This window comes from Adiantum capillus-veneris, chromosome 11, assembly GCF_014529385.1.
Source record: "Adiantum capillus-veneris isolate H3 chromosome 11, ASM1452938v2, whole genome shotgun sequence".
Classification (NCBI taxonomy): domain Eukaryota; kingdom Viridiplantae; phylum Streptophyta; class Polypodiopsida; order Polypodiales; family Pteridaceae; genus Adiantum; species Adiantum capillus-veneris.
In genome coordinates, this window is record NC_140941.1 from 95560847 (window position 1) to 95705025 (window position 144179).

General features: G+C 41.3%; 1 protein-coding gene across 1 annotated transcript; it reads left to right on the forward strand.

The window, feature by feature from the left end:
• The first annotated feature begins 27152 nt into the window (after positions 1 to 27152).
• LOC147447686 (putative aldo-keto reductase 2) lies at positions 27153 to 79734 on the forward strand. The gene is made up of 5 exons (XM_086523662.1): positions 27153 to 27573; positions 77814 to 77980; positions 78674 to 78846; positions 79001 to 79103; positions 79234 to 79734. Exons 1-5 carry the CDS (start codon positions 27153 to 27155, stop codon positions 79570 to 79572), a joined length of 1203 nt encoding a protein of 400 aa, XP_086379788.1. The 3' UTR covers positions 79573 to 79734.
• Positions 79735 to 144179: the final 64445 nt, after the last annotated feature.

Here is a 144179-nt window from a genome sequence, read left to right on the forward strand (position 1 = left end):
TAGAGCTGCTAAAACCACCAGGCTTCCACTGAAAGTAGAACAACAAAAGAGCAAGCCCGGTCATGTCAGGGATGACATGGACGCAGAAGGGGGGAATGTTGATGAAGGAATACAAAAGAAGTTCCCCAATACATTATACCATTATTTTTCGAAGGGGAATGATACCTTTGTAATATTTGAGCAGCCATTAGACTTTGTGGGAAGAAGCCTCTATGGAGGAATGTATATAAGTCAATTTTTTTAACCCTAAACCCAACTTTTGAATTAATCAAATCCTGTTATCACTGTGCGTGGTGTCTCTGGGAGAGAGAGAGAGAGAGAGAGAGAGAGAGAGAGAGAGAGAGAGAGAGAGAGAGAGAGAGAGAGAGAGAGAGAGAGAGAGAGAGAGAGAGAGAGAGAGAGAGAGAGAGAGAGAGTGATTTCTTCTCTTTCCTATGCGGGCTATGGAAGGTCCATTGCTAAAGCAACACCACCATTGTGTTAGCAACGGCAAGGGCTTCCATTCAACGCCAAGAGTGTGTGATTCCAACTACAACATGAAGTGAGCTCCTACAAGATTTCGGGTGAGTTCTTTTGCAAACCAAGTGTCCATTTTTGGTGAGTTATTTGCACCTATGGGTTCAGTGTAAGTAGGACTACACATTAGGATCATCTACCCTAAAAAATGGTAGTCTTTATTTTGCTACTTGTCTTTATACACGATTTTTGAAGAGGTGGTTTGAGGCTGGTTATCAAGTCCCATTCCATAGGACCTAGATTCGGATAGCATTAGCATCACATGTTGGATTGCTTTCACTAGTGTGTTCTAGGATTTTATTTTCTCGATTAGAGATTGTCTTAGAAGGTCAAGAAGTAGTTTCACAATCATCTTCTTGTTTACATGCACCTATGGGTTAAGCTTCTCCCTAGGACGACATAGAGTGGTTGGTTTTGTTCTCACTCTGCTAGCATCTGCTCGCGGTGTACCCGCCAACAATGGATCCTCAACTTCCCAATTAAGGGAGTAACGGAGGCTTGTTGTCCCTTGAAAGTTGTGTCAACCATTACCATATCTCACATCTTGAAAGCTTGATTGCCCAACTTGGTGTCCAACTCCATTGTTATGAAGTTTTGAGTAGAGCCAAGGTCAAACAAGATGAAGGAATCATGCTCTCTTACCTTTCCCTAAGCATAGGAAAGTGATGATCCTTTGCAATGAGCATCCTCTTTTGGAGCTTCGATGGTGGAATCCCTAAGATTCTCATTGCGAGCATTCTTCTTGGGGCAAGAACGATAGCCATGTCCTTAGTCCCCACACTTGAAACACTTATGGTCCTTGAGAGAAGCTTCAAGCTCTTCAGGAGAGAGTTTTGTTTTGCCTTTGTAAACTCCCTTCTCCTTGGACTGATTGTTGTTGTTGTTGCTGGAAGTGCCTTGGGAAGAATTTTGAGCATTGGTTTTACCCTTTGCATCATTTTTGTCTTTGTTTTCCATGGTCTTGACATTCCATCTAGACCCTTGATGGAAATTGATGCGTAAAGCAACCATGGTGTGATGGATTTATACATACTTGTGGATATACTCATGAGAGAGAATCTTCAAGCTATGCCATTTAGTGAGCACATTGTCCTTTGCATCGCTTCCAAGGAAGTGGTTCATGATGGAAACTCGTAGAGTTTTCCATGTCTTTGGGGCTTCACCGTGGCCACGAAGGCTAGCCCACCATTGAAGAGCTGATTTTTGGAAGTGCATAGCTACATAGTGTAGCTTGGAGGACTTCGTGAAGCCCTCGTCTCCAATGGCTGCATCAAATTGTTGGATGAAGGCCAACACTTTGTCAGTAGCACCAAAGGTGCCATTATAGATGAAAAAAGAGATACTCTTTTCTCCCTCCTTGAACTTCTTTAGCTTTTGTGGCCTTCTCCATGCAAGGTATGATTTATGATGTCCTCCCCTCTTGTATTCTCTAGGAGAATAGCTATATCTTTTATCGGAAGAGGAGGAAGGTGAAGAAGAAGGAGAAGAGGGTGACCTCTTTCTAACCCTTTTCTTCCTTTGTTTCCTCTCTTCCTTTTGAATGACGAGGAGAAGGATAGTGTGTTGATCTTTTCCTCTAGGGAGGAGTGGGCGATCATCTAGACCGCCGCCTTTGTGGAGCCACATCTTCAGAGGAACTTAAAGTTTCATTGCTTTCTTGCTCTTTGGATTCCTCCTCTCGTATGGGAGAGAGACTTCTTTTAGGTGTCTCTTCAAGTGGCCTCCTCAGCTCTCTCTCCTCTTGGAGAGGAAGGGAAATTCCATAAGCGCGAAGTTGTCGAGTAACTTCGGCTTGCAAAGCAGGGTTGCCCATAACTTGTTGCAACCTAGTAACGAGATAATTAAGAAACATGGGAGCATCATCAGTAGTGTATGCTTTGGCAATTCAAAACCTTAGTTTCCACTCCTCTTAGCCTTTGAAAATTGGATCTTAAGTATCTACATCCACGGCTCAAAGTGGTTAATTATAGAGAATAGTGGAGTAGGTCTAGCATAGCAGATTTTCCAAGGGCTAGCTCCTTTCGGACTTCTTATCGCTCAATAATGGTAAAGCCGTATGCAAGTCTAGAAAGTTTCCATCATTAAGTCCAAAGCTCCCGAGGTGTGCACCATATCCCACATAGTGGGCTCAACAAAACCGATAATAGATTCTAGTTACACTTACCCTAATATAATTAACAAAGTCAACCATTTATAGGCTACTTAAGGACCTCTCTTCTTAAGCAAGAAAAGAGAAACCAAATGCTCCGATACCAATGTAATGGAATTGGCCTATTAACTTGAGAGTAGCGAAAATTGGAGAGTTTTAGAGAAATTACTTTGTGAGTATAGCGGGTGAACATAATTGAAGATAGCAACATAAACATAGTATTTAGCTAACTTGGCATGAAAAATTATTTTGCAAGAGAGATAATTTAGAGAACATGAAAATAGTTGAGGACCATATTTATGTGGAGCCGGTCCCCCCTCCAATAGGCATTTGTATTATGATTTCTCCCATCAAGAGAGACTTCTAACAAAACAATATTTGTGTTCCTTGTGACCTAGGTGATGCGATGAAGATGGAAAGATTCATGCATCGCGAGCATAACATAAAATTTGAGGAAAGCATTAACTATCCCAAGCCTCAGTCCCAAGACCTCAAACACCTTCGAAGGTGGAGAGAGCTAGTAGGGAATGAGGGTAGGGAAGAGGAAGAAGAAACATTCCATAGGTGAAAGAATTAGTTCCTCACTTATCATCACTCTTTTTTCTAGCATACATAATGAATATGGAGAAGATGGCAAGGTTAAGCATTGAAGCATGGCTCTTGGTTGGATTTGCATTCATAGACAAGAGTGTTGGTGTAGGCTCTCAACCTTTACTTGCTTGGAGAAGGAGAGGGATCTCTTGCACTTTGCACAATACACAATGATCATGTGTGTGAGTGTGTGTGGGAGAGTATACCCTCTAAGCAAGCCCCCTACTTACTTTGGTCAACCCCCCCTGTAGTTCATGCTTGAAGATCATTGGACCCCTCCATGCCTAGCCAATCATAAGTAGGAGACATTTCAAGCAACAAGGGTAGCCTTGGGACAAGTGTCCCCCTTTTCCCAAGTTTGAGAGAGAGAAATTGATAAATGCAAAATCAATTAATTCAATATCCTAATTGATCATTGAACCTCTTGGGTGGCCAACCAATAGGCTTTAGGCACACCATGAGGGAAACATGAGGAGGAACTTGACAAGTGTCCCTTTTGCTTTCTTTGTACCAAGCATGCCTTGTGTGAGTGTGTGTGTTTATCTCTCATCCCCCCTCTTGTAGGGCTTGCCCCCTCCTTGTAGGGATTGAATCTTGACTTTTGCACACCTCAAGCCACTCAACCTTGGGCCTAGTTCTCACCACAAGCTTGGCCCTTAAACCCCTCAAGCTTGGGCTGGGTTCTCACCTCAAGTAAAACCCTGATATCTCAAGCATTACAAGAACCTCAAGCATCTCAATCATCAAGCACCTCAAGCATCTTAGTCATCAAGAACGACAAGCACCTCAAGCACCTTAAGCTTGGTCCGACTCAGCCCTAGCTTACCTGAGCTCAAAGGAATTTTACACTAATTATTGGAGGTCTTCAATGAAGCTAACCCTAAGGTCTTATGCTCCATTGGTTAGCCTTGCTCTTTGATAGACCATCTCTCAATTGGGCCCCTTTACCATTGGCCCATGTTGAGATAGATCTATAAGCACATGTCTATATCTTAACCCTTGTTCCTATTTATTCTCCCACATTAAATGATCAGTTTAATATGAGAAAATCATTTGGGTTGGTTAGATATTAGATTTTATGATAGTGGAAATAGGTATTCTAGAGAAGTGGAAAAAATGAGTTCTTTTGAAGCTACTTCTAGCACCATGTGTTGGTACATGGTGCCAAAAGCAGCAACTCCATAGGGAGGTTACTTTTATAAGGGGAAACTCTGCATGTGGTGATACAAGAAGAAATAATACAGGGGAGAAAAATCTCCCTCAAAGCTCAAGGGATTCACCTCTTTGACATGTAAGTTACCATGTGAGTTCAAATGAACGAGATTTTTATTGCCTATATGTTAAAATTTTAACAGGATATAATAACAAAAGGGGTTTTTCAATTGGTTTTAGAAAAAAACTTGTAAGTTTTTTTTTAAAAAAAGGGGTCATTTCATCACCTTAAGGATGTAAGTAGAGGGGTCTTTTTTATACCCTTTGAACACACATTATATGAATAGCTTCTTAAAGGTGCACCCTCGAGCCCCAAAGCTATGTGTACCACCATGAGCCAACATGTGGTGCTACAAGAAGAAATTATGCAGTGTCTTAATAGGAATGTCTTAGGCAGTATGAATATTCACAATGACATAGCATTCTCAAGGGGTGAGGGATCTAAGAAAACAAATTATCTTTAAAAGTTGCATTTAGAACCTTTGTATCAACATGTGATGCTAAAAGATGCTTGGGAGGAGCTTTTTACCCTAATTCTTGTCTTGTTCACAATGAATCAAGTGTCTAATCAAGCCCTTGCAAAGGTGGAGTTAGGCCGTTGATGTGGTAGTGTTGTACAGACATGTTGGAAATCATGCTGGCTACTAAAATGGCATCCATGCAGATTTATGCAATTTGCACTAACATCTTTTAGCACTAGGCATTGGGACTAGATGATTTTAGACTTGAAGCTTTTCATGTATACTGCTTTTAAAAGGCTCATGGCATATAAATCAATTGATAATGCCATAGTCTTAGGCAGATTAGATTCGGAACACTACTCAGACGAAAACCCTTGAACATTGTACTTTGTGAAGCATTAATAATAAAGAAATACCAAAAGGGGTGCCAATATTTGAGGCCAATTTCTTTGGGAGCATGGTGTTAAGTATGGAGCCTGATTTACCCTTGTAATTTTTTGTGGTAAAAGCGCACATTTGTAAGGCCCCCATTATGAGGAGAAGCCATCGTGCGTGAAGGAAAATCACTCACCGGAAACCAAAATTTTCACGGACAAGAATCAGGGGCAACTTTAAAGGCCTCGGGGGTGGAGGCCCCCGAGACTTTTTTTTTTTCGCCGGAATATTATGGCCGGACGGCAGCCGGAAAGTGGTCGGAAAACAACCAGTTGGTTGGTCGGTGGCCGGTAGTCAATGGCCGATGGCCGGTGGTTGGAAGTCAATGGCCGGTGGCCGAATTCAAAAGCGGACTTGTCTTCTCAAGGGCGGCCACGCATGGGTGGATTGGAGGGTCCGATTTGGACTTATTCGCACAAGGGCGGCTACACATGGCTGTCTTTCATAAGAGAGGGCAGCCCTTTTGGCCTATAAAAGGAGGCCATTTCTACACACATTTCATAGTGTGAAGTTGATGCAACAAGGTGAGTGTGAGGTGGTGAGAGTGAAGCAAGGCGGGAGCTCCATTAAGGGTATAATCCCTTTGTAAACTACTTCTTGTTTTGAAGTACTAAAGCCATTGAGTGGCTGCTTGCCCGTGGACGTAGCCCACATTGGGTGAACCACGTATATTGTGTGTACTCTCTCTCTCTCTCTCTACTCTATAATCTCGTGTATATAAATCTGTCTCTCTTCATTAAGTAATCTACTCAATTATCTATTTAGCTACGTCTTATTTCCTAACACATGGAACTTTGCTATGTGGTGTTGTATCTCTCTTAGTTTTGTTCAGTTCTTGGGTAGTTCACCGTCTAGTACCTGCCTATATAACGTGCATTCACAGGGTATTAAAAAACCCCCTCTTTGAGTATGTCTGAATGAATAAAATGACCCCTTATTTTAGAGTTTTTTTCCAAATTTGAATATTAAAACCCCTTATTTTAATGTATCTCTATTAAATTGACTAACATTTTTTGCATTTTAAAACCCCTCCTATCAAAATTCCATTATACATAACATGATTACATAGTGCACCCGCGAGGTTCAGTTCTTTCAGTTCTCTTATGGGTGTTGTGGTAAATTCTTGACTTGGAGTGTCCAAGTATGTTACAATGGTATGAGAGCTCAACAGATTCTTCTTCTATGAAGGATATGATCCCCCTTGACTCACAACACTCATGGATTCAATTGATGAATTCCATCAAGAGGAAACTAAGGCACTCAAACAATCGGATCTGGGCAAGAACAATGAAGACTGAAATGGTCCATCTTTTGAAGATTTGGAACAATATGATCCCTCTCCTCCTACTGGGTACAAAAGGATGGAGATGCAATAGTAGCAGCCGGTTGATGTTTGTGCCCAACAAATGCTTTGGTACTCCAAAGATCCACAATATGAAATTTTTTTGGCCAAGTACCCACTTGACAAGATTCATTCCATATGGTGCTCCATCATTAGATTGCCTCTGAGTTAGCAATGAAGAAGTCAACTACACATAGGTCTTTTGCCCAAAGGTGTATTTAGAGGATGAGTTTGAAGGAGCAGTAGAAAGACAAGCTAGCAAACACAAACATAGTCAAGCATCAGAACATCCAGGCTACTTGGGTCAAAAATCTATTTTCAAAACACCAAGAAGGCTAGGAAACAAGTTAGATTTGAGGATGATTTCAATTTGTCCTTATCTTCTTCCAATAGCTCTGGCACTTCTTCGACCTTCAAGTCCAATGATAAGGGAAGAAAGAGCCAGGAGAGCAGAACGATCCAGAGACGCAACAAAGGCAAGAAGAAGGCAAAGAATAGTCGATCCCATAGAAGATCTAGAAAGTATTTTGATGAATCAAACAAGGATTTATCTTCCTCAGACAGTTTGAAGTTTGATAAGCAGATGTTTGCAAAGAGGAAGCAATTCTGTTGGGGTAAAGATAGTGTGTCTGTTACCCCGGTCGAACTTGCCGAAGACCTACGATCGCTCATCACTTGTACACAACTTATTCTTTACTAGATAGAAGAATAAGAGGCTCTCTTAATCATACATTGCATAGAGCTACTCAACCCACATCCTATGTTCTCTCTCTCTCTCTCTCTCTCTCTCTCTCTCTCTCTCTCTCTCTCTCTCTCTCTCTCTCTCTCTCTCTCTCTCTCTCTCTCTCTCTCTCTCTCTCTCTCTCTCTCTCTCTCTCTCTCTCTCTCTCTCTCTCTCTCTCCGCGTCTCCTCTCTTCACATGCACCACATTTGCGCACTCACAACTGGTATCAGAGCACATGGTAATTAGGAAGAACTCGTTGATGTTGTGGCAGAAATTGCAGTGAAGCTACAAAAAATTTAGCATTGTCTTCGAGTAGAATTCTGGCCGATTTTGTTGTACATTTGCCAGATTGCCTGTAGGTTGAAGGTAGACAACAACATATGTTTACAAATTTTTTTTTACTTGTAAAAACATCCCATTTCATGCCCATTCCCACCAATTTTTATGCATTTGTTTGAGATCTACAACTTTGCAGAAGGAAATTTCTACAAATTCTTGGTGGTTTGAGAGGTGGGTTGACCAACTGCAGGGTGTTTGGAAAGTTGTAGATTAATATGTGTACCATGTATGCATATTGTGGTGGTTTTGAGTTCTTTTGGAGATGATTTTCTACCTCCAAAGAGCTTGAGTTGAGCTTGGTTGTTCTCTTGTGCATAAGTCGAGAACATTTGGTGAATGTATGCGCTCTTTTGGACTCTCAAGCTCTAAGAGTGGATTCATCATAGGTTATGTGATTGAGCATATTTCAAATAGAGTGGTATTGGCAGTAGGTTTTCTCTTAGGTGGGAGATCATCTTTGATCTCAGGATGGCGATAAGTTCTTCTTGCCCAAGCACAAATTTTTATCCTTGCAATTGATGAAATGTATGGTGATATGTTGACCTCTTGGTGAGTGTTTGTAGGGCATAGATTTGTAGAGGTTTATGCATGTATTTCTGAGTGCAATTTAATATGCGTTCATTGCTTGTGTTTGAGCTTGGTAGCTTGTTGGTTATTTGTATTTGAGAGCGATTATACCATCAAAACTTTGGCAAATTGTTTTAAAAGCAGTTTTATGGGCATGAGTTTGACACAATCCAGGTCGTTATTACACGTTACACTCAGGGCTTTCATGCAATATTCTCTGTAGGTGGGATATTAGGGCATGTATGCCTTAATACCGCACTGGGTAGGCTTGGAAATTAGCTCAGAGTTTTGTAGTGCCTTATGCAACGTGTACAACTCATGTATAGACATTGTAGGAGCTTTATGTTGATTGATTTTGGTTGAGGGAATCCCGAATCATTTTTCCATTGTGTTTGACATTGTTCCATAGTGTTTTGGCATTGCTTAAGTCCTCGTTTGTTGGTGACATTTTTCTCCAGTAATTTACAAAGAAAACTTTACCTATTTTTTCCAGGATTTATGTGCTTTGTTACAGGTGCTAGAGAGTTGTATTAGCCAAGTGTTGGCTTGTGCCTATGCGGATGGTCATTTCACTTGCGCTCTCATTGCGTATGGTCACTATTTATGCATGATTGGTTCTTGGACTTTAGCAGAGTTATGAACTTTATGGGATGTTTGCCATAGTTTTGGTGGCAGGTGTTTGATCAGATGGTTTTCTTTTGCATTGTGTTGATCAGTTATGCTCTTGTGGATAGTGCATTTACACTTTGTGTGTGCTAATCTATAGACTCATTTTGCAGTCAGTTTTGGCATCTTGTATTGATAGTACGTCATTGGAAACAAAGGTTGGTGTATCAAGCATATTTCAGAGGCACATACATGTGGTTTTCTGGCATTATGGTAGACTAGGGCACATGAAGAAACGTTTTTTGAGGCGTCGAAGATAGGGAAGGATTCCATTGTCTATTATTGAGAGTACAAGTGTGGTATACACTCCTACTTCCATAGGTTCACCCAGACATGTGTGGACTTTGTCACATGATTGGTAGTTGTACATTAGTGCTTTATGCCATGTGACTCCTTGTAGGGAGTGGTTTAGCATGTTTTTTGATTTGAGATAGGATAGTGTTCATGGTGTGGGTGACATTCATTTGTACTTTTCCAATGGGAGTATTCTTGTGATCCATGATGGTCACTATGTGCGTGATGCTTGTAGGAGTTTTATCTCATCCCACAGCTTAGAGATCATGGGTATCATGTACACTGATGAGTCTTACATGATGAGGAGAGTAATGCTTGTGATAGTGCAAGGCCATCATGGTGCTTGTTTGACTCTTCTCTATAACCTTGGTGTCAAATATGCCATGTAGTCTCTGTGAGTTTGTTGCCATGTAGACATTCACAGTCTAGGTGAGTACATTTTGCAAATGAGGAACATGGCGCTTCACTGATTTGCATGCAAGGTCTAAGGAAATACATGTAGAGTAGGCAAATCTTTTAGTGCATGACTAGAGCATCCATTGGTGGTGGTGATAGATTTTAATACTTTGCCAGTCAAGGAGTAGAGAAGTGATTCACATACTTGAGATGGTGCAATCTTTGTGACTTTGCAGGCATGTACTCCCTAAGAGATTAGACATTAGACACATATCTCTCACGAATGAGCTCTAGAGTGTTGTGCATGACATGTCTATATATGCAAAGTTAGAGCATCCATGCTCTAGCGAGACACAACAGGTTGATCTTCTTAGGATAGAGATTCCTCCTACCATGGAGATGAGTGATATGGAGTTCTTTGACATGCTTATGCTATAGGATAATATGGTGATGCCAAGACATGTGGATACAGTCCCTAAGGATGATGAGGGAGTGATCACTACTTGGAGTGAGGATTGGCATGTCCATGCGTGACTAGTTTTGTGGTGATGTAGTGAATGTTGAGATACCTACTGCAGATAGATTGGCAGAGGTCATTTCACATAGTGTTGATGCAATTGGCATGGATAATCTAATAGAGATTATGCATTTTTAATTGAACTTTTGGACTCTCATGTATGACCTCTTAGTGTCAAGACCCGACATAACAACTACAATGGGAGTGATTGCAGTTGGGGTTGTCACTCATGCAATGATTGACACTAGCATGATGCATCATGGAGTGGTGTAGGTCATTATAGGATATCTGTAGGGTATGCATGATGATTATATCAAGGATATATGCTTCCATACACCACTAGAGCCTATACGATGGAATGCATTGGCTTCAAGAGAGCTAGTGGGCATAGGTTGAGACAACATCACTCCTTATACTTACTGTACATACTACTAGGTCCTATAGTAGTACCACTTATTAGCACATTCCTCTTTAAGTAGGAGATTGTTGGGGTAAAGGCGATGTGTCTCTTACCTTGGTTGAACACACCAAAGACATCCGGTCGCTCATCACTTGTATACACCTTATTCTTTACTAGATAGCAGAATAAGGGGCCCTCTCACTCACACATTGTGTAGAGCTACTCCACCCACATCTTGTGTTCTCTCTCTCCCTCTCCACACAAGTACCCCATTTTCTCACCAGGAATTTCATTGACGTGATCATGATCGTGTGATTACGTTAATAACTCTAGTGATTACGCAAGAAAAAGATGTGACCATGTTAATTGTTAACGTGACCTTGATTAGATGACCTGCAAAAACCAATAGAGCAAGTTAGCATGCCAGGTATAAGCATATTCTCCCAGGGCCCGCTGGGGTTTTTAATTTTCTCGGTGGGCCTACCAAGAAAAAGACATTGCCAGGTGGGCCCGCCGGGAAAATAAAAAACCCCAACGGGTGTAATTATATAGATCAAACCTCGTGCATACCGTGGTACTTTGACTAGGAAAATCCCTAGGAAGTGTATCCGAGTGCCAAGTACAATCATCTCCTTGTGAATTCACCTAAGGTTACATAGTCAAAGGTCCTTTTTTTGGGTTGAATGTGATTATTAATTCGGTAATTACTTCTAAAAATATTTAAATCCTTCATCGAACATAAAGGTATGAAACCAAAACAATTGCAAACTTGGAGAGTCATCTCATTGTGAGGAAGCCATTGGTCTATAAAAGGGTTGAAGTTGGTTTTATAAGATGAGCATATGTAAATGACGAGTTGATAAGGGCCGGATGCCCTGTACTAGGGTACTAGGCATATAAATATCCTTGAAGTCTTGCATTTTTCACCAGCATAGATTTGAGTTTATATACATTGTCACTGCAAAATATAAGAGGTATAATCCTTAATTAGGCGAAAATAGATTTTATATATTGAACTGGAAGCATAAGGGGGACTACAATCCTTGATTGGATACAAGTATTCCTCAATTGTGTGATTGTATTGAAGGTTTCTTTGCGTTGTTTCATGCATTGGTTTATATAGGGAGTGCAGTATGTGTTATGAAATATTGTTAGTGCACGACATTACCAATCATATAATTGACATTGTTTCAATGTAGAAGTTGATTATTCTTTGTAGCATTTGAAAATAGATGTGTCTTATTGTTTGCAAATCGAAGAGGATGTATAAATAATCATCATAATAATAATTGCATTGAGAAATTCATAGCATTGTTGTATTTATAATGCAGTGTAAAGAGTGCATTTCAATGTGTATGTTTGCTCACAACATATGTGATTGATATGTGGATTGACTAGAGTGCATTGCAAATCTCATATTGTGTAGATTTGATTACTTTCTTACTAATTGGTTTTTTAATATATATTGAAAAGAAGAAAAATGATTTAAAAATTGAACATCTAGTTCTTATGCCTTCAATTTTGTATTGAAATCAATGAAGAAAAATGTCGGCACAACTGGTACAAACAAGGCAAAGAATAAAAAAGCCCTTGGAAAAGAGTGGGATTATGCTCGTGTTGGGGTATAAAGCCCAATGTGGTCGCCCAGGTAAGTGGGCGGGCCGCCAGGTATGTACACATATTCTTTTGTAAAAAACCTAATAAGAACTCACTATGCTCTACACATTACAGTAGAGCGAGTTCACCATATCGTCGTGCTCTTCTTCTCGCGTCGCACTTCCGCTCGTACTCCTTCAACTGGTATCAGAGCTCAGATCGAGGCTCGGGGCAGCACTGCAGGAGGCTAGAGTCACAAGCTCAGTTTGGAGTGAAATTCGACAGGTGAAGACACGGCCCCAAATCTCGTGGGAGGGGCCGAAGGACTCGGTGTGCTCAGAATTTCATTCTGACATCATCTCGGTCACCGTTCGGCTTTGACAAAGGTCTGCGCAGGCCATTTTCGACTACGTGGTCTCGGCGGGTGCAGATCCGACTCTGCAAATTTGGGGTTTTCGGCCTACGACTGCAGGTGTTGAGGATATCGACACTCCCACATTGTTGATTTGTGGCTATCTACACATCGAAGGACGGCTCACAGTTCTTGGAGGCGTGTCACATACGACACGGGCGCATCTACACACAGACTGTACTTCCACATGGGATGTATTGTCAGAGATGATGTATGTTTGTTGAGGGTCTGCTGGCTGTGAGTCACGCAGCAAACAACCGCCGCAGCGGTTACAACATACAGTGGGAAATTTGTGGATGTATGACTTTGTGGGAAGTCTATGTACTGTCAGATTTACTGCAGCCTTTGTTGAGGGTCGAGTGAGGTTTTATTGAGCTGGGGGATTCTCGAATGTTGAGATCCTTTCGGTGATACAGGTCTTGGAGCGATCCCTCGAGCACCCTTAGATAGGCAGCTAGGATGTATTGACTGTGAGTTAGACAGTTGGGATTGCATCTTTGCTTTACTGCCGTTGAGGCATTGTCGCAGTCTATGCTTATAGGACAGTGACAGGACAGTCAGAGACAGTATAGGCGCAGGACAGGTTTACCCACAGCTTACAGTGTTAGAGAGACAGTGGTTTTTTGAGCTGTTTTTTGGTCTGTTTTTAGTACACCAGAGCCATTTTACAAAGGATACTCTGCCAAAATTTCTGCAAAATCTGAAGCTTTCTTGGTTCATTTGACAGGTTGATATTGGTTCAGAGGTCAGTTTACAGGGAAAACTCTGCCGAATTTTCCCCAGGAAAGTAAACTACTGTGAAGCGTAGCTATGGCTGGATCACAGGACACTGCTCTTTACAATATCAAGAAGCTGGATGGAACCAATTTCCCATTGTGGAAGCAGCAGATTTGTCATGTGTTGGTACAAAAGAAGAATATAAAACCTATAAAGCTCAAGGGGATAAAACCAGAAGATATGGATGAAGATGAATGGAGCGAAATGGATGAATTGGCACTTTCTACCATTATGCTAACTTTGGCAGAAAGCGTTTACTTTAATGTAGCAGACGAGATGTCGGCTTATCAAGCATGGTTAAAGCTGAGTGATCTTTATGAGAAGCAGAGTGCAGCTTCACAAGTATACTGGCTTAAGAAGCTTGTTGACTTGAAGATGAAAGAAGGGACACCTATGTCCAATCATCTGAATGAATTCAACACAATCTACAGTCAGTTGTTAGCTCAAGGTGTCAAGTTTGATGAACCTGTTAGAGCTATGTTCCTGTTGATCGCATTGCCGGAAAGTTGGGACACTTTTTGCACTGTTTTGAGTAATTCTGCACCTCCAGATGGTTTGAACATAGCAGGTGTAGAAGGAAGTCTGCTTACTGAAGAAACCAATAGAAAGACAATGGACAAAGGCAAAGGAACAGCCTTAGTTGTCAGGGGAAGGACCAAAGAAAAGTACAAAGGTGGAAAGAGGAATCAGTCTCGTAGCAAGTCCCGCACTGCTAAAGGCAAGAGTGACATAGAATGCTACCATTGTGGCAAGAAGGGTCACATGAAAAGAGACTGCAGAGAATGGAAATCAGAAAAAGGCAAAGAGAAAGCTGAAGACCATGGTGAGAAGAACAAGTCCTCAGTGAAGATTCAAGAAATAAATGTGACAAACACTGTTGCAGAGGATGACAGTCTAGTGTCAGGAGACATCTAGTTCTTGAAGAATACAATGGACTCAGCTCTTCTTACAGCATCTGATGGAAATGCACTGAGTGACTGGATTATAGACTCAGGGGTATCACTTCATGTGTCTCCAAACAAGGAGTGGTTTACTTCTTATGTGACCACTAAAGATCATGTTCAGCTAGGCAATGGGCAGACATGTGAGATCTTAGGTGTTGGAGATGTACAATTGAAGTTTCAGAATGGCTCTTCTTTCACGCTAAAAAATGTGAGACATGTTCCCGCAATTACAAAGAGCTTGATCAGCACAGGTTTACTTGATGATGCTGGCTACGTCACCACTTTTGGACAGAACATGTGGAAGATATCCAAGGGTTCTATGGCAGTAGCACATGGAGTAAAGTCTGGAGGACTTTACATGATTTATGCATAAAATGTCTCTAAAAATGTAATCAATGTAACCGAGCAGCCGAACGTTTCTTTGTGGCATAGACGGTTAGGACATATGTCCAAGAAGGGAATGGAAATCTTGTCTCGTTCTGGTTATTTGCCTGGCTTTTCGAAATCTTGTCTCATTCTGGTTATTTGCCTGGCTTTTCATTTAATGATTTTGAATTCTGTGAACATTGTCTGTATGGTAAGCAAACACAGCAGCCACATAAGCATAGAAGCAGTAGAAGAGATACACAGTTGGCACTTGTTCATAGTGATTTGTGTGGACCTATGCCTAACCTATCTCTAGGGGGAGCTTCTTACTTTATGACATTTATAGATGATTACTCGAGGAAAGTATGGGTTTAGTTTTTCAAGCACAAGGATGAAGCGTTTAGTGTTTTCAAAACGTTTGTGACACTTGTGGAGAATCAGAGTGGCAAGAAGCTTAAATGCTTACGCACTGACAATGGTGGAGAGTATGTTTCAAAGGCCTTTCAGGACTTTTGTGAGTCAAAAGGTATAAAACGTGAACTTACTGCTCCTTACAATCCTCCTCAAAATGGTGTTGCTGAGAGGATGAATAGGACCATACAAGAGAAGGTCAGAAGTATGTTGTCTAATGCACAACTACTAAATGGGTTTTGGGCTGAAGCTATATCAACAGCTGTTCATCTTGTAAATAGATCTCCTAGCAAGGTTTTGCAGAAGGATTCAGTGCCAGAGATGGTATGGTCAGGCAAAATGCCCTCATACAAGCATCTCAGAGTCTTTGGATGTGAGGCATATACTCGCGTTCCAAAGTAATTTAGGAACAAACTTGAGCCAAAGAGTAGAAAGTGCATCTTTCTAGGCTATGGTAATTCTGGTGAGATGGGGTACAGACTTTGGGATCCCGAATCCAGAAAGGTTGTCCGCAGCAATGATGTTCACTTTAATGAATCCAAATATCATTCTAAACCAGAGAGGGTTGAGGAGATTAGAAGAGTTGTCTTCCAAGAAGATGGACCTGCACGTGCAAGACAAAATGTCAGGGCTCAAGAGGAGCAATGACAGGATAGAGTGGAACCACAGGTTGTGGCTAACCCTGAGCCACCTATTGTGCGTAGATCTGGACGTGTCACACGACCTCCTGATAGGTTTGTTCCATCTATGAACTATGTCATGTTGACTGATTGCAATGAGCCTTCATGTTACAAGGAAGCAGTGCAAATGAAGGACTCCGGGAATTGGCAATTGGCCATGCAATCAGAGATGACAGCTCTGCATAAAAACCAGACATGGAAGCTAGTTAAATTACCACAGGGCAAAAAGGCTCTACCTTGTAAATGGGTTTACAGGTATAAGATCACCGCTCATGATAGTTAGCCAAAGTACAAAGCAAGGCTTGTTGCCAAGGGCTTTAAGCAAGAACAAGGCATTGACTTTGATGAAGTCTTCTCTCCGGTGGTCAAGATGACTACATTGAGATGCTTTCTTGCATTGGTTGCCATATTAGATTTGGTGTTGCACCAAATGGATGTCAAGATAGCGTTCTTGCATGGTGATTTAGATGTGGAAATTTACATGCAGCAGCCAGAAGGGTTTGTTGAGAAAGGCAAGGAAGATTGGGTATGCCAGTTGTTAAAGAGTCTTTATGGCTTAAAACAATCACCGAGGGCATGGTACCATAAATTCCACAAGTTTATGCTTTCTCAAGGCTACAAACGTAGTGAGTTCGATCACCGTCTATATACAAAGAAGGCTAAGGATGGCAGTTGGCTGATCCTTATTTTGTATGTGGATGACATGTTGATTGTTGGCAAGCACTTGGAAGAAATTTCAGCTTTGAAGTCAAAGATGGCAAAATCGTTTGACATGAAAGACATGGGTGAGGCAAGTCATATACTTGGTATGCGCATTGAGAGAGACAGATCAAAGAAGTTGATTTGGTTATCTCAAACAGAGTATATTGACAAGGTTTTGCAACGTTTCAATATGGAGAAGGGAAAGGCACTGAGTGTTCCATTGCCACCTTATGTGAAACTTAGCAAACAAGATTGTCCTATGTCTGAGGAAGAACAGGCTGAAATGGATAAGATTCCATATGTGTCTGCAGTGGGTAGTTTGATGTATGCAATGATTGCTACTCGCCCAGACATTGCATTTGCAGTGGGAGTAGTAAGTCGATACATGTCAAACCCAGGCAAGAAACATTGGGAGGCAGTGAAAGGAATATTGAGATACCTGAAAGCTACAAAGAGTATGCGTATATGCTATGGGAGTCAGGAGCTAAGTGTAAAGGGTTTTACAGACTCAGATTATGCAGGTGACTTAGACAACCGAAGGTCTACGTCAGGGTATGTCTTTACATTGGCTGGTGGAGCAGTATCATGGCGTTCTAGATTACAAGATTGTGTTACTCAGTCTACTACAGAGGCTGAATATGTTGCAGCATCAGAGGCATGCAAAGAATCAATTTGGCTTAATCGACTAGTAACAGATTTGGGAATCAAAGAAGAGATGCCTGTGTTATATTGTGATAGTCAAAGTGCTATACAATTGGCTCGCAATCCAGTTTATCACTCAAAGACAAAGCATGTGGATGTGAAGTATCATTTCATCAGGGAAATGCTCGAGGATAAGCAACTTCAGCTTGTCAAAGTTCACACCACAGAAAATCCTGCTGATCTACTTACAAAAGGACTTCCCTCAGAGAGCTTTGCGCATTTTGGCAAGCAGATAGGTGTAGGGTAGTCATCACTTCTCTACATCTCTTGTATATTAGCTTGTATAGTAGCTTCTCTCACACTTAAAGTACCACATTGGACTTTAAGTGGGAGGTTGTTGGGGTATAAATCCCAATGTGGTCGCCCAGGTAAGTGGGCGGGCCTCCAGGTATGTACACATATTCTTTTGTAAAAAACCTAATAAGAACTCACTATGCTCTACACTACAGTAGAGCGAGTTCACCATATCATCGTGCTCTTCTTCTCGCACTCTCTCTCGCGTCGCACTTCCGCTCGTACTCCTTCAGCTCGCAATATATGCAATCGATATATGGAGTAGAAATGTAAATTTTGCTTCACAAAAAAATCAAGTGGTGCACCACATATTAGGGACCATTTTTGGGTAGCATTAAAAACAATTGTAACAAATGTGAACATCCTTAGGCACCTGCAATTGCAAAGCATTTGAGAGAAGAGATTGCCCAAGGTGGCAAGAGACAATGGATACATAACTCTATTATGGATGCAAGTCAAGAGCAAGAAAAGCCATCCTGTGGTGACACCAACTAACCTTGTAGAACATCTTGTGTAGGGAGAGGAAATGTCAAGCAGTATTCCTTTTAAGCGTCACAATGAAGGTGGACTCAGGCAAATGTGTCAAAAATCATTGCATCAAAGGTTTTGAATGCAGTCTTTAGAAGAAGCACAAACGGCACTCACAAAAGCAAATTTCTTCACTAGAAGTGCTTTGGTCATGGTGGTAGACAACAATCATTGGAAGGCCGCCTGGAAGAAAATCGGTGAGTTTGGCCCAGGATTTTCAACTCCTTCGTATCACACAATATGAAATGTTCTCTTAGACAAATATTACCTCAAAGTCAAAGAGAGTGTTGCAAAAGTAAAACTTAGGAATATTTTTCTTTCAAGAAGCACAATTGTGAGTGATGTTTGGTCTAATGTTCAAAGAAGACCACTGATCAATGTAATGCTGGTTTGTCCAAGTGGAGAAATGTTCATAAAGACAATTAATAGTTTTGATGTAATTAAAAGTGGAAAATATATTTTTGAGGTCTTGATTAACGTAATTAAAGAAATCAAAGTTGAGCATGTCATTCAAGTAGTCATGGACAATGCAACGAACTTGCTAACCCTCGCGGACACCCTATTACCTTCAATGGATCTAGCTTGTCGGTCCAATAGGTGTGTAGGTGATCGCCGATGAGAGGCGCACCACTTATCTTATTTTTTTAGTAGTTTTGCAACGATCGGCCACTATGGGCGTCCATGTGTGAATGGGTCAAACTCTTATAAAAGGTCCATGTGACCTAAAAATCATCATTCTTTGAGGTGTAAGCTAAGAAGTGCTCTTGCTCCATCTCTATCTCCTTCTCCTTCATGTGCTCACATGTGTATGTGTGTGTGTGTATGCTTGAGAGAGAGAGAGAGAGAGAGAGAGAGAGAGAGAGAGAGACAGAGAGAGAGAGTGTGTGCCCACGATCGAGTACTGTAGCGGCATCGGTGACGGCGAGGCGGTTGAGAGCGGCATCCATGGAGGCTCCCTCTTCTTTGCAACACCACATGATCCTTCATGACGGAAGCATTGAGCGGTGAGTAACACACCCTTGTCCCTTTGAGCTTGCTAGGATCTTCTAGTTGTGTGTTTGCAGCCTTTCAAGGCTTGCACACAGTGCACAGGCAAGTTCCCATATTTCGACACGTACGGCAAAGCGTACATTTTTGGAGTTGTTGTTGGGGAGTGCCTTGCATTAAGCTTGAGGAGCACTTAGTGTTACCTATGGAAGCCTTTCTTCCATCTGTTTTATGTTCTTTGTTGATTTGTGTGACAACTATTAAGTGGTTGCAATGGGAAGATTAGCAGGTTTTTGTTAGCTACTGTTAAGTGGTTGCAATAGGCAGATTAGCAGGTTTTGCTAGCTACTGTTAAGTGATTGTAATGTGCAGTTTAGCGGGTTTTTGTCAGCTTTTGTTAAGTGGTTGTAAGCTCTATTAGTGTTGCATTGTACTTGTTTTTGTTAGTTTTGCAAGATCTATAATGTGCAGGTGTTAGTAGATCTATTAGTGAGTGTAGATAGTGAGAAGTAGAGTAGACAGTGAGCAATAGAGTTGATTGTCTGTGAGTGTGTAGTGTACTATGTTTGGCAGTGTGTTAGTGGAGGTAGTTAGCGTTAGATGTTAATTACCTGTGTTAGTTGAAAAGAGGTTAGACAGAGCTCACAAGAGCTATTGTGTACGCATGTGAAGTTGGCGTCCACACGACAATATTATCATCAAAAAAAGATTTTTTTTTTAAATTGTAAAAGAACAAATTTTAAAAAATGCTCAAAAATATTGAGACCAAAAAGAAAATTCAAAAATAAAAAGAAAACTCAAAATAAAAATTAAAAAAACTCACTTTGAAAGGAAGGGATCGGATCCAAGCCCAGGCCTCAGTCCTCAGTCTTATGATATACTATACACACTACTTTATATATATAGCCTAGGACCTCAAGGGAGGGCATGTGGGACAAGTTCCTCAAGTCCTCCACTATCCCTCTCTAGCCCTCTCCCCACCTAGAAAAGACTAGTTTTAGGATTTTGAGGGTTGTACGTAACCGAATCGGGGGCTGTAAAGCATGGCACATCCTGCTAGTCAAAACGCTTGTTTTAAGCTATCACATGCCATATTCCATGGCTTGGTTTTAAAAAAAGAGACAAAAATTAACAAAAAAATTGGGTTGTAAACACCTAAAAACTAGGTGAGTGGCCTCCACGGGTACTCACCAACACTCTAGAGTGTTGAGGTTACATGCATCTATGCTCTAGTCGTGTGCTAGAGGATGAGCACATAGAGAGTGTCTCCATTTACGAGGGCACTCATTATTTTTCCACCTTTGTCTTTAGGCCCTCATTGGGAACCCAAGGTAGTACCACTCAGGACCCACATATTGCGTCTAGTGACTCTTCCTCTGTCTACAATGTCATGGAGGGCTACTTGATGCTCAATCCAAATATCTCAAGGCAAGATATGCATGCCATGGGCCCACGGTTCAGGCCAAGCGTGCTTAGCCGCTTGAAGTAAACTTTTAGTAGAGCCACTTGCTCCGGAGCTAACGAGGTAAATGAAGGGTGTGGGGAAGTAAATTCTCCATTCATGACGAACGTAGAGCTCATGCTCTTGGAGAGTGTGCGTGCGAATACTCTATTCATTGCACCACCTGACTCTCCAGGGCTATTCTCTACCAAAGTTATATTACAGATGGTAGAAGCCTTTCCGAAGTGCAAGAGGTTGAGCATATATCCTTCTAGTGAGGGAAAAGGAAATCGGGAGCTTACACAAGGTAGAGCAATGGAGAAAGCTTAAAGCAAAGGCCCCTATGTCAACATCCATGCTAGTCGAGCCATTGAGTGCTCTTGAATTAGCGACCACTAAGGGTCAACCCATAGAGAGCGACATTGCATCTAGTCCAAAGGACACCCTTAGCACCTCAATCCTAGATCGAGGATTTCTAAACAAAAACTAGGAGTATGAACTACAAACGGAGACTTTAACCGACCTATACACAAGTCACACCTATCACGTGGGTTGGTTAGATGTCCGACAATCCACAACGGGTGCTATTAGTCTAGAGGATCAACAACAAAGAGTTTGTGAGGTCATCCATAGGGTTATTGAGCTAGAAAGACAGAACAAGGGGATCCACATGACTTTAACGAGTCTCATGAGATTGTTGGATACAAGAAAGGCTAAGCAATCAACTTCATCACTAGTTCAGCTTCTCCAACGTAGCCCAACTATCAAGACCCCATTTCAAAGACAAAACTCTTGCTAGCCAATCCGTCCCAAGATTGGGATCAACAATGTTAAGCAACTAAAAAATTTAATATTGCATATGACAAGTACTTAAGTAACTTTTTGCATGTTTTTCTCAAGAGAATGCCGTGAATTCATGTTATCTACATACCTTTCCAATTCAATCCTGATATTTGTGAGTAATCTCCTCACAAATTCTCTCTTCTTCTTTGTGATGCTCTTCCGCAGACAAGCTTTGTTTGATAAGAGCAACTCGATTTTCTTTTTCTTTTATCATTTGAATCTAAAATTAAATATACGTTAATAAGCTTTAAAATCATGCATTTAAATGAGAGTAAAAATCATTTAGTCTGACACATACGTCATAGACCAATCTGCCAAGGTACCGTCACGTAAGTGGATACCAAGGTTCTGTACCTTTAGCATTCTTCTTCCGTACAGCGGCAATAAGTTTTTGATCTCTATCTCGCAAACCCTTTAGATACATTTCATGGTCCACTGTACAAATATGTGTCGTATTGACAATCTCATCACGAAGATGAGTGACAACAAGAGCATGAGTGTTCATGCTGCATTGAAAGACCAAAAAACCATATGATACTCACATTCAAGTGTTAGCAAAGATAGAAGAAACATCAACACTTACAAGTTCATTCATTGTAAACTGCTTAGCAAGGCAATCTCTAGCACCTTAGTGGGATCTATAATGGTGCATAGGACTCGACAGTGTTTCTCCTTTGAAGTGGAGAACTTCTCTTTTATCGCTTCCCTCCAAGCCACGGTGCGATGATTCCCTTCCCAAACATAGAACATGTGATTTGTAAGATCTTGAAACTTTCTTTGTTTTTTTAACTCGGCTTCAAATTCTTCATTGATTTCATTCCAAAGAGGATCCCATGTAGCCTTTATCTCATCTAGAACATTCTCAAAGTCAAACTTCACACAACATTCACAACACATGGACATCAATACAAAAATCAAAAGTGTTAACACATACCATTCACAAAACTCTCCTCTCTTTTGCATGTTACCAAAGAGACAATGAATGCTCGTTTCTCTGGCATATAACCTTCTTTTGCAGAGGCCGCCTTCAATCCACTGAGATCATCTCTCAAACCTGTCACTCTTGCATATGGAATCAATCTACATAAAGGAATGGAGGGACAATCAAAGCAACTAAAAACACGTGTGATTTCAAGGATGTCTGCACCTCTATGCATGAAGATATTTTTCTCATCTTCCATCTCAGATGCTTCGGTAACCTCATCCATTATCTCCCATGGAACAATATGTAAACCATTCTCCTCGGGGGCTAAAGTATCATCAACTTCGTGTAGAGAGCTCTGTCCCATTTCCATGGAAAGAACCTCCTCACCTTGTGTCTCAATTTCCTCTATCATGTCGGTAGCTCAGACTGAAGATACTTGATCACTAGCATCTACCTGGCCATAAAGAGAAGCATTGTTACTCCTTCCCCTTCGTGATCTTCCACGTGGTTTCAGGCTGTTTCAACATCAACAACAAACATGGAGACAATAATTTTACAAAAGAGTCAAATTATATATGGCACCATATTGAAATAAAACACAACAGAAATCTTAAAAAAATTTGGACAGAGCTACCATTGTACATAGAGCATTATTTCAAAAAATACTATAGCCCATAATAGCTTCTCACTTGAAAAATTTTGGTGTTTAAAATTCTTTCATAAACATAATTCATGAAGCATAAATTAAGGTCAACACACCTATAGCCACACACCTATCAACCAAGCACTAATTTAAGACCTTAAACATAATGTATCTTTAGCCCAACACAAATCAACCTAATGTATCTTTTTTCAAGATCTTAAACATAATGTATCTTTAGCCCAACACATAATGTATCTTTTTTAAAGATCTTAAATGTATAGGTTTTTTCTAATTCAGGCTCAATTAAAAGATGTTTTACAAACTACCTAATTAGTCGGGGTCTCAATACATCAAATGCATACAGAACCAACTGATATTAAATTGAGCAATATCCCCTTCAAAGCCAAGCTAATATAGAAGGGAAATGTTAAGCTAAGTTCAGGATGCATTGAGCATCATTGAGTACCTTGAAGGTGGACAACCCCTTCGAGTCAACGCGGAGTTTCAACCAGCCATTGTCAATCTTTGATCTCAATCACACCTCTCAAAGCCCTTTCTAAAGCCGTAAGCCACAATCTTTTGAAATCACAATCTTTTCCTGTTGAACGATTTGCTTTGTTGAACGACTTGCTGCTATCTAAACCACCGCGTGCCGGCGCGCGCTCTTACGGCAAGGGAATTGCCTGAACTTGCTGAAGTTGTTGAACTGCCTGAACTATGCGAACTGCCTGAACTACTGCGCGAACTGCCTGAACTGTTGAACGCCTGAAAGCTACCTAAATTGCCTGAACTGTTGAGCCTGAACTGCCTGAAGGGCCTGAACGGCCTGAATTGCTAAGCCTGAAAACTGTATGAATGCCTGAACTGCTGAAAACTCCGCCTGAACCAGCCTGCGATGGACTGCGATGAACTGCTGAAAGCTGCGCCTGAACCAGCCTGCGACGAGCTGCAGATTGAGTTCTCTATGTCGTTTTCTATGTCTAAACTACCGCGCGCCGGCGCGCGCTCCTACGGGCAGATTCCGTATGGCTCCTCGAATGCACGCTCAACAGTTTAAAAGCACGCTCTCACGCAGAAGCAAAAGCCTCCACGCATGCGCGCAACAAAGAAACCTCCAAGATATGGCGTTACACAGAGGCAGTGCGCGTAAAAAACTTTTTTCCAAAACTTGGCAAACCTTCATATGTGGACCAACGGAGGTAAATTGACAAAGTTTGAAGGTTTTTACATCAAAACTTTTTTCCAAAAACTTGGCAAACCTTCATATGAGGACCAACAGAAGTAAATTGACAAAGTTTGAAGGTTTTCTCACCTTCAAATATAAAATTTAAATGTTAATTTCAAAATTTATAGGTTTGGATTACATTAAACCTAGGTTTTTTTCGAGCACTGCATGGCAGAGGCCCAATTGTAAAAATTTTAAAAGATTTTGGACATAAGTCAAGCTACTTAGACGACCAATTTACTAGATTTTACAGGTTTTTAATTATGGACAAGATTTTAAAGAATTTTCTAGATTTTGAACCGGATTTGCTTAACGTTTCGGTGATCATCTTTTATGAATGCAAGCCGTCTGCACCGCTTTTTGGAGAATGACGCCTGAAATAACTACCATCTATACCTGATGTTATTTTTCAGTCTAGACTCTACACTCACTTTCCATTTGAAACTTAATTAGTAACCTTACCTTCTCTAAAACGATTGCTTCCAATGTCTAGACACATTACAATATTCGGGCCACAAGTTGGTCAAAAGCTTGTCCTTATTTTTGAAGGCAGCACATATGCGTTTTACGTCTTTTCTGTGAAACAGCATTTTGAATTAACTTATGCGTTTACTTTACATCCACTTACACTAAGTGGAGGACAGGTAAAAATGGAAGTTACTGAGTCTATTAGTGGTGAAGAGGTCTTCCTTCTGAATCATGATGTCTGTCAGTTCTTCAAGGTTCGCTCGTCAGTTCCTGAACTTGACAATGGAATTAAGGCTCCTCCAGTAATTGTCGATTTAGAATCAGATGCCGAGTCACGTGGCTGCTCTAGCGTACTTGATATTATACGCTCAAAGCCTTTGCAGAGCAACTTGTACTTGGCCCTGAAACAAGCTAAAGATATCATTCAAGTTCAAGAGCTTCCTGTGTTTTATGATGGATACGTTGCATTTGAGTTTCCCTCTCTAGGTCACACTAATGGAATGATTGGGATGGAACAGAGACATGATAGCCACATGTGGACTAAATATGTCACATGTAGCAGTGATACCTTTCCAGGGGTCGTTAGGTTGAGTCGATGCTCGGGTCACTTATGTTGTGTCAACATTGATTTTCCATATTACTCGAGGACAAGACTCTACAATGAGGTTCATTGGCGAGGCCGGCTTTCAAAGTCATCTCCAAAAGGCATGCTGACACCTGAATATGGCACCTTGATATGCAACCATTGCTCTGAAATGCCAGAGTGTGTGGCAACGTGTCCTACAGTTATTTATTATTGTATGCCAAGGGAGAAACAAAAGTGGACCCATTGTGTGTTGCATCTAGGTGAGCATCAACATCCTTGTGCTGAAGGGAGGTCAAGAGTAAATGAGAAAAAAGTAGAATCAGTGCTTCAAGCTCGTGCTGCTCAAGAACCATTCACTACAGCCAAACAGCTCGAGCGCATGACTCCTCGGGATATGATCATGGGAAAGCTTGTAATGGAAAATGCAGAAAACACCGAATATATTGAAGATTGTGAGTTTGTTGAATTTCTCGACACAATCACACCTTTGTCAAGTAGACGAAGGATTGAAAGAAGCTTGGAATGCACCAAAAGATCAAAAAATATAAGTGCAAAAGGCTTAGAAGTAGTGCTTGACTTGAAGAGTAAGAGTAGGTATCCATATATGCATGATGTTCTCTTCCCTGGTCAACTTGGAAATGCCTAGCAACCACATGTGTTCAAGATGTCAATAATTGGGCCCGGAAGTGGAGTTGATATGGTTAATCGAATGCGTCTGGGTGGAAATCTTGAGCAGATGTGGATACACTTTGATCATGTGCATCGTGTGCAGGGCTAGCCCACAATGTCTGCACATGTTTATGATCCATTTGTGCGTGAACTTATGACAATCGCAACATGTGAGTTTACTGTGGAGAATAAGTTTGCACAGATAGAGTTTTGGAAGATGTTCAATAAGGTGGTTCAAGATGAAGGATTTGATAAGCCTGAGTTCAGAGGTTTCATGTTTGATGAGGCTAATGCAAATTGGATAGCAATCAGAATAGTTTACTTTGGGGGTCCCAACAAGGTTGTACCATCTAAGGAAAGGTCTTGCGTGTTTCATTGGGAGCAATCCATGATCCGACATACTACTAAGTGTATCAAAACTTCCTCACAAGAGGAACACAAAATTAAATGCCGAAAATGGTGAAATGCACCATCAGAGAATCAAGCAGATATTTGCAAAGGAGAAGCTTTGTCGCTTTTGGAGAGCAGGGCATGTTGTTGATGGTGAAGTTTCATGTTTGGAGACATGGTTGGCTTGGTGGGATATCAGAGTTTCACATTGGGGAGGAAGATTTGTTATGCAAGATGAGTCTGGCATTTTTGTGCCAAACACTAACTTGTCTGAGAGTAAACATGCTAGCATGCGGGCATGCTTTGGTTTCAAAGAGAAAATTAGTTTATATGAAGCCGCAGGGGCAGATATGGAAATGGTTGTACTACAAAGTGTTAAGTACAATGCATACCTTAGAGGTGCAAAGACATGTAGTGGTCCCGGAATACAAGACCTTGCACAAAGATTTTTAAATCATTCATCCACTGCCTCTGCTGCAAAGAAGTTGGTCGATCTTACACACTGTTCAATGGACGAAATGGGTTTGCAAAGTCCAGAGATGAATAGGTCAAATATAAGGGAGAAGAGTGTAAAGAAAAAGAGACCAATCTTTGTGGATGTTGGTGTTGTGCTAGAGGATGATAGCCACATCCCCGAGTATGTCACAGTCACTCAACCCATTAGTAGAACAAAGTATGCACCTGCACATGGGGAAACAAAGTATTGGCCTGAGGTGACTGTTGCAAAAATGGTATGGGCAATTAGGAGAACTGAACCTGGACGTAAAATGACATGTTTTGGAATTTTGCAATATCAAACAGATAGATGTGGACGATTCATTAATCAAGGCTCACCTAATATTAATTCTGGGGTAGCTGCACCATGCTTTTGGCGTTGAAGAAAATATCCCTCGTCAGGATCAAAGCCTGGGGGGATTGTTGAGGGTTATGTATGGTTTTGCAATGCTAGTAACATGCACACATGGAAGATTCATGACATGGTGGTGGGGCCACCCAGACCTGCACCAGGGGTTTGGAGGGTCGCAGAGGGTACAAATCTACTACCACATGAGGCAGAACAGCTCCAAGCAAATGGATTTGTACTTCAACAACAACATGGGGTAGAATGTGCAACTGTGAATGGGGGCATTCGAGCAGCAAATAGAGTTACAAGTGCCTTTCGGCCCAAATACATGGATGGCAAGGTTATTAAATGGCGCTCAAAGCTGACAAAAGAATTTCAAACCAGAATTGATATTGGAAAATGCATGGCAGCAACATTAGTTAAAGAGGTTATTGTTGTGTGCAATGGAACACATGTTTTCTACATTAGCACAGAGGGGTCAAGGGCAAAGGGAGTTTCATACTCTGTGACATTGTCTGATTTTCCAAGATGTACATGTGAGGACTTCCAAAAGAGAGAGTCCAAGAGGTTGACATATGTGCCATGCAAGCATATTTACTATGTGTTTCTCCAAATTTTGGGTTTGGACTCTCATGCCCATGAGTTCATGCACCAAGCAGCCCTAACGAAGGTGGAGTTGTTTCAAGCTTTGGGAGGATTGCGGCCAAATGTGCAGCAATAGTTAAAGTGCCTCTAGATGTAAAGGCTTTGTGTGGTATGTAGTTTGAAATGCAGCGGTGTTTTGTCTACTTATGATAAGCCCTAGTTTGTGAGAGATCAGGCCTATGATAAGCCCTATCGGTATTTTGTCTACTTATGATAAGCCCTAGTTTGTGAGAGATCAGCACAAGTTTTGAGAGTGCATTCTATTAATAGTTTCTTGTAAATTTCATATGTGTTTGAAAAAACAATGAACACTATTTTGTTTTAAACAATGTAAGATGCAACGGGTTTGCTACAGAATCTTATTGAAGATTGGGGTTATGTTCTTCATTCAATTTCTTTTGTCAGTTTTTTGGTGGCTATGTTGAAGTGCCTCTCTTAAATTTTCCATCTACGTTTGCGAAAAAATTAACATTATGGATCTTTTGTTATAAACAAAGTAAGATACAGCAAGTTCGCTTATCTAACCTATCTTGCTCGGTTTTTTGTTTGCTCGGAAGTACTTGCTCGGGGATGGGGATTCCTCCTGAAGTAGGTCGATCCTTGTAGCTTATCAAATAGGTCTTCTACCCGTGGAACGGGAAACCTATTCTTGATAGTGATCCTATTTAGTGCTCTATAGTCAACACACATACGATATGTGTCGTCTTTCTTTTGCACTAATAGCACAGGTGAGCAGAATGGAGATGAGCTAGGCCTAACCATGCCCTTCTCAACTAAGTCATGCACTTGCCGCATAATCTCCTCTTGTTGAGCTTGAGAAACTCTATAAGGAGGTTTGTTAGGCGGTGAACTTCCTGGAAGAAGTTCAATTGCATGGTCATCATTACCTCGTTTAGGAGGTAGCTCACAAGGGATGTCGTCAATAAAAACAGCTTGAAACCCCTTGAGAAAATTGGATAACTCTAATTCCTTTTGGTTGCTTTTATTTTCTTTTGCTAAAGCATTAGGTTCATTTTGAGAATCTTTAACAAAAATCATGTACTCGGAAATAGAGCTCTTATTTGACTTGTTGAAAGCTGGTGTATGTACAATGGGGATAGTGTTACCCATTTCCTTAGCATCTATATACATATCTTTTTCCCTGAACTTAAAGGAGATTCTCCTTTCAGGGAATTTAACATTGGCAACCAGGCGATCAAACCATGGTGCCCCTAGGATTACATCCTCATGCTTGAGAGGAGAGATAAAGGAGTCCTCTTTGTCCACATAGCTTTGGACATGAAGCCTCAATTTCCCATTAAGGGAGTGACTGAAGCTTCTTGCCCCTTGAAAGCACTTTCTGCGGGTAGGACATCTCCCATCTCATAGGCTTGTATGCCTAGCTTGGTGGCTAACTCTATAGATATAAAATTGTGAGTAGAACCAGGGTCAAAGAGAATAAAAGCATCATGTTCTCTGACCTTTCCCCAATCATGGCATAGAGGAGATCCTTTGTGGTGAGTTTGGTGAGTCTCCTCCTCTTGGATTTCAACCAAGGTAGCTCTAGGAGGATCTTGGCGTGGTTGTTTTTTTGGGGCCAAGCGTGGTACGCATGCCCTTCTCATGCGCACTTGAAACACCGGTTATCCTTGCGATAACGCTCAAGCTCTTCAGGAGAGAGTTTGTTTTTACCTTTGTAAACTCCCTTCTCTTTAGCTTGTTGGAGTTTCCCTTAGGAGACTTTTGGACATTGTCCTTCTCCTTAGGCTCGTTGGAACCCTTGTTTTCCATGGGCTTATTATTTCTTTTAGCCCCCATTTGGAAATTGATTCGAGAGGCCACCATAGTATGGTGTATTACCGCCGATATTGTACGTGGCCTTTGGGAGTTGACATACTCCGCCATTTCTTCGGTTAAGCCCGCACAAAATTGTTGCTTTTGCTCTCCAAAATCCAACTTTTTGAAGACAGTGGCTTTGAGTTGTAGGTCCCAAAACTTGTCTACATATTTGTGGATGGATTCATAGGGAGAGAGCTTTAAGCTTCACCATTCAGTGAGTACTTTGTCTTTGGCATCGGTGGCCAAAAATTGCTTCATAATGGAAGCTCTTAAAGCTTTCCATGTTCGCGGAGCTACACCGTTGGCTCGTAGGCTAGACCACCATTGCCTAGCGGACTTTTGAAAATGCATAGCTACATGGTGTAGCTTAGAGGACTCCGTGAAGCCCTCATCTCCAAACGCCGCATCAAGCTATTGGATAAAGGCCAAGACTTTGTCTATAGCACCAAAGGTGCCATCATAGGTAAGGAAAGAGATGCTCTTCCCTCCCTCTTTGAACTTCTTCAGCTTGGACGACCTCTTCCATGCGGCATGGGATTTCCTATGGCCTCTTCTTTTTGATGGTTCAAAGGTTGCACCATCACTTTCTTCAAAAGGTGAAGAAAAAATTTGAAGAAGGTGGAGAAGAGGGTGACCTCTTTCTTGCCTTTTTCTTGTCTTGATCTTCGTCATCTTCACCATCACTTTCACAAGAGGAAGAGGATGAAGAAGATGGAGAAGAGGGTGTCCTCTTTCTCACCTTTTTCTTCTCTTGCTTTTTATCATCCCTCTTTGAATTATGGTGTGGAGAAGGGTACGATGGTCTTCTCCGCTTTGGTGGTGATGGAGAGTGTTTAGCCGCCGTCTTCATGGAGCCATTTCCGTCGAGGTGGCGGGAGACTCACTTCTTTCTCGTTCCTTCGGTGGAGGCTCTTGAGTTCTCCTTTGGGAAGGAGATACATCATCAAGAAGTAAATTCTTGAGCGCTTCATATGGATTCTCTTCTTCTTCCCGAATCGGAGAGAGACCTCTTTTGGAAGTCTCACAAGGAGGCTTCCTAGGTGTTCTCTCGTCATGGAGGTGGGCTTGGAGAATCCCGTGAGCACGGAGCTGCCGTTGCACTTCACTTTGGAGAGATGGATTGCCCATGGCTTGTTGAATCCTAGAAACAAGATAGTTAACAAGCATCGGAGCATCATTAGTAGCTTGCTCATTAGCAAAATCAAAGTTATCAACATTAATTTCACTCTCTTTACTATTGTCAGCCATTCTAACAAGTTTTAGGTGTACTTTGGCACTTCAAGCCCTAGTTGCTACTCCTCTTTACCCCTTTAGAAAAATCACTCAAGCTACTGTACCCGTGGCTCAAATACCATTAATTTCAAGGAATAGAAGAGAGGGTCGTTCAACACCAAAACAGCACCGGCTCCTGTCAAGCTTCTAATAGCTCAACAGTGGCTAAGTCGTAGGCCGTAGGAAAGCCCCGTAGGACTCCACTATTAAGACCATAGCTCTCGACGGTGATGCCCCGTTAACTCCACGAAGGCAAGTGCATTGCAAGGCTGAAAAATCCCTATTCTACTTACTCACAGGCAATTAATAATACCAACCATTTATAGCTAGCTTGAGGACCTCCCTTCTTGAGCAATAAAAGAGAAACCTTGTGCTCTAATACCAATGTGACATTTAATAGCCTAAAAACTTGTGTGTAGTGGAAATTAGCATGAACATAGTGGGCATTTCATTAGAATAGATTCCTAATGAGAATTACAAGAGTGCTTGGGTAGAGAGAGCAACAAAAAGCATAACACCTAGTTAGATAGCATGAAAAATACTTTCAAAAGAGAGAGAAATAAAGCTATTGACAACAGTTGAGGACCGGATTTGCATGGAGCCGGTCCCCCCTCCAAAAGGCGTTGTATTATGGTTTCTCCCATCAAGAGAGACATTGTACAATACAATTCTTTGTGTTCCTTCAAGACTAGCTAGTGCAATGAAGATGAAAGATTCATGCACTAAGAAAAACACTTAGCAAACACAACATCAATTATCCCCGGTCTCAGACCCAAGACCTCACACACCTTCGAAGATGGTGAGAGCTAGCAGGGTATGAGAGTAGATTGAGAGGAAGGAGTAGTCTTACGAGAAAGATGTACATCTCCTCACATAATCACTCATATTAGCATAGCTTAGCTTAGTAATTAGCATGGTATAGGAGATGAGCATGCATTGAAGCTTGGCTCTTGGTTGGATTTGCATCACAAAGCCAAGAGTTGTTGGTGTAGGCCTCCCTTCTCACAAGCTTGGAGTAGGTGGTAAGATTTCCATTAAAGCTTGAGAAGGAGAGAGAGTCTTCTTTACTTCACACATGAGATTGTGTGAGTGTGTGTGTGTGTGTGATAATGCCTTGCAAAAATCAGCCCTCTGTCTCTCTTGGGCGACCCCTCTTGCTATTTGCTCTTCGTATTCTCTCATTGGACCTCCCTAGGGCTAGCCAATGACAATTAAGTAGCATAAGTGATAGCCTTCTGACATGTGTCCCCCTTTCCCCTTTTGTGAGAGCTTTAGGTAATTTAATAATTCAACTAAACTCTCATTGGACCCCTTTGCCTCCTAGCCAATAGGAATCACGCAAGCCATTGGGCTGTTGAATGCTCATTGGACCCCTTGGGAGATTGTCCAACAGTCTTCTAGAGGACTTAATTCTCATTGGTTCTTTTATTAAGTGTTTTTAAATTAATTAAACTAGATTTACTCGAGCCTAATTCTCATTGGTCCACCTCCAAGGCCATCCAATAGGAATTGGGTACACCTTGTGGGCATCTAGCCTAGGGAGCTGACATGTGTCCGTCATTCCCTTTGTGTAAAGGGAGCTTGTGTGTGTGTGTGTGGCTTTCTCTCTCATCCCCTACAAGCTAGGCTTTCCCCCTCCTATGTAGGGATGTGTAAAGGGAGCTTGTGTGTGTGTGTGTGTGTGTGTGGCTTTCTCTCTCATCCCCTACAAGCTAGGCTTTCCCCCTCGTATGTAGGGATGTGTAAAGACCTTTTTGTACACACACAAAGCATCCAATTCCCCTATGGTTGACCTTTGGACACAACCTTTGACTTTTGGAACCTTAGCATTTTGGAAGACTTCTTAATGGGCTGAACCTTAGGGTCTTTTTAGCCCATTGTTGCACATGGCTCTTTTGCAGATGGCCCCCCCTTTGGATTCCCTTTCCCTCCTTTGGATCCCTACCATGGCCGGTCTGCTAGCTTAACCAATATTCTAGCTTTTTCTCCCCTGGCACTTCCCCATATTAAATGATCAGTTTAACATGAGAAAATCATTTAGGAGAATTAGATATTGATTATTATGACACTAGATGCCCACAAGGTGTACTCAAATCCTATTGGATGGCCATGGAGGTGGACCAATGAGAATTAGGCTAGATTAAATCTAGTTTAATTAATTTAAAAACGGTTAATAAAAGAACCAATAATAATTAAGCTCTCTAGAAGACTATTGGTCAGTCTCCCTAGGGGACCAATGAGCATTCAGCAGCCCAATGGCTTGCCTGATTCCTATTGGCCAGGAGGCAAAGGGGTCCAATGAGACTTTAGTTGCATCTATTAATTACGTAAAGCTATCACAAAAGGGGAAAGGGGGACAAATGTCAGAAGGCTATCACTTATGCTGCTTAATTCCATTGGCTGAGGGTGGGGAGGCCAATAGGGATGTAGCATGAGTAGTTAGCAAGGGAGGTCAACCAAGAGAGAGAGGGGGTTGATTTTTGCAAGGCATTATCACACACATACTCACACAATCTCATGTGTGAAGCAAATAAGACTCACTCTCCTTCTCAAGCTTTAGTGGAAAGCTTACCACCTACTCCAAGCTTGTGAGAAGGGAGGCCTACACCAACAACTCTTGGATTTGTGATGCAAATCCAACCACGAGCCAAGCTTCAATGCATGCTCATCTTCTCTACCATGCTAATTACTAGACTAAGCTATGCTAATATGAGTGATTATGTGAGGATATGTACATCTTTCTCATAAGAATACTCCTTCTTCCTCTCAATCTACCCTCATACCCCTCTAGCTCTCACCATCTTCAAAGGTGTGTGAGGTATTGGGTCTAAGACCATGAGGGAATTAATGTTGTGTTTGATAATTGTTTTGCTTAGTGCATGAAGTTTCCATCTTCATTGCACTAGCTAGTATTGAAGAAACACAAAGGATTGTATTGTAAAATGTCTCTCTTGATAGGAGAAACCATAATACAGAGCCTTTTGGATAGGGGACCGGCTTCATGCAAATCCGGTCCTCAACTATTGTCAATTTCTTAATTTCTCTCTCTTTTCAAGTATTGTTCATGCTATCTAACTAGGTGTTATGCTTTTTGTTGCTCTCTTCACCCAAGCACTCTTGTTAATCTCTTTAGGAATCTATTCTAATGAAATGCTCACTATATTCATGCTATTTTCCACTACACACAAGTTACTAGGACATTAAATGTTAAATTGGTATCAGAGCACAAGGTTTCTCCTTTCTTGCTCAAGAAGGGAGGTCCGCAAGCTAGCTATAAATGGTTGGTACTATTAATTGCATGTGAGTAAGTAGAATAGGGATTTTTCAGCCTTGCAGTGCGCCTGCCTTTGTGCAGTTAACGGGGCATCACCATCAAGAGCTATGGTCTCAATAGTGGAGTCCTACGGGGCTTTCCTACGGTTTTACCACTATTGAGCTATTAGAAGCTTGACAGGAGTCGGTGCTGTTTTGGTGTTGAGCGACCCTCTCTTCTATTCCTTGCAATTAATGGTATTCAAGCCACAGGTACAGTAGCTTGAGTGCTTTTTCTAAAGGGGTAAATAGGAGTAGCAACTAGGTCTTGAAGTGCCAAAGTACACCTAAAAAGTTTACACCTAATAGTTGTTAGAATGGCTGACAATAGTAAAGAGAGTGATATTAATGTTGATAACTTTGATTTTGCTAATGAGCAAGCTACTAATGATACCCGGATGCTTGTTAACTATCTTGTTTCTAGGATTCAACAAGCCATGGGCAATTCATCCCTCCAAAGTGAGGTGCAATGAAAGCTTCGTGCTCATGGGATTCTCCAAACTCCCCACCATGACGAGAGAACACCTAGGAAGCCTCCGTGCGAGACTTCCAAAAGAGGTCTCTCTCTGATTCGGGAAGAAGAAGACGATCCCTATGAAGGGCTCAAAAATTTTCTCCTTGATGGCGCATCTCCTTCTCAAAGGAGAACTCAAGAGCCTCCACCGAAGGAACGAGAAAGAAGTGAGTCTTCCGCCACCTCGATGGAGATGGCTCCACGAAGACGGTGGGCTAAACGCTCTCCATCGCCTCCAAAACGAAGAAGACCATCACATACTTCTCCACACCATACTTCAAAGAGGGATGACAAAAACCAAGAGAAGAAAAAGGCGAGAAAGAGGACACCCTCTTCTCCATCTTCTTCATCCTCTTCCTCTTATGAAAGTGATGGTGAAGACAACAAAGATCAAGGCAAGAAAAAGGCGAGAAAGAGGTCACCCCCTTCTCCATCTTCCTCAAATTTTTCATCTTCTGAAGAAAGTGATGGTGCAACTTTTGAACCATCAAAAAGAAGAGGCCATAGGAAATCCTATGTCGCGTGGAAGAGGTCATCCAAGCTCAAGAAGTTCAAAGAGGGAAGGAAGAGCATCTCTTTCCTTACCTATGATGGCACTTTTGGTGCTACGGACAAAGTCTTGGCCTTTATCCAACAATTTGATGCGGCGTTTGGAGATGAGGGCTTCATGGAGTCCTCTAGGATACACCATGTAGCTATGCATTTTCAAAAGTCCGGCAGGCAATGGTGGTCTAGCCTACGGGCCAATGGTGAAGCTCCATGAACATGGAAAGCTATAGGAGCTTCCATTATGAAGCAGTTTTTGGCCACCGATGCCAAAGACAAAGTACTCACCGACTGCCGAAGCTTAAAGCTCTCTCCTTACGAATCCATTCACAAATATGTAGACAAGTTTTGGGACCTACAATGCAAAGCCACTGTCTTTAAAAAGATGGATTTTGGAGAGAAAAAGCAACAATTTTGTCCGGGCTTAACTGAAGAAATGGCGGAGTATGTCAACTCTCAAAGGCCACGCACCATATCGGTGGTTATACACCATACTATGGTGGCCTCTCGAATCAATTTCCAAATGGGGGATAAAAGAAATTCTCAGCCCACGGAAAACAAGGGTTCCAATGAGCCTAAGGGAAGGACAATGTCCAAAAGTCTCTTAAGGGAAACTCCAACAAAGCTAAAGATAAGGGAGTTTATAAAGGCAAAAATAAACTCTCTCCTGAAGAGATTGAGCGCTATAGCAAGGATAACCGCTGTTTCAAATTCCGCGAGCAAGGGCATATACCGCCCTTGTCCCCAAAAGAACACCCGCCATGAACCTCCTAGAGCTACCTTGGTCGAGATCCAAGAGGAGAAATTCACCACAAAGGATCTCCTTTATTCCTTGCTTGGAGAAAGGTAAGAGAACATGATGCTTTTATTCTCTTTGACCCTGGTTCTACTCACAATTTTATATGTATAGAGTTGGCCACCAAGCTAGGCATACAAGCCTACGAGATGGGAGATGTCCTACCCGCAGACAGTGCTTTCAAGGGGCAAGAAGCTTCAGCCACTCCTTTAATCAGGAAATTGAGGCTCCATGTCCAAAGCTATGTGGACAAAGAGGCCTTCTTTATCTCTCCTCTCAAGCATGAGGATGTAATCCTAGGGGCACCATGGTTTGATCGCCTGGCTGCCAATGTTAAATTTCCTGAAAGGAGAATCTCCTTTAAGTTTAAGAAAAAAGATATGTACATAGATGTTAAGGAAATGGGTAACACTATACCCATTGTCCATACACAAGCTTTCAACAAGTCAATAAAGAGCTCTATTTTTTTGTACATGATTTTTGTTAAAGATTCTCAAAATGAATCTAATGTTTTAGCAAAAGAAAATATACACAATCAAAAGGAATTAGAGTTATCCAATTTTCTCAAGGGGTTTCAAGATGTCTTTATTGACGACATCCCTTGTGAGATACCTCCTAAATGAGGCAATGATGACCATGCAATTGAAATTCTTCCAGGAAGTTCACCGCCTAACAAACCTCCCTATAGAGTTTCTCAAGCTCAACAAGAGGAGATTATGCAGCAAGTGCATGAGTTAGTTGAGAAGGACATGGTTAGGCCTAGCTCATCTCCATTTTGTTCTCCTGTGCTAATAGTGCAAAAGAAAGACGGCACATATCCTATGTGTGTCGACTATAGAGCACTAAATATGATCACTATCAAAAATAGGTTTCCCATTCCACAGGTAGACGACCTATTTTATAAGCTACAAGGGTCCACCTACTTCAGTAGGATCGACCTAAAAAGTGGCTATCATCAAATAAGGATAGTTGATCAAGACATAGTAAAGAGCACATTTCGCACTATGTTTGGTCTTTATGAGTAGATTGTCATGCCTTTTGGCTCGACCAATGCACCAGCCACATTCAACCGCTTGATGGAGAAGCTATTCAGGCCTCACCAAACCTTTATTGGAGTGTTCTTTGATGATATCATCATCTACTCTAATTCATTAGATGAATACAAGCAACACCTCCAGGTAATATTTCAAGTTCTAAGAGAGAATAAACTTTATGTTAATCAAAAGAAAAGTGAATTTTCTTACAAGAGATTCAGTATTTAGGTCACATTATCTATCAAGATGGCATCCAAATGGATCCATCAAAGTTAGAGGTAATAAAAGGATGGCCTAAACCAAGGAATCTTCATGAGTTAAGAATGTTTATAGGTATGTGCACATACCTATAAAGCTTTATAGGAATGTGCGCATACTGTAGATGCTTCATAGAAAAGTTCTCACTAATAGTAGGACCATTACATGACCTAACAAAGAAAAACATTAGGTACACATGGTCTGCCAAGGAGAACAATGCTTTCAAAAAGATTAAGGAAAATCTTATCTCTCAACCGGATATCTCAAAGCCATTTGAGGTCCAATGTGACGCTTGTGGTGATTGCCTTGGACCTGTTTTTCTTCAAGAAGGGCACACTATAGGCTATGAAAGTCGAATCCTCGACCCTGTTGAGCAAGCTCTAGGCATATATAAAAAGGAACTCCTTGCAGTTCTACATGCCTTAGACTCATGAAAGCACTATTTATTGGGGACTTCTTTCATTCTGCAACTTGGATCACCAAAGTCTTAAGTACTTCATGACTTGGATTGCTTGTCACCAATAAATAGTGCTTGGAGAGGGCAACAACTTGGATTTCTTCAACCTTTTCCAGTCCCTAATTCACCATGGGAGAGCATATCCATGGATTTTATCTTTGGATTGACTAAGTCTATCCATGGGAATACGTGAATATGGACGATAGTAGACAGGTTTAATAAACAAGCTCATTTTATACCTGTCAAAAAGACTATCAAAGCCCATCAAATGGCAACCCTCTTCATTTCACAAATCTTCAAGTACCATGGCTTGCCAATGTCCATAGTGTTGAATAAAGATCCTAGAATGACCAGTAATTTCTAGAAGGGTCTCTTTGAGAATTTAGGAACAAGGCTAAATTTCTCTTCGGCCTATCACCCGCAAATGGATGGCCTATGAAAAGCCTATGTAACGGAAGTAGATCAAAGATCCCAATGGGAGAAGTACTTACCCTTAGTGGAGTATGCCTACAATAACACTGTACATACTTCCACGAGAAAAGCACCTTTTGAGGTAATTGAGGGAAGATCAAAAAGTCCCGTGCTACTTAAGGTACACGGGAAGATCTTCGCTGCAGATGAGTATAGTCGAGACCTACAATAAACTTTCCAAAAGATTAAGGATTCTATCTCTATCTCACAGCAAAGGCAAAAGGTTGCTGCTGACAAGCACAGAAGAGCCCAAGCCTTTAAAGAAAATGATTGGGTCTTATTTAAATTTCCCATGGCTCGATTAAGGCACACGACAGGCAAGAATCTTACGGGACACCAGAAGTACTATGCTAAGTTAGCAAAAAGGTACTATGGTCCCTTCCAGATTCTTAGGCCAATCAATGAGATGGCCTATCAACTCAAGTTTCCCAGTCATTGGCTCATACACAATGCTTTCCATGTGAGCCTACTAAAGCCTTACAAAGGAGAGCCACCTCAAGAACCAACTATTGAAGACCCACCAGAGATCGAGGACCAAGAAGAGGTGTTGAAGCCCAAATCCATTCTCCGACATGAAGACAAGGTCCTAAGAGGCGGTAAGATTATCTGCGACGATATCTTATTAAGTTTAAGAATTATCCTTTTGAATATTCTAGATGGATGCAAGGCATACAATTAAAGGATAACCTAAACCTTGTCAATGCTTACAATGCTTCCCCAGAGTAAGCAAATGTACAAAATGTTTAAAATGAACAAAGTTTTTGTCTTATAAGACTCTCTTTTTCTTTATTGTGCACAAAAATGAAGTAGTATGCATGCTTAGATCAAGGTTGCGGAGATGACGTCTCTCGAACACCAAGTAGAGCTTGTCACTCTACTATGGAAGACTGATAGGACTAATGTGCAGACATGCTTGCGGCAACTTAGGCTCTCAAGCGCCGAATGGACTAGTCATCCATTCTGGAACGATGTTGTAGGGTAAAATAGGGATCCTCTACCCGCTACAAAAAGGACTAATGAATATGCTTTATCTTCTCTACCCCATAGTCGAGGACGACTATGATTTCAAGAGAGAGGTAATGTCATAATAATCAATATCTAATTCTCATAAAAGACTTTCTCATGTTAAATTGATCATTTAATATGGGAAAGTGCCACGGGAGAAAAGGCTAGAAAATTGGTTGAGCTAGTAGACCGGCCACAGTAGGGATCGAAAGGAGGGAAAATAGGGATCCAAAGGGGGGGTTATCTGCAAAAGAGCTATGTGCAACATTGGGCTCAAAAGACCCTAAGGTTCAGCCCATTAAGAGTTTTAAAATGCTAAGGTTCCAAAATTCAAAGGTTGTGTCCAAAGGTCAAACATTAGGGGAATTGGATGCTTTGAGTGTGTCCCAAAAAGTCTTTGTCAAGCCCTACATAGGAGGGGGCGAGCCCAAGAAGTAGGGGATGAGAGAGAAACACCCACACACACTCCTAAGCTTCATTTGTACACAAGGGGAAAGAGGGACACATGTCAACTCCCTAGGCTAGATGCCTACAAGGTGTACTCAAATCCTATTCGATGGCCATGGAGGTGGACCAATGAGAATTAGGCTATATTAAATCCAGTTTAATTAATTTTAGAACACTTAATAAAAGAACCAATAAGAATTAATCTCTCTAGAAGACTATTGGATAGTCTCCCAAGGGGACCAATGAGCATTTAGCAGCCCAATGGCTTGCCTGATTCCTATTGGCCAGGAGGCAAAGGGGTCCAATGAGAGTTTAGTTACATTTATTAATTACCTAAAGATATCACAAAAGGGAAAAGGGGGACAGATGTTAGAAGGCTATCACTTATGCTGCTTAATTCCATTGGCTGAGGCTGGGGAGGTCAATAGGGCTGGAGCATGAGTAATTAGCAAGGGAGGTCGACCGAGACAGAGAGGGGGTTGATTTTTGCAAGGCATTATCACATCACACTCACACAATCTCATGTGTGAAGCTAAGAAGACTCTCTCTCCTTCTCAAGATTTAATGGAAAGCTTACCACCTACTCCAAGCTTGTGAGAAGGGAGGCCTACACCAACAACTCTTGGCTTTGTGATGCGAATCCAACCAAGAGCCAAGCTTCAATGCATGCTCATCTTCTCTACCATGCTAATTACTAAACTAAGCTATGTATGAGTGATTATGTGAGGAGATGTACATCTTTCTCGTAAGAATACTCCTTCTTCCTCTCAATCTTCTCTCATACCCAGCTAGCTCTCACCATCTTCGAAGGTGTGTGAGCTCTTGGGTCTGAGACCGTGAGGGAATTAATGTTGTGTTTGATAAGTGTTTTGCTTAGTGCATGAAGTTACCATCTTCATTACACTAGCTAGTATTGAAGGAACACAAAGAATTATATTGTAAAATGTCTCAAAGCCTTTTGGAGGGGGGACAGGCTCCATGCAAATCCGGTCCTCAACTATTGTCAATTTCTTAATTTCTCTCTCTTTTCAAGTATTTTTCATGCTATCTAACTACGTGTTATGCTTTTTGTTGCTCTCTCCACCCAAGCACTCTTGTTAATCTCATTAGGAATCTATTCTAATGAAATGCTCACTATGTTCATGCTATTTTCCGCTACACACAAGTTACTAGGCCATTAAATGTTAAAAGGCCAGATGCAATAATTTCATCACCAAAATTGAGATCATGAACTGCACATTTGTCATCCACAAATTTGACTACGAGACCAAGTCTAGCAAGTGCAGTGTAAGGACATGGGTCCTATGGGCAAGGCCATCGGCACGGCCGGACAGTGTGTACGCTAGGGGGAGGCTATAAGGTAGCACGGTTGGGTGGATACTAGCACACGCATTACCACCGTCCTTTCAATGGTATCCGAGCTATTTTTACGAGGAGGCAAAAAGCGGGTTGCATGTGTGTGTGACGCTTTGGTTCTCTCCCACATTCCACAGACAGCGACGGTTGCGCAAGCAGACAGAGGTTTCTGTGGACGCGTGGATAGGCAGCGACAGCCCCATCTACGTCCTCCGCAGCGGGGGACGAAGGCAGGTGACCAAGGCAAGGCCATCGGCACATCTGGACAGTGTGTACGCTAGGGGGAGGCTATAAGATAGCACGGTTGGGTAGAGACTAGCACACGCATTACCACCACCCTTTCACTGGTATCCGAGCTATTTTTGGGAGGAGGCAAAATGCGTGTTGCATGTGCATGCAACACTCTGCTTCTCTTTCACATTTCGCAAACAGCGAGGCGACGGCTCTACAAGCAGACAGTGGTTTCTGTGCGACGCGTGGATAGACAACGATAGCCCCATCTACATCCTCCAGAGTGGGGAACGAAGGCGAGTAACCAAGGCAAACTCAACGGGCAACTCGACGACACCGAGGCTCCGAAGGCTTTCGTTCGCACCATTGACTGCACATGTAGGAAGGCCTGCTTAACCCTTGCATGAGGGAGGGTTGAACCCACCCCATGAGGGTAAGAGGCCAACACTTTACCATCAAGCTATTTTCCCTTGTTGTGCATTGTTGTGCACAACAAGGAAAGATAGTCTACTTGTGTTGAAAGGAAAACTAGAAGGAAAGGAAAGCTTCAAACTTCAAGGAAGTAGCTTCACCCTTCCTTTTCACTTCTTGGAGGAAGGCAAGTTTTACTCCAAAAATTCTTTTTTCCTCAAGGAGGTAGCTTCAAAGTGAAGAAAAGCCTTCACAAAAACGATGAGTTTTTGTGAAGAATCATCAAAGGTGTTTTTACAACGAACGACAAGTGAAGCGTTCTAATTTCCGCAAGGCGAGGTTCGCATGCAACGCAAATCGCAGAGCATACAAAACACAAAGACTTCAATTTCTCAAGGTACAAGTTGTCGTTTTCTTTTTCTCTTTGCATTAGTGTGTGTTTACCATGGCCAGTGAGGATATCCCACCTACACACAAGTTTGATTTTGAGCATGTAGATCAAAATTGGGGCACCACCCGCTGCTGACACTAATATGCATGATGATGATGATCTAGGAGATCATGGGCTTGTAGATATGGCTTCTTTCAAGACTTTGGAACATCACCAAAGCGTACTTGAAAGAAACCTCTCTGCACTCAATGCAAATGTTACCAATCTTATGGAGTTACTTGTGAAATTTATGAATTCACAAACGACTCAAGGAGCCACAAGTGGCACGGTTCAAGGGAACCAAGCTCGCATGACTCAAGGAGTCCAAGAGACAAGTTCTGCAGAAGATGTAGAAGGTAGCAATGCATTACTTAATAATATCACCATTATTGAGTTTCACTAGGAAGAGCATGATGGCAACAACAAGGATGTGGTTAATACGTTCTTACACCAATGGAGTGATATTCATAGATTGAGACGCACCCCGGATATAAAGACGGCTGTGGAAACAATTCTATCTCTTAAAGGCAAGGTCTATAAGTGGTGGATGGCATTTCCAATAGATGTTCGTCCTCCATCGTGGGCTGCGTTTCAAGCTTCTTTCTCCAAAGAGTTTTTGGACTCCAATGAAGAAGATAAGAATTGGTTAGCATGGGATGCATGCCGCATGTCTGGCCTCTCTCTCACACACTACCTTTCAAAGTATCGAGAAATCGTATTAAAACTAAAAGGTCTAGATGAATTCCAAAAGATGTGGGGTTTTAATAGGGGTCTTGACAAAGATTATCGTCTTCATGTCAAGACCCAACATCCAAAAACTTTGGAAGAAGCCATCAGTCATGCGCAAAGATATGATGATGACCAAGAGAGAAAAGGAAATGTTCCCTACTCTAAGAATACTTTTACTAAGAGCAATGTGGCTAAGAGCCAATAGCGAGGTAAATCTCCCACACGTTCTAAGAGGAATAAGAGATAATCTGCCTCTCCATGCCCACAAGAGGCTAAGAACCCTAAGAAATCACGAGATACTCCGCGTGGGTCTCTCAGCACTGCTGATTTTGAGTGTGCAAAGAAAAACAATTTGTGTTTTAGATGTCTTTCGAACCAACATAACAAGAAAGATTCTCCTTTTTTGCAAGTCAAAGAAAAGGCCATGCACATGGTGCAATGCCTCACATTAGATTCAGAGGTTCTTCATATGGAAGAAAAGCACAAGTGTTGTGTGCCTGCTTCAATGTGGCAGCCCACCTTTGGCCCCCACGATTTGATTCGCATGCATGGAACTATTAACAGACAATGTGTTTGTATTTTAGTGGATAATGGTGCAACTCATAACTGCTTGAACTATAAGCTAGTCAAGAAATTGAAGCTTACACAGACTCCCTGCTCTCACAAGTATGTAGTGGAGCAGATGTCTGGGAATGATTAAGAAGTATGGGACATGGTAGTTCAAGGGGTTAAGCTTATTTCTCAAGATCATACGATGACCCTTGACTTCCAAGTTATGAACATGGACCGTGCTGATGTAGTTTTAGGACGGGAGTGGCTGCATGGTTTAGGAAACACATTGCACACTAGTTATGAACACAACTCTTTATCCTTTATGGCCAATAGTAAACATGTGCTTTTGCTTGGCGAGAAAAACATACCATCTGCACCTCTTATATATACAACTGAGCTTTCTATTCTACAGAAAGCAGATTTAATAAATGAAGTCTTTTTGTGTTACTGCTTGTCTACAAGTCTTGTGAATTTTCAAGAGCAAAGTGCGGTGAATTCTAGTAATGGTCTGCAAAGTGCAATGAATTCTACTAATAAACAAAGTGTTAACAAATCTAACAAGCAAAGTGCTCTCAATTTTAATTCTATAAAGCAACGTGAAACTGTTGTAAAACAAACATTACAGAAATTACAAGATTCTCCATCCCAGCATAGCTCTAGTTTACTTTCTCCTTTTGCACGTCAAAAACTGCCTCACTTACTCACGGAGTATAGTGATGTGTTGTAAAGTGATTTACCACCAGGTTACCCCCTACACGTGATGTGCAGCATGGCATAGATGTCTTGTCAGGCACTAAACCGGTGAGTAAACCACCTTATCGTATGAGTGCTAAAGAAGCTAAGGAGTTTGAGAGTCAGTTGGCTAACTACCTTGCTTGTGGTTTCATTAGACCTAGCACTTCGCCTTGGGCATCACCAATTCTATTGGGGTGAAAAAGAAAGATGGTACTATGCGTATGTGCGTAGATTATCGCGGATTAAATGCGATAACCATCAAGAACAAGTATCCTCTGCCTCGAGAGGATGAGTTGTTTGCTCAACTTCACGGAGCAAGATACTATACAAAGTAGATCTTCGTTCAGGATACCACCAGGTACGTATCCTACTACAAGATATCTCCAAAACTGCCTTTAGAACATGGTTCACGCATTTTGAATTTTTGGTTATGCCTTTTGGTCTAACCAATGCTCCAACTACATTTATGACACTCATGGATAGTGTCGTATGTCCCTATCTTGGAAAATTTGTTGTGTTTTTCCTTGATGACATTCTCATTTACAGTAACATTGAAGATGAACACATAGAACACTTAATTTTAGTGTTTGAACAGCTACGAGCTCACGCATTGTATGCTAAGCAAAGCAAGTGCAATTTCTTTAAAACATAGATACATTACCTCGGTCATGTGATCTCTTATTCTGGCATCAAGATGGACACTTACAAGGTCGCTTCCATTCTTCGATGGCCACATCGCAACACGGTTGAGGAGCTTCAAATATTTTCAAGCATGGCTGGATTTTATCGACAGTATACTCGTGACTATGCCAAAATCACTATTCCTGTGACGGATCAACTTAAAGCAAAAGGTAAGACATTCTCTTGGGAAGAAGCCCAAAAATGCATTCTCTTGTTAAGACATTCTCTTGGGAAGAAGCCACTGCTCCCATCCTAGCAATCATTGACCCACTTAAGCCGTTTGTGGTAGAGACTGATACTAGTGATAAAGCAATTGGTGCGGTACTTCTCCAGGAGGGAAGACCTATAGCCTTTGAAAGTAAAAAGTTAGATAGAGCTCAACAAAATTATTTTGTCTAAGAGAGAGAGATATGCCATAATTCACGCTTTACGAAAGTGGCGACACTATTTATATGGTGCCGAGTTTGAAGTAGTTTTTGACCATGAGAGTATCAAATGGTTTACTACTCAAACAAACTTGAAGGGCCATAAATCTAGATGGGCAGAATCCTTCAAGATTATGATTGTAAGCTACGATATCGCAAGGGGCGATATAATGTAGTAGCGGATGCACTAAGTCGGATGCCTCAGATTAATTCACTTGCTTTCACGGAACTAAAGAGTGAATTTTTGGAGTCATTATGTGGCAAGTGTGCACAAGATCAATCATATGGTAAAGTGTGGAGTGCAGTTTTAAAAAGGTATCCCTCACACTCACATGTCTCTGAACAACCAGATCAACATGTCTCTGCACGCGCAGATAGAAACTCCAACACACAGATCTCCACCCCTACTCATGAAGAGCTTAAGCGATGGAAGATTTTTTCCATTGATGATGGCTACTTACTCCACAAAGGTAGAGTATGTGTGCCAAAGAACTCAGACACTAGGCGCCAAATCTTATTTGAGTGTCACGATAGTCCAAGTGTTGGTCATCCAGGTATTCGTAAGATGTATGCCTTAGTTCAACGGCAATTTTATTGGCCTGGCTTACATCGTGATGTTCAAGAGTACGTACTAAACTGTCAATAGTGCCAAGTTAATAAGCCAGAGCACCTCAAGGTAGGTGGCCTTCTCCATCCTTTAGAGATTCCACAAGGTAAGTGGGAGAGTATCTCTATGGATTTTGTAGTAGGAATACCTACTACAAATCGTGGCCATGATGCCATTTGGATAATTGTAGACCGTCTCACAAAGATGGGTTGATTCATTCCCACTAAGACTACGGTTAAGACACCGAAATTAGCACGGCTATTTGTAGAGCATATATATAAACTCTATGGTCTTCCAGCTAGTATCATTAGTGATAGAGATCAAAAGTTCAATAATCACTTCTGGAGAGTTGTGTTCCAAAAGTTGGAAACTAAACTCAATCTAAGTACAGCTGATCATCCAAAAACGGATGGTCGAACACAAAGAGTTAATCAAGTGCTAGAGGATATGCTATGAGCGTACCTTAGCAAAAAGCAAACCAATTGGGAAGACTACTTACCTATATTGGAATTTGCTTATAATAGTTCAAAGCATGTGACTACAGGGTTTAGTCCATTTATGCTTTTGTATGGATTTCAACCTAGATCACCCGTTATGGTGGGGTTGGCTAAGGAGAAGATACAACAAGCGAAGGATTTTCTCCAAGACCATTTTGATATGCTTCGAGTTGCTCGACATAATGTTAAGAAAGATCAAGATTGATATAAGAAGTACGCAGATGAGCATCGACGTCTTGCTACTTCGAAGAAGGAGACAAGGTTTTCCTCAAAGTTCCGGAGCATTCAGAAAATTTGAAGATGGGAAAATTTGCTAAACTTTCACCACGCTATTGTGGACCATTTACCATTCTCAAATGTATAGGTCAAGTGGCCTATAAGTAGCTCTTCCAGAGCACTCACGAGTTCATCCTATTTTCATGTTAGCCGTTTACGAAAACAGCTAGGACAGAATGATAATGTCATTGACACAGGTGTGTTGGTTGACCTTATCGCACAACCAAGCATTCCTCATGAGCCTGAAAAGATTTTGAATTCTCATGAGCTTCGCACCAGACATCATGCCAGATGACACGTGTTGGTAAAATGGCTAGATAGACCTGAGAAGGTTCTACATGGGAGAATATCTCCGCACTTAAGAAACATTTTCCTACGTTCATTTTCGAGGAGGAAAACAATTCTCCAAGGGGGGGGGTAATGTAAGGACATGGGTCCTATAGGCAAGGCCATCGGCACGGTCAGACAGTGTGTATGCTAGGGGGAGGCTATAAGATAGCACGGTTGGGTGGAGACTAGAACATGCATTACCACCGCCCTTTCATGCAGATACAGACAAAAGGTCTTTTGATCCCGGGTACATATAGTGTATCAGCAAGAGTGAAAGAACTTCCATTTACAGCAGTAAGAACAATCTTTCCAACTCCTTGAACAGGATAAGAGGCATTTTTGACACAAGTCACCATATTCCCATGAGGGACATACTCAATCGAGGTAAACAAATCACGATGTGAGGTAATGTGCTTTGTAGCACCACTGTCAAAATACCACTTATGTGAATCTGCAGCAACTGACATATATGCATAATGGATAGTAGGATCATAAGTGCACTCTGCACTAAATACCCATTCTGCATCAACATCAACATCACAATCTCCTTTGACAGAAGACTCTACAATCGCTGCACTTGTAGTGGATCCAACCTCTTTCTTCTTAGCCTCTTTTGCCTTCAATTTTGGACACTGCTTGATCAAGTGATCATTAGCTTTAAAATAATGGCAACGCATCTTCTTTTTTCCCTTATCACCAGAATTGCCATACGAAGTGCTGTCTGCAGAAGCATTAGGAACAGAAGTTTTGCCACTCACAATAGAACCATAAGAAGTGGCTACATTGTTGTTCCCACCTTTTCTTTGAGAGAGTTGCAATAAAAGCGTGTTCAACTGCACACTACCTAGTCCTTTTTTTTTTGGAAAGTGACTCTTGCAACAACCATGCGCATAATGCATCAAACTTGACAATTTCAGGATTTCCTTGGTTCATAAGTCTCCAAGTACTAGCAAAAGTCAGGTACAAATCTGGCAAAGCATCAAGGACAATCTGCACAAGTGAACTGTTAGAAATGACTTCTCCTGCAGAAATTAGTTGCTCATTAACATCCTTGACACCAGCAATAAAAATGTCCATTTCATCTTCCTCCTGCATAATCTTCGATTCCATCTTTTACGCAGCAAAGCAATTTTAGCCTCATTGCGGCTTGCATAAAGACCTGCTAGAATATCCCAAGCCTGTTTTGCAGATTTTGTTGAACGGACGTGAGGAGTGATAGTGCACTTCACAAAAAATGCAATCATTGCATGAGCCTATGCATCTCTTACATCCCAAGGAGCCCGCTCAGTCGTACGCAAAACAGCTCTGACAACAATAACCCTGGTAGCAAAACAAAGAGCATCATCAACATCACCTACATCCACAGTACCAACACGTACATCAATGCCCTGCACAATGTTTCAAACTCCCTTTGACCCGAGTACTTGTTGCATCATGTATGACCACATAGGGTAGCTGTCCCCATCCAATCTTTCCTCAGCAACAAACATCTTGAACACATATTTGTTGTTGTTAGCCATGGAAAATGCTTGCACCTGATGTGAAAATTGCCCGAAATGAGGAGAAATTGAGTGAGATCAGCATGTACTATATAGCACAACCCGCAATAGACTATATGGGACCTATTATGCAGTAATTTTCATTGACAAAAATTCTGCACAAAATGACAAAATTTCATGTGCAAACCTGGCTGTAATGAAAACGGAGGTCGAGATGAGCTCGAAATGCAATTTTGAGAAAACGAGCATGGGTATTCTGGCGACACTAGCGACTAAGCTCGGGAAGATGTGACTTACTCCGATACCGATTGTTGGAATCAGGGTTGCAAGGAAATGCACACAGCTCGGAGAAGATGAAGGAAGCTCAAGGCACACAATAGAGAGTGTATTACTTAGTGTGCAATGGAAAGATAGTCCTAGAGTGATGGGCGTATATACAGTGCATGGGGGGAAAACCTCCTAAAGAGGGAAAAAATACCCCGGCGGTCCTAGTGTGTTTATACACATCACTACCACATGTATATGGTAACAACCGCTTGGAATCACTTGAGGATGACCAAGGACAATACCTCGGATACTTATTGTTAGAGATTTTGGAACACTTTCTTACCGGCCTCTTCTTTCAAGAAAATTACATCCAAGCAACAATAGAGCAATTTTTTAAAGTATACCCAAAGAGATACAAGATTATTTTCTGTTGTAGAAGTTTGAGTCCATGCAACGGTTGATGGGACATGCAAAGCAAGGGTTTGCAATGCATGGGGTCACTCTTACATACCCCACAGACAGATTAGTGACAGAGGAATAAGGTTTTGACAGAGTGCCATTGTCCACCTTTTTCGTGCGACCGAGACATTGAGAACACCTTGAAAAGTGTGGAGCGGTTTTTCTTTTGGACAAGGCTCAAAAAGGATGTGGATGAGTCAATTGTTTGATATCCCAAAAGTTCAAGTTTGATAGGCATAAGGTACTAGAATTTTACAACCTTTACCTATACCTAACTGACCTCGGGAAAGTATAGCAATGGATTTAATTTGTTATCTTCCCAAGAAGTAGAATGGGCACAATGGAATCTGGACATTCATCAACAAATTTAGCAATCAAGCTCACTTTACTCTAGTCAAGAAGACGATTTAGACAAATCACTTGGCTAAACTATTTCTCACATATATTTTTACTTCATGACATGCCTCAGTCTATAGTTTCAGATAGAGATCCCCGCTTTACTAGCTTCTCTTCCTCTTTCCACCCGCAAATCGATGGGCAATTGAAGATTACAAATTCACTAGTTTTGGACTTGTTGAAGTCTTACATCTCTGATTAATAAGCTCAGTGGGAGAAATGTTTTTCCTTGATGGAGTTTTTCTACAACAACACAATACATACGTCCACAGGGAAGGTGTCATTTGAGATAATGAAGGGTGCTAAGAAGGTTCCACCTATTCTAAGCACCAAAGGAAATATTTTTGAAGCAGATCAATATGTGCACAATTTGAAGATTGCTTTTGCAAAGGTGTGCGAGGCTCATGAGAAGTCTCAAGCAACGTGATTTGTATTTGAAGGAAAATGATTGGGTGCTTCTACAGTCTGAGAATGCATGCCTATGAAACAAAAGGGTAAGGAGAGACTTTTTCCAAAGTTAAGTATGCGATATTATGGCCCTTTCCAGATCAGGAAAAGATAAATGATGTATCCTTTAGACTGAAATTGCACAATACTTGGAAGATTCACAATGCATTTCATGTGTTTGTTGAAACCTTTCAAATATGAGGTGCTAGTGGACAGGGAGCCTGATCAGCAACCTAAAGTAAAAGAGACTGAGGAGATTCTTGTTCTACAACAGATACTATCTCACAAGAAAAGGAAAGTGAAAGGTAAAGTGACACGCCGGTAAAGTTTAAGAACTATCTGGCATTGGATACAAAATGGATGGAGGAGGAGGACCTAGCAGATACTCCTCAAATTTTGGAACTTTATCTTGAGGCTTTTGGTCTAGCTTCGTCTATTCCAAGATTTACCCATGATTAGCGGGTTGAATTTGGTGGGGTGTGGACTGCACAAGAGGGGAGTTACTCCACTCCTTTGTCACAATTACCTAGATGGATTAAAATCATTGATTTCTTTTCAGATTTTAGAGATATTGATGGACTGACAATATTCTGCTATATGACAAGAAATGAAGTACTTAGTAATACAAATGATTTTTATATATGTGCTCTTTTATGTGAGTGACGTTTGAGTGCATGATTGAAAAACGAAATGACTGCAACATTTCGGTCTTGACTCACCTGAGGGGTGATGTGGATATGATAGTCAAGATTTAGTCAAACTTGACACTTGCTAAAGATCGATGAGATCTGGATCTAATTGTTAAATACAGTACGATGACCATGATCCTCATCAAAGATCTCGACGGGGATGTCATGTGAGTGTTCAATCACTATCGTCTTCGTGCAAGTATTGGATATGTGTTGTCTAGTGTGTCGGTAATTAGAGTCAGTGTCTACTGAGCTGGTTATTGGCTTATGGTGGTTTTGTAGGAATAATCAATCGAGGGAGGTTACATTTCTTTCAAGAGGGGGTATGCCACAAAGTGATGATGTGGCATGACCTACAGGACAAAATCTGGACAAGAAGAGTTGACAACCCCATTGAAAGATACATAAGAAGTTATCATAGGGTCCTATCGGATGGGGCTTAGGGAACACAAAAATAAAACAAGGACCCCAATCTGTGTGGAGCTATTGATGCGGCAATGTTCTACGAACATCCCTCAAATTGCACTGGCTGCTGATGTGGCACCGTATGGATTTTTTTGATTTGTGCTAACAGCTTTTGGCACTAGGGATTGGGACCAGATGCTTTTATACTTGAATCTTTTCATGTACACTGCTTTTGGAAGGCCTAGGGCCTATAAATAAATTGCCAAGGCCTCAATCTGAGGCAAATTAGCTTCAAAGCACTATTGAGATGAGGACCCTTGGACATTTTACTTTCTGAAGCATTAATAATAAAGAAATACCAAAATGGGTGCCAATCTTTGGGTCCACTCTCTTTAGGCTCAAAACTTTGCCATGTCGTTTTGTCTCTCTCTTAGTTTTGTTCAATTCTTTCAATCCTCTCGCATGTGTTGTGGTAGATTCTTGACTTGGAGTGTCCCAAGTCTATTACAGGTGCCTTTACAAAAGCTCAAAATCTCTTTGATGGGTATCCTCTCTAGGAGGATCATATCCAAAAGTGTGTGATTGCAAGATGTGCCCAACCTAACCGTCATGAAGGAAGCTTCGGGCTTCTTGAACCACATGCAAAGGGAAGGCCTTATGTGCAAGAAAGCGAGTGGCCTTACACAAGACCTTCACATGCGTGTGAGAATTCATGATGAGATCGCTAGTTAGGGGATTGGAAAAACATGTTCTGGTTGGCAATGCTTTGGTTGATGTATGCCAAATATGGCGCCCTTATGAAAGCACAAAAAGTAAGGTTTTTGTCCAAAGTTTTGTTCCTTGAATGTTTGATTTGGAGGATATGTCAAATGTGGTTGTGGCAAGGAAGCTTTGAAATGTTTAACCAAATGCAAAGTGAGAGTTTCTTGCCATGCAAAATCCATTAGAGTTCTATTATAGAGGGACATGCCCAATAAGGGATGGAAGAGGACACTTTTTTTTGTTGGATTTAACATGAAGGCACCTCCCTAACTACAATCACTTTTCTTAGTGTGCTCAAGGCATGTAGTCCTTGGAGTTTGCTGGAATAGAGCCCAATGCTTTTTGATAGCATGAGAGAGAAATATGGTAGTAATTTAGACAAACCTTTGCATGGTTGACTTTTTTCGGGCAAGCAAGGCATTTTGATAAAGCTTTGAGAGTGATAAAAAAAATGCCATCATTTGATTATCCTCATTGAACAGTTTGGTTGGCTCTTCTAAGTGCTTGTCAAAAATGCAAAAATGTGGAGCTTGGATGATTGGTTGCAATGGAATTAGAGGCACTAAATGTTGCAGCTTCTGGCCTAATGTGTAACATTTCTATAGCACAAAACATTAAATGAACGATCGTCAAGAATGGTTCTCAGAAGCAGCCAAGGCGTAGCTGTTGCACTGATGAAGTGGAAAGGCTCACAGATTTGTTGTTGGAGATATTGAGTATCTGCAAAGAAGAAAAATCTAGTTGAAGCTACAAGACCTTGAACTTAAACGATCTTTACAAAGATACTCCCCAAATTTGCATTGCGTCTCACAAAATATTTTTCTTCAATCAAAGAAGGTTTAACTTTGTCAGCATAGTGGGAAACTACCATTGCTTGTGCACTCATATATTATGTTGCCAAGGACATCTATATCAAAATCATGTGGGTTTATAAGGATTGGCATTCTATTACTTTACTACTATCAAAAATTTAGAAATGTAAAATAGTGGTCAAGGATGCAAATCGCATACACATCGAGGAACTTAAGGGGTGTAAAGCAAGATGTGTCACCTATGCATGTATTCTGATGGTAAGTGTCACTCTACAAGATAGTGATTCATGTTGCCCATGTTTTGATTGACGTACACGTTAAAGAGAATTCATTGATTGCAAAATATACCAATGGGAAATCGCTGAAAAGCATGTCAACAATGGAAAAACCCTTGAATTTGTACTCAACATTGACAACACAATGAAATGAACACACAGTTGTATTGGGAAGCAAGTTCCCACATATATTTTAAAACTTTGGGGAGGTTTAAGCAAACTCATCCATGCAAGGAAACTTGCATGTTTCCTCTCTTTTTTTCCAAACATAAAAAGAGAACAATGTCTATTCAAAAGTGATTAGAAATGCAATGGATCATCAATTTACAAAAACTCTAATAAAATATGTGCATAAAGAAATGACGTCACAATTGCAACAAGGTAACATGCTTTCATTAAAACAAAGTATAATCTCTCTTTCTCTCTCTCTCTCTCTCTCTCTCTCTCTCTCTCTCTCACACACACACACACACACACACACACAAACATCTTATGTTCAAGCCTTGTGTCGATAGATCTTTGAACTCTCTTTGGATTGTTCCTACGACATTAAAAACTTCTCTTCTTCTTCTTCTACCTCCCCCCCCCCCCCAACACACACCTCAAGGGGTTCACTATGTGTAAAACTACCATATCACGTGCGTTCAACACATGTTTGTAAAACCCTTTATCTGTGAATTTTGTTAGGAATATAATGTACCCTTTTTTGCTAAATTCTGTAAGTTTTTTTCAAATTTGAAAAAATAATGTCCTTCTATATATATATTTCTGTAAGTTTCAAGAACTTTAAATACCCTTTTGTTAAACTCACGTAATAGGTTACATTTTTCTTAGGTGACCTCCCCGCACACACACACACACACACACAATATTCTTCTTCAAGGATGTATACTCTTGTTGAATATTGAAAGGATACAATCACAAATTAGTAACACAGTCTTATACAAATGACACAAACGCTCTTTCCTAATTCATTTGGCTTGACTTCAATCCAACACAATTGCAGCTAAGGAAAACACATCTATCTAATCTGCCAATAGAGACGGGCATTCACAAACCAAGGCAATTGGCCAACGTGAAGCTTTGAACAGAAGATCGGGTACCCTCAACCCCTCAGACATCTAGAGCTTCCACCAAGTTTTCAGTGCGGAATACTGCGGGGCATGAACCCAGCAAGAACAATACTCAAGACTCTAACCACAATGGTGCAACTTATTCATTGTTTGCAACATAATTTTAAATTCTCGTATGTGAATCTAAGACTAGTCCTTAGAGACTCTGACTAAGTCTAGAGAGAACTCATACTGATGTCACGACGGACGGGCCACGCCGACGACATCTCCCCCTTGCCCTCATTCTGTATACGCATCAAAAAAATGACATCACAATTGCAACATACTAGACATGGTACCAAGTAAAAAACAAGGTAACATAATTTCCTTAATTAAACAAATCATAATCTCTCGCTCTCTCTCTCTCTCTCTCTCTCTCTCTCTCTCTCTCTCTCTGAGTTCAAGCCCTGTGTCAGATAGATCTTTGAACTCTCTTTGGATTTTTCCTACGATGTTAAAAACTTATCTTCTTACCCCCCCCCCCCCCTCCTTTTCCCCTTTTTCTCTCTACAATCTCCTTCTTTAAGGATGTATACTCTTGTTCAATATTCAAATGAGATAATTAGTAACACATACTTACACAAATGACACAAATGCTCTTTCCTAAATCATTTGGTTTCAGTTCAATCCAACACAATTGCCGTTAACATAGAACTGTACTTTTTAGCATGCCTGTCGAACACATCTATCTAATGCTACCAATAGAGGAGGGCATTCTCAAACCAAGGTAACAAACCAATGTGAATCTTTGAAGCACTTATGAAAGACTCTAAACTTGGCAAGGAAGGTAACATGATTGAACTTTTGGAAATGAAGTAGTCTACTTAGAGAGCATTAAGATTGCACATCCAGGTACTTAGGGGCAGGGACTGAGGCTTACGTGGAACAAATTAATCTGATAAAACAAGTGAAAGGGTCACGACAGCTTTCAAAACAATAACAAAGTGCTAAAATTGTTTAAACTAGTATCAGTGTTTGGGAAAGGATTGCATCAGCTTAGTCTTGAGCCAATTGAAAATCGAGACTAGTTAGCTGCAAACCATGTAATGGAAATAGCCTATGAACTTTGAGAATAGCGGAATTAGGAAATTAGGTGAAGCACTTTTGAGAGAATAATTTGTGCGCATAGCGGGTGAACGTAATTTATGGTAGCAACAAAAACATGGTACCTAGTTAACTTGGCATGAACATTACTTTTGCAAGAGAGAGAGTTTAGAGAACATGACAATAGTTGAGGACCGGATTCATATGGAGATGGTCCCCCCTCCAATAGGCATTTGTATTATAGTTTCTCCCATCAAGAGAGACTTGGTACAATACAATCTTTGTGTTCCCTGTAACCTAGGTGATGCAATGAAGATGGAAAGCTTCATGCATCACAAGCATAACATAAACTTGAAGAAATCATTAACTATCCCAAGCCTCAGTCCCAAGGCCTCAAACACCTTCGAAGGTGGAGAGAGCTAGCGGGGAATGAGGATAGGGAAGAGGAAGAAGAAACATTCCATAGGAGAAAGAAATAGTTCCTCACTTACCATTACTCTTCTTGCTAGCATATATAATAGCATAGTAATGAAGATGGAGAAGATGGCAAGCTTAAGCATTGAAGCATAGCTCTTGGTTGGATTTTCATTCCATAGCCAAGAGTGTTGGTGTAGGTTTTCACTCTCACAAGCTTGGAGAAGGAGGTGGTGTTCCTCAACTTTCACCAAGTGAGAATAGCCTTGCAAATGAGTGTGTGTGTGTGTGGAGTATATCCCCCTAGCACCCCCCTTTCTTGCTTTGGGTAAAAATTCTACTTGCTACAAGCTCATTCGACTAGCTAATCACATCCAGCATGCAGTCAAGCATATGGGTAGTCTTTTGACAAGTGTCCTCCTTACCCCTTAGAGAGAGATCTTGAAAATATCTAGATATTTGTTAGATGGAAGTAGAATCTCATTAGACCCCTCTTTAGCCCAACCAATAGCATTCAAGCACACCATGTGGTTAAGCTTAGTGAGATTCTGACATGTGTCCCATGTGTTCTTTTAGAATTCCCCAAACTTTGAGGTTTTTATGCATATGAATTTTCTCAAGCAACTTCCTCATTAAGTGAGTAGGTTCTCTTTTTGACTCAAGCATCTTACCCCCCATGCATAGGAAGCTTCTCAAGAAACTTCCTCATTAAATGTGACAAGTACCTCAAGTACCTTAGTCATCAAGCATGACAAGCACCTTAGGTGGGGTTCCCACCCCAAGCACAGCCTTAACTTGCTTAAGTTTAGGTCGGGTTCCCACATCAAGCACAACCCTAGCTTGCTTAAGTTTAGGTTGAGTTCCCACCTCAAGCACAACCCTATCTTGCTTAAGTTTAGATCGGGTTCCCACCTCAAGCTCAACCCTAGCTTGCTTAAGGTCAAAGGACTTTTAACACTAACCATTGGAGGTCTTTAATGAAGCTGACCCTAAGGTCTTTTAAGCTTCATTAGTTGCACATTGCTCTTTGATAGACTACCTCCTTTTGGACCCCTATTGAGATGTAACCATCTCTCCTCTTGGTCCCCTACTGAGGTAAGTCCAGAAGCACCTATTGCACATTGCTCTTTGATAGACCTTCTCCTTTTGGTCCCGTATTGAGACAGGTCTAGAAGCACATGTCTCTATTCTAACTCTTGTTCCCGTTTATTCTCCCACATTAAATGATCAATTTAATATGAGAAAATCATTTGGTAAAGTTAGATATTATATTTTATGACATTACCTATCTCTTGAAATCATAGTCGTCCTCGACTATGAGGTAGAGAAGATAAAGCCTAGTCATTAGTCCATGTTTCTAAGCGGGTAGAGGATCCATTTTTTACCCTACAACATCATTCCAAGATGGATGACTAGTCCATTTGGTGCTTGGGAGACGTAACTGCCGCAAGCATGTCTACTCTTTAGTCCATATCATACTTCCAAAGTAGAGTGACAAGTTCTACTTGGTGTTTGGGAGATGTCGTCACCACAAACATGATTCTAAGCATGCATACTTTTAAATTTGTGCACAAAAAAGAGAACTAGTCTTATAAGACAAAAACATTTTCCATTTAAAATGCATTTTCATTTGCTTACTCTAGTGCAACATTGTAAGCATTGACAAGGTTCATATTATCCTTAAGCTAGGTTCTTTGTATTCATGTAGCATCTTTAAAAGAGTAATTCTTAAACTTAATAAGATATCATCAGATAATCTTACTGTTTCTTAATACCTTGTCTTCATGTCATAGGATGGACTCAAGTTGAAGTACTTCTTCTTGATTTTTGATTTTTGGAGGGTCTGCAACAACTATTGCTTCTTTCGATGGCGCTCCTTTGTAAGGCTTATGTAGGTTCTCATGGAAAACATGGTGCATGAGCCAATGGTTGGGCAACTTCAATTGATAATCCATATCATTGACTGGCTTAAGAATTTTAAGGACCATAGTATCTTTTTGTTAGTTTAGCATCATACTCTTGGTGGTCCGTAGGACTCTTGCTCGAATATGCCTCAAATGAGCCTTGAGAAAATTTATCAAGACCCAGTCATTTTCCTTAAAGGCTAAGGCTCTTTTGTGCTTATTAGCAGCAGCCTTTTTTTGCCTTTCCTGTGAGATGGATATAACCCCTTTAATCTTTGGAAAAAATTCTTGTAGGTTTCAACTATATTCATCAGTAGCGAAGATCTTCCCCTGTAATTGAAGTAGTAAGGGACTTTTAGATCTTCCCTCTTTAACCTCGAAAGGTGCTTTCCCCATAGAAGTGTGTACAATGTCATTGTACGCATAATCTATAAGAGGTAGGTACTTCTATCTTTGAGAACATTGATCTACTTCCATGACATAGGCTTTTAGTAGATTCAAGGATCATTAGATTAGTTATTTCACTTTGGTCATGTGTTTGTGGATGATAGTCCAAAAGAGAAATTTAATCTACTTCTTAGATTCCAGAGAGACCCTTCTAGAAATTATTGGTCATTCTAGGATCTTTGTCCGACACTATAGATGTTGAAAATCCATGATTCTTGAAATTTTGAGATTTGAAGAGGGTTGCCATTTGATGTGCCTTAATAGTCTTTTTGACAAACATAGAGTGTGTTTTCTTGTTAAGCCTGTCAACTGAAACAATCCAAGTTGCTTCCCTTGATCAATTTTCAACTTTTGGTATACCACGCATTTTGAGACATACTCTTGTATGTTTACTTTTCATGGTAGACCAACAAAAATTCATTTCTACTCCTCGAAGAGTAGACTATGGAATCCCTCTTTGCCCCGCATAAGGAGAAGTATGGGATTCATACATGACTTTCGTATTATATGGGTGATTAACACATAGCCTATTGCCGTTTGGAAGATAACCATCCTTCAAGGTGAATGGTTCTTGTTTCTTTACTATTGCAAAGGCTGTAATTACATACTTAAAGTTTTGGTCAGTAGCATACTCATCTATCATAAAAGATAGATCATTGTGAGTTGCTATAGACACCACGTTTACCCTTGGTCGTTGTGAAAGTGCATTGACCACTTGATTGTGCTTTCCAACAACGTGAGCAATATGAAATTTAAATTACAAAAGAAAATTTTCCCACCTCATTTGTTTGTCGGAGAGCTTGATTTGCGTCATAAATTTATTGAGTTTTTGTGATCCATTCGTAGGATGAATGGAGTCCCCATGTAAGGTCTCCAACCCCGAACTAAAAGAACACCATTGTACCATGAAACAATCATAATGGAAAAAGTTACTATTTTTAGCAATTTTCCAAATTCTGTCTCGGTGCCATCATGTTTAGAATGTTATAAAGCTTCCAAAAGTGAATTAAAATAAATTTTGTGGAAAATTTCCAAAAATAGTAAGTTTTTGGTCACCCGACCCGTCACTTTTGACTGTCTCGAAAAACTACACCCGTACCCCAAATTTGAAAAAAATGCATTTTCGAACGCCGAGAGCTGCTAAATATGGCAGGTACCCAGGTTAATACACCTTAGTTAGAGCTTAGTATAGCAAGTTACGGCATTAAATTATGATTCATATTGCCCGTCTTAGGTTAAAATTAAAATTTCCTAAAGTTGTGCGGGGAGGCATCGGGAATCGGGGGTTGTGTGGGAACTGGCTCCAGGCCACTGCAGACTAAGTTTGGCAGTAAGAGGGCGCCCTCACATACTCATAGGGCTCGTGAGCTACTTTCCATGCATGAGAGAGAGAGAGACTAAGTGAGCTCTTGAGCAGGTTGGGACACTTGGTAAGTATGCAACTAGAGCTGCCATGCATGAAGTGAGTACTCCTCCAGATGCATATAGCAGGCAAATTCGAATTTTTTAGTTTGTGAGCCTATATAAGAGTATGATCACACACACACAAGCACACATATATGATCACACACACACTAAGTATACACACACAAACTCCTACACACACACACACACACACACACACACACACACACACACACACACACACCTTGAGGAGGTGCTGCCGGTGGACATAGTCTTTGGAAGAGGAGCTAGGGAGGAAGGTGCTGCCCGGTTCTCGTATCAAGGAGGACATTGCATCAGAATTTTGAGAGGAATTCAGCCTAATCTCGGTAATATCCAATTTAATTCATGCTTGTTGCAATTCTCTCCAATATTCTCTTAATCTTGTATCTATTGTGCATAACCCTAGCTAAATTACTCAATGGATACTCTCTAATTCTCCGTATCATTAATCTATTGCATAAATACTAATCTAATTAGTAACTATGAAAGTAGTTAGTCTCTCTTAATCATAGATTAATGCATGATTAAGGAATCAACCGCTAGTCACCATGGTAATTAAGAACAATTCGGCATTGAGGTAGAGATGGTCATTTGCTTTGTATTGCCACACAATGTTTAAACAACTAAATTAGAATCAATTAGCTCATAGATTATGATGTAATTAGTGAAATTAATCCATCATTAATCACTAGGAAGGGAGAAACCCTCTCATCTATGCATACGGTAAATCTGCAAACCTCTACTTGCATTAGGAAGTGATTAAGCATGCCAAATTCATCTCTAGTAAATAGATTGAGAAGAAACCTGTTAATCTAGGCCAAATAATTAACCTTAGGGCCAATTCCCATAGAAAAAGTAAGGTGCTATCAGAAATCTCTCTGTCTTGAATTAATCAAACCTCTCGTAGAAAAGGAATTTACTTATTGAAATTAATCTGTCATTTTGGTCGTATGTTACTCTCGAATGTTAGCTCTCTTTTTCCAAGTTGTCAATTAAGTAGTGAGTATAAAATGGCCCCGATAAAGAGAACTGGTTTCGGTGGTTCCCACGACCGCGAGGCGGGGACAAGCAACACGAATGGGAAAGGGAGAGCTCCCATGGACGACCAAGTACCGGCCAACTCACGGATCAATGACGAGGAAATTGAGGAGGTAGGTCACATTTTAATTCAAGTTTGTTTAATTTAACATTGCATACAATAAGTTAGGAAAGAACATATACCTAAACATGTTGGAGAAGTCCAACGGAAACCTCGGCATTTGAATTGAGATGTATATTAAATTCTAAGTAGGAAAGAATGGTTGTTATATTGTTTAAGATAGTAAAGAATGTCTGCTAGGAAAAATTTTGCTCGGCCTGTTCATTTCTATTTCCAATGTTGATCTAGTCGGAACCCCCTCCTAATCAAAGGGGGTAGAGTTCCTGGTTAAGGGCTCTTGTATCCAGGACTGCTGGTTAAGCGGTAGAAGTCCACGACTGATGGTTAAGCGGTGGACAACCTAGTTGTATGGGCAACTAGGCAACAACGGGTGGAGTAAACACTCGCTGGGGGATTTTGTGCCTCCAAAGCATTGGAACTTTAAATGAATGAGTTTTTGAGTGAATTTTTACTAGAATTACTGTCTTGGTGCCGCTTTGCAATACTGGTTGAAGGGTTGTATTAAAGAACTTGTGAATCGGAAAAATAAACAAAGAACTTATATGTTGAACAACCATTGTGGTAGTAATTAGGTAACAAAGAAAGTGTTAGTATGGGGTGGAAAGTAGGGTCTTGGGTCGGGTTTCCAATGACTATGAGAAGAGTGGTCTCGATTAGTCGGGAACTCTCCGTCCCCATAGTGTTATAAATCGACGCTAGTATTACTCATTGCCCCAAGAGCGGCGAAGCCTCAAGTGTACGTGCCTCTGAAACATGGGGAAAAAGGCACTCGGGACTTCTCTCCTCTTGGAAGGTGGGTCTTAGGATCGCTAGATAAGTTAATCACGCTTCCCCTGCGGGGTGGAAGTAGATCTCGATGCTAGTAGACTCGAACTCGACTCAGTTTGTGATGAGAGATCGTCCGCTAGATGAACCATAAAACACTTTGTTTGCTTTTGTTGTAGATCTAGTGGCCACCAGGTTTACCATCAGATCCGTCGTTTGAGATGACGGGGTGGGGACCTCACACCTGGTATCAGAGCTATAGGTTTACGAACTGGAAAATGATGTTGTTTGAAATTTTAAAAAATAAGGGATAGTAGGATAGCTCGTACTCAAAGCTTGAGCATGATGTTTCCCAGAATAATGACATTGGATTTGTCTAGTGGATTGTCTCCTGAGTGATGTGAAAGAGTTTTACTCGTTGAGCTTGTTGGGATTCAGTGGGTTCCACATGATGTTTTTTGAGAAGTCGTTGGTGCGACTAGTGTTGCTTCCACCATATCAAGGGATCTTCCCAGTCATGGGAAGACATCAAGGCTGCTGTGATGGAGCGATAATTACCACCCGCTCACAAAGCCTTGAAGATGAATGAGTTTTTCTCACTTTGACAACTGACTTCTTCCGTCAAATAATACTACTCGAAGTTCGTCACACTTCAGAGATATGCTCCTAGGATGACATTGGAACAGCAAGTAGCATGGTTCTGCCAAGGACTCATCGACCCCTTGAACAACCGACTAGAAGCTCTCAGGCCAGCAACTCTGCAAGATGCCTTGCTAAGGGCCAAACCGTTAGCTAAAGAGATTTAGAGGACTACCCAAGATAGTCAATACTATTTGTCAAAGAGGCAGGCCAGACAACTGGAGTAACAGACCAATCAACCCAGCATACGACCATCGTCCGGTAGTAGCTACTACGACAACTACCGAGTTTCCCAATATAAGATGCTTTGAGTGCCAGGAGTATGGACATTACAAAAGTCGATGTCCAAAACGGACTTCCCAAACATCCAGTGCTAATAATGTACCTCTGAACGTCAACAGGCGAGGTCAACCAAACGGAAGAGGAGGCCGAGGATGAGGAAACATAAGACAAGGAAGCGGAGCTTTCGTTAATGCCGCAGTGAGACAACCAACTGTGGGTGACGAAGCTGATGAGAGAGCAGCTCCGTATGCTGCAACTGCTAATCCTAGTGATCAATAATTCAAGCACCAGGATCTCATCAAAGTTCAGCAGGATAAGACGCATAAAGCTAAAGACTATTCTATTATCAAAGGATGTCTTTACTTTAGACAAAGGATATATGTACCTAAGTAGTTAGCATAGAGTTTATCCATATGTATTCTTGAGATGAGAACACCTCAAATTTTTCACGTTGGGGAGGATGTAACGTCTCCGACCCCGAGCTAAAAGAACACCATTGTACCATGAAACAGTCATAATGGAAAAAGTTACTATTTTTAGCAGTTTTTCAAATTTTGTCGGTGCCATGATGTTTAGAATGTTATAAAGCTTCCAAACGTGAATTAAAATAAATTTTGTGAAAATTTTCCAAAAATAGTAAGTTTTTGGTCACCCGACCTGTCAGTTTTGACCGTCTTGAAAAACTGCACCCGTACCCCAAATTTAAAAAAAATGCATTTTCGAACGCCGAAGGCTGCTAAATATGGAAGGTACCCAGGTTAATACACCTTAGTTAGAGCTTAGTATAGCAAGTTCCGGCATTAAATTCTAATTCATATTGCCCGTCTTAGGTTAAAATTAAAATTTCCTAAAGTTATGCGGGGAGGCACCGGGACTCGAGGGCTGTGTGGGAACTGGCTGCAGGCCACTGCAGACTACGTTTGGCAGTAAGAGGGCGACCTCACACACTCACAGGGCTCGTGGGCTACTTTCCACGCAAGAGAGAGAGAGAGAGAGAGAGAGAGAGAGAGAGAGAGAGAGAGAGAGAGAGAGAGAGAGAGAGAGAGAGAGAGAGAGAGAGAGAGACTAAGTGAGCTCTTGAGCAGGTTGGGACACTTGGTAAGTATGCAACTAGAGCTGCCATGCATGAAGTGAGTACTCCTCCAGATGCGTATAGCAGGCAAATTCAAATTTTTTAGCTTGTGAGCCTATATACGAGTATGCTCACACATACAAAAGCACACATATATGCTCACACACATTAAGTACACACACACACACACCTTGAGAAGGTGCTGCCGGTGGACATAGTCTTTGGAAGAGGAGCTAGGGAGGAAGGTGCTGCCCGGTTCTCGTATCAAGGAGGACATTGCATCAGAATTTCGAAAGGAATTCAGCCTAATCTCGGTAATATCCAATTTAATTCATGCTTGTTGCAATTCTCTCCAATATTCTCTTAATCTTGCATCTATTGTGCATAACCCTAGCTAAATTACTCAATGGATACTCTCTAATTCTCCGTATCATTAATCTATTGCATAAATACTAATCTAATTAGTAACTATGCAAGCAGTTAGTCTCTCTTAATCATAGATTAATGCATGATTAAGGAATCAACCGCTAGTCACCATGGTAATTAAGAACAAGTCGGCATTGAGGTAGAGATGGTCATTTGCTTTGTATTGCCACACAATGTTTAAACAACTAAATTAGAATCAATTAGCTCATAGATTATGATGTAATTAGTGAAATTAATCCATCATTAATCACTAGGAAGGGAGAAACCCTCTCACCTATGCATACGGTAAATCTGCAAACCTCTACTTGCATTAGGAAGTGATTAATACTAGAATGGTAACCTAACAAGACATAAAAGTGTCCTTTCAGGGTTTTGGGAAAAATTTCCAAAACCATATTAGATCCACTCATTTTGATAAATCCTTTCATGAACTTATAGTTCAATAACTACTACATATGGAAAAAATGAGAAACTTGTAATTTTTCTCATCCCTTGGTCACTACAAGCCTCCAAAGTTTATGGACCAGTGCATTTTGACCAAAACAGCAATTTCTTACTGTTGATTGCATATAAATAAGAGTGGGGATTTTTGTAGGACATGAGATAAAATGCCCCGTTAACTTCAATGGGTTGGTGACCAAAACATATGGTTTCTTTTACCTCACTAATTTTTTTTTGGGCAAAAAAAATAGGTACAAAAAAGTTGCATTTTTGCCATTCTACGGACCTATCATCAAAGTTTCTATAGTCACGCTCAATACAAATACTATATACATGTTTTCTTAGTTCCCTTTGGGCCTTTGGATTCAAAAGGAGCCATGGAGCATGTCAAAAGGATAATGGATCTCTTACAATTGGAACCTTAAGGGCAATGATAAAGTGCTAAATGCAGCAAACATGAAAAAACTGGGTTTAGCATTATGACCTCTAGAAACCCATAGAAACTACTCAATATCTAGCCAGGATTGTAGTCTATGATTAGATATGGTTACTACCTACAAAATACACACAATTGGCCTAAGAAACTAGCAATATTGAGAAAGTTATACTTGCTACTCTAAAATGTATCGTATTCTTCAGCAATCAAAAAACTCAACCATCATCATATACTATGCTATATAGCATATTAAGTCCCCCAAAACTCAAGGAAGATTAGCTTTATGTTATATATTACACTTACACAATCAAAATTGAATTTGGATATTAAGAAAGCCCCCAAAAAAATCATAGCATTGCTAATTTTGCCCAAAAAACAGGATTATGCAATTCTTGTAAATTGGTCATAACGTTCAATTTTAACACTTAGCTCTCCCTACAAGCATCAAACATGTTGAGAAGTATGAAGGCATAACCTCTAGACATCTAAACCTCACAAACATGAAGTTTAGAGTGGTATAGTTGCCAAAAATTGAAAAGAAGCCAAAAACAGGACCCGTTTTTTCACACAGTTTAGGTTCAAAAATGTTGTGCAAGAGTAAGGTTAATGGTGAGATCGATACTCCAAAAAAAATGCTAAGTTTTTTTCAGCTCATAAGGCAACTTTGTGGATATATAGCACCTAGAAATCCATTCTCATACTCTTCAAATAATTCAAGCAAAATGGTCACTTAACAGGACACAAAAGTGTCCAACGACATAAAAGTGTCATGTTTACCATTCTAGTGTTAAGCATGCCGAATTCATCTCTAGTAAATAATTTGAGAAGAAACCTGTTAATCTAGGCCAAATAATTAACCTTAGGGCCAATTCCCATAGAACAAGTAAGGTGCTATCAGAGATCTCTTTGTCTTGAAGTAATCAAACCTCTCGTAAAAAAGGGATTTGCTTATTGAAATTAATTTGTCATTTTGGTCGTATGTTAGTCTCGAATGTTAGCTCTCTTTTTCAAGTTGTCAATTAAGTAGTGAGTATAAAATGGCCCCGGTAAAGAGAACTCGTTTCGGTGGTTCCCACGACTACGAGGCGGAGACAAGCAACACGAATGGGAAAGGGAAAGCTCCCATGGACGACCAAGTACCGGCCAACTCACAGATCAATGACGAGGAAATTGAGGAGGTAGGTCACATTTTAATTCAAGTTTGTTTAATTTAACATTTCATACGATAAGTTAGGAAAGAACATAGTCCTAAACATGTTGGAGAAGTTCAACGGAAACCTCGGCATTTGAATTGGAATGTAAATTAAATTCTAAGTAGGAAAGAATGGTTGTTGGATATACTGTTTGAGATGGGAAAGAATGTCTGCTAGGGAAAATTTAGCTCGGCCTGTTCATTTCTATTTCCAATGTTGATCTAGTCTGAACCCCCTCCTGATCAAAGGGGGCAGAGTTCCTGGTTAAGGGCTCTTGTATCCATGACTGCTGGTTAAGCGGTGGATATCCACGACTGCTGGTTAAGCGGTGGACAACCTAGTTGTATGGGCAACTAGGCGACAACGGGTGGAGTAAATACTCGCTGGGGGATTTTGTGCCTCCAGAGCATTGGAACTTTAAATGAATGAGTTTTTGGGTGAATTTTTACTAGAATTACTGTCTTGGTGCAGCTTTGCAATACTGGTTGAAGGGTTGTATTAAAGAACTTGTGAATCGGAAAAATAAATAAAGAACTTATATGTTGAACAACCATTGTGGTAGTAATTAGGTAACAAAGGAAGTGTGAGTATGGGGTGGAAAGTGGGGGCTTGGCTCGGGTTGCGAATGCCTATGAGAAGGGTGGTCCCGATTAGTCGGGAACTCTCCGTCCCCATAGTGTTATAAATCGATGCTAGTATTACTCATTGCCCCAAGAGCGGCGAAGCCTCAATTGTACGTGCCTCTGAAACATGGGGAAAAAGGCACTCGGGACTTCTCTCCTCTTGGAAGGTGGATCTTAGGATCGCTAGATAAGTTAATCACGCTTCCCCTACAGGGTGGAACTAGATCTTGATGCTAGTAGGCTCGAACTCGACTCACTTTGTGATGAGAGATCGTCCGCTAGATGAACCATAAACCACTTTGTTTGCTTCCGCTGTAGATCTAGTGGCCGCCAGGTTTACCATCAGATCCGTCGTTTGAGACGACGGGGTGGGGACCTCACACCCCAAGAGATAGTGTTTCCTCGTGTTTAGGGCATATAGAATAGCTAATAGCTTTTTTTTGTATTTGCCCAATACTCACTTATTGAAGTTGAGTCTTTGACTCTCATATGCTATGGCATGCCCTGCTTGAAGCAAAATAGCTCCAAGGCAATCACCACAAGCATCAGATTGGACCTCAAATGGCTTTGAGAGTTCTAGTAGTGTGAACACACGTTGAGAGATAAACTTCTCAAAAGCTTCTTGCACTTTTGCAGTCCATGAATACTTAACGTTATTTTTTTGTTAAGTCATGTAATGGGCACACATACCTACAAAGCTTTGTACCTCTTGTAGATTCCTTGGATTATGCCATCTTTTTATTACCTCTAACTTTGTTGCATCCATACAGGTGCCATCTTTATAGATAATGTGACCTAAGTATTGAATCTCTTCTAGAAAAAAATCACTTTTCTTTTGATTAATGAAAAGCTTATTCTCTCTCACAACTTGAAAGGTTACCTGGAGGTGTTGCTTGTACTCTTCAAGAGAATTTGGATGGCCTGAATATTTTTGTCCATCATGAGTTTGAATGCGTCTAGAGCATTTGTCAGTCCAAAACTTATAAATTATGAAATAGATTTTCTACCTGTGGCATAGGAAATCTATTTTTGATAGTGATCTTATTTAGTGCTCTATAGTCGACAAACATGTGATATGTGTTGTCTTTCTTTTGCACTAAAAGCAATGGTAAACGAAATGGAGAGGAGTTAGACCCCCCCCCCCCCCCCCCTTTTTTTTTTTTAACGAATTCATGCACTTGCCTCATGATCTCCTCTTGTTGAGCTTGTGAAACTCGATAAGGAGGCTTGTTAGGTGGCGAGCTTCTTGATAGGAGCTCAATTGCATGGTCATCATCCCTCATTTTAGAGATAGCTCACTAGGGATGCCATCAATGAAAACATTTTGGAATCCTTTTAGAAAATTAGACAAATATAATTCCCTTTATTGCAGGGATATGGTGTTCCCCAACTCATTAGCATCTATGCACATTCTCTTTTCCCTGTAGTGAAGTAGATTCTCCTTTCATGGAACTTCATGTTGGAAGCCATGTGCTTAAACCCTGGTGCCCCAACGATAACATTCTCATGTTTGAGAGGGGTGATGAAGAAATTATCTTTGTCCAAATAGATTTGGACATGAAGCCTTAATTTTCCAATGAAAGAAGTAACTGAGATGTCTTGCCCCTTGATAGCTCCATTGGTTTTCAATGTATCTCCCATCTTGTGGGCTTGTGCCTAGCTTAGCGGTCAACTCCATGGATAGGAAGTTGTGAGTTGAACTAGGGTCAAATAAAATAAAGGCATCATGATCTTGCATCTTTCCCCAAGCATAGGAAAGGAGAAATCCTTGGCAATGAGCATCCTCTTTTGGAGCTTCAAACATAGAGACTCTAGGAGTCTCATTGCGGGTAATTCTCTTGGGGCAAGGACGATAACCATGGCCTTGCTCCCCACACTTAAAACATTTGTGGTCCTTACTAAAAGATTCTAGCTCTTTAGGAGAGAGTTTATATTTACCTTTGTAAACTCCCTTCTCCTTGGACCAATTGTTGTTGTTATTGGAATAGCCTTGTAAGAATTTTGGGCGTTGGTTTTTCCCTTGGCATCGTTTTTGTCTTTATTTTCCATGATCCTGACATTCCGTCTAGCCCCTTGTTGGAAATTGATGCACGAAGCAACCATGGTGTGGTGGATTACTTTGGTGATAAAAGTAGGCTGTTGAGAGTTGACATACTCGGCCATCTCTTTGGGTAATCTCGCACATTGTTTGTTTTGTACGGCAAAGTATATCTTTTGAAAGATAGTAGTCTTGAGATGTAAATCCCAAACTTGTCCACATATTTGTGGATAGACTCATCAGAGAGAAGCTTTAAACTTCACCATTTGGTAAGTACTTTTTCCTTTGCATCACTTGCAAGGAATTGCTTCATGATGGAAACTCATAGAGTTTTCCATGTCTTTGGGACTTTGCCTTTGCCACAAAGGCTAGCCCACCATTGTTGAGATGATTTTTGAAAGTGCATAGCTACATGGTGTAGCTTGGAGGACTCTGTGAAGCCCTCGTCTCCAAAGGCCACATCAAATTGTTGGATGAAGGCCAATCAATACTTTGTCGGTAGCACCGAAGGTTCCATCATAGGTGAGAAAAGAGATAATCTTTCCTCCCTCTTTGAACTTCTTTAACTTTTGTGACCTTCCCCATGTAGGGTAAGATTTGTGATGTCCTCCTCTTTCTTACCCTTTTCTTCGTTTGTTTCCTCTCTTCCCTTTTAGAGTGACAAGAGAACGACTATGGGTTAACCATTTCCTCTTGGGAGGAGTTGGCAATCATCTACACCGCCATCTTCATGGAGCCACATCTTTTGAGGAACCTAGGGAGTCATTACTTTCTCGCTCTTTGGATTCCTCCTTGTTGGGGTATAAAGCCCAATGTGGTCGCCCAGGTAAGTGGGCGGGCCGCCAGGTATGTACACATATTCTTTTGTAAAAACCTAATAAGAACTCACTATGCTCTACACATTTACAGTAGAGCGAGTTCACCATATCGTCGTGCTCTTCTTCTCGCACTCTCTCTCGCGTCGCACTTCCGCTCGTACTCCTTCAACTGGTATCAGAGCTCAGATCGAGGCTCGGGGCAGCACTGCAGGAGGCTAGAGTCACCAACTCAGATTGGAGTGAGATTCGACAAGAGAAGACATGGCCCCAAATCTCATGGGTAAGCCCCAAGGGCTTGGTGTTGTCAAAATTTCATTCTGAGGTCATCTCGGCCACCGTTCGGCTTCGACAAAGGTCTGCGCAGGCCATTTTTGACTACGTGGTCTCGACGGGTGCAGATCTGACTCTGCAAATTTGGGGTTTTCGGCCTACGACTGCAGGTGCTGAGGATATCGACACTCCCAGAGTGTTGATTTGTGGTTGTCTACACATCGAAGGACGGCTCACAGTTCTTGGAGGCGTGTCACATACGACACAAGCGCATCTACACATAGACTGTAGGCGGCATCCACTAGTTCATCAGGTAGCTTGTGTTTGCTGCTTGATATTCCAGATTTCATCCTGACATTGCAAGTACTTCCACATGGTATGTATTGTCAGAGATGATGTATGTCTGTTGAGGGTTTGTTGGCTGTGAGTCACGCAGCAAACAACCGCCGCAGCGGTTACAGCATATAGTCGGAAATTTGTGGATGTATGACTTTGTGGGAAGTCTATGTACTGTGAGATTTACTGCAGCCTTTGTTGAGGGTCGAGTGAGGTTTTATTGAGCTGGGGGATTCTCGAATGTTGAGATCCTTTCGGTGATACAGGTCTTGGAGCGATCCCTCGAGCACCCTTAGATAGGCAGCTAGGATGTATTGACTGTGAGTTAGACAGTTGGGATTGCATCTTTGCTTTACTGTCGTTGAGGCATTGTCGCAGTCTATGCTTACAGGACAGTGACAGGACAGTCAGAGACAGTACAGGTGCAGGACAGGTTTACCCACAGCTTACAGTGTTAGAGAGACAGTGGTTTTTTGAGCTGTTTTTTGGTCTGTTTTTAGTACACCAGAGCCATTTTACAAAGGATACTCTGCCAAAATTTCTGCAAAATCTGAAGCTTTCTTGGTTCATTTGACAGGTTGATATTGGTTCAGAGGTCAGTTTACAGGGGAAACTCTGCCGAATTTTCCCCAGGAAAGTAAACTACTGTGAAGCGTAGCTATGGCTGGATCACAGGACACTGCTCTTTACAATATCAAGAAGCTGGATGGAACCAATTTCCCATTGTGGAAGCAGCAGATTTGTCACGTGTTGGTACAAAAGAAGAATATAAAACCTATAAAGCTCAAGGGGATAAAACCAGAAGATATGGACGAAGATGAATGGAGCGAAATGGATGAATTGGCACTTTCTACCATTATGCTAACTTTGGCAGAAAGCGTTTACTTCAATGTAGCAGACGAGATGTCGGCTTATCAAGCATGGTTAAAGCTGAGTGATCTTTATGAGAAGCAGAGTGCAGCTTCACAGGTATACTGGCTTAAGAAGCTTGTTGACTTGAAGATGAAAGAAGGGACACCTATGTCCAATCATCTGAATGAATTCAACACAATCTATAGTCAGTTGTCAGCTCAAGGTGTCAAGTTTGATGAACCTGTTAGAGCTATGTTCCTGTTGATCACATTGCCGGAAAGTTGGGACACTTTTCGCACAGCTTTGAGTAATTCTGCACCTCTAGATGGTTTGAACATAGCAGGTGTAGAAGGAAGTCTGCTTACTGAAGAAACCAATAGAAAGACAATGGACAAAGGCAAAGGAACAGCCTTAGTTGTCAGGGGAAGGACCAAAGAAAAGTACAAAGGTGGAAAGAGGAATCAGTCTCGTAGCAATTCCCGCAGTGCTAAAGGCAAGAGTGACATAGAATGCTACCATTGTGGCAAGAAGGGTCACATGAAAAGAGACTGCAGAGAATGGAAAGCAGAAAAAGGCAAAGAGAAAGCTGAAGACCATGGTGAGAAGAACAAGTCCTCAGTGAAGATTCAAGAAATAAATGTGACAAACACTGTTGCAGAGGATGACAGTCTAGTGTCAGGAGACATCTACTTCTTGAAGAATACAATGGACTCAGCTCTTCTTACAGCATCTGATGGAAATGCACTGAGTGACTGGATTATAGACTCAGAGGCATCACTTCATGTGTCTCCAAACAAGGAGTGGTTTACTTCTTATGTGACCACTAAAGATCATGTTCGGCTAGGCAATGGGTAGACATGTGAGATCTTAGGTGTTGGAGATGTTCAATTGAAGTTTCAGAATGGCTCTTCTTTTACGCTGAAGAATGTGAGACATGTTCCCGCAATTACAAAGAGCTTGATCAGCACAGGTTTACTTCATGATGCTGGCTATGTCACCACTTTTGGACAGAACATGTGGAAGATATCCAAGGGTTCTATGACAGTAGAACATGGAGTAAAGTCTGGAGGACTTTACATGATTTATGTTTCAAATGTCTCTAAAAATGTAATCAATGTAACCGAGCAGCCGAACGTTTCTTTGTGGCATAGCCGGTTAGGACATATGTCCAAGAACGGAATGGAAATCTTGTCTCGTTCTGGTTCTTTGCCTGGATTTTCATTTAATGATTTTGAATTCTATGAACATTGTCTGTATGGTAAGCAAACACAGTAGCCACATAAGCATAGAAGCAATAGAAGAGATACACGGTTGGCACTTGTTCATAGTGATTTGTGTGGACCTATGCCTAACCTATCTCTAGGGGGAGCTTCTTACTTTATGACATTTATAGATGATTACTCGAGGAAAGTATGGGTTTACTTTCTCAAGCACAAGGATGAAGCGTTTAGTGTTTTCAAAACGTTTGTGACACTTGTGGAGAATCAGAGTGGCAAAAAGCTTAAATGCTTACGCACTGACAATGGTGGAGAGTATATTTCAAAGGCCTTTCAGGACTTTTGTGAGTCAAAAGGTATAAAACGTGAACTTACTGCTCCTTAAAATCCTCCTCAAAATGGTGTTGCTGAGAGGATGAATAGGACCATACAAGAGAAGGTCAGAAGTATGTTGTCTAATGCACTGCTGCCAAATGGGTTTTGGGCTGAAGCTGTATCAACAGCTGTTCATCTTGTAAATAGATCTCCTAGCAAGGTTTTGTAGAAGGATTCAGTGCCAGAGATGGTATGGTCAGGCAAAATGCCCTCATACAAGCATCTCAGATTTTTTGGCTCTGAGGCATATACTCACGTTCCAAAGGAATTTAGGAACAAACTTGAGCCAAAGAGTAGAAAGTGGATCTTTCTAGGCTATGGTAATTCTGGTGAGATGGGGTACAGACTTTGGGATCCCGAATCCAGAAAGGTTGTCCGCAGCAATGATGTTCACTTTAATGAATCCAAATATCATTCTAAACCAGAGAGGGTTGAGGAGATTAGAAGAGTTGTCTTCCAAGAAGATGGACCTGCACGTGCAAGACAAAATGTCAGGGCTCAAGAGGAGCAAGGACATGATAGAGTGGAACCACAAGTTGTGGCTGAGTCTGAGCCACCTATTGTGCGTAGATCTGGACGTGTCACGCGACCTCTTGAAAGGTTTGTTCCATCTATGAACTATGTCATGTTGACTGATTGCAATGAGCCTTCATGTTACAAGGAAGCAGTGCAAATGAAGGACTCCGAGAATTGGCAATTGGCCATGCAGTCAAAGATGACAGCTCTGCATAAAAACAAGACATGGAAGCTAGTTAAATTACCACAGGGCAAAAAGACTCTACCTTGTAAATGGGTTTACAGGTATAAGATCACCGCTCATGATAGTCAGCCAAAGTACAAAGCAAGGCGTGTTGCCAAGGGCTTTAAGCAAGAACAAGGCCTTGACTTTGATGAAGTCTTCTCTCCGGTGGTCAAGATGACTACATTGAGATGCTTTCTTGCATTGGTTGCCATATTAGATTTGGTGTTGCACCAAATGGATGTCAAGACAACGTTCTTGCATGGTGATTTAGATGTGGAAATTTACATGCAGCAGCCAGAAGGGTTTGTTGAGAAAGGCAAGGAAGATTGGGTATGCCAGTTGTTAAAGAGTCTTTATGGCTTTAAAAAATCACCGAGGGCATGGTACCATAAATTCCACAAGTTTATGCTTTCTCAAGGCTACAAACGTAGTGAGTTCGATCACTGTCTATATACAAAGAAGGATAAGGATGGTAGTTGGCTGATCCTTATTTTGTATGTGGATGACATGTTGATTGCTGGCAAGCACTTGGAAGAAATTTCAGCTTTGAAGTCAAAGATGGCAAAATCGTTGACATGAAAGACATGGGTGAGGCAAGTCATATACTTGGTATGCGCATTGAGAGAGACAGATCAAAGAAGTTGATTTGGTTATCTCAAACAGAGTATATTGACAAGGTTTTGCAACGTTTCAATATGGAGAAGGGAAAGGCACTGAGTGTTCCATTGCCACCATATGTGAAACTTAGCAAACAAGATTGTCCTGTGTCTGAGGAAGAACAGGCTGAAATGGATAAGATTCCATTTGTGTCTGCAGTGGGTAGTTTGATGTATGCAATGATTGCTACTCGCCCAGACATTGCATTTGCAGTGGGAGTAGTAAGTCGATACATGTCAAACCTAGGCAAGAAACATTGGGAGGTAGTGAAAGGAATATTGAGATACCTGAAAGCTACAAAGAGTATGCGTATATGCTATGGGAGTCAGGAGCTAAGTGTAAAGGGTTTTACAGACTCAGATTATGCAGGTGACTTTGACAACCGAAGGTCTACGTCAGGGTATGTCTTTACATTGGTTGGTGGAGCAGTATCATGGCGTTCTAGATTACAAGATTGTGTTACTCAGTCTACTACAGAGGCTGAATATGTTGCAGCATCAGAGGCATGCAAAGAATCAATTTGGCTTAATCGACTAGTAACAGATTTGGGAATCAAAGAAGAGATGCATGTGTTATATTGTGATAGTCAAAGTGCTATACAATTGGCTCGCAATCAAGTTTATCACTCAAAGACAAAGCATGTGGATGTGAAGTATCATTTCATCAGGGAAATGCTCGAGGATAAGCAACTTCAGCTTGTCAAAGTTCACACCACAAAAAATCCTGCTGATCTACTTACAAAAGGACTTCCCTCAGAGAGCTTTGCGCATTTTCGCAAGTAGTTAGGTGTTGGGTAGTACATCACTTCTCTACATCTCTTGTATATTAGCTTGTAGAGTAGCTTCTCTCACACTTAAAGTACCACATTGGACTTTAAGTGGGAGGTTGTTGGGGTATAAAGCCCAATGTGGTCGCCCAGGTAAGTGGGCGGACTGCTAGGTATGTACACATATTCTTTTGTAAAAACCTAATAAGAACTCACTATGCTCTACACATTTACAGTAGAGCGAGTTCACCATATCGTCGTGATCCTCTTCTCGCACTCTCTCTCGTATCGCACTTCCGCTCGTACTCCTTCACTCCTCTCATATGGGAGAGAGTCTTCTTTTGAGGGTCTCACCAAGAGGCCTCCTAAGCTCTCTCTCCTCTTTGAGAGGAAAGAAAATCCCATAAGCACGAAGTTGTTGAGTAACTTCGGCTTGCAAAAAGGGGTTGCCCATAGCTTGTTGCAACCTAGTAACAAGATAATTAACAAGCATGGAGGCATCATCATTAGCACCTTCATGTGCAAAATCAAAGTTATCAATGTTCATTCTATTCTCTTGGTTATTGTCAGCCATGTTAATTGATCTTATGTGTTTACTTAGTGTATGATTTGGCAATTCAAAACCTTAGTTGCTACTCCTCTTAGCCTTTGAAAATAGGCACTTAAGTATCTACACCCACGGCTCGAATTGGTTAATTATAGAGAGTAGTGGAGTGAGTCTAACATAGCGGAGTTGCCGAGGGACAGCTCCTTTCAGACTTGTTATGGCTCAATAATGGTAAAGTCGTAGGCAAGTCTAAAAAGACTCCATTATTAAGACCACATAGTGGGCTCAACAAAACCGATAATAGATCCCAGTCCCACTTACCCTAATATAATTAACAAAATCAACCATTAATAGGCTACTTAAGGACCTCTCTTCTTAAGCAAGAAAAGAGAAACCTAATGCTCTGATATCAATGTAATGGAAATGGCCTATGAACTTTGAGAATAGCGGAATTAGGAAATTAGGTGAAGCACTTTTGAGAGATTAATTTGTGAGCATAGCGGGTGAACGCGATTGATGATAGCAACATAAACATGGTACCTAGTTAACATGGCATGAACATTACTTTTGCAAGAGAGAGAGTTTAGAGAACATGACAATAGTTGAGGACCGGATTCATATGGAGCCGGTCCCCCCTCCAATAGGCATTTGTAGTATAGTTTCTCTCATCAAGAGAGACTTGGTACAATACAATCTTTGTGTTCCTTGTAACCTAGGTGATGCAATGAAGATGGAAAGCTTCGTGCATCACAAGCATAACATAAACTTGAAGAAAGCATTAACTATCATAAGCCTCAGTCCCAAAGCCTCAAACACCTTCGAAGGTGGAGAGAGCTAGCGGGAAATGAGGATAGGGAAGAGGAAGAAGAAACATTCCATAGGAGAAAGAAATAGTTCCTCACTTATCATTACTCTTCTTGCTAGCATATATAATAACATAGTAATGAAGATGGAGAAGATGGCAAGATTAAGCATTGAAGCATAGCTCTTGGTTGGATTTTCATTCCATAGCCAAGAGTGTTGGTGTAGGCTTTCACTCTCACAAGCTTGGAGAAGGAGGTGGTGTTCCTCAACTTTCACCAAGTGAGAATAGCCTTGCAAATGAGTGTGTGTGTGTGGAGTATATCCCCCTAGTACCCCCCTTTCTTACTTTGGACAAAAATTCTACTTGCTACAAGCTCATTGGACTAGCTAATCACATCCAGCATGCAGTCAAGCATATGGGTAGTCTTTTGACAAGTGTCCTCCTTACCCCTTCGAGAGAGAGCCTGAAAATATCTAGATATTTGTTAGATGGAAGTAGAATCTCATTGGACCCCTCTTTAGCCCAACCAATAGCATTCAAGCACACCATGTGGTTAAGCTTAGTGAGATTCTGACATGTGTCCCATGTGTTCTTTTAGAATTCCCCAAACTTTGAAGTTTTTATGCATAGGAAGTTTCTCAAGCAACTTCCTTATTAAGTGAGTAGGTTCTCTTTTTGACTCAAGCATCTTACCCCCCATGCATAGGAAGCTTCTCAAGAAACTTCCTCATTAAATGTGACAAGTACCTCAAGTACCTTAGTCATCAAGCATGACAAGTACCTTAGGTGGGGTTCCCACCTCAAGCACAGCCTTAGCTTGCTTAAGTTTAGGTCGGGTTTCCACATCAAGCACAACCCTAGGTTGCTTAAGTTTAGGTCGAGTTCCCACCTCAAGCACAACCCTAGCTTGCTTAAGTTTAGGTCGGGTTCCCACCTCCAAGCTCAGCCCTAGCTTGCTTAAGGTCAAAGGACTTTTAACACTAACCATTGGAGGTCTTTAATGAAGCTAACCCTAAGGTCCTTTAAGCTTCATTAGTTGCACATTACTCTTTGATAGACTACCTCCTTTTAAACCTGTATTGAAATGTAACCGTCTCTCCTCTTGGTCCCCTGCGGAGGTAAGTTTAGAAGCACTTATTGCACATTGCTCTTTGATAGACCATCTCCTTTTGGACCCCTATTGAAATGCAACCATCTCTCCTTTTGATCCCTTGTTGAGACAGGTTTAGAAGCACATATCTCTATTCTAACTCTTGTTCCCGTTTATTCTTCTACATTAAATGATCAATTTAATATGAGAAAATCATTTGGTAAAGTTAGATATTATATTTTATGACAAACCATGGTAAATGAAAGAAAAACGGATGAAATATGTGAGAAAGTCGTCCAAACATTTTGCAAATTTTAAAATTTTTGCTAGTATTTCTGATTTTTTTCTTTGTGAGGAGGAAACTCGATCAGCAACCGCTTAATAAAAGAGATTTTCTTGAATGTTAACATTAATTGGAATCATGCTATAAAATGTAAGAAATGTAAAGCCATATGAAGTTGTGAAATGAAAGGTAAAATAAAAAGAACTAATTAATATATGTGTGTTGTAGAATTTAGTAGAACTATGCAAGGTGAAGCTTCACTTTAGCATTCTAAAATAATAGAATGCAAAAAAAACATATGTGTGTGTGTGTAAAATTTACTAAAATTATGTAAGGTGAAACTTCACTTTAGCATTCTAAAACAAACAATAGAATGCAAGAAAAGTAAAGACAAGATGTAAAATGAAAGGTAGTCTCCAACATGCACTGAAAACTATGAAAGTCCCCTTAACCACTCAACACTAAGGGTTTCTTTTTAAAAAAGCCAACACTAAGGGTTTCTTTCAAAAAGCCAAAAATTATCCATGCACTCCAGGGACCTCATCCCCTCGGACATCAAGGGCTTCCACCAAGTTTCACTGCGGAATACGGTAGGGCCCAGGTCATGTGTAAAAGTCCAAAGCGCAGTTCTAGTCTCATCGACTGCTAGGCTAGCTACAAAAGAAAATTCACTTGCTGTTTGCATGGCTCCACCTGCTGTTAAGTCGGTGCATTTGGGGTCGCAGGGCCCGCTCAGGGCCTTGGATGTATGGGTATGTCCTCCCTCTATGGTCCCCCCAAGCCCGAGGCCGACATGATTTCCCTCACTCGCCACGCCATTGACTCCGGCATCACCTTCCTCGACAGCTCTGATGTCTATGGCCCCTTCACCAACGAGCTCCTCTTGGGCAAGGTATATATTCTGCAACAAATATATAACACTATTGTTTTTTCATGATTTAAGGTGGCATGTTGTATTCTGCTTGAGCCAGTGTTTGTATGCATTTGTTGATGATCCCACAATCCAAAATGCCGATCAACCCAATGTAATTATGAGCTGCTTCTGTGCACGCACGTGCCCGTGCCCGTGCCCGCACTTGTCAGTAAATACCCGCTCCCAATCACAAGAAGTTTTGAACAGATTCTCACAATAATTCTCACATTGTGACTTACCTCAACATGGTGCGCGGGCCGGTGGTCCCCTACCCCCAATTGTACCTAGCTAGGTATGCGGTGCCTCCCTCGCAGAAGTTCATGATGTTATGCATTGTAGGAAAAATACTGAAAAGGACTCCATTTTCCTACATGAGAAAAATTCTAAATCTTCTTGTGAATGTATGCGACCTACAAACATCTATCTGTGTGCGCATGTAGGATACTGGCACATTTGGCATCAATGGAGATCCTGCATACGTGCGTGCAGCTTGCGAAGTCACGGTGAGGTTACCTCCATACAAGGTTTTAATCAGATGAAAACATTGAACATATGACTTTAAACAGATGCAAAAGACTCTGCAGCAAGAGCGTATTTTACAGGCACAAATTCTTTTGCATGCGTTTTTGCAGAGTCTCCTCATGTTGAGTTTTTATGTGCTCTGCTCTACAGGTGGGGGAAATGAAGAAGCTAGTGGAGGAAGGAAAGGTGAAGTATCTAGGGCTATCCGAGGCTTCGGCATCAACCATACGACGGGCCCATGCAATTCACCCCATTAGTGCAGTCCAGCTGGAGTTGTCTTTGTGGTCGCGTGATGCGGAGAAAGACATCATACTCACCTGCAGGTGATTTCATCTACTCTCCAGGCTTGTATATGGGCGCATGTGCGTCATGTGTCGAGCATGCCCACCAGTACCATACATTTATATGCATGCTGTGTTTATCGTGGTTGTCAACTGGGAAAATGGGCTGACGATCTTGTTCTCACATTGATTGCAGGGAACTCGGGATTGGAATAGTTGTGTACAGCCCTCTTGGTCGAGGGTTCTTTTCCGCTGGCGCGAAAATCCTAGAAAGTGCAACAGAAAGAGATTTCCGCAAGGTACGCTTTGCTGTTGGATAAACTCGCCAAATCATTTATATGCCGAATAATACCTCAAAATTTGTTGCAATCACAATTTCTTGCATTGATTGCCATGTGTGCCCGGTACTTGAAAGTGTAGATTGCGCAGCCAAGGATGCAGGGAGTAAATCTTGAAAAGAATCAGATCTTGTTTCAAGCATTACAAGAGTTGGCTTTAAGAAAAGGATGCACACCTGGACAGCTCGCACTTGCTTGGGTTCAACACCAAGGGGATGATGTCGTACCCATTCCCGGCATGACTCGGGTCAAGAATTTGGAGGAAAATGTGGGTGCCCTCAATGTGAAGCTGAGCCAAGCAGAGCTGGAGGAGATTCTGGCTTTGTTTCATGAGGACGCTATTGCCGGAGAGCGTTATGAGGATGCACATCTATTGTTGTCTCACCAGAATTCCGAGACTCCTCCCTTGTCTACATGGACAACTCCTTGATTTTTTGTTTTCATGTCACTTGCTACAAGGCGATGCAGCACCAATGGAAGCTTGTGACAACTCCGCCTCTCTGCCCAAATAAACAACAATAAGAAATCACCATATATACCTCCTGCCCATGTTATTACCATCCAAAATAGCATCAAGAAGACCAGAAATCGATCGTGCATAAACCTTCAAATATAGACTAGAGTTTTCCATGTGAAGGCTTTTCAAGATTGCAGAATATAGAAAAGAGTTCCTTTCTTATCTGACTGTTGCAGCTCAACAGCATAACTTTTGAGCGTAGGTTTGTTAAACACATGAGTTAAATCTGCACCAATACCTTGTTAACTTTATCCCACAGTATTGAAATAGGTTTGCCATTTTGAGAGGTATTTGCTTTAGATTGCACAAATGGTGATACAATGGTCTTAGATGGTGAGATGTTGATGGCATCTTGCGGCAAATGCTTGGATTTGCGAGGCTAAAGGGCTGAAAATGTAAAATGTTAGGGATGCTGACGGGAATCTGCAAACTCGACGACGCTATAGTTATGGCCTGGCACGGCTGATGTCGAGGATGGGCTGAAAATTGAAAACACTGATGATGAGGGCTGGGATCTGCACGCGATGAGGCTATTGGATGCAGGGGAAGTGTAGGGCTGATCTATTGCAAAAACGCTATGCTGACCCGCAGAAGGATGCTAAAAATGCCAAGGTTGAGGTGGATAGAAAAACGCTAGTGGATGCTTGTGCTGTTGTAGTGCTTTCTCTACAGTATTGGAGTCTAGTACTACATGTACTGGATGTTTGGAGAGGTGACCCCTAGGGTCACCTATATAGGTGCAAAAGTTTGTTCGAGCACGTAAATAGCCAGAAGGCAGCTATAATGTGCAGCAAAAGTGATTTACGGTGAATGCTCACGATATGCTAAAAACGCCAAGGTTGAGGTGGATAGGAAAACACTAGTGGATGATTGTGCTGATGTGCTGTGGTGCTTTCTCTACAGTATTGGAGCCTAGTACTACATGTACTCAATGTCCGGAGAGGTGATCCCTAGGGTCTCCTATACAGGTGCAAAAGTTTGGTTGAGTAGGTAAATAGCCAGAAGGCAGCTCTAACGTGCAACGGAAGTGATTATGGTTCCTTTTATTGCATGAGAGAGTTCCTTTTACTTCACGTGAGAGATAAGGATGAGTGCTCAAGGTTTCTTTATTGCATGAGAGAGTTCCTTTTACTTCACGTGAGAGATGTATAGTAGACTAGAGAGAGAAGAGAGAATGATACTCTCAGTGAAGATTCTGTGAGTGATAGAAGAAGAAGAAGAAGAAAATAATTTTTAACGTCATGGGAAACTAATCCAAGAGACCTCAAACATCTATCCGAAAAGAGTTGAACACAAGAGTGATAGAGAGAGAAGAAGACTATAATGGGATCGGCACTACGTGCCAACACAAAAGAACATACCGAACAAACTTTTAAGCAATTTGAACAACTAAACTGAATGAGCGAAAGTTCACATGCAACGTAGTGGCGTAGTTCCACCTCCAGAGTGCATTGGTCCCATATTGTGGCGCCCCTTTTGGTATTTCTTTATAGGGAAAATTACCAAAATACCCCTCTAATGTGAGGAAATTCCCAAAATACCCCTCAAATTTCAAAAATTCCCAAAATACCCTTGTATCTATTTTGGTTGGATTGTTCAAGATTTTCTAATCTTCATTCGTTTTTGACAATTGAGATCCATTTTTGAGTGCTCAGCAGGTAATTTGTAACCAGTTACCATCGCCAAAAAGGCAATTATGTCTAAAAATAATGAAGAAATTCATCTCCAAAGCCAATGTAACCAACTCAAATTGTAGTTTTAGCATCTTGCACGATAGACAATCACTCTTCTTGTGATGACCTACAAAAAATTTTATTTTTCGAGAAATTTACTCTCACAACCAGGGGTATTTTGGGAATTTTGGAAAATTTGAAGGGCACTTTGGGAATTTATGACAAAATATCGGGGGTATTTTGGGAATTTTTGAAATTTGAGGGGTATTTTGGGAATTTCCTCAAATTAGAGGGGTATTTTGGTAATTTTCCCTTCTTTATATTGCTTCAACGAGGTACAACCCCACGATTCTGCTCTGCATCTTCCACAGTCAGAATGCCAGAGAGTGAGCCCTTAGTTAATATTTGAAGGCTTTTGGTTATCCAGAAGCGGTTACATGAAAAGCAGTAGATACTAGAAGAATATGGTCCAAATGTAAGCGCCCAAAGGGCTATCCGTAGAACACTGCCATGCCATCAGCTATCTGCAGAAATCCATACAGCAGCCTGCCAAATCATCAGTTCCACGCAATTTAGGTTGTCCTCCTGCTTTATTTATTTTTATGACACACCAGAGGGTCCACAAGGGGAGGTGTTTATCCCTTCCAAATATTAGCCATGTTACATGGTCGGGCAAGGGGCGCATACCATCGTGCAAGAGCCATGTGTAGGCATCACCATGGCCACCTAATTGATGCACCATGTGTTGGGAATGATCGAGAGAACTCGTAGCAACTAGCTAGGTACCAGCTCCTCGGGTGACCCACCCCAAGAGGAGGATGCACTTGAGTGTCCAAGGGCAAGAGCCCTAGCAACATGAACACCAAGTGAGCACAAGATGTCCCTCTAGAGATCCAGCAGGGGATTTGAACCCACAACCTTTAGGTTGAGAGGACCGTTAGACCGACTCTTTGGGGACTCTTGTTTCATTTTATTATTTATGCCCCATCAGAATGGCATGCTCATCCTCTCTACCACCTATATTACTATGCTAAGCTAAGCTCCAAGAGTAATCTATAGTGAGGAAAGTACTTCTTTCTCGTCTCCTACTCTTCTTCCTCTTCCATTCCCTCATTCCATGCTAGCTCTCTCCACCTTTGAAGGTGTTTGAGGTCTTGGGATTGAGGCCATGGACAAGTTAATGCTTTTGCAAGTTAGTTACATGCATACTATTGGTGCATGAAGCTTAACATATTCATGGCATCAACAAGGCCTCAAGAAACAAAAGATATGTATTGTACCAAGTCTCTCTTCAAGGGAGAATCTATAATACAAAAGTCTTTTGGAGGGGGGGCCGGCTCCAAGAAAATTCGGTCCTCAACTATTGTCAATTTCTCTAATTCTCTCTCTCTCTCTTTTGGAAGTATTGTTCATGCCAAGCTAACTAGGTATAATGTTCATTTTGCTACCTTTACTCAAGTACTCTCCTTATACTCTTTATGGATTCTCTTAAGGAAATGCTCACTATTGCTACTTGCATTCCGCTACAATCAATATTATCATATTCTGTTACATTGGTATCAGAGCCATCGGTTTCAAGAAGAGAGGTCCTTAAGTTTTCCATGAAAAGTTGGCCATGTTCATTGCAAGAGGGTAAGTGGGACAGGTATTTATTATCCCGGTTGAAAGGAACTTACTTTGAGGTACAACGTTGGGAACTATAGACTTAATAATGGAGTCTTTCGGGGCTTGCCTTTGGCTTAACCATTATTGAGCTACTAGCAAGCTCAACGGAAACCATAATCAACCGAGAAAGTTTAGACCCTCTCCACTACTCTTTACAATCAACAGTCTCTAAACCCTAGATGTGGTTGCTTGAGAGCTAATTTTTAAAAGTAAAGAAAAGTAGCAACTAAAGTTGTGAGTTGCCAAAGTACAAAGTAGCTAGCATAGATATAAATGTAGTTTGCATGGTTGACAATAATAAAGAGAGTAGAATGAATATTGGCGTTTTTGATGTTGCACATGAAGGTGCTACTAATGATGTCCCCATGTTTGTGAACTATCTTGTTACTAGGTTGCAACAAGCTATGGGCAACCCTGCCTTGCAAGCTGAAGCTAAAAAGGCCAGGCAACTACGAGATGGTTGTGCCAATCGGCACTAGAATTCGTCTTTAGTAGAAAGTGGACACGCTCAATAAAAGTGATATAGGCCCCTTGATAGGACTTGATAAGCTAGAGGGTACTAGGAATTAAACCAATTGGGGTGTTGACACATGGCAGTAGGAGAGCAACCTGCAAGCCAACACACACATCCAAAAGATTGATCCCAAATGGGGGTGCCCAAAATTGGGAGAGGGCTGATTTTTGACATTAAGTGAGGACAATGTGTGTGTGCGTAGTGGGTGGAGGTGATCATAGTTTTAATGGAATGCTTGCCTTCTCCCATGTCTCATGTAGCACAATGATTTTCTCTTGTGCATGGGAGTGTGAATCTCTCTCTCCTCTTTGCACATATGGTAATGCCCCACTAGTTGGGCTTCTTAGATGACCCTGTATAGTTGCATGGGTTTTATGCACGTTTGCCAAGGCAAGAGCCTTATGAATAGAAACTGGATTATCTAATTGCTAATCCTTTGGGGATAGCTCTTGGAGACCTCTTTCTACACACGTCTAGGAGCTTTTAGTGGACTCCACAATGCAAAGTCTCATAGGAGACATAATGGGAGAGTTCCTAACCTACTAATGAACTTGTTTTATCATGAGATGACTAAATGGGCAATCCAAAATAATCCTAGTTCAATAGGGAAACCTTGGGGTAGAAAGACACAAAATTGATCATAGCTATCGGTCGTGTGCACCAAAGAAAACCAAGCTTGAATGGGACCATAGCATAGATCTATTAATCACTCCTATAATCTCATATGACCATTTTATTGGAATCCAAGGAGGTCTATAGATAATAATATCATTGTTTGCAAAGTGTCAAAATTGGATTCTAACTTCACAAGGGGGCTTCTACATGGAATGTATAGACAATGTACGTAGTTTGGAGATAATAATCATCTAAGTTGCATTATACATAGTAAAAGTGTTTACTCGCACTGGAGATAATCAATTCAAATTAAGAATTTCTTTGAGTCCTTGTGCTAGAATGATCTAGTCACACATGGCAGAATGTTGACGAAGTTTCTAATTGAGGCTTTTTGACCATATTTGATGCTTATCTTGTACAATTAGAACTGCTTCAAATATGATAATGTTATCACCTTGTTATGTTAGAGCAGTTGCTCATACTTTTGGGTATATTTCCAATTCAAGTTTCTTGGCCGTACTTGATGTTTATCTTGTACCGCTAGAAGTGATTCAATTACAACGATGTTATCACCTTTTTGTGTTAGAGTAGTTGCTCACACTTCCAAGAAGTTATGCATACAGATTGTTTTTACCAATGTGATTTGTAAAAAATCATGATAATGTTGCTACAATTTGAAATTGATCGTTGGTAACCAATGACCATCTTGTTGAGCTAGAGTATTATGCTCACACTTCGAGATGATCCAATGCAACAAAGTATTATTTAGGGTACAATTCTTATCATTTGTAGGTGTAAAGTATCCAAAATTTATTCCAAATACCTAAACAGTGACCTATATTCTCTTTTGGATATGTTCATACAATGCAAAGTTGTTGTTGGATATCATTGACTATGTACTTTATAATTTTTGGGCATTATCAATTAATAAAACATATACTTCATGTGTGATTAATAAAAAGGATCAATCTAAAATTAAAATTGTATATTTTTTTACAGATTTCTTTCGTGCATCATGGTTCGTGGTCATGAGTGGACGTACGTGCATGAAATAGTTCCAGGATGAACTGCATCTCGATTGAAGTTCAAGTCTTGTCACCATGTGTCTAGTGGCAATGCTACAAGGATCAAAGAGCATTTGTTCAAAGTACCAAGCAATGTTGGACCTTGTACCTTGCCTCCATGAGACATATATGAAATATTTCCAGATTATCTATGAAAAAAATTCATCAGAGCCAGAGTTGGTTGGTGCAACCAAAAATGCATTGAGGTTGGCTATGGAAGCTGCAAAATCTTCTTTTGCAAGGGGACCAAACTTCTCATTGTACTTTGCAAGCTTTCTTTGAGCTAGTACAATCTCTCTCCTAGTGGCATCAAGTTGTGTCTCAAGCTCTAACATCTTCAACCTCAAGCCTGTAGGAGTTTCACCTTAGCTTGCTAGGTCAACTCCTTGGCTTGACATCTCCACAATGATTTCATTCTCCTTTGGTAAAAGGATGACAGGACGCTTTTGGGATGGTTGGGGTCTTTGCTCATTCTATGCTGAAACCTTGTCAGTACTGCGACCAAGCCCAACACCCACGTTAGGAGGCTTATCATCCCAGTTCACTCTCTTGCCCAATATGTAATGTGCATAGAACTGCTAAATGAAGTATATGGCAATCTGGTTTTTTATTGGGAATAGTTCATTGTTGACAGATAAATTGTTGGAGATGAACTCAAGCTAAGTCCACATGTTGCAAGTCAGAGAGCTTTACTAGTGGATTCCCCTTTGCGTGGCCACTTTTTCTGAAAAGTGTATTCCAAACAAAGTGATTTGAACATAATTCTTTGCATTGTTTGTCACTCAAGGGCTTACCTCTAGGTTGGATTCATCCTTCTGAATGCTAGCAATGATTGATAAGTTTGACTGTCAACATCGAATTTTCTCCATGCTGATAATTTGTTGTGCCTCGTCATAATCAAGATCTTCAACAATATCTACAAACAAAATACCAAAATTTAACAACCATATAACCAACGCAAATCTTTTGCAAGTTGAAATTGACAAATCAATATACAGACAATGAGGCAAATGTCACTTAAATCAATCTCAGCGAGCCATGATAAAAAAGGAAAGAATGGCTCTAGAGAGGGACCACGAATCTATAGCTACTGAAGAAAAGAGGGTAGATATTAAGTAAGAGAGTGAGGCCTAGCGAGACTAATGCATGCAAGAGTTGGTCTATTAGTTCCTCTCTTTGAGGTTCAAAGCTCCCAAAGAGATCAACAAGTCATCACGTAGCCCAAGAAGAGACAGATACTCCAATTACCTAGTCACTGAGAAGCTTACTTTGTGACTAGGAAGAAGAATAGTAACAATAAAGTTTTGACATCCACCATGTATATGTCAGGTCATGCTATTAATTGGTATCAAGCTTTGCAAGAGGGATAGATGGCCACACACCTTGAGCATGCCACGGATGGCATGCCCCTCCTATCTTATAGTTGGACCAACTTCCAAATCAAGCTTAGTATCACTTTATGACCTTGATTGATTGAAAAGAGGATTGGAGAGAGTTCAAGCAAAATGAGACTTCCTTTATCTTTTTCTAATCATATTTTGTAGTTAGGTGTTCTATTGCATAGGTCGGATGAGGATGACAAGGAGAATTTCCTTTCTAGTTTGGATGAGTAATCAAATACAATGTGATATTCTTATGACCCAATGACTACAATGACGCCATTGGGATCACTCTCAAGCAAGAAATGAATCACAACAAAGCTAAGGCCAAATAGAAGAACAAGTCACCTTCAAGTACCTTGTAGAATTCTCAGAACCAATAGAATGATAAGAACAATGGTAATTCTTCTTCTTCTCAATATTCCTCTACAGCTAAGGAACAAAACTCTTCACCTAACATTCAATAAAGAAAAGGATAAAACTCAATAAATCCCTAAGTTGACACCTGATGAAAAATCTGCTAAAGGAATAGGAGGATGGTTAAGTCTTGAAGAATGAACCACTTATGAAAAAGAAGAACAATGTTTTAAGTGTCACCCTAAGGGATAGATGAAAAAAGAGATTGTTCTAAGGAATCACCTAAGAAAGAACCCACATCGTCTATTAGTGTCCTACTTGAGCCATGAAGGGCATCCCAAATTTCTGATGATCGTCTTGATGAGTCTCTCATTAAGTGTTATTGTCATGTGAATGGTTAATTTTTGGTGATCTTTTTTATCCTAGTAGTGTGCATGATATGATTGGTGATTCTCTTGTGAAGAAAGTATGCTTAGAAGCTACTTCAACAACTGCCATTTACGTGCCTGGATTTTCTCTTGGCATGAACTCTTTAATCATGCATGCATGTCATAGTGTGCTATACTTTGTTCAACAAGTATCTTTTCTTCTTAAGTTTGTTGTTTCTCCTCTCACTGGTCTTGATATTATTTTAGGGATAAAGTGGTTTTGTGAGCATGATCCACAATTTAGTTGGAAAGAAAGCACACGCACTTTCTCTCCCAAGGGTGCCTTTCCCATGGTTATTTGAGGTGAGCAAGAAATCCATTCTTGAAAGCTAAGTGTGAGCTAGATTGAGGAGCCAAGCAACATTCATTTATACCACTAGAATGGCTCAAGACCTCAACACCACAAAACAATACTCATATTTTTTAAAGAAGTATGAGCATCTCTTCTTGTAGGATGATCTCCCACCATGTCTCCCTCTCAAGAATTTGGAGAATCATTACATTGAACTCATGGAAGAAGTGCACCCCATCAGCAAGGTTCCCTACGGCTTGAACAAATCTCAAGAATAGGAGTTAGAGTAGCATCTAACCAAGCTGGTGGCCAAGGGATTCATACAACCTAGAGTAAATCCAATTGATGCTCCTATTTGGTTTCTCCACAAGAAAGGTGGGTCTTCTTGTTAGTGTGTAGATTATAGGACACTCAACAAAATGAAATCAAGAAGAAATTTTGCATGCCTCGAAATTGAGTATATCCTCGATAGGCTCAATGGGATAAAGTATTTTAGTTTGCATTTGCAGTAGGACTTCCTTTAGTTGATTTCTGACCTCTTTCATACATTTATATGTAGGCATGTTCCCAAGCAGGAGCTCTAACTCAATGGCTAGGGAATGACATTCTGCAATAGACTTCCACTGCCAGTGTGGATTGACCAGCTTATCATTAGAGGTTAGTGCCAATTCAGGTACTCTCTCTAGCAGCTGAACTCTGCTAGGATGCTCAGGTAATTGGCACAACTCCTGATCATGGAAAGCGACTGATTTCCAATATTGGATCATTTCTCTGGTGCCGACATACAGTCTTTGAAAGCATTCTAAATCAGAAAGAAGAACATCATCCTCCAGATACATCCTTGTAATAGGAGCTTGCTGATGTCTTAGCCTCTTATTTAGTGTGATGAACTGTAATGAGTGTTGCTCATCACCTTTCAAAATCTCAGTCACAGCTTTACCTTTTCCTTTCACATCTAAACTGTGGAGTGACTGGTGTACTGAGGAATCTTTAGTGTTGCCGAGTTGTTGATCACCAGCCTGCTGATCTCCCGACTATTGATCCTTATACTGGTCTGGCTGGTCTGTGTTGGGTTGACTGCCCACTGTGGTAGCTGATCCACCAGCACTAGATCCTGAAGGTGGAGATGGACAAGAGTCATTATCCTCATCATGTTTGTCTACTGGTTCATCCTCCCTCTCTTCCTCATTCTCTTCTGCTTTCTCAGAATCCTCATTGAGCTCATTCTGCTTATTAATATAGGCCATAATATCTTGATTTGCCAAAGCACTGTTATATTTAGAAAGTTTATCTTACAAATCACTTTGCATTGTTTCCATGAGCACCCTAGATTATCCATATTGAAGACGGTGTTTCCTTCTGGATTCAGTATATCAGTCAAATTATTGTATATGTATCTTTCTGTTAAAGAGGCTTTCAATGTAGTGTGGCTGGTTAGCAATGAGTTGAAATCAACTCTCTTCATCCTCAGAATAGTTTTAAATCTGTTAGCAGCTCTCTCAGCCTCTACCTTTTCTTCATTTAACTGCCTCATCTTAAACTCAAGCTTTGACAGCTTTCCTTCTAGTGTCTAAATTGTCCTAGCTGACTGATTTTCAAGAACACTATGCCGCAATGATTGCACCCTTATATCTTATTTCAACTTCTTGACTTGCTGCTCAATGTTCCTCAATTCAGCTTTTAACTTGGTCACTTCATCATTGACGCTGAGGCATCCAACATTTGTCCCAAAGCATTGACAATCGTATTCCAGGATGATTGGATAAGCATGGGGCAGCCATCATTGACCATTGCTGGGTTAGAGGAAACTGGCTCATAAACTATAATAGGAGCCATATATGGTAATGTGGTAAAGTCAGGTTTGTGCAGAACTAATCTTCCTGTGAGTGGGTGAGTTTGCAACTATTGTAATCTGTCCTTCTTGGTTAAGGCTAAAGCCAATTCACTGAAAGGGATAGGACTTTTACTAATTGGACTAGAAAATGTTGGACCTTTTCCCTTATTAGTATGAACTACCAACTACTCAGCACTGGTCCTATCTGGCTGGTCTTTGTCTGCACTGGTGTTTACTGAACTCTACCCTGCTTGCTGGTTGGTCCCAACAATAATCTTTACTGGAGGCTGGTCTGCCTAGCCAACCAAAGTCTGGTCTACTGGAGATTTTTCAGTAGACAAAGTTTTGACCTGACTTTCTAGCTGCTTCAAGAAAGCCTTGCTCTTGGCCAATGTAGTTTTTGGTCTCTTAGAACTACCAGCTTCCTCCTGTGTGGCCTTTCTCTTTTGACCAGTGAGATCCAACTAAGTACCTAGGGTTTCTTCATTGGAAGATAAATCAACATTGTTAGTTGTCGGGATGGGTCTCTGACTACAAGACATCCGTACCTGGTCATGAGCAGCAAGAGAAGTTTTCCAGTAAACAAAATGCCAGACATACCAGGCTTTGAAAACATTCTGAGACTTCAACTTGGAAATCTGTTGGAGCACATTATGCGACTGTTAAGGCGGTTATGTCGCTAGCGGAAGCTAAATAGCGAGAACTCAACCAACAACAGAATTTGTCAGACGAGGACGGAGCTTGACCCGCAGGCGCATGGAAACAACTAGGTGGGTGTCAAATCACCTACTCGACCTTCTAATGACAATCACTACTAAGGAAATCAAATCTAAGTTCTAAAATACGCAAGTGACTGAAATCCGTACTACGAACGAATGCTATACGAAACAGGATCTAGAATCATTGAATCGATCTCAAACTCAAGCGGAAGTCTATACACTAGGTAAGAACAACACCCTAAAGACTTGAACTGCAAAATCAACCTATAACCACTCCGTGCGGCAAACGCGTATGAAGACAGGCCGAAAAATACAGGTGACCGAAACTTGACCCCGATGGTACTAATGCGTAGCTCTACTCGTTGTGGTTCTATAGATATGCTGCACACTCCATTCCGACACACGAGTTGGAAGAAAACTCACACCGAAGCTCGTAGGAACTTACCACACATAGAAGCCGATAGCGGGCACTCTTGGTATCTGTGCGTAGCTCTTGCCGTTGCTAACACAATGGCGGTGTCGCTTCTCCAATGGCGGCTCCGTAGCTCGCGTAGCAAGTAGATAAGACTCTCTCTCTCTCTCTCTCTCTCTCTCTCTCTCTCTCTCTCTCTCTCTCTCTCTCTCAAACACAGTCACGGCGCTCCAAAAACTCACTTTGATTAAATATAAACTCTACCCTTAGGTTACAAAACTTTGGCTTATATACCTCAGCCTTGGAGGTGAGAACATCTCTAACTAATTACATCAGCAAGTGAAATTACTTCGGAATTACAAGGTGGAAACTCAATTGAGTCCCGTTACTTAATGAATGGCTCCAATCAAAATCAATGTCGAAAAGACATTTATTACAATCAATGGTTACAAAAATGATGAGTGTGAGCAAAAATGTGGGTGTGATCCTCTGCTGGCTCAACACTCCCCCCCTCCGCGTTCATGTCGTCCCCGACATGACTTTTATGCTTGGCCAATAAAGTCCTGTCGTCTTGAACATCTACAAATGTGATTCGTATCGTAGGTTGCCGATGGTCAAGGTTGGGCCGAATATTTTGCTTTCGTTGGTGAAAAAGCCGGTGTAGAAAGCTTCTTCGAATGTTTGCATGTGGAAGCTAGGCAAAAATATAATCCTTTGGTATAGGAGGTGCAACACTTTTGGAGAAGGCTGCAATGAAAGATCATATATCATATCAGTCACTGTGTCGGCCGTCGATAGTAGACTCAAGGTCGTGGCTTTATCTGGCGCGAACACTTCAATGCAAGCTAAGAGAGTCCTGCAGATTTTCTTGAGCATCTGACACGATTTTCTTGAGCATCAAGCCAGTAAAGAGCTTGATGATGCCCGTTAGGGTTTTCACCATGTAGGCTTTACCTATTCTCTCTCCTACCTTTGGTCCTGGCATCCTGGGATAATTAAGCCAATTTGGCTTCTTTTCTGCAATCTTGCCATGCTCTTTCCAGTTTCTGACTCTTGGCACCGGGCAGAAGGTTGCATTCTCCCGAATCTCCTTTGGTGCCTCCACCAAATAGATGAGGTAGGCTGGGTATTTGTTCAGCCAACCTTTCCTCCATCTAGGTTGTGAATCTACTATCTTCTTTGACTGTTCCTCCTTTGTGATGTCGCCTTCGTAAAGAGCGACATACTGCTCCTCCTCTATTCTCTTTTTTGTCTTTAGCACTTCAAATTTCATCAAAGGGAAAGGCAGGCTGGGTTGCATCCACTCTTCATGGAGCACTTTTGTGTCTAATCCCTGAAGTCTAATGGAGATGAGGAGTCTCCTCTCCCATTCCATTTCCGCCTTGGCACTCTCCTCTGCTGACTTTTCTATTTGGTCATGGAGCCTTTGTTCTTCTTCTTCAGAGATTCTTGAAGTCGAGGCCACCTCGTGAGCTGGGGCTGGATCTTCAATTGTGGTTGCCTCTCCAGTTTCTGGTAGCTCTATGGCTGCTCCACCTGATTCTTCTTGTGGTGTCTCTGTCTCTCTTCTTTGTTGCTCTTGTAGATCTTGGAGCTGTTTGCGGAGGGCCTCATTCTCTGTCCATAGTGTTTGATTTTCTAATGTGAGCCTCTCCTCTGTGGCCAATGATCCCTCTGCAATGTGCAACCTTTGCACTTGCTCTAATCTTAGCTCTCTTTGTAAGATTTGGATCTGGTCTTCTAAAGCTGGTACGAGAGTTCCTTCTTGTTCTGTTCCTGCTCTGCTAGCTCTAGGGGTAGTCCTAAGTCTAGTGATTGTTCTTTCTTGGAGCTCGACTCTTTCCCTTAGCTCAATGAGCTCATCCTTGGCTGCCTCCAACTCATCTTCTATCCGCTCCTTTGCTTCCTGTGCACTTGTTACCTCTCTTGAAGCCTCGGCTAGCTGGAGTATCAAGCCGTCTCTCTCGTTTTCCGCGTCATAGAGTGATGCTTTATGACTTTCAGATTCAGTCATAGCATTTTCTAATTTCCTCTGCAACTCCACTTCCCTTTGTTTGGCTGTCTCCATCTCTACTTCCTTTGCCTTGGATCTTTTTTTTATCTTGCTGAGCAGTTCATGCACCATGTGCATGTCTTTTTCATCTTCATCTGTCAACTCTAAAGCTCTTTCTGCCACCACCTCCATTGGCTTTGGCTCTTCTAGTACGTTCGGTTCGTCCAGTTTCTCTTCACTTTCTTTTTTACTCTCTGTCTTTTCCTCCGTCCCTCTCCGTTCATCTTGTTTTTGTAGTGTGATCCCATAAACTGCCTCAAGGGCCTCTTCTTCAGTGTATCCTATAGCTACTAGATGCTCATAATCATTTCTCTTTTGCTGAACTGGATCTATCTTCTTTTCTTTGGGCTCGGCCTCTGGCTTTTCCAAATCCTCTGTGTCCACCTCTACTGTGGTCTCCTCCACAATTTTTTTCGTCTTCTTTGGGCTTGGTACATCAGTCATAGAGGGGTATCTGTCCTCAGCTTCCTTGGCTTTCCCCTTGTCGGCTTGCCTGTCTTTCTCTTGAGATTTAGTAGACTCATCTACTTTCCCTTTCCCCTTGTCGTCCTTTTTCAGCTCAGCTTTTAAAAGTTGTACCTCCTCTTCAGTGTATGGCTCGATAGGTTGCTGCTCCAGTATAGCCTCTGACTCCTCATAAGCTTTAATATATTGATCGTATTGATCAACATGTGGCCTGACTGAGCTAGTTCCGACTTTGGTGGGGTCTGGCACCCACTTTTCTTCAAAGTCACCCTTTAGAGCTCTTTCTGCTCTAAACTGCTCCACTAGTCTTTCCATTCTTGCCACTTTCTGACTTTTGGTTTTCTTGGGAGCAACCTTCTTCTTTACTTTCTTCATAAGCGGCTCGTCCACCTCCTCTTCAGGTTCTGAAACTATTTCTAGTTTCCGGCGTGCTCTTGTGGACGCCCTCTTGGATACTTCGGGCTGTTCTTCCTCCTCGTCGGCTTCTCTAAGCCACTCATTCTGGGAGGGAACCTTTGGCCACTGATCTCTAGCTCCAATAGCTTCATAAGCTATTCTTGTCAGAATTTCCGCTCCTCCTATGTACTTTGGCTTCTCGTTGTGCATGGCAATTACTTGCTCGTGGATGTGTTGAGCGTAATTCACCTCTTTTTGCATATTGCTCTTTAATGCCCATGTGATGGTGGTCGCAATGGCATGGGGCGGTGTCGTATACTTTTGCGGTCTTTTACTCAGTGCAATAAGCGTTAATTCTAATGATTTCCGTATGTGGACAAACATTCATCAGATGGTCACTTCCACACTTGTAACAGGGTCCTAGTGCTGGTCTTGGTCCCATTTGATTCGTCCTTTGTGGATAGGATGGTCTTTGTCCTGTTAACCCTCCATGAGCTATGAACATCAATGTTCTTGCGTCCAAATTGTATCTCTCTTCATCAGAAGCACTTATAACTATTGGTATTCCAACATTCCCAATCATGCCCCATGGTTCTGGTTGTTTGGGTTCTTCTGGTGGGTAATACACAGTTGGAGACATGTGTGCACCAGATTCTTCATAATAGGCTTGAACAGGCACTAAGGCTTGTTCTTCCTGATTCTCTAAGGTTGGTGCATATCTAATGCCCACTGGTCTTGCTCCTGGTAAAGGTGGTTGTTGTCCCAATACCGGTTGCGGTCTTTCTATCCCCATAGGTCCTGGTACATTTCCCGTTGGGTATCGAGGTACTGGATGTACTTGAGGTGGTGCTAATTGAGCAGGAGGTGCATATTGACGCTCCCTTACATACCCTTTGTTGTAATAGCACTCCTCTGTTGGATGGTTTGTCCATTTTTGTTCAATAGCACACCATTTCAGTGGTTTTGGCAATGGTTTTTGGTATGGTGCCATCCTTTTTAGAGCCTCTTCTATCATTTGCTATACATTTGGCATGGTTGTTGTTTGAACATTCTTTTTAGTGGTAGTCTCGCTCACTACGGAGGAAGAGCTATTGGATACAAAATTTGTATCCGCTGACACCTCTCCATAAACCGTATAGTTATCCACTAAGTACAATGCCTCTCTCGTTACTTGCTCGAAACTTGTACAAGCTTTCAAGTGCAAGTCCTTCTTGAGAGTGTCGTTTCTCAGTCCCTCAATAAAGAGAACAAATAGTCTGTCATCTTGTGGTCGTTCACGTACTGGACATCTCTCAATGTATTGTTTGAAGCGAAGTGAAGCTTCCTTCACTTTTTCGTGTTCTCTCTGTTTAAAAGCATATATTTGTGAGACCGTATTGTGCTTAATCCCTCGTTTTGAGAATTCCTCAGCAAACTCTCTTAGCAAATGGTCAATGTCCTGGAATCCCCCTATGTTCAGTGGTTGAAACCATGTCAATGCCGTACCTTCGAGAGTAAGACCAAATCCCTTGTATTGTGTATGGAAATCTGTTATCTGCTCAGCTCTTAAGACTTGCTTAAAGAGTGACACATGTGCATACGGATCTCCTGAACCACCATACTTCTTTGGCATACACTTCGCTACTTGAGATGGTCTCATACGTCTATGGTCTGCTACCAATCTCATTGCTCCTGTGTCCCGGCTAAAGCTTTCTCTAGCATCATGGACTTCATGGGTTACCCTTGTCGGTTCCCCTGCCCTGAATCTACTACTAGGAGGTAAATGTGATGGTTCCGCTTCGAACCTTGGACCTGGAGTGGTATATGTGGGGATTGGAACTGCACTACCTCGATTCGTATCCATTGACTCTCTGGAATGTAATGATCCCATTGGTCCGGGCTTCGACTACTGAGGTTGACTGAAAGAGTCAGCAGCCTGAGTTCTTTGTCCTCCTGTCGTCATTGGGTTTTGCCCTCCATTTGTTGGTGCTGGTCTTTGTGAGCTAGAAGTAACATAATACTGATGTAGTGGTCCCCCAAAGTATGTATATCCTTCTAATTCTTTCTTGCCCATTGTTGAGTATTGCCTCTCATACTTGTCGTAAGCGACAATTTTCACTTCCGATCCCTCTGTGTAGGTAAAGACATAAAGTCTTTTTTGGTCTGTCAACTCTCCGGTGTAGGGTTCTTCACATCTATAATAGAGATCTTGCTCCCCATTATTATATTTGTATAGCCCCACATAGATGTTATCAGTGTTGATCCTTGTAGTTTCATTCTCTCTTCTTAACCTCGCATCAGGGAAGTTCATTATTGGTGCTTTCTCCTCGAGTTCTTCATCTACTTTGGCTTTGGTGCCCATCAATCCCCACTTGTCCACAATGTTAGGGTTTAGGACTACCAAGTACATGGTACCCTCGTCATCTAGATATCTATCTCCGCTATAGCTCACAGGCACTAAGTCCTTGAACTCACTAGGTCTCTCTTCTATCTTTATACAATAGCGGTCCATTCCATCTTTGTAGATCTTGGCACCTTGCTCATTGTCGTACTGGTATTTTATGAACAATAGCTTCATTGTGGCGGAAGGGTTTGATGATCCCGCTGCCATATTTTCTCTGTTGTTCAGGTTCAAGTGTTCCAAGTGTTTGGTGAAAATCTCGTAAGATCTCTCCGAAGAAGTATCAGAAACACTTCCTTCAAAGATCGGCTCTAATGGTTGCACCCAACTTTGGTTTACACTTCCCTCGGTTGATATGACACTTGCTTGTTCCCCTTGTTTTGGTTGGTTATTCTGGAGATTCCTGCCCGATCTCAAATTCATCAATTCCTCTAAAGGACTTTAACTTCTCCATCTCGGCAATTTGTTTTCCCAAGTTTTTGTGGTCAGAATTGATCCAAACTGATTGATACTTGGTCGATTGTTTAATCTTGTCAGTTGGATAACTTCTGTTTCATCAAGTGAGAATTTTGTTGCAGTTATGCTGAAAAAGACATTATACGCGTATGATGTCTTTTTTCACAGATTTAGACTATTTTGGTTATGCTCACTCTCAGTAGCCCCCTTATGCTCTTTCCACTCACAAAATTCAGTTTAAACTCTGTTTGAGCAAGTTATGGCTAATTTAGGCTTTTCTTGGCAATTTTCCGCTTTTGACTTGTTTTGGGTCAATTGTGATCCAAATGGGATGAAACTTGAAATATAACCTCTAGACAGCTATTACAATGGATCTGTGTTGACAAAGTATCAAAATATGTCCAAAATTAGGTAAAAGACATCATACGCGTATGATGTCTTTTTCATCAATTTGGGTCAAGACTTGATATTTTTGCTTTCTACAGTGTTTGTAACAATCTTGTCAGGTCAGATATCAAAAATAAGTAGTGGATGTGCTAAAAGACATTATACGCGTATGATGTCTTTTTTCCCAGATTTTGACTATTCTTGGTTTTAAGCCTTCTCCAATGTTTATAATTGAGTTTCAAGTGTTTTTGTCAGGTTTGAATGTAAAAACAAGATCTGAATCCAAAATTTCCTATTCTTTGCGTTTCTTGGACTCTGACTTGTCTTTTTGGGTTTCCTTGAGTGTTAATGCTCTTGTTTTAAGTTGAAATTAGGGTATAACTCCCCTTTTGAACACTCTGGTAAAGTCAAAATTTCTGTTTTGGTCTCTATTTGGTCATTTAGACATCATACGCGTATGATGTCTAAAGTTGCAGATTTCCAGTTTTTTGGCACAGAATCCTTCCTAAAGCTTCCTCTAGTGCTCAGCAACTCCCAGATACACAGAAAATTTCTCTGACTTTTGTTTATTGCAAGTTTCACTACTAACTCGACGGTTTAGTGATCTAACATGCAATCAACCATATCAAGCAAATACTCCAATGATTGCTAGCTCTAGATCAGGATCAAATGAAGTCCTACCTAAGCTATTCCTAATCATAAAATGGGTTTGGTAATTGTGATTTTAAAGAGATCCACTGCCACTCACGGACTAGCAAATTCTTCTTCTATCAACAACTACTCAACACCAACAAAACAACAAACAAATCTAAGCTAATCTAAAAATACTGTCAACACGGAAGACCCAGGAATACCCCACTTCCTAGTATCTCTCGAGATCTTCGGAGTCCACCACTCCTAGATCTTTTCTAACTAAATTATACAAAGTAGTTTATACGACTCACCTCGTAGGATTAGTCTAAGGTCACCTACTTAGCGCTCTCGTCCCTGGCAGCGGCGCCAAATGTTAAGGCGGTTACACCGCTAGCGGAAGCTAAATAGCGAGAACTCAACCAACAACAGAATTTGTCAGACGAGGACGGAGCTTGACCCGCAGGTGCATGGAAACAACTAGGTGGGTGTCAAATCACCTACTCGACCTTCTAATGACAATCACTACTAAGGAAATCAAATCTAAGTTCTAAAATACGCAAGTGACTGAAATCCGTACTACGAACGAATGCTATACGAAACAGGATCTAGAATCATTGAATCAATCTCAAACTCAAGGGGAAGTCTATACACTAGGTAAGAACAACACCCTGAAGACTTGAACTGCAAAATCAATCTATAACCACTCCGTGCGGCAAACGCGTATGAAGACAGGCCAAAAAATATAGGTGACCGAAACTTGACCCCGATGGTACTAATGCGTAGCTCTACTCGTTGTGGTTCTATAGATATGCTGCACACTCCATTCCGACACACGAGTTGGAAGAAAACTCACACCGAAGCTCGTAGGAACTTACCACACATAGAAGCCGATAGCGGGCACTCTTGGTATCTGTGCGTAGCTCTCGCCGTTGCTAACACAATGGCGGTGTCGCTTCTCCAATGGCGGCTCCGTAGCTCGCGTAGCAAGTAGATAAGACTCTCTCTCTCTCTCTCTCTCTCTCTCTCTCTCTCTCTCTCTCTCTCTCTCTCTCTCTCTCTCTCTCTCTCTCTCTCTCTCAGACACAGCCACGGCGCTCCAAAAACTCACTTTGATTAAATATAAACTCTACCCTTAGGTTACAAAACTTTGTCTTATATACCTCAGCCTTGGAGGTGAGAACATCTCTAACTAATTACATCAGCAAGTGAAATTACTTCGGAATTACAAGCTGGAAACTCAATTGAGTCCCGTTACTTAATGAATGGCTCCAATCAAAATCAATGTCGGAAAGACATTTATTACAATCGATGGTTACAAAAATGATGAGTGTGAGCAAAAATGTGGGTGTGATCCTCTGCTGGCTCAACAGCGACAGAATCTGACATAAGTTGATTGAAGCCATGGCATCTAATTTCTTTGCGAATAACATAGTAAACAGTTTCTCTAAGACATATGTGGGGTTATTTTTCAGACTCACAGCTTCAGCCACAAACCGGTAGGCAGCGAGGATGTCCAAACTTGCTATTGGAACCCCTTGTGCACTGCCCTTGCATTTTTTCTTGGCTACGTCATCGTCCTTCAGAATTGCACTTATTTGTTTGGCAGTTGCGAGAGTCGGCTTTGGCTCATTTGGCATCTTGAAAGCATAAGCAATGTCATCTGGAGTTGCCGACACTTTCCTACCATATACTATAGCGCTGTCATCATCAACATTGCAGGAATCAAGAACCTTCCTAATGATAGTTGTGTCAAACTCAATTCTTGTGGCTTGCACAACCACATGCAAATCCCACAGTCATAGCAACACTTCTTCTTGCTGGGTAAACACATACCGCCGTATCTTACTATGGGGAATAAGTGGTAGAGAAGCTTTAGTAGCAACAATAAGTGTTTGGGTTTCCTCTATGGTTTCCTGCATCTTCTCCGACATTTTCTTCCTACCCATGCACTGTGAGGACGATGAAGCAGTAGAAGAAGAAGACTTATCTCCAAACCCGTATCCAGGTGTGGCTGGTAAAGATAGACAGCAATCAACACTTGCTTTGGATGAAGAATTTTGTAGTTGTAGTGAAGAATCTTCAGAGCTTGGCGATGGTGAATGTGTGACAGGAGGCAGATGTCATGCAGGAGACTTATGAGAAAAAATGCCTACTTGCCTTACTGTTATACGCGTTCTCACCATAAAAGATCCACTACTTACAGTTCCTAGAGTTTTGTGCACCGCTAATGACGTGGCATACATGCCTTGGCTACTACATTCCATGTTCTTTGAATTGATTATCACAAACAGTTCAAGTGGCCCTTTTTTCCATAAAAATTGATACTGGCTCTAACACCTTACTGATTTTGCATCTGACATGGTTTTGTCATGCTGAGACTTTTCTGACCCTTTAACTGGTTGTGGTACTGGTTGTACATGAAAAAGGCTTAAAATAACTGATTTTGAATTTTCCTAGTCTTCAGTTCCCAGAATACTAGTATCATTATTCTTAGAAGTATCTTTGCCATCTGAATAATATAGCTTGATTTTGGCCCCATTATACACACTTGGCAGTAGTAACCCAGATAAATCTTTCAGCCTTACTGTGCCATTGGGAAACACCCAATCAACTTCATATGGACCCATCCAAGCTATTTTTAAGTTTGGTTTCTTAGGACCCAGTTTAGATTAATAAAGCAAAACCAAATCTCCTTTCTGAAATTCCCTAACTTTGATTCTTCTATCATGCCAGTGTTTCATTCTTTGCTTAACAATTTCCTGTTCCAGCATAGCCCTCTATCTTAACTCATCCAATCGTGTTAACTCCTCCAGTCTCTGTTTAAGATTGTGATTAAAATCCAATCCATACTCTACTGCCATCATTAGACTGGAAATTACAAATTCCATAGGCACGTATTGAAAGGACGCCCTGTCAACAACGTTTCCACAAAGATTCCATTAAGATTCCTCAAAGATTCTAAAGATTCCACATGAAGATGGTGATGAAGTAATGAAGATGAAGATGGATGCTGCAACATGAAGATACGAGTTCATGGACGTCATCGAATATCCCGTTATTATTATTTTGAGCCATTACGGCCACTTTTGTAATGTTCACGGGAACCTCATATTTTAAATCGGCACTCGGCCGCAGATGCTTGTATCATGAGTAAAGCCAACTCAGTTTCTTGTAATTAAGCTCTGTAGAAGCCTAGAGACAATTCAGGTCATTTGGCCGGACATTAGGTTTGAAGGCTTGGTATATAAGCTAAAACCTAAGGCTTTGTAAAAAACGCATTACGTTATCTCAATTAATATACAGTCGTGGGTTCTGCAGCACACAGTAGTGAGCTTCACGCACACACACCGTCACGCACACTAATCACATTGCAGATATGAGAGAAGGAGCGTGTTAGCATCGAGGAGCTCTCCGCGTCGACGCAAGCAATGCAAGCCGAGGACCACATCGCGAGCCCGCCAGCTACGAGCTATATTTGGTCGTAAGTACCTCAAACGACATCCGTTCTGAATGATCGAGTAGTCGTTAGAATCAGGGCGAGAAGCTCTTCGTGTTGATGTCTTTGTAGATCAGTTCCGGACACTTTGGAAATTGCTGTTTTGAGTCTATCACGACAGTGATTAGAGGTCTTACAATTATGGTTTTCAGGGTTTAGGTGTTTGGCCACAGAGGATATGTCCTTGTGAGTCTTACCCTCCGATTTCGAGTCATTCCGATATGATTTGAGACTGTTTCGAGCTTGTAGTGTTTCCCAGGATACGTTGTCTGTTTCTTTGCTTTATGGTAGTGTTGTGGTAGGATTAGTGACTGTAGAGTGTTGTTCGAGTATAGCTCAGGGTTGACAACCCAAAGATTGCCTCCATGCCCTAGTCGGGTCAGCTACGTCCTCGGAATTACAGTTTGTTGGTCTGTGTTCTCGCTGTGCTCCATCGTCCATCGCGGCGAACCCGCTAACATTGGCGCCGCTGCCGGGGACGAAGCGCCTAAACTAGCGTAGACCGCATCACTCGTGTTTGATAGTATAGCGTTTCTCTAGAGTTTTCTAGAGTGTTGTCACCATTTGCCTTCTTAGTGGAAAGTCAGAGAGCGGATCTCTTGACTGAGGGATAGCCAGGGAGCCTGCGTCTCGCAGAGGTGGTCCACCATGAGGTTGAGGTATGGTTATATTATTTTGTTGTGTGTTTAGATTAGGTTTTATGGTTTGTGTGTTTGGTTGTGACTTATGGTTGTGAAGAACTTGAAAGAGAAAAAAAAACGCAAAGAAAAACGCAAAAGGTAAGTAGGAGGCTGTTTTCTTGCCAGAAAGCAAAAACAACCATTCAACCATCCAAAGTAGGACTTTAGGTAGTGTAGGACATCTGATGTTGATTTAGAGTAATTTTGACATGAAAATGTGCTTGAAAACACAAAAGGCGGAATTGTGTTGATTATGGTAAAAGTGCTCTAAAATGGTCGTTTGAAAGCCGATTTGAGTGCTTGTTTTTGCATTGGAGACCTTAAGGTAGGGGGAAAACACAGATTCGGTCCAATTTAAAAAAAAAAACTCTAAAAAACCCAAAAAACAAAAATCTGAAACCATATCTGCAATTTTCAAAAAAAAGTTTGACCTCAAGACTTTGTTTTGCATATGCTAGAGCTTGTATGTGAAATTTCAAAGCATTTGCATCAGTGCTTGTGCATCTAAGTGGGAATTTTCTTTTTCCGAGTGTAAGGAAGTGAATTGTGAAATACTTGAATCCAAAGGAAAAGAAGTCCAAATTGAATGAAACTTTGGGGACGGGCTTCTAAGGGCATTGGGAACCAAACTGTCCAAAAACAGAAAAAAAATCACTTCCCAGTGGCTCTCTGCTCAGTTTATCGCGATAGAATGATGAATTGGAGATAGACTCACAATCAAGCAAAATCCCTCATACCACAGGTAAAACACATCAATACAAGGCTGCTCCCAAAAGTTGAGTGTACTTGGACACCTGCTTGACCACCAAACCTCAAGCCTGGTGTTTAGAGTCTAAGTTCAGAGACACAGTGGTAAAAAGACCTTGACCAATAGTCCAAACATTGCACAACTTTGTGTATTCACTATACAGAGGATAAGGAAACTAGTTGTGAAGAGAACTTTGTAAAAAGACCAAAACTGGGAAAATTTATGAGCCTATCGCGATAGGTTGGGGATATTTAGCTGTGGACCTTATTTTGAAAATCCCTCCTAGGAATAGCTTAAGCAGAGCCTACATAGCATACACACCAAATTTCAAGGTGTTTGGATCACTAGAAGTGAATCTAAAGCCCAGATAGAGATTCAAGTTCTGACAAAAACACTAAAAATGGCCCAAAACACAAGCCAAGTGTCCAAATTGCATGAAATTTGAGGGATAGACACAAGAGAGTAAGGGGAATCTAAAAGTGAAGTCACAATTTTGAGTTGACTTTTCCTGCACAATCTGTTGTGCCTATCGCGATAGACTCATGACATTTTGAGTGGGACAGTTTTTGGAAATTGTGACTAGATAGCTTGAATCCACTCCTCACCTAGACCTTAACCATCATTTCAAATTTGAAATTGGACATCAAGAAGACCACCGAAGCACTTGTCTGGTGTTTTGAATCAGAGTTCAGAGACAAATTGGGTAAAGGGACTTGACTAGATTTCCAAACCTTATGAAACTTGGTATACATGATCTACAGAGGGTAGGGAACACATCTGTGAAGAGAAAATTTGAAAAAAATGTCATTTTAGCATACTTGGTTAGTCTATCGTGATAGACTAAGAACCCAGTGATAGAAACCAAATTTTTCAAAAACCTTTGTGGCATAGCTTGGAAAGGTGCTATCAAGGACACATAAAAATTTTGAAGTCATTTGGACATCAGAAAGTGGGTCTAAGACCATTTGAGAGGATTCAACTTGTAGAAAACACCATATTTGGTCTAACTGACAAAGTAAAAGTCCAAACCACTTGAAAATTGGTAGGAGGACTAAGGAGAGGTGTTGGAACACAGTGGTATAGTCAAAGTTCAAGTTTGACCTATAAAAGGGGTACTTGCTGAGTCTATCGCGATAGACTCAAAGCAGGGCTAAAGAAATTGAAAATTTCAAAACCCTCTGGAGCATAGCTTGTTTAGCCTCTCAGGAGGTTACACCCAAAATTTGGTGGATTTTGGACATTGGGAAGTCAATACTCTTCTCTCGCACCGCATCTTATTTAACATGCATAACTCTGTGCAAGCATATAGATGTCCCATCATTGGACATATGCATTAGGCACTCTTTTTTATTCCACCCATGCACTTACACAAACAAATGACGATGACCAAGTGGAAACAAGTTTTATAAGCCTTTGCTCAACAGCAATGACTCTGACTTCAAGCTACTAACACTTATCCATGTATATCAAGTCCATACTAGTAGCCATATGGCCATATGTACTTTAACTCAGCATAACTCTATAACATCAGAACCTAAGTACATATAGCCTCGCATTTAATTATGACTAAAGACATTTTTTCCCACTGAGTTTTTCCCTTTAGTCTTATCCAGGTATCCAAGACCTTCATTTTGTATATACGCTACATTTTTCTTTTACTCTTTTTATAACAACAAAAACAAGAAGAACCACGATATCCCCACACTACTAATTGCAAATCTACTGACAAGTCAAAAGGGAGAGGCCAAATAACAGCTTGACAAAGCTTCAAGTCAACTTACAGGTACGACTTCCAGATAACAACCACAGGAAAAGCAAACTAGAGCTACAATGACAACGAATTGCCACACCAACAAGTCGATACAACCTCATGCAATTCAAGATACAACAACCAATCGGAGGGGGAGAGTTCTAGGCTTCAGATACACTACAGGTACAACTTCAAGGCAGCTTTAACATCACGCAAAGCAACCAACTGCAGAAGAGGCTGCCACAACAACTTCAACCAACACCAAGACATCAAGAACTCGTCAAGGCCAGCAAAGACATAGGGTCTTGTCGGGCACGAGAAGAATTCGGAGGGGGAGAGTGTTGAAAGGACGCCCTTTCAACAACGTTTCCACAAAGATTCTAAAGATTCCACATGAAGATGGTGATGAAGTAATGAAGATGAAGATGGATGCTTCAACATGAAGATATGAGTTCATGGACGTCATCGAATATCCCGTTATTATTATTTTGAGCCATTACGACCACTTTTGTAATGTTCACGGGAACCTCATATTTTAAATCGGCACTTGTATTTTGGCCGCAGATGCTTGTATCATGAGTAAAGCCAACTCAGTTTCTTGTAATTAAGCTCTGTAGAAGCCTAGGGACAATTCAGGTCATTTGGCCGGACATTAGGTTTGAAGGCTTGGTATATAAGCTAAAACCTAAGGCTTTGTAAAAAACACATTACGTTATCTCAATTAATATACAGTCGTGGGTTCTGCAGCACACAGTAGTGAGCTTCACGCACACACACCGTCGCGCACACTAATCACATTGCAGATATGAGAGAAGGAGCGTGTTAGCATCGAGGAGCTCTCCGCGTCGACGCAAGCAATGCAAGTCGAGGACCACATCGCGAGCCCGCCTGCTACGAGCTATATTTGGTCGTAAGTACCTCAAACGACATCCATTCTGAATGATCGAGTAGTCGTTAGAATCAGGGCGAGAAGCTCTTCGTGTTGATGTCTTTGTAGATCAGTTCCGAACACTTTGGAAATTGCTGTTTTGAGTCTATCGCGACAGTGATTAGAGGTCTTACAATTATGTTTTTCAGGGTTTAGGTGTTTGGCCACATAGGATATGTCCTTGTGAGTCTTACCCTCCGATTTTGAGTCATTCCGATATGATTTGAGACTATTTCGAGCTTGTAGTGTTTCGCAGGATGCGTTGTCTGTTTCTTTGCTTTATGGTAGTGTTGTGGTAGGCTTAGTGACTGTAGAGTGTTGTTCGTGTCTAGCTTAGGGTTGACAACCCAGAGATTGCCTCCATGCCCTAGTCGGTTCAGCTACGTCCTCGGATTGACAGTTTGTTGGTCTGTGTTCTCGTTGTGCTCCATCGTCCGTCGCGGTGAACCCGCTAACAACACAACAACTTGTAATGGCTATTGCCCGCACTGGAGCAATAGGCATTATGGGAATGATTACCCGCAACTACATTATATGAACATCAACATATAGAATGACAAGAGAAGGAAGTACACAGTACACAAGCACAGAACACCTCTTGCTTCATTCATGTATATTCCAGACTCAGAGTTACAACAGTAGATGCCATGAATATCATAGAGATTGGTTAAGTTACATCAAAAGACAAGTATGCCCCTCCATATGCAACCGCTGCTCCAGCGCAGATCGGGAACAGTGCACACACTCCTATCCCATGATATCCCGTGAAGAACTGCGGCTACGGCCACCACATACCGCATGACTCTTGATCCGCAGTGTCCAGACCTCCGCAGGACCGCAGGACCACATGTGCGGCTAATGCCGTAACATCTGGCACGCACAGTGGATTGCGCGAACCCACACTCAGCGCCTCCGGTTGGAAGGTTCTGGTGGTTGCTCTGCACCCTGCTCTGGTGAAGAGGAAATATTAATATAGCCAAAGCCTCTAAAATCACTGCAGCAAAAGCACCCATCTGGCCAATCTTCCCATCAAATTCTGTTGCCTTACCAGGTATAAAAGAGCCGAATGGTCCACATGGAAGAAAAAATGTCGGCCCAACAGATAGTGCCGAAATTTCTTCACTAAATAAATCATCCCTAAACATTCCCTTTTAGTTACGGAATAATTTCTTTCTACGGATGATAATCGTCTACTGGCATAATAGACAGGTCGGAACCATCCTTGAATTTGTTCCTGCATCAGCACACTGCAATTAGCTCGATCCAAAGCATCCACGAACACATGAAAATCCTCACCCCAATTTGGTGCCAGCATAATCGGAGCTTTGGATAGCTGCACTTTTAATCTCCGAAAAGCCAAATCACATTCCTATGTCCATTCAAAATCTATAGCATGAGCTGCATGAGTAATCGGGATTGCCAAATGCGCGACAAACCGCAAATGCCTCCCATGCCATCGGGCTTGACCTAGGAAAATCTGACATTGCTTTTGGTTCCGCGGTGCAGGTGCTTCCATAATTGCGGCAATTTTATCCGGATCCACAGAAATACCATCTTCAGAAATGATATGCCCCAGTAACCTGCCACTGCGGACAGTAAATGCACACTTTAAAGGATTCAAACTGAATTTCACCTCTCTGCATTTCATAAAGCATAACCGTAATTGTTTCAAATGCTCCAATTGTGCTCCAAAAACACTGAGATCATCTAGAAAAATACTCATAAAATCCGTCAAATAAGGCCCAAAGATTTGAAACATATCCCTTTGAAAAGTGGAAGGTGAATTCCGCAATCCAAACCACATTACTATGCAAGCAAATGCTCCCCATGCGGTAATAAAAGTTGTTTTTGGCTGATCCCGCAATGCCATTTGGATTTGATTATATCCACTAAATCCATCCAAAAAAGTATACATTTCATGTCCTGCTACATCATCCAAAATGGAATCCAAAAACGGAAGAGGAAAAGGATCTGGAACAGTAGCTGCATTCAATTTCCTGTAATCCACACAAATTCGGATTTGCTTATTTTTCTTTGGTACGACCACAATTGGAGAAATCCACTCCGGATTATCAATAGGGGTAATAAAACCCACTTCCAGCAGGCGATCAATTTCCATCTTAACTTGCTTTGCCACATTCGGATTCATCCTGTATGAGTGCTACTTCACTGGCACCGCATCCGGTTTCAGATTGATCGTGTGCTGATAAAACTTAGGATCCAATCCCTGCATATCCGCATATTCCCATGCAAAAAAATCCTTAAACTCTATCAATAACTTGATCAAATCATCTCTAAAACTTGCCTCCAGCTGCTTACTAATGTATATGGGTTGCGACTCCGCTTGCTCCCCAAGAAAAACCTTCTCTAATTCATCTTCTTAACCCTTGTAATTTTTTCCATTTGCGCCTCAAATGCTCGTTCTTGCTGAATCACATCCTCCAATGATTCAGGACTCGAAAGCACCTATTGTTGCTCCCCTATTCCTCCTATAGTTCCTGAAACCCCCACCAAATTCCCTTTCGGAATCAGAGAAATATCCGCAAGGTATAGAGAAACCAAATCCGGGTTAGCTTTGAGAAATTGTTCCTCTTCATCCTCTTCTAATCCTTCCACCATATTAACTATTTCAGCTATCACTAGCCATGCTGCCTGAACTGGTTGTCGGCATGTTCCCAACATCACACGCACTTTTCTTTTACCCTTCTTTATTGTAAGCATATTTGCTTCCCAATTATGCTTTACCCTCGCTTGTCGTAACCAGGTTCTTCTCAAGATAATGTGATAATCCTGATTATGATCTTCAATATTCAAGACTACTAAGGAAACAACAAAGGATAAGCCCGCCACATCCAAAACAATGCCCTGAAGTAAACCCACTGGTTGCACTCTTCTTTGATCTGCCATGCGGACTACAAAGGGTGTAGGCTCCCAATCACTGAGACCAAAACGCTCACACGCTGCTTGGGTGATTATGTTTACCCCCGCTCCTCCATCCAACAGTACCTTGTCAATGTATGTTCCATGGTATTGAACTGAAAGCTCCGGAATGCGGGTATCTGTGATCCTATTAGCCGGAAACGGGACTGAATCATCATCCTCGCTTTCAACCTTCCCAATGGCGACTTCCCACAGCTCAGTTGGCCGATTGTCGCAGCAATGCATTATGGAAATTCGGGACTAATTTCAGCAATGAACCCAGAGGTACTTGAATTGGTGACATGAGAACCTCTTTCCAAACTGAATTCCACTCCTCCTGTTCTTTAATATCATCCTTATTTCTAGCTTTCCCTTCCTTTATTTCCAGACCCACAGTCGATGGCATAGTCGATGTCGATGGTCCTGCTGTCTTCACTGATGGTGCGGATTGTGCCAACCAGGACACAGTCTTTTTCCGCACTTCTTCCTGATCCGTCCAATCCGGAATTTTCACATCGGGAGTTGGAACCACACTTTTACCCGATCGCGTGATTAATGAAACCACTAGGTCAGACTCCTCCAGTCCTTCAATATGAACCATAGCCACACTAGGCTGTTTCCCTGCAGCGCGTTCCTGCTTTTTCCGATCGTATTCCATAGCTTCAGTACACTCAGATCGCCAATGTCCATCCCCCAAACAGAAAAGGCATGTCTTGGGGCAATTAGGATCTCGGCCACCTCTTCCGCGACCTCGTCCTCCCCCTTGACCCCGTCCTCCTGCTTGACCTTGCACAGGCGTCTCTGATGTATGAGCATGAGCCATCGCCACAGCAGGCTCTTGTCCCTGCCCTATCTATGGTTGTTGCCAGTTAGAAGAGTCCCCTCTACTCCGACGACCCCGGCCATTGAAATAACATTCCACTGTATTATGAGTATTGGTCGTGCAAATCGCACACCACTTCTGATTCATTGCACATTCCTGAGCAGCATGGCCCAGATTCTGACATTGGGTACACCATATTTCCTTTAGACTTTTAGCCATTGCAGCCGATTCCGTCGATTCGGATGATACACCTTTCCCGTGACGCTGGGATTTTTTCCGCAGTGTCTCCTCCAATTCTTTCCCGGAATCGTTGTTGCCTGAGTCCGAGGAATCAGATACTGCGGATTCCGACTCCAAACTATCACTGCCACTGTCCTGTGACTTCCGATGAGATTTCTTCCTGTGTTTCTTCTTTGACTTCTTTGGATATTCCGTATCCTCTAAAGCCTCTCCTGCTACTACAGCCCTAGCAATTACAGTATCCAGTGGAGTAGTTCCCTTATCCACTGTTGCCATAGCCATTCTAAGATCCTTGTTGAGCCCCCGCAAAAAATAATCATTCAGCACTTCGGCTGCCGGCCTTTGTGCCTGAGGTACCCTCTGCAAAAGCATCCGAAATTTTGCAGCGTAATCCTCCACTGGCAATGACTTCTGGCGGAGCGTTCGAAGCTTCTCCAAATGTTGAGGGACTGTCTTTTCCATTCGAAACCTTCGTAGAAACGCTATGGATCCGTCGGCATACGTCTGGAAATGGTCATCAGGATATTCGGACAACCATTTCGCAACTTTCCCTGAGAGTGTAGATTCAAACACTGATTGTTGATGGAGAGGAATCACCACCCCAGGATGATTCAATCCATAAGCTTTATTGAATTGGCGCAAATGTGCATCAGGATCTTCACTCGAAAGACCTCGAAACCGACTATACTTAATTTGAGGATGAGCCATCACCCCTTGCCCAACTGTTCCTTCTCCTCCCGGGAAAAGCTGACGAGCACTAGGAGGTGGAGACAGTGGTGGAGATACCCCCGGACTGCTTACCGGAGACCGTGGTGGAGCAACCTGTGTGGGTGAACGTACGACAGGAGGACATGACTGACTGCGCGGAGTACGTCTCGCTCGCCGCAACTACCTACCACGCACCGGGCTTGGTGATGGAGATACTGATTCCTCAATCTGCGGTGAAGAAAAGACAAATTCATCTGAACCACCTCTCCTCTGTCCTCTTCCTACAATTGGAACCACAGGGTCAGGCGGACCCTGCGACCTAGTGCGCATGCATATTCATTGCAGGCTGTCCATCACACATCGTGGTCGCCAGATGTAATGGCTATTGCCCGCACTGGAGCAATAGGCATTACGGGAATGATTATCCGCAACTACATTATATGAGCATCAACATATAGAATGACAAGAGAAGGAAGTACACAGTACACAGGCACAGAACACCTCTTGCTTCATTCATGTATATTCGAGACTCAGAGTTACAACAGTAGATACCATGAATATCATAGAGATTGGTTAAGTTACATCAAAAGATAGGTATGCCCCTCCATATACAACCGCTGCTCCAGCGCAGATCGGGAACGGTGCACACACTCCTGTCCCATGATATCCCATGAAGAACTGCCACTACGGCCACCACATACCGCATGACTCCTGATCCACAGTGCCCAGACCTCCGCAGGACCGCATGTGTGGATAATTCCGTAACACAACTTCAGTGCCATACACCATTCTAAATGGTGTTAATCCATTGGTAGCCTTATGGGCTATTCTATATGCTCAGAGAGAAGTCGGGAGCTTCAGATGACATTGGTGTGGCTCCTTCTGTACAATCTTAGTGAGAATGGTCTTGATAGTTTTGTTACTGCTCTCTGCTTGCCCATTGCATCTAGGATAATATGGTGTTGATTTTCAATGCTTTACTGAGAGCATTTCCATTAGAATGTCCATAGTATCATTTATCAAGTGTGTTCCTTGATCAGACACAATCTCCATAGGACATCCATAACGGCATATAATATTTTCAAATAGGAATATAGCAGTGGACTTTGCGGTGTTGTCAAGAGGAGCCTTAGCTTCCACCCATTTGGTGACATAACAAGTGGCCATCAATATATACCTATTCTTCCTTGGAGTAATTTTCTTGAATGGATCCATGAAATCTAGACCCCATTTTATAAGCACTCCCAGTGGCTGAACTAGAGTTAGAGGAGTTGTATCTGTTGCTGTGGATCTACCCATCCTCTAGCATATATCACATGTTTTACAAAAGCTTGTAACATCAACTATTAAAGTTTGCCACCACAATCCAGCCTGCAAAATTTTCTTGTAAGTGATATCAGTGGAGAAATGTCCTCCAAAATCCCCATCATGTGCCTCTGGAATAACTTGCATTCTGCCTTCCATAGCTACACATCTTTGAAGAACCCCATCATTCCCAATCTATATCCACCAATGATAGTGAACTTCAGACTCCTTCTTCTGATTCTGTGTCCACCTTCTTCTGATTCTGTGTCCAGTTGTCTGGGAATCCTCCCTTAGAAAGAAACTGATATACATCATACAACTCTGGATTAGTTCTTTCTTCAGCTATTATCTGAAATAGTTCTGCATCCACTAGCTCATCTCTCAAATATGCCTCAGAGTATCCATCTGTACTTCTAAACAGGAAATTAGCACCACAATGGGTTTTATCAGGCTTGTGAAAAATACGAAACTCAAATTCCATCAGGAACATAATCCATCTTATCAGTCTGCCTTGAAAAATGACTTTGTTGATGAAAAATAATAATGCCTGATGATCCACATAAAAATGAAATAGGTTGTCTAGCAAATAGTGTTGAAATTTAGTAGTGTTGAAAATCATTCATAAGGCTTCTCTTTCAGTAGTGGTATATCCTTCTTCAGCCTGATTGAATCTCCGACTGGCAAAATACACTGGATAATCAATCCTCCCTTATGGCTAAGCTAAGATTGCTCCCATTGCCAGTCCTGAAGCATCTACATGTACATGAAAAATGACATCCCAATTCGATTGTCGAAGTATTGTCTTACTAATAATAACATTCTTCAAACTCTAAAAGCTCTCCTCACATTCATCAATCCAACTGAACTTGTTGTTCTTCTTTGTGAGCTCATACAAAGATGATGCCTGGGAAGCAAATTAATGCACAAATATTCTATAGAAATTGATATATCCCAAGAAAGAGCTTAGTTTTGATGCATTGCGGGGCGCCTTGGCATGTTGGACACACTGAATCTTGTCATTAGCCATTTCTATACTTTTGGACACTACATGTCCCAGTAGTTGTCCTTTCTAGACCAACAAAACAGATTTGAATGGGTTTAAACAAATCCTCTTTTCTTGACAACTCTGGAAAACCATCTCTAGAAAAAGTAAATGCTTATCCTCCTTTGAATATACAGTGAAGTCATCCATGAATATAGCAAGGAATCGGTGGAGAAATTCACTGAATATTTCCATCATACATCATTGGAAATTCGTTAGAGCATTGCAAAGACCAAACGGCATAACCAGATACATGAATGCTCCCCACTCAGTTATGAAAGTAGTCTTACTCCGATCTTCAGGAGAAATCTATAACTAGTTATAACCACTATAACCATTCATAAAGCTATACATCTCATATCCTGCAATTTCGTCAAGCAGCATGTCCATAAATGGTAATGGAAAGGGCCTTCCAGTCAGTTGAACTTGTCGTTCCCCAGAGTTCAGTTCAGTGAACTAATGGAAATTGCTTCTTTTTCTTTTCAGTCTGATCTTTGTCTAGTAATACTACATTGAGATCTATTTCATCTAGTGGAACAATATTCATTGATGCCATCATCCTCTCAATTTTCTTCACCTTATACTTCTAGCAAAGCTCTTCTGGTCGCAGCTCCTTTCTCCAGCTCCTAGTGTTGTTCGTTTGAATCTGAATTCTGCTACTGGCACCTTGTATTTTCAAAGTATGATTGGCATAGTCGTGAACAGCCTGTGTTGTTCGCAACCATGGACGCCCCAGTAGCATCCCATATGCACCTTGCACATCTAGTACTAGGAAGCTAGTCTTGAAATTTTCTTTGCCCACCCTTATCTGCATACTTTCTATCATTTCCGTTGCCTGCACCACTCGATGATCTTCCATTCAAACTTTGAAAGGTGATGGTTTCAAGTTTGTGATACCCATTCTTTGTTGAAGGTGTGTCCCTAGGATATTTACCCCTGCTTCTCCATCCAGTATGACACCAGATAGTGGCTCCCATTGTTTCCTAACCTTGTAGTCTACATGGATGTAAGGTCCCCAAACCCGCCGACACCAAAACGGGATGGGATCCTTGACAGGTCTCTAGGTCTGATAAAAAGCAGAGTCTCTAAACAAGAAAAATCCAAGGAATAGACCTTTACCATTGACAATGGCTTGGGTCTATAGCCTTAGAAGAAGACCTAGTCCTGTCTCGCAGCGGAAACGGGACAATGTAGTAAAAGTCCAAAAAACTATTTCGGCCCTATAACTGCCACAATTTGGGCTAAGATATCCTCAACCAACCCCCTAACAGATGTGAGGGCACAACCACGCACTAGTGGATTCCTCTTCCAAGTGAATAAGTTTTCTAAACGTTTTAATGCGCAGGGATGGATAGTTACCTGACTAATCAAGTCCATCCGTCCATGCTTGACAACCTTAGTCAATCCCCACTTACCACCCCGCACTCACACATGATTCTTTTGTTATTTAATTACTACCACGTTCTTATCACAATTAAAATAATGATTCCTTTTATCCTTCATAACAGAATTCCATTCAAATAGCCCTTGAAAATAGTATCGAAAACATTCTTTTAGCAAACAGACATCTTTAAACTTAAGACAGGGTACTGTCAAACATTGTCCATAATAACCATGACCAGTACTGTTCTTGTCTCAAGACCACCTAAGGGTGAAAAAACGGCACCCATTCCTTATTCATAATCCGGAGTGGATAAACCCCCACCCAAGGTTCCGGGTGCCCATACACCAACCAAGTTGCCCATACAACCGGCGGCTACCCTATGATAAAAACGATATCCTAACTTATGTAGAAACATCAAGACATGACACGGAGTAGAAACTCAACGTTCATGGGGGTAACCGACTTATCCATGTCTAGAAAGCCATCATTATCATCAAAATATACCAAGCAGTCGGAGGTGTCTTGAGACAAGCTATCTTAAGGATGATCAATCATATCTTTTCTAATTCAACCAATTTTAACCCAAACAATTATTTTCTACTTTATAAACAATTTCACGTTGGTTTCTTGGAAGTTACGTTCCATTTCTGACCAACTATTCCTTTCTTGATTCTTACTCACTCCTTACGTATGCAATGTTAACTTATAATGTTAACTTATAAAAGAAATTAAACTATTTAAAGAACTTAATTGAATAATGGAAAACCCACCTAGGATTGATCGGCCATCTGCTGCTGCGCTGGTACTTGAAGACTCTCCTCCGTAGGCCTACTACTAGGCCCAACTTCGTCGTCGTGCAATGCTCTAGTTTGTTTTGGAGCTACGTCCTCATCATTAGATGTAGGATTTGCTCGGGTCCTTTTTGGTGCCATAACTTCTTATCCTTATAAAAAGACTTAATCGATTAGCGGTTTAATTGAATAATCTCTTTTCTTCCTTTTTACCCAAAAATAAGGATTTTTGGAGTAAGTAGGTATCCTTGATAGTTAATTGGATGAAATATTCCTCTTGTAACTTCCTTGTACCATAAGTAATTTCCCATAATTACCATTTAATTAGGGAAGCCATTTAACTAGTTTTTTCCTTAGTCTATATTCCATAAATACTTTATATTTAACCTTAATAAATTATAATTCCTATCGGCTAATGTATTACTCACCCTAAATTGTAATTTGATATGTTCTATCTTTAGGAATTTTCATAAATTTGATTTATAACCTTTCCCTCATATACTTATGGTCTAATTTAAGCAAAATTTTGCTAATAGTAATTTGTTATACCAACCATTTATGCTAAGGTAATTTTCCCAACCTTCAAAAGTGATTTTGAACCTCAAGTATTTATTTGGTAATTAGATAAATTCATTTACTAATTTACTTTCTCTATTTTATACACAAAATCGGTTACTTTTAATGAAGATAAGTATTTAAACTATTTATCTGAGGTTGGGATATTTATCACGGATTCTTCAAGGTATGTTCTACCTCTGATAATTATATCAAAGGTTTTTGGATTAATTTACTATTTTTTCATAAAAATAATGTAATATTACTGAGATAATTTGGTAAACTAATTATCTAAGGATAATATAATTATCACGGGTTTCCTAAGGTGTGATTAACCTCTGATAAATAACTCAAAGCATTTAGAATCAATTTGCTAGTTTCCCCCTTTTAATTTGTCCTAAAAATAGTGTAATTTATCTAAGATAATTAGTTAAATTAATTATCTGATATTACCATACTTATCACGGGTTCTCTAAGATGTGATTAAGCTTTGATAAATAACTCAAAGCATTTTGAATGAATTTGCTAATTTTTCCCTTTTAATTTCTCCTAAAAACAATGTAATTTTTCTAATATAATTAGGTAAATTAATTACTGAGCTTAACATAATTATCATATGGTTCCTAAGATGTGATTAACCTTTGATAAATAACTCAAAGAATTTTGAATTAATTTGTTAATTTCCCCCTTTTAATTTCTCCTAAAAATAGTTTAATTTTGCTAAGATAATTAGGTAAATTAATTATCTGAGCTTAACATAATTATCCCTGGTTTCTTAAGATGTGATTAACCTCTAATAAATAACTCAAGAATCTTGAATTAATCTGCTAATTTCTCTCTTTTGATTTGTCTTAAAAACAATGTAATTCTTCTAAACTAATTAGGTAAATTAATTATCTTAGGTTAACATAATTATCATGGGTTTTCTAACATGTAATTAACCTCTGGTAAATAACTAAAATCATTTTGAATCAATTTACTAATTTCCCCCTTTTAATTTGTCCTAAAAACATTGTAATTTTGCTAAAATAATTAGGTAAACTAATTATCTAAAATTAACATATTTATCATAGGTTTCCTAAGATGTGATTAACCTTTAATAAATAACTCAAAGCATTTTGAATCAATTTTCTAATTTTTCCCTTTTAATTTGTCCTAAAAATAGTGTAATTTTGTTAAAATAATTAAGTAAATTAATTATCTGAGGTTAATGTAATTATTTTTTTCTTTATTTTTCTCCAAAAAAACAGTGTAATTCTGCTTAATTAATTATGAAAATTACTCAGAAAATTATAAGATAATTTTAGTTGCTTAATGAGAGTCTAATACAGCTCTGATAATTATCTCAACTTAATCTAAACTTAATTAATATAACTCCCATTAATTTATGGTTAATAAGGACAATTTTAGTCCTAATATGATATAATAATTAATTAGCTTAATATCCCTAAGCTTAATTACAACAATCGGTAGAGAATATTTAATTAAGAGAGGATTTTTTAGTATACATAGGATTAATCTTTAATTTATTAAGAAAATAGGTTAACCTAGCTTGGCTAATTAAGAAGGATTAGGCTATTTACCTTTTAATTTAACCAACTAGAGCTTAATCTCTAGTGATTTCTGTGTAGCGGTCTCTCTAGATGAGAGAGAGTGTGTCAAGGCTCCGAGTCTATCCAATTTATGAAGCAAGGGGTCCTATTTATAGTTTTCTGGCACTCATAAGCTCTCACAGGCTGGAAAAAGCAGTTGCTTGCAGCTCAAGTATCCCTACAGCTCCAGATGGCACCCCTTGCTACTAAATGAATCCCTGGCAGGTCAGTGATGACCCTCCCATTACCTGCCAGCTTTTAAAATATCAATTCTGCTATATTTTGACCTATTTTTGCTTAATTGGTAAATATCTTGTAAATATCTGGGAGACCTTTAATAAAGTCTATGCTTAAATGATAACTGCAACCCTTCAATTTTTCTTAATAATTTAATTTACATTGAATCTTCCGGAAGGACTAGCGGGGTCAGTTTTTGTCCGAATTTAAATTTGAAAATTTCTAGCCCGGGGTTTGCTGTGCTTAAGATTCCAAAAATACCAATATTTGCCATGGTCAGACAATTCTACATTGCTTTTTCAATAATCATATTATTTTGATTAAGCTTTATACAATCTTTAAGGTTTTAGAAACTGGAAACCTTACACTGGATCATTGGCACTTCATCATCTCTGACAGCGGCCAAGTCAACTACTCTGGCTTCTACTTCAGTCTTTCTTCACTGTATAATGAACTTTGCTGCTTCAGGCAAAGCTTTTCTAATATCATCTAGTTCAACTGTGAGTTTCTGAATTCTGTCACAAATCTTGACATGAATTTCTTCCCTCTCTTCATCAGAGTGATTGTCACAACTTGAAGAATTGGGAGTATTTTCACAGTACCATTCCTCTGTTCTGGTGTCTTCAGTGCCTCTTTTAGTGTTTTCTGCCACATTTATATTTGATTTAACGCTCCCTTATTCCTCCACCAGTCCCTGAATGGTAGCCAACATGGTCTTAGGAATCCCAGACCCTGACTGATCTGGTTGTGCTTTCTCAAAAGATTGGGTTGGTAACTTCTGAATGACCCGGACATCAGAACTTTCAGGTTTCTCTGGCAGCTTCTTGGCTAAATCTTCTGTGACCTTAGCCGTCAGTTCTCTCTGATCCTACCATTCATCAACTACCTTTTCTTTACCCTTTGCCTTCCACACCTCTCTCTGTTGAGCCCATTTGCTACTTTCAGGACTGACCGGTTTTGCTGGCTCATCTGGAATTTCCTCAATGACCACCCCTTTTCTGCATGTAAAAGAACTGGCTCTGGGGCCTTCGCTTTAGTAGCTACAGTAGTAGGTGTTTTTGGACACTGAGCCGCAAAATGCCCATACTTTCCACAAGTATAACAGTTCAGGCTTCGGTTCTAGAAATTACTACGACCTCGACCCCGGTCAGTACCCCATGGTACCTGCCACACCCAGTACCAGTACCAGTGGTACCTAATTTCTCTTCTTGGGGTACATTGGTAGTCTCCACTCTGACTAGTTTAGCATTGGTAAATGCCACTACAGACAAATCTTTTCCCTTCTTGAAGTGATGAATGCAAATGCCACAATTGTTCCATAAATTACCATATGCTTTGCAATAGGTACAATGTGGACATTCATTGGAAACATGATCTTTTAGATTTACACTTTGAACACCAAGTTTCCATTCTTCTAATTGGTTGTCTAGTCTGGCTGATTTCATCAATTTGTCGAGCCATCTCATCAATTTTTCTAGACCAAGACCCCTTCCTAGCCTTATCTTTTCTCTTTTCATCTGAGCTACTTCCAGAGCTACTTGAGGTCTTACTGGAATCAGAGTTCTCAGTGGAAGAAATGATACTCTTGGACCTCCTCTTCTTGTGACTCCTCTCCTTCTTTGCCTGTTGTTCCAGCTTCAGGGCGTGTTGCACCAAATCATTGAATTTCTTTTTTGGTGCATGTACCTCCTGTTCCCTAAGATTTTTACTACGAAACCCATTTAAAAACCATGCCCGCAACCTCTTTTTTGATGGTGGCTTCTGCAACTTCCTAGTTAGCTTCTTAATTTTCTCAACATAAATTCTAGCTGATAATTTTCCTTGCTTTATCTTATCCAGTTCACAGAGGATGTCCTCATCACCTCTATTGTCTGAATATTCCAGTCTCAAATCTTTGAGCAATTTGTTGTATGCTCTGAGTTGGCAAGTTGAGTAATGGTAGTACCATTTCCTTGTTGCATCCTTCAATGTCTGAGGAAAGTATTCCCCCCAGTCATCTTCATCAATATTTTTCAACTCAGCATACTGTTCAAAAGCTTGGATATGAACATCTGGATCATCTTTCTTCCACCTTTGAACACTGGGAAAGAGATTTTTAATGAAGAGGTATAATCATCTCTTGAGGACTTCTTGTAATGGTTTGTATCAGCATCCCAATCAATTTCTTTGTCAGTTTGAGTTTTTATCTCTTCTCTCTGGATTTTCTACTGGAACTGTGATGACTACCCTTGTTGCCTTTGGCCCTATCATCCCTATGTGTGGTCCAAGAACTCCTCGCCTTGCATTCTTCTTGCTCAGCCCTTCTCCTTTTAGACTGAGTGGAGTGCTGAGAGTCCTTGGCCTCATCATCATGACTGTGCTCCTCCTAAGCCTCCGTCTCAGTCACTGGGTCCTTCTTAGGATGAGAGTCACGTTATGATTCCTCAGGGACAGGGTCAACACGGTGTAATGGTTTTCGACCACGATTGCTTTTGGGCGCCATCCTTAAGTGGAAAATTCTAACTAGAAGACAAGAGCTTTTTGGTTGATGAGCAACAGCTCTAACCATAGTGATTGCCAAAATGGAAATGGAGCTGATCTCTTCAGATAGCTGATTCCAATGTAAGAATTTAGAGCTACTGGTAAGCCGTCAATTCAGTTAGTGAAACTGGAAAAGAGACTAGAGACTGGACTGAAATAGTTATTGAACTAAAACAGTAATCTGAAATGAGATATAGACTGGAAACAAATAAAATATTAAGGATCTATTTACCATACAATGTGACAACTCCAAAGCTTCAATTCAACAACTTCTTTCACAAAGATTGAAGATGCTGCTCCTTTCCATTTTGAATCATTGTTTGAAAAGATATGGTAGATGTCAAGATGGTCATAGCATCCACCACACAATGCGCACATGATCATCGAAATATGCTTTACATCTTTGGTCATGTGAATATTCATGCGCCACCAATTATAAGAGGCAAATTCGGCTCCAATCTATGAAGATCAAAGCCATGTCATACCCTAAAAGGTGGCACTACATCCTTTTTCAAATCTAGAATGATAGTTTCAACAAGAGGGAAGGTTTCTCTAGTGACTTTGCATACTAATTTGTTTGCATCAAATTCAATCTATTTTGAGCTTGTATCTGCTCGAGATAAGGTGGTATCCATCAGAAAGAATGATGCTAAGTGAGAGAAGACACTTAGATCTCTCTCTCTCTCTCTCTCTCTCTCTCTCTCTCTCTCTCTCTCTCTCTCTCTCTCTCTCTCTCTCTCTCTCTCTCTCTCTCTCTCTCTCTCTCTCTCTCTCTCTCTCACACACACACACACACACACACACACACACACACACACAAATGAGAAACAATATCACTATCATCGACAAAAACTTAATTAAAAACCAAGCCTTAAGTGTATTTTTAAGGGCCAAAATCAAAAATTCCATGCTAGTTTGGAGGGTGGCATTGAAGAAAACTGGCTAAAATTGGAGGATTTTAGTGAAAATTTCAATAAAAATCCACAAAAAAAGATATTAAATGTTCTTTTTTCCATTGGTTGGACTATAAAAGGTTTTGGTGAACACTTCCTTGCATGATCCTCTCTCTCTCTCTCTCTCTCTCTCTCTCTCTCTCTCTCTCTCTCTCTCTCTCTCTCTCTCTCTCTCTCTCTCTCTCTCTCTCTCTCTCTCTCAAGAGGATAGACGATAGAGGATCCTTGGAAACCATTACATTTCAAGTCATGACCAAAACTCCTATTAACTATTTCAGTATTCAGACCTCCACTTACAATTTTAACTGGTCTGGATCTTTCAACCATTCAAATTGTCTTGCGAGAAAGTGGATATTTACAGCATGACTCCATCAATGTTGATGACTAGACTATCATATAGATATGGCACATAAAAAAGAAGCTAAACTATAAAATATCAAATAATGGTTCGACCTAAAACACCAGTCAACAGGCAGCATGGGCCTGTTTTTCCCCCAATGCAGCAGTTTAAGTCTTCTAGTGAAAACTAGCTTAGACAAAGCAGACAACCCCATCAAACCATAATTTTAGTATGGTTAATAATCGAGCCAGTTGCAAGAGAGTGATACAAGCCCTAAAATTCTCCATTGCATGTACATCAAGTCCTCACAATTTCTTTGGTATTATCAACACACTTTTGGAGGCACAGTTGCTTCAGAGCCATGTACGTCTATGGCAGTGAGTTTGCCCTACTACATAACATTTTTAACAAGCCAATCCAAGGCATCAAATGAGATAGCATAGAGAAAAGGAGAAAGTGGGCACCCTTGTCTTATGGATTTATGAAATGGAATAACATATGTAAGATTACCATTAACTGAAATTCTAGCTGATGCATTCCCAAAAAGAATGTGAAAAAAATATTTCCAAACCCATAGCATGTAGACTTTGAAGTATGAACTCCCATTCAATTCTATCATAGGCCTCATCATATGCTCCATGGCGGATTTTTTGTAAGAAGAGATTTTTTTTGCAATTTGCAGTGCAATGATCAGCATCATATCTAATAAGCAATTAATTAATATGCTCTTCGAATGTTGTATGTTGGTTCTAGTACTACCACTTGTAGTCAGCTAAAATATTGGCAGTTGCAAGAAACATATCATAGCTGTATGCACATTGTTGCTCATGCCTCCTGCTTCTTCCCAATATCGGATGGAAAATTAGCTCTCGCTTCCTAATTGCATCTGCATGATTCATACTTGACTTTCGCTGCAATGTTGTTGCATCTCCTTGGAGCTACGTCACATTAACCAACTCTTGCGGACACCATATTCTGCATTGAATTGGTCATGATAGATGTTTATGTTTGTCTGCAAATCGTTCCAAAATGCTTGCCTCATCAAATTTTCAAATAGATTATCAATAGAGCTAGACAAGGAGTGTGACTGGACGAGAAGTGTGACTGAAGCCAAAGGCTCATCAGACCATGACTTGCACTAGTGGAAATATTTCCCAATGCCTTTCCCTCAACATTGAGCCGTTTGCCACTAATCCCCTCACTCTGCGAAAAGTATAAGCAGCTAGTTGCATTGAACCCGCTGGCTTAACTACTTGAGGATTATAACCATCATAAGCTTTTCTGCCCTCATGTCCACTTTGACATTTACTCGTTCTATTTCTTTTCCCTCTGCCATATGTTTGCATTGCCAATAGCCTGATAGCATCAACAAAAGAATGTGATGACAAGTGGGGACTCAAGTACTTGAGCTCTTCAAACACCTTAACATTGTCTCGTCCAAATGCCTTCTTAAGGGGAGGATCACATAAGATCTGCAATTTCTTAGTACTACTCTGGAGCTTGTGAGCCTTGATGTAGTCCCATACTCGCTTGAGGGCATCAGGCCTCACAGTCTTTGAGGTTTGCAAGATGGGAACCAGGTTGGAGGAGATCATATAGAGGATCTGAGTGCCACCTCTCGGCTCAGGCTTGGGGTCGAGATTGGGATTGCATTGGATGGCCTGTACCAAAAATCACCTGCATGGACTAGAAGAGAGAGGTAGAGGTGATGTCGAAGCAGCACAGCTTGCCGACGAGAGAGGAAAGTACTGACAAGATGGGATGGCTGCAACATCACAAATAAAAACCCTCACTTCTTCTTTCTCCCTATCTCTCTGTCTCTCTTAGTAAAAAGGAAAATCTCTGAAAGAGCGCGCGCCGATGTGCACTCTTAGAGAGAATTATTTTCTACTAAGAGAGAGAGAGAGAGAGAGAGAGAGAGAGAGAGAGAGAGAGAGAGATTCTCAAAAGCTGCAGCAATGCGTATACATAGTCTCCTCCGTTAATGTGTGGTAACCAGGAAGTAGGAATGTTACGGGATTTGATTGCCCTGCAGAAGTTAATTGTAGTGTTGTCCTGTCGAACATGAGCTCTAAGGGTGGCAGCTCCTGTTCCCCTTCCCCCTTTCTTATGTTGTCTTCTCTCGTCCGACCAGAATCTTCCAGGATCTTAGGTTTTGGAGGTGCTATCGTATCACTTCAATCGTTGCATGCAGCAATAGCACAAGCTCTATTTGTTTTCAAGGCTTAGCTTTGGATCACAGGAGCTTGTAGTTGTCATCCAAGGTCAGCCTCTTTATGCGTTGACATTTCTTTGATGAGCTTACAAGGGCTCATAGTTAGGTTTTGCAATATGTTTAACATTAGTTAGGTTTTGCAATATGTTTAACAAATTAAGACAATCATAAGGTTTACGTTTTGAGAAATATAATTTTTTTATCATACAATCGGATCGGCTTTTGTAAAGCTTAAATTTTTGTGTCAAGCAGTTCAAATTTTGGACACATCTAGTACAGTAGAGAGAGAGAGAGAGAGAGAGAGAGAGAGAGAGAGAAGTGCAATTTAGCAATTGCACCTCTCCGGAGTCTGGAGGTCTCCTTTTGCTTCCTCTACCCATCCCCAATAGAAGCTCTAAACTCCAGGAGCGCGTGCTCTCCCTCCCCTGCCTTGCTTAGTCCAACAACCACCACAATTCTTCACACTAGATGCTGAATTGGTTGGGAAAAACCTACTCAAGTGTTGGCGGATACGCCACGACGGACGTGAACACAGCGAGAACTCACCTAACAAAATTTGTCAGCTAAGGATGAAGCTCGACCCGCAGGCGCGTGGAAGCAAGCATAGGGTGTCAACCTACACTTGACCGACTCTACTTCCTACATAGTATCTACCCAATGTCTAAGCTACAGCCTTCAGGAGTGCATAAGAAGAGATTTCCTACAACGCTTTCAAGAGCCAAATACCCATCAAACGTTCTCGAAACGCCACAGAACTTGAAGGAGACCCTACTAACACGAATAGGTCGCTCTCCCTAAGGTCCATGAACCAAAATCCCAACCCTAAACACCTGGTGCAAAATCACGTAGGATGTCTGGTTGAACTTTGCAGGTCGTCATTTCCGAAAACTAAAGTGTCTAATATGTAGCTCTACTCAATGCGAACGCGTGGATATGCTGAAATGCAAAAATAGACAACGTATGCTCACCGAATTGCCAGATGTAGCTCGTGGATCGTGTTCATAAAACCATACCGTATACCGGCAATGTAGGTGTTGACGTGTAGCTCTCGTCCGGGGCAACACGCTGCACTTATCCACACTCGATTCCAACCACCGGTGCGCACGTAGCGTCAAGATGAAACTCTCACTCTCTCTCGTACACAGTACGCTCACTCACGTACATAACTTTTTTTTAAATGACAAAGGTTTTTCTTTATTAAGGTCAAAAGTGGTATAAATACCTTACAATATCAAACCCTAATGTTCCAATTTAACCATCTACTCAATCTAAATGTCAAAAATGGGATACAATCTGGAAGCTTCTGCAAGCCCCACTATTTACAAAGGTGAAATGTCGGGTTTTCTCAATTAAAGAATAATTACAAAAAATAATATTCCGTCGAGAAATCTTTCTCCGTAGGGTGTGCCCAGTTGCTAACACTCCCCCCCTCCTTGTTCATGTCGTCCCCCCGACATGGCAGTAGAGTTGCTTCTTCAGTGTAGGCTTTCACGCATCTTTAGAAGGGACTCATATCGTGCATGCTGGGCGAGTAACGTCAGGCCGAATATATCTGCGTTGATGGTGAAGAAGCCGGTGTAGAAAGCTTCTTCAAAGGCCTGGAGGTGATAAGAAGGCAATGTAGGTGTAGAAGGCTGAGCAGGCAGATCATATGCACATCTGTATGTATCTTGAAAGAAAAAGATATTGTCTGTCGCCTGGCTTGGTTGGAAGGTTTCGAAGACTGCCAAAATGTTTTTACATATTTTTCTCAGCATGATGCATGATAGGTCAAGCGAGCTAGTGAACAATTTGATGGCGCCCGTTAGGGTTTTCACCATGTATTTCTCACTCATTCTCTCACACCTGCCTTCAAGCTTGGTGGCTTCGAGTAATTGAGCCAAGTGGGTTGGCTTCTCTACAACAGTTCTTGGGCCTTCCATGTCCGCATCCTTGGTAGAGGGCAGAAACTGAGGTTGTCTCTGATCACTTTAGGTGCCTCTACCAGATGGATTAAATACTGCGGATATTTTGTGAGCCATGCCTTTCTCCACCTGGGTTGAGAATCCACTATCAGCTTGACTCCTTCAGGTTTGGAGATATCTGCTTTGTACAATGGCAGTGTTGGCTCCTCTTTTATCCATTTATTGATAGTAGCATCTTCGTACTTTAGCAGAGGATATGGGAGAGAAGGCTGTAGCCATTCACGTCGAAGGTTATTGGCATCTATCTTTTGAATGGTCATTGATTTAAACATTCTCTTCTCCCACTCCAACGCTTCTTTGGTTGTGTCTCTTACTGCCGCTTCTATGGCCTTATGCAACTTTTCTTCTTCTTCTTGTGTCAGATCCTGAGGCTCTTGTGAGGGTCCCACCAGGATGTCCTCGTGCATGGTGGTGTCCACTGGATCTGACACATTCTCTATGTCAATTCCTTCCGTTGCCGCTGGCCCGGTGCTAAACTGTTGCTCTTCAGTTTTCTACTGGCCTCTCAGCTCATCTATCTGCTGTTGAAATGCCCTCTTTGCTTCTTCCGCTTGATCTCCCATGTTCACTAGGAGGTCATTCAAATCGGCATTGATTTTCTCTGCCTCCTCAAGATTCCTCTTGATGGCTTCATTTTCTATTTGCCATCTCTAAAACTCTTCATCCATCTTCTTCTTCACGGCTTCTAGCTCATTTTGCATGGCTTGGTTCTCTTATTCCAAGCGGTTTTGCATTACAAGAGATCCCTCAGTCACCATCAGCCTTTGCCTTTTCTCTAGTGTTAACTCCTTTTGGAGTTCCTTCAGTTGTTCTTTATACAACTCATTTTCTGAAGCAGTGCCAGTCGAGCTAGCAGCTGTGACTCTGGCTGGAGATGCCCTTAGCCTTTGGATGGTTTGATCTTTTACTTTCATCTGATCTTTTAGCTTGATCACTTCATCCTGGCTTGCCTCATGCTCTATCTCTGCCTTTTCCTTGATATTCCTCATTGTTTCCACCTCTTTCGACTCTTCAGCAAGTTGTAGAGTCAGGTTGTCCCTTTCTCTCTCTGCATCTGTCAATGACTTGCTGATTTTCTTGTATTCTTCCTCTGCTCTTTGGAGTTTTTGTTTGGCTGCCTGATTTTGTCGTTCCATTTCCTGGCATCTTTGTAATGCCGCATCCAGACTGGCTTGCAGCTCTATTTGTTTCTCTATATGCTCTTGGCCTTGTTTTTGTAGTGAGTCCACTTCAGCCTTGGTCTGAACTTCATTGGTTTTGAGATTATCAATACTCTCCGTGGCTATTGATCTTGCTCTGAGCCCGGTTAGCTTTTGCATCACCACACCCCAATCATTGGTTGGTGACTGTAGGTCCACTGTATCGGTGGCCATCTCTTTCAATTCCACTAACCGAAGGCTCTACATCTGTTCCTTGGGCCTTGTGCTTCCCAACTCAAAGGCTACAGTAGCTGCTTCTTCTCGAGAGTAACCCGCAGCTAGTAGATCAAGAAATATTCTGAAATTCTTTTCTTCTGGATCTAGCTTCTCCTCTTTTGGTTTACTTTTTGCTCTTCCTCTTGGCTCTTCTCTTGCTTGGACTCTTCTTGTTCATCAATTCTATTCAGCTCCTCCTTATGTTGGGTTTGTGGAGGGCTAAGAGGAGGTGGTGATGGGGGTGGGCTGGATTCCTTGCTTGACGGTGGATTTGGTGGCTTTTTCTTGAAATCCCGATCTGCCTTGGTCTTTCTCTCTCTTTCTTGGCCTTCCTGCTCTTGGAGCACTTGCCGTCTCAATTCGTCCACTTCTTCTTCAGTAAAAGGGACATTCGGGATATTTTCTGTCGTAGCATCTAGGATCTCAAAGTTTTTGATGTAGTCTTTGAACCTATCCCGGTGAACCCTTCGAGATGAGCCCAACATGGCTTCTAGGGATGGCTTCCACAACTCGCTTAGATCTCCCTTGAGTGCTCTTTCAGCTCTGAAGCTTTCCATTAGTCTTTCTAGCCGCGCCGCTTTTTGTGACTTGGTTTCTTTGATCGGCACTTGTAGACTTTCTTTCTTTCCTTTCTTCGACTCTGGCGGCTCTTCTAGCACGGTCTCTAACAGGCGCTTCAAACGTGTGGCTACTCTGGGTGCCCTGGGAGGTTCTTCTTCTTTATCTTCTTTCAGCTTTAGCCAATCATTCTGTGAGGGAGGATCAAGCCAGCTTCCCTTGGCATGCAATGCTCCATAGAACACTTTTGTTATCAGCTCACCAAGTACAATGTAGGTGGGATTTTTGTTCCCCATCTTTACCAGGTTGTCATGGATGTAAGCAACATAATTTATCACTTTTGGCTTGCTCTTCTGCATTGCCCAGGTGAAGGTGGTAGCAATGGCTCCAGGTGGCATTCTGTATTTTTGTGGCCGCTTTGTACACATGTGGAAGTATTGGTTGTAGAGCTGGCTCATGATAGCCACTTTTGGGTTTGCAATATCTTCAAATGTGTAGTTGTTCTTCTTTTCCGAGTACACCTTGACTTCATCGCGCCTCTTTGTCCACACTATCTCCTTTGTTTGAGATGTCAAGTGTGGCTGCCACCACCCTCTCTGTGATGACAATCATGGTATCTGGCTTGCCTTGCAGATCAGTGACTCGGGCCACTCCATCTTCTTTGATAGTGGTTACAAATTCCCACACTCTTTTGATGTCAACCCTTGTTGGCAAAGCTTCAAAGTAGCTGTGTAGATCCAGCTTCTCCAGGTAATCCCCCATCTTGCTTCTAGCAAATGCATTGAGCTCCCGTGGTATCACAAGTAGCTCCACTGCATTTCCTTTAGGATCTTTGAATATGCCTTGATAGATTCTCAAATCATTAGACTCTAGAAAATCATCCTGAATCCATGTGCTTGTGGGCTTTAGAGTTCCTTCTGGGATCACAAATGGCTCCACTTCTTCCAAGTAGTCTTTTATAGTCATCCTCTTCTTCTTTGCAGGTGATTTTGCGGCTGCCATGGATCCTGTTGCACTCAGTAGTCCAAAGTTAACGTTTTTTCCATATTAGCTGATAAACTGAGTTCTAACTAGTATCCAAATGACTTGAAAATTGAAAATAAAACTTAAAAAGGAACTAGGGAAACTTTTCATTTGCCCACAGTAGCTTTCTGGTCAAAAAATTATCATTTAGACATCCTACGCGTAGGATGTCTACCTTGCCTGTTTTTTGTGAAACTTGGCAGGCTGGTGGCCCTTGACCTGTGCAACATGGCTATGTGATTGGAATTGGGTTTGGACATAAAAAAAAGTGCAATTCTGGGCAGATTCAGGCTTTTGGCTCACAAATTGGGTAGGATGTCCTCAATAGGGGGAAAATGATATTCAAATGGGTTGAAATTTGATATACAGGCTTCTTGCACCATGTTAATGGCTCCCATGAGGTCAGATCCTGTACAGTAGGTACGTCAAAATCACACTGAAGACATCCTACGCGTAGGATGTCTTTTTCATCAAAATGACTTGAAGTTGGTTCTGGGGTTAGCTCTTGGTATGTGGAACATGGCCTTGCTCTTGGATTTTGATTTGGACAAGAATTGGTGTTGGTAAGAGCTTGTGTAGTGTTTTTAGGCTCAAAAGTGCATCTTGGAGGTGTTGGGAGCCAAATGTGATGAGAATGGCTTGAAACTTGATATATGAGCCTATGAAGGTGTTATAAAGAGATCTGGAACTCAAAAATGGCAGCTGGCGGCCAAATTGGTCATTTAGACATCCTACGCGTAGGATGTCTATTTCATCATTTTTCACATATGACCCCACAGATAGCTTGGCAATGAGCTCATGAGTATATTGTGCAAGTTTCATGTGATTTGGACTAGTTTTGGTAGGTCTATGGACCATTATTGCCTCTATGCTCTGACTTTGCGTTTTTTGGTGCACATGAGGTCAATTTTTGTCCAAATGTAATGAAACTTGGTGGCTAGCATGTACAGGCTATTCAGAAACTGTGTGTGATAAGAGATGTTGAGTTTGGTGCCCAGATTTGGCCTTGAGACATCCTACACGTAGGTTGAGACATCCTACGCGTAGGATGTCTCCTGATGAAATTTATATTGGAGGTGCTACTGGTGCCTGCCCTGAGCCCCCCTGAGTCCCTTTTAAGCATTATTTCAACAAAAAAGTCAAATAAATAGAAAGAAACTCCTTGTGTGGATTTTAGAGACTCTGAGCCATTTTTTGACTTTTGGAATGCTTTTCGGCGATGAAATTTCTTGACGGTCCCTTGGGGATCCTTGCCATATGGTTTTTGTTGACTTTGGCTTCACCGGGGCTCCGTTTGGCAATTTGTCGCTCTGGAAGCGCCCTTGGTTGCGTTTACATGTCGTCAATGACTTGTAGTGGTCTACCACCATAGGACTTGGTTGTTGATTGTCTAGGAAAGCCGCTTGTGAAGTTTGGTGGCAAATAGACATGCGGTTTGGCCGTGAGAGCTATTTGACACTTTGTGTGTCCGATGCCGTTTCTGAATCTTAGTGCCGCTTCAGGTCACCGTATGGACATGTGGGCTATATAGACTTGTCGAGCATGTCAAGATGCTCCTACCCATGAGTTTTGGTAGCATTTGGGCGCCTTTCCACCGATTTACCATTTGGTGGCCTCTTGCAGGGCTCTAGAAGTTAGGGTTTTCCCCGAGGGTTTTTCACTGCCTTTGGTCATTCAAAAGTGGTCTCCTATTCTAGGGTAAGCCGCCAATGAAGCCTCATTGCTTTTGGGTTAGCCGTTAGGTGGTCACTTCTACCTGTAGGTCTCTACTGCTCGCTTCCCGTGTGAACCCTACGCTAGTTTTCGCGAAAAAAAATCAAACATACGCGAAAATCTCAAGGTGGTGATCCTACCTCTCATGTCTGGAGTCTGCCGGGTGGTCGTGCACGTCGTAGAAGCCGTTGGAAGTCCGGTTCGCTCTAGGTGACAAGAGCTCTCTTTCAAAAGGCAATAGTAGAACTGAGCTTAAAATGAAGTGAAAAAATCTTATAATGAGGGTCCCCAAACCACTTTTCATGAAATTTGACATGTGTTCCCAACTTCTTGCGAGATGCGGTTTAGGCTCAAAAATTTCTTGATTTGGACTCCATTTGCACAGTTTCCGAGAAATATGACGTTTCGATCAAAATCTGGCCAAAACACGCTTTTCGCTCCATTCACATAATTGCACCCCCATTGTACCATAGGTTGTCCTATAGCCACTGAATATCCCCATATTTTTTGTTTTTCATTACGATCGTTTTTCACCTGCTTTTTGTATTTTTGAAGTTTTTCTACCGATAATTAGTAAAATTAAAAAGAAAATAGCAAATTAAACCCAAAAAATCCCCAAAAATCATAATAACTCAAAAACATCACCATAAAACACTATATACACTAACATGCAATTTTTATGGTCGGATTTCTCTATTTTACCAATATTTTTCTTGAAAAATGGCTATTTTTACCTATATACACACCTAGGGGCTTGATTTGGTGTTTGGCCCCATATACTTGTAGATTCATGCTGTATAAGAGCATATGTACTTGGATTAGTCCAAAAAAATTTGCAACCAAACGACAACCCTTTAAAATAGTCGAAAAATATGCCCTTTTTTTTCTCTTTTTTCCATTGGGTCCGCATTTGAGAATGCCTACCCCCCTCCAAGCCGGAGTCCTCCCGGACGACAAGGTATTGCCTCAGTGTATGTACCGTGTATGGGTTAAAAATTGTGCTAATGCTTGGCCGTGTAATGTGGCCCTATAGGATGCATACTCGGTCAATGCATGGAAAAATTAATGATGTGCAAGAGGAGGGTATAAGCAAGATGCTTATTGGCATTCGACGTCGAGGTTTCATATTTGTTGTTGATTTGGTCGGCAGATTTTCTTTGCAAGTAAAAGTTGCAACTCTACCGCTCTCTGTTTGATCGTCTTTCTTGCAAAAGTCGCTTGGTTTTCGGCTACTGTCGAAATGGCCATGGTTATCTCGTTGGAGAGAATTGTCGTGGTGGGGTTGGCCGTAGTCTTTGTCTCTTTTGCTTTCCATTTGTAGCTCTGTTTTGGTTGTCTTTGTAGGTTTATTGCTACTTTCGCGGTTGTCATTGTTGTGCTACTGATGGGCACCCACATTGATCGGTTTGTCGGTTTCATATGTAGTGTGTGTCTGCATGCCGATGTTGCTTGTACTGAAGGGAGTTCCTGTTGCTTTGGTTTCGGGATCCAAATGCGAGTTGCATTTAAGTTGTTGCTAAGCATTTTCTTTGGGATCCATATCTTTTTTATTCCCTTGGTTTTTGGTTGAACTATCTGCTTCTGTTGAACTATCTGCTTATGTTGACTTCTTTGGTTGTATTGTGGTTTGTCTGCCATGTCACCTCTATCCTTCTGCACCCATACTTTTTTTTCGCGTGTTGCTAACCTTGATCTTGGCACTGCGGTCTATGTTGTTTTATGTTTGTAGTGAACATGGTTCGCAGTTCCATGTTTGTTCGCCATGGGTATAGTGTTGTTCTTTAGTGGCATCCATACCATTGGTTCTTTATCCAATGATTGTGGTGCTGCTATCTGATTCTTCCCGAGTTGCTGAGCAAAGGCTACCACCTGTTGTTCTTGTGCATGCTAAATTTTGACTGCATCCGCATTCCAATCCATCTGCACATTATACTCTTTTTGCCAAGGTTGTCCCAATAACATGGGGTGTTGTGTGATTTCATCCTCAACCACATAAAACTTGTGTGGGTAAATATATTGATGTATTTGTACATGCAATACAATCCAGCCCAATGTTTTCAGCGAATGTGATGTACTACTTTCCAGCACTTGTGGAGTAGGATGTAGTCGACCCTCGGGCTTGAGCTATTTGTATAATGTAAGAGATCAAATTTGCTTGAGCTCTAGAATCAAGCAATGCCGTCGATTCAACTTGATTGCTACCCACTTTTACTGCAATTATTGGCTCCACTGTGTCTTCATCAAAATTCGTTAGTAGAATAGCATTTATTCACAACGGTGATCCACATTGTTGTTGTTGTCGTAGAAGCCGTCTTTTTGCAATGCGTTATTTTGCTTCTGCTTGGGCCTCTTTGCGTACTTTCTCCTTCATCCGTTGTTTTTCTTGATGTATTTGTTGATGCATATCCTGTGTTAGTGGTAAATGATATTTTTTCAATCGACACCCACTAATCCAATTTGGCATTCTTCCCCTGCTAATGTAGCAAGCTTGACAGCTCCACTTTGTGATAAGTCACGAATCACAAAGGGTCCCATCCCTAGCTTTTTAAGTTTCTTAGCATGTTGCTTCAAGGTATAAACAAGTACATAATCACCTATTTTGAACTCTTTCGTGCGCAGCTTGTCAAAAAACTCTTTTTGTCTTCTCTTTTTAGCATAGATCAAAGCTACAGCTCTCAAGCAAAGTTCATCTAGCTTTTCAAGATCATCCACTCTTGAAAAGAGCTCATGCCTTGTCCATTCTAAGCTTTTTGCTACTCGTAGAGTTGGAATTAAGAACTCTATGGGTAATATAGCGTTTAGACCAAACACCATGTTGTATGGTGTTGTTCCTATTGATGTTTTGTAAGCTACCCTGTATGCCCATAGTGTTGAGTGTAACTGTTGATCCCAGTCTGTTCTTGACTCTGATACAATTTTAGTCAGAACAGTGCACCGTGTTATATTTGTGGCTTCAGCTTGTCCATTTGCCTGTGGATGATATGGAGCAGATTTTCTATGTATGACCATGAATTCCTCTAGTAGATATTCAATGACTTCATTAAGAAAATGTGTTCCTCGATCACTGACAATTTCTATTGGTAATCTGTATCGTACAAAGACATTCTCATACAAAAATTGTGCAGTGGTTTTTGCATCTGCTTTTTGTGCTGCCTTGGCTTCTGCCCATTTTGTGAGATAGTCCGTAGACACAATGATATATTGGGTATGGGTGTGATATGCAGGGGGAGTGAAATAGGTCCCACAAAATCAATGCCCCATTTTGCAAATTCCCTTGCTCCCATCATTGGCCGTAGTGGCATCTCATCTCTCTTTATCGGCACCTTGGTGCGCTGACATGTGTCACAACGCTTTACAAACTCCTCAGCATCCATATGCAATGTAGGCCACCATATTCCTACAGTTAAGACATTTTTTGCCGTCTTATCGCATGAAAAATGGCCTCCACTTATTCCTCCATGTGTGTGTTCTAGAATCAGTAGGTATTTGCTTTCACTTGCATAGATTCTAAGTTGATTGTCCTTTCCTCGCTTATAGAGTTGATTCCCAATCAAATTAAAGTCGCGAGCCTCCAGCTCTATAGCCCTTTTTTCGTGCTTTTGTTATGTTTTTAGGAAATGTCCTTGTTGTTAAGAAATCAATGATATATTGACTCCATGCAGGTGCAATGTTTACCTGAAACAATGTTGCGTGATCCACTGGTCGTTTGGCACTACATATAGTACAATTGTTAACATAAGTATGGGTGTCAGCATACATAGTTCGCCAATAAACCCCTAATTGTTTTAGTCTCTGGTGTGTTTTCATTGTTGAACAATGAAATGCACAATCCTGGACGTGTGCTTCTTTAAGATAACACTCGAATTCCTCCGGATTTATACATAATCGTAGAATTTGGTCCAAGCCTAGATGATACAGTCGCCCTGCAATCAACTGGAAGTTTTTTGTTTGTCAAATTGTTTGTTGTTTGGATATGTCTTCCTTGTTATCAAATCTACCTTTAAAGGAAAGAATTCTAACAATTTCCTGAGACCATTTGGGTATCATTTCAATATTGAAAAGATAAGCATCATGTATGTCATCATCTACTCCTTCAGGAGCTTCCCCGTTTTGCAGCCTTGAAAGGTGATCAGCCCGTAGATGAGTTTTACCCTTTTTGACTACCACTGTGAAGTCAAACTCTAGCAATATAATAAACCAGCGTACAATTCTTCCAGTATTGCATGGTTTATTTACCAGATACAAAAGATCTTGAGGATAGACTTAGGTAATCCAAAGATGAAATCCATGGATATACTCTCCCATGGTGAATTTGGAATAGGCAATGGCTGGAGTAATCCAGGTTGCTTCCCTCTATCATACTTGGTCTTTTGGCATACTACACATTTTGAAACATACTCTTGTATGTCCACTTTCATGGTAGGCCAATAGAAATACGTCCCTACTCCTCGGAGAGTAGGTTGAATACCTCTATGCTCTGCATATGGAGGAGCATGGGATTCATACATAACCTTCTCACGAAGGGAATGGGTAACACATAGCCTATTTCCGTGGAGAAGATAACCATCCTGCAAGGTGAATGGTTCCTCTTTCTTCCCCAAAGCAAGGGCTGACATTATGTCTCTAAATTCAAGGTCAGTACCATACTCATCAGAAAGAGGGTGGTTCCACTGCAAATGCTGGTTCCAATACAAATGCAGCCATTGTTGAGTCTTCTGTGAAAGGAGACTGTGTTGCTGATGTTGATGCAGAATGGGTGTATGCTTGTCAGTTGCTGCAGATTCACATGTGTGGTATTTCGACAGTGGTGCTACAAAGCACATTACCTCACATCGTGAATTGTTTACCTCTCTTGAGTCTGTCTCTCATGGGAATTCAGTCACTTGTGCCAACAACGCCTCTTATCCAGTTCAGGGAGTTGGAAAGATTGTGCTCACTACTGCTAATGGCAATTCCTTCACACTTGTTGATGCACTTTATGTACCTGGGATCAAGAAGAATCTCTTGTCTGTATCCGCACTTGCTAGACTTGGACTTGTAGTCAAATTTGTGGATGACAGATGTACAGTTCATGATCTCAGAGTAGCTATAGACACCGCATTAACTTTTGGTCGTCGTGAAAGTGCATCGGCAACTTGATTATGCTTACCAGCTATGTGAGCAATATGGAAATTAAATTGAGAAAGAAAATTTGCCCACCTCATTTGTTTGTCGGAAAGTTTGGTTTGCGTCATGAAATACTTGAGACTTTGGTGGTCGGTTCGTAGGATAAATGGAGTCCCCAATAGGTAGTGCTTCCATGTATCTAGGGCATGTAGAATAGCTAAAAGCTCTTTCTCATAAATGCCCAAGACTCGCTCATCACTATTGAGCCTTCGGCTCTCATATGCTATGGCATGCCCTTCTTGAAGTAAAACCGCTCCAAGGCAATCACCACAAGCATCACATTGGACCTCAAATGGTTTTGAGAGATCCGGAAGCACGAGGACTGGTTGGGAAGTAAGCTTCTCTTTGAGTTTTTCAAAACCATTTTGCTCCTTAGCAGTCCACACAAACTTAACGTTCTTCTTTGTTAAGTCGTGTAGTGGTCCTGCTACTTGAGAGAATTTTGCTATGAAGCGTCTATAGTATGCACACATACCAATAAAGCTTCTTAGCTCATGTAGATTCCTTGGGTTAGGCCATGATTTTATTACCTCTAACTTTGATGGATCCATACCAATACCATCGTGAGAGCTAATATGACCTAGATATTGAATCTCTTGAAGGAAGAATTCACTTTTCTTTTGGTTGAGAAAAAGTTTGTTTTCCCTCAAGGCTTGAAAAATCACTTGAAGATGTTGCTTATGTTCCTCCAAAGATTTGGAGTAGATGATGATATCATCAAAGAACACTCCAGTGAATTTACGATATGGTCTAAAAATTTTCTCCATGAGACGATTGAAAGTAGCTGGTGCATTAGTCAAGCCAAAAGGCATGACTAGATATTCATAAAGACCAAATGTTGTGCGAAACGCGATCTTTAGGATATCTTCATCCACTATCCTTATTTGATGATAGCCACTCTTAAGGTCAATCCTACTGAAATAGGTAGAGCCTTGTAGCTTATCAAACAGATCTTCTACCCGAGGCACGGGAAATCTATTTTTGATAGTGATATGGTTTAGTGCTCGATAGTCCACACACATACGGTATGTACCATCTTTCTTTTGCACTAAAAGGACTGGAGAACAAAAGGGAGAGGAACTAGGCCTCACCATCCCTTTGTCTACCAATTCCTGTACTTGCCTCATAATTTCCTCTTGTTGAGCTTGTGAGACTCGATAAGGAGGTTTGTTAGGCGGTGAGCTTCCTGGAAGGAGCTCAATACGATGGTCATCATCCCCTCGTTTTGGAGGTAGGTCCATAGGGATATAATCGATGAACACATCTTGGAATCCTTTTAGAAAAGAAGAAAAGTCTAACTCTTCTTGATTCCTATCATTTTCGTTTGATGAAACATTATTAGCTTTTAGAGACTCTTTGACATAAATCATGTACGCAAAAACTGAGCTCTTCATTGATTTATCAAAAGAAAGAGGATTTACAAGTGGAATAGTGCGACCACGCTCACTAGCATCTATATACATGTTCTTTCCCCTGTAGGTGAAGTAAATTCTCCTTTCAGGGAACTTCATGTTGGCAGCCATTGGATCAAACCATGGTGCCCCTAGGATAACATCCTAATGTTGGAGAGGAGAGATGAAGAAGTCTTCTTTGTCGACATAGCTTTCGACATGAAGCCTCAACTTCCCAATCAAGGGAGTAACGGAGGCTTGTTGTCCCTTGAAAGCTGCATTAGTTGTTACTATATCTCCCATCTCAAAAGCTTGAATGCCCAACTTGGTGGCCAACTCTATTGATATGAAGTTGAGAGTAGAGCCAGGGTCAAACAAGATGAAGGCATCATGATCTCTTACCTTTCCCCAAGCATAGGAGAGTGATGATCCTTTGCAATGAGCATCCTCTTTTGGAGCTTCGATGGTGGAAGCCCTAGGAGTCTCATTGCGAGTATTCTTCTTGGGGCAAGAACGATAGCCATGTGCTTGCTCCCCACACTTGAAACATTTATGGTCCTTCCGAAAAGTTTCAAGCTCTTCAGGAGAGAGTTTGTTTTTACCTTTGTAAACTCCCTTCTCCTTGGACCGATTGTTGTTGTTGTTATTGTTGTTGTTGGAAGTGCCTTGGGAATTATTTTGAGCATTGGATTTCCCCTTTGCATCATTTTTATCTTTGTTTTCCATGGGCTTGACATTACGTCTAGCCCCTTGATGGAAATTGATGCGTGAAGCAACCATGGTGTGATGGATTACTTCGGTAATAGTACCAGGCCGTTGAGAGTTGATGTATTCGGCCATCTCTTCAGGTAATCCCGCACAGAATTGTTGTCTTTGTTCGGCAAAGTCTATCTTTTGAAAGACAGTAGCTTTGAGATGTAAATCCCAAAACTTGTCTACATACTTGTTGATAGACTCATGAGAGAGAAGCTTCAAGCCGCGCCATTCGGTAAGAACTTTATCTTTAGTATCGCTTGGAAGAAATTGCTTCATGATGGAAACTCGTAGAGTTTTCCATGTCTTTGGGGCTTCTCCATTGCCACGAAGGCTAGCCCACCATTGACGAGCTGATTTTTGGAAGTGCATAGCTACATGGCGTAGCTTGGAGGACTCTGTGAAGCCCTCGTCCCCAAAGGCCGCATCAAATTGCTGGATGAAGGCCAACACTTTGTCGGTAGCACCAAAGGTGCCATCGTAGGTGAGAAAAGAGATACTCTTTCCTCCCTCCTTGAACTTCTTTAGCTTTTGTGACCTTCTCCATGCAGGAAATGATTTGCGATGTCCTCCCCTCTTGTATTCTCTAGGAGAATAGCCATAACTTTCATCGGAAGAGGAGGAAGGTGAAGAAGAAGGAGAAGAGGGTGACCTCTTCCTAGCCCTTTTCTTCCTTTGTTTCCTCTCTTGCCTTTCAGAGTGATGAGGAGAAGGACTATAGGTTGCTCTTTTCCTCTTGGGAGGAGTAGGCGATCGTCTAGACCGTCGTCTTCGTGGAGCCACCTCTTCAGAAGAACTTAGACTTTCGTTGCTTTCTTTCTCTTTGGATTCCTCCTCTCGAATGGGAGAGAGTCTTCTTTTGGGGGTCTCTTCAAGAGGCCTCCTAAGCTCTCTCTCCTCTGGGAGAGGAAGGGAAATTCCATAAGCACGAAGTTGTTGAGTAACTTCGGCTTGCAAAGCAGGGTTGCCCATAGCTTGCTGCAACCTAGCGACGAGATAATTCACAAACATGGGAGCATCATCATTAGCACCTTCATGTGCAAAATCAAAGCTATCAATGTTCATTCTACTCTCTTGATTATTGTCAGCCATGTTAACAAAATTTATGTTTATACTTAGTGTATGCTTTGGCAGTTCAAAACCTTAGTTGCCACTCCTCTTAGCCTTTGAAAATCGGCTCTTAAGTATCTACACCCACGGCTCAAAGTGGTTAATTATAGAGAGTAGAGGAGTAGGTCTAACATAGCAGAGTTGCCAAGGGCTAGCTCCTTTCGGACTTCTTATGGCTCAATAATGGTAAAGTCGTAGGCAAGTCTAAAAAGACTCCATTATTAAGTCCAAAGCTCCCGAGGTGTGCACCATCCCCCAAATAGTGGGCTTAACAAACCCGATATTAGATCCCAGTTCCACTTACTCTATTATAATTAACAACATCAACCATTTATAGGCTACTTAAGGACCTCTCTTCTTAAGCAAGAAAAGAGAAACCAGATGCTCTGATACCAATCTAATGGAATTTGCCTATTCAATTTGAGAGTAGCGGACTTTAATGAGAGTACTTTCAAGAAATGATTTTGTGAGCATAGCGGGTAGACATAATTGAAGATAGCAACATAATTATAGCAATTAGTTAACTTGGCATGGACAATACTTCTGCAAGAGAGATAATTTAGAGAACATGACAATAGTTGAGGACCGGATTTATGTGGAGCCGGTCCCCCCTCCAATAGGCATTTGTATTATGATTTCTCCCATAAAGAGAGACTTGTTACAATACATTCTTTGTGTTCCTTGTGACCTAGGTGAAGCAATGAAGATGGAAAGCTTCATGCATCACCATCATAGCATAACCTAAACTTGAAGAAAGCTTTAACTATACCAAGCCTCAGTCCCAAGACCTCAAACACCTTCGAAGGTGGAGAGAGCTAGCAGGGAATGAGGGTAGGGAAGAGGAAGAAGAAACATTTCATACGAGAAAGAGCTAGTTCCTCACTTATCATAACTCTTGTGCTAGCATACATAATAGCATAGTAATGAAGAAGAAATAGATGGCAAGCTCAAGCATTGAAGCATGGCTCTTGGATGGATTTGCACTCCATAGCCAAGAGTGTTGGTGTAGGCTCTCAACCTCTACTTGCTTGGAGAAGGAGAGGGAGTTCTTGCACTTTGCATAGTACACAATGAGAGTGTTTGTGAGTGTGTGTGGGTGAGTATACCCCCTAAGCACCCCCCTAGCTTGCTTGGGTCGACCCCCCCTTGTAGCTCATGCTTGAAGCTCATTGGACCCCTCCAGGCCTAGCCAATCACAAGCAGGAGCCATTACAAGCAACATGGGTAGCCTTGGGACAAGTGTCCCCCTTTCCCCTTTGAGAGAGAGGACTTGATAAATGCAAAATCAATTAATTAAATATCCTAAATTATCATTGGACCCCTTGGGTGGCCAACCAATAGGCTTCAGGCACACCATGAGGGCAACATGGGGAGGAACTTGACAAGTGCCCTTGCTGCCTCTTCAAGCTGGGGCTTCCCTTGTGTGTGTGTGTGTGTGTGTGTGTGTGTGTGTGTGTGTGTGTGTGTGTGTGTGTGTGTGTGTGTTCTCTCTCATCCCCCCCCCCCCCCTTGTAGGCTCTCCCCCCTCCTTGTAGGGATATTTTTGACTTCGGATGAGCAAGCCCCTTAGTCATCAAGCATGACTAAGCACTTGAAGTAGGGGGTGTTCCCACAAGCATCTCAGGCAAGCTTCTCAAGGCACCTCAAGCACCTTAATCATGCACCAAGTCAAGCACCTCAAGCATGGAGCCAGTCAAGCACCTCAAGCATCTTAATCAAGCACCTCAAGCATGACAAGCACCTCAAGCAGGACAAGCACCTCAAGCACGACAAGCACCTTGAGCTTGGGCCGGGTGAGCTTGGGCCGGGTTCCCACCTCAAGCTCAGCCCTAGATCACCTAAGGTCAAAGGACTTTTACACACATTATTGGAGGTCTTCAATGAAGCTAACCCTAAGGTCTTATGCTCCATTGGTTAGCCTTGCTCTTGATAGACCATCTCCCATTTGGGCCCCTTTACTATTGGCCCCGTGTTGAGATAGATCTATAAGCACATATCTATATCTTAACACTTGTTCCCATTTATTCTCCCACATTAAGTGATCAATTTAATTTGAGAAAATCATTTGGGTTGGTTAGATATTAGATTTTATGACATTACCTCTCTCTTGAATTCATAGTCGTCCTCGACTATGAGGTAGAAGAGATAAAGCCTTAGTCATTAGTCAATTGTACTTAGCGGGTAGAGGATCCCTTTTTTACCCTACGACATCTTTCCAAGATGGATGACTAATCCATTTGGTGCTTGGGAGACATAGCTGCCGCAAGCATGTCTGCTCTTTAGTCCATTTCATTCTCCCAAAGTAGAGTGACATATCCTACTTGGTGTTTGAGAGACGTCGTCATCACAAACATGATTCTAAGCATGCATACTAGTTAAATTTGTGCACAATTAAAAAGAGGATTAGTCTTATAAGACAAAAACATGAGTCATTTAAAAGAGAGTTGTACATTTGCTTACTCTAATGTAGCATTGTAAGCATTGACAAGGTTCATACTATCCTTAAGTTGTACTCCTTGCATCCATTTAGCATCTTCAAAAGGATAATTTTTTAACTTAATAAGATACCGTCGGATTATCTTACCATGTCGTAGTACCTTGTCTTCATGCCGAAGGACAGCTTCGGGTTGTAGCACCTCTTCTTGGTCTTCAACTTCAGGAGGGTCTTCAATAATTGGTTCAGTTGGTGGCTCTCCTTTGTAGGGCTTAAGTAGGCTTACATGAAAGGCATTGTGTATAAGCCAATGGTTGGGCAACTTGAGTTGATAAGCCGTCTCATTGATGGGCTTCAAGATTTGTAAAGGACCATAGTATCTTTTTGCTAGTTTAGCATAATACTTTTGATGGCCCGTAGGATTTTTGCCCGTCGTTTGCCTTAATCGAGCCTTAGGAAACTTGAGTAAGACCCAATTATTTTCTTTGAACATTAAGGCTCTTCTGTGCTTACCAGCAGTAGCTTTTTGCCTTTGTTGAGAGATGGCTATAGCCTCCCTAATCTTTTGAAAAGATTCTTGTAGGTCACGGCTATACTCATCGGCGGCGAAGATCTTCCCTTGTACTTTGAGTAGCAAGGTACTTTTAGGTCTTCCCTCTATGATCTCGAAAGGTGCTTTCCCCGTAGAAGTATGTACAGTATTATTGTAGGCATACTCTACTAGACGTAAATACTTTTCCCATTGTGAGCGTTGATCTACTTCGGTAACATAAGTCTTGAGTAGATCGAGTATCGTAAGATTGGCTATCTCACTTTGGCCATCCGTTTGTGGGTGATAGGCCGAAGAGAAATTCAATCTTGTTCCTAGATTTTCAAAGAAACCTTTCCAGAAATTACTGGTCATTCTAGGATCTCTATCCGACACGATGGATGTGGGTAATCCATGGTGCTTGAAAATCTGAGATATGAAGAGAGTTGCCATTTGATGTGCCTTAATAGTCTTTTTGACAGGAATACAATGTGCTTGCTTGCTAAACCTGTCGACTATTGTCCATATTCCTGTATTCCCATGGATAGAATTGGGTAATCCAAAGATGAAATCCATGGATATACTCTCCTATGGTGAATTTGGAATAGGCAATGGCTGGAGTAATACAGGTTGCTTCCCTCTATCATACTTGGTCTTTTGGCATACTACACATTTTGAAACATACTCTTGTATGTCCACTTTCATGGTAGGCCAATATAAATACGTCTCTACTCCTCGGAGAGTAGGTTGAATACCTCTATGCTCTGCATATGGAGGAGCATGGGATTCATACATAACCTTCTCACGAAGGGAATGGGTAACACATAGCCTATTTCCGTGGAGAAGATAACCATCCTGCAAGGTGAATGGTTCCTCTTTCTTCCCCAAAGCAAGGGCTGACATTATGTCTCTAAAGTCAGGGTCAGTAGCATACTCATCTATCATAGAGGATAGATCATTGTGAGTAGCTATAGACACCGCATTAACTTTTGGTTGTCGTGAAAGTGCATTGGCAACTTGATTGTGCTTACCAGCTATGTGAGCAATATGGAAATTAAATTGAGAAAGAAAATTTGCCCACCTCATTTGTTTGTCGGAAAGTTTGGTTTGCGTCATGAAATACTTGAGACTTTGGTGGTCGGTTCGTAGGATAAATGGAGTCCCCAATAGGTAGTGCTTCCATGTATCTAGGGCATGTAGAATAGCTAAAAGCTCTTTCTCATAAATGCCCAAGACTCGCTCATCACTCTTGAGCCTTCGGCTCTCATATGCTATGGCATGCCCTTCTTGAAGTAAAACCGCTCCAAGGCAATCACCACAAGCATCACATTGGACCTCAAATGGTTTTGAGAGATCCGGAAGCACGAGGACTGGTTGGGAAGTAAGCTTCTCTTTGAGTTTTTCAAAAGCATTTTGCTCCTTAGTAGTCCATACAAACTTAACGTTCTTCTTTGTTAAGTCGTGTAGTGGTCGTGCTACTTGAGAGAATTTTGCTATGAAGCGTCTATAGTATGCACACATACCAATAAAGCTTCTTAGCTCATGTAGATTCCTTGGGTTAGGCCATGATTTTATTACCTCTAACTTTGATGGATCCATACGAATACCATCGTGAGAGATAATATGACCTAGATATTGAATCTCTTGAAGGAAGAATTCACTTTTCTTTTGGTTGAGAAAAAGTTTGTTTTCCCTCAAGGCTTGAAAAATCACTTGGAGATGTTGCTTATGTTCCTCCAAAGATTTGGAGTAGATGATGATATCATCAAAGAACACTCCAGTGAATTTACGATATGGTCTAAAAATTTTCTCCATGAGACGATTGAAAGTAGCTGGTGCATTAGTCAAGCCAAAAGGCATGACTAGATATTCATAAAGACCAAATGTTGTGCGAAACGCGGTCTTTAGGATATCTTCATCCACTATCCTTATTTGATGATAGCCACTCTTAAGGTCAATCCTACTGAAGTAGGTAGAGCCTTGTAGCTTATCAAACAGATCTTCTACCCGAGGCACGGGAAATCTGTTTTTGATAGTGATATGGTTTAGTGCTCGATAGTCCACACACATACGGTATGTACCATCTTTCTTTTGCACTAAAAGGACTAGAGAACAAAAGGGAGAGGAACTAGGCCTCACCATCCCTTTGTCTACCAATTCCTGTACTTGCCTCATAATTTCCTCTTGTTGAGCTTGTGAGACTCGATAAGGAGGTTTGTTAGGCGGTGAGCTTCCTGGAAGGAGCTCAATGCGATGGTCATCATCCCCTTGTTTTGGAGGTAGGTCCATAGGGATATAATCGATGAACACATCTTGGAATCCTTTTAGAAAAGTAGACAAGTCTAACTCTTCTTGATTCCTATCATTTGCGTTTGATGAAACATTATTAGCTTTTAGAGACTCTTTGACATAAATCATGTACGCAGAAACTGAGCTCTTCATTGATTTATCAAAAGAAAGAGGATTTACAAGTGGAATAGTGTGACCACGCTCACTAGCATCTATATACATGTTTTTTCCCCTGTAGGTGAAGTAAACATAGGCACCAAATCCTTCTCTTCTGGTTCGGTTACTGTTGGTGTGTATCTAATGCCGAGACTGGTCGTAATCCTGGAAGGGGTGGTTGTTGCCCCAACACTGGTTGTGGTCTTTCTACACCTACAGGTCGTGGTAAGTTGCCTGCTTGATACCTAGGCATCGGTGGAAGTTGAGGATATGCTACCTGAGCCTGAGGAGCATAAGGTCTCTCTCTCACATAGCCCTTGTTATAATAACATTCCTCCGTCACATGATTTGTCCATTTTTGTTCAATAGCACATCATTTTGGTTGTTTAGCATGTGGTTTGGCATACAAGTTAATCTTTTTTAGCACTTCCTCTACAAGCTACTCCTGGATTACAGCTACTTCTCCTTTCAGTGCTGTCTTAGCGGACTTGCTTCCACTTTGTTGTGAAGATGAATCATCGTCAAGATCCTTGAATTCACCCTCCTTGTAGACCTCACAATTGTCTACAAGGTAAAGAGCCTCCTTAGTTAACTCATTTAACGTCGTGCTCCTCTTCATAAGTAAGTCCTTCTGGAGATTTGCATTCCTCAGTCCTTGAATAAATATAAGCATAAGTCTGGATTGAGTTGGCAGTTCTTCCACAGGACAGAACTTAACATATATTTTTAGTCTTAGGGCTACCTTTTGCACAGATTCCCCTTCTTTCTGTTTGAATTTGTGGATTTGTGAGACAGTATTATGAGCTATTCCCCTTTGTGATAATTCCTCAATAAACTCGTCAAACACCTCCTCCATATACTCAAAGTCTCTACGCTCCACAGAGTGAAACCAAGTAGCAGCATCCTCCTCTAGGGTCAGTCCAAACCCTGCAAATTGGGTAGGGAAGTCTAACACCTCTTCAGCTCTAATTACACGCACAAAGGCTGCTACATGATCTCTAGGATCTCTGTTTCCTGTGTATTTCTTGTTACCCATTTTTGCACTTGAGAAGGTCTAATTCTACGATGGTC

Bases quoted from the DNA above. Each gene is read 5' to 3' on its own strand.
- LOC147447686 (XM_086523662.1), top strand. From the start codon at position 27,153: ATGCACACATGGAAGATTCATGACATGGTGGTGGGGCCACCCAGACCT. The intron at 27,574-77,813 runs GTACATGTGAGG...TTGGGGTCGCAG, and splicing joins ATTGTCTGATTTTCCAAGAT to GGCCCGCTCAGGGCCTTGGA. The intron at 77,981-78,673 runs GTATATATTCTG...TCTGCTCTACAG, and splicing joins ACGAGCTCCTCTTGGGCAAG to GTGGGGGAAATGAAGAAGCT.